Raw genomic sequence first — 133,326 nt, forward strand, 5'->3', positions numbered from 1 at the left:
AAAGCTTCAAAAACCAGAAGGATGGGACTTCTCCTCTGGGATGCCTGCCCATCAGAGCATGCAAGGAGTTTGCTGGGCTTGTCCTGCAATACTGGCTTTCATCCTCCAAAATGATCTGGTTGCAGCAATTCTTTTGTACTCACATACTTACATCACTTCCAGACACTGGAACAATATTCTATTTTCATAGCTTTTTTGATTTTTTTCCACCTGCCTTACATCTCTTTTCCAGAGAGATATTGCTCTAGATTTGTCTGTGTTGTTCAATGTGTGTAGGGCTGGCTCTGCCTCACGGTCAGAGGCAGCTGTGAGATGCCCTCTTGAGTGGTGCTTCTCAGGAACACAATCACAGTATCACAGCATTTTCTGGGCTGGAAGGGACTCCCAAAGATCGTGGAGCCCAGCACCTGGGCCTGCTCAGGACAGCCTTAAGAATCCCAGCCTGTGCCCAAGAGCAGTGTCCAAAGACTTTTGGAGCTCTCTCAGCCTTGGTGCTGGGAGCCCTTCCCTGGGGAGGCAGTTCCAGTGCCCAAGCCCCCTCTGGCTGAAGAACCTTTTCCTTCCATCCAACCCAAGCCTGCAGTAGTGCATCTTCCATGCCATTCTCTTGGCTCTTCTCACTGACCCCAAGACTCAAGGCACTCTAGTGCCTGCCCTTCAGCTTTCCTTCTTCAGGAAGCTGCAGACTGCTAGAGGGACCTGCCTCAGACATTCCAAGAGAAAAACACAGCAATGACACCTAATGGAGAGGAGCTGGGACAGAGGAGCTTGGGGTTTTCAGTGGTGAGGATGAGAAGCAAGGCTACCGACACATCTTGGCAGAATGAGTTTCATCTGGAGCGTTGTTTTGATCTCTTTCAGGTGGAAAGGAGAGGCACAATGAAAAGGAAAGCAAGAGTCCTCACTAAGCCGTGAGTTTTGGCCTAGGGTTAAAGGACAGCAAACTTGAGGAATGGCGAGCAGGACAACTGCTCTTTCAGAGTCAGGGTGGGATTGGTCCAAGGCTGTGGCTGCACACCAGGTGTCTCTTGACCACTTGCCTTTCTTACGTCCATCTCCTTCTTCCTCTAGACACATCAATGTTGGCAGTGACTTTCAGGCCGAGCTCCCCGAGCTGCAGACCGGGCCGCCAAGTGAGGATGAAGAGCCTGCAACCCTGGTCTGGAAGCCCTTGGAGGAAGACGACCCTGACATGGAAAAACCGGACAGAGGTAGCTGTCTAGCTTTCCTTCCACTCCTGAGATAGTCAGGCATGTAAAATGCTGGTTTTTGGGTAAAAAGGCAGCTTTTGGCAGGCTCTGCTTCTCTCCTTGTCATGCCCATCTTCCCTTGTGGAAGTGGTAGGCGTAAGGACAATGCTCTGCTTCTGCAGCAGAGCAGGAAAAAGAGCAGCTGTGCTGCTCTCCAAATGGGTCAGAGGCATGTGCCACTGGAAGAGGGGAGAATGGCCCCCACTCCTTATGACAAAAGCTGCTTGGAAGGGAGAGGCAGCACTAGGTGGGCCCTTGCTTCAGCTGCCCCTTGCTTTGCTCTCCCTTTCGTGCTCTCCAAGCTGCAGGCTTTAGCTCTTGTGCTTTCCTTCTGCCTTGTATGGCAAGCCTTCCCCTTTGTTGGCTCAAGGCTGACTTTGGGTGGGTTTTTGTTGTGCTTGCAGTCAGAGAACTGTTGGACATGGCCAGCTCCCGTGGCCTTCCCGGGGCAGCAGCTCAGCTGGAGCTCGCCCTGCACTGCCTGCACCAGGCTGGCGGCAGCGTTCCGGTAGGAAGCGGCTGTTTGGGCGCGGGCAAGAGTGGGCAGGGAATTGATAAGGCCCGGGCAGCGGGACAGCCTTTCCTGGCTGCTCCTTGAAGAAGGGAGTTCACAAGCAGCAGAGCACTCGCTGCCTGCTGTGTCTCGTCCAGCTGCGGAAGGGCTGAGCCCAAATGGCTCCAGCAGGGACAAGATCTCTCCTGGAGGCAGCGGCGCAGGGTCCTGCAGCCTGCTGCCTTGAAAACCTCCTGGAGATCTGTGTTCTCAAAGACATTTTGAGGGGCAATTCCCAGAAGCCGCAGTCAGCTGAGGCAATTTGGGGTGCAGGAGGAGCAAAATCATGGAGTTGGAGAGGAAAATGCTACCCTTGGGGAGCAGGAGCCAAGGGCTGGGTAGCAAAAACGAGGCACTGGGAGCAAAGCACAGTCTTTGACCCATATGAGAGCCAGTGGCCTGAATCCTCAGCTGAAGAGGCAAAGCGGCTGAAGGGCAGCATGGGTGGGGTTTGGCTCCTTTTTTGTGTTGTGGGGCAGCTCAAGCCTTTTTCCCTTGCATCTTGCAGGAGGCTCTGGAGATGTTGCTCTCGGGGGGGCCTCCAACAGCTCAAGGCCATCCCTTGGCTGATTATCATTACGCAGGTAACCAAAGCCCAGCTTCTTCCTTCACTGACACATGCTGCCGTGCCCTTAATGGCCGTGTCAAGCATTTCTGCTTCAATTAGTTGTGCTTTAAACTAGCACAAGATCTCGCCTTCTCTGGGGATGGGGAAAGCACCAGCATCTACTCCTTCAGCTTGACTCGTTTTCCATGCTTTTTTCCCTGGGGAATGCCTGCTCTCGTCTTCATTACCTTCTGAGGGAGCAGACATGCACACACGTGAATGATGGCTGGTGCCAGCTTGCTTTCAGCAGCCAGTGGGATCTGCTTCAAGTGGCTAGAGGGATCAATTCAGCTGCTGCTTTTTCTTGCCAGGCTCTGATAGATGGACAGCTGAGGAGAAGGAGGCCTTCCAAAAGGCTTTCCACACCTACGGCAAGGATTTCCATCTCGTCCAGAAGCAGGTAAAGCCACATGACATTCCTCACCTTGGCAGATCATCAGAAGGGACATGTTAATTATTGCTGGTACCAAATACTGCACCTATGTCCCTCTCTTCTCAAGTACCAAAACTGTTAAAGTAGTCACAGAACAGGACATGGAAGGCCTGCGTGAAAATGATGATCCTGCCTCTGCAGCCCTTCTCTCCAGGCTCTTTTGGAAGACAAAGCTCTGTTCTGTCAGACTTGTCTCCCAGGTGTGCTGTTGCTTCCACAACACCTTGTGGACACTGCTGGGATAACTGCAGTGAACAGGGCAAAGAAGAACTCTGCTAGGGGGACTTGGTGTTGATCTGTGCATTATATGTGTTACCACGTAGCATAAGACTCGGTTTATTACATTGCATAATGCCTCTCTGACTCCTGCATATTGATTTCATTTTACACCCTCCTCAATTTTCTCCATGACTTTAATTCCTACTTTACTCTGTATTCTCATTGTTCTCCAATGCACCCTACAGGATGGCCATTTCAGATTCCTTCTTTTGCTTTTCACAACAGATCCCAAGTAAGACCGTGGCACAGTGTGTGGAGTACTACTACTGCTGGAAAAAAGAGCAGAAACTTGCCAGCAGCACTCTTGCTCAGGTGAGTGGGAAGAAAATCCAGACATGCCAGCAGGGTCAAGAAACTGGCAGAAGGGCACAAACCCTGCTGCAAGCCATGCCAGACACCGCTTTGCCTGGCTCCCTTGGTCCCACACAGCAGGAGAGGCGCAGCAGGTGCTGCCCGGGGCTTTCTTGTGCTGCTGCCCTGAAATACAGAATTGTGGAGCATAACCTTGACCAAACGAAGCAGCACCGCCACCAAAATGGGCTTCGACTCTCTACAAATCGGTTTCTCAAGGGCTGGCACCCTCAGATTCCAATCAGACCCTTCATTCCCCACTGCTTGCTAACATCAGCCATATGGGCTGCCTTCATGGAGATGCTGCCAAATTTTAGAGATCTTTTGTAGCACCCCAGCGTATCCTCAAGAAGGAGCTGCTGGTGCTATGGCACCTTTAATACTTTCCTTACCAGCAAACAGCAATTTGCTTCACAGAGAGAGACAGAGAGAGGGAGAGAGAGAGATTATTTTGGGTAGCAGAAAATGGGTAATCATGTGTCTTCACTAGTGTGATTGAATGTAAAATCCATGCCCTAGACATGTGGGGTGGAAAACCAGAGATAAATAGATGTTAGGCAGAGAGGTAGAAATCAGACATGTAGAACTATGGATAGGCACGTATTTATCCCACCCCCTTAGAGCTGTAGGAAAGGGGAGTATTTTCCTCCAAGTGCTGGGTTGGCAGCCTGCCGCAGCCCACTGCCATATCCAGCCCTTTTCTCAGCTCTTCGGGGTTTGGAAGAATTTGCTTAGGCCAATAGATTTTTGGGGTGGATGCTGTGAATTCCAGCTTTCTGAGAGGAAGGAAGCACTGATAAGGATTCTTTGATTTCCAGACTGCGGGCAAACGGAAGAGGAGGAAAAGCCCTCCCAGGAAGGAGACTGGGGAGACCGGGAAGAGAAGCCGCAAGCGGGCTGGCAGCGCGGAGTGTCCCTGCTGCCAACCGCGCCAGCCGCCCCAGCCGGCGGGAGGCCCCTTTCCGTGCGGGCAGTGCCAACGGTGCGCAAGCTCCTCCTCCTTCTGCTCCCAGCTGCCCCTTTGGCCTAAAGCACGCTGACCCTTTCCAAAGGCACCACAGGGCAAGCTGAGGCCACTTGCAGGATCGCCCCTGGCAGCCGTGCTCAAGCTTACAGCCCACTTGAAACCCAAACAGCTTCGTTCAAACCCAGCATTCCCAGTGAAACCTTGCCATGCCCCAACAAGACACAGTTCATACAAGCAGGAACACATGCATCAAAGCTTGCTTTGCTGCTGCTGATCGAATTAAACCTAGGATGAAGCAAAAGGAGGAAGACATTTCAAAGAATTGTAACCAGCAAGATCAGAGTCATGGTGCTGATCAATTTATAAATGTATCACAGCCTGAAAAGACAGAAATTAATTCAAAAATGGAGATCTCGGCGCTTGGCTTAATGGTGTGTATGAAGTTAACAATGGATGGTTTGTTTCCTGTCTTCCAGGGAGTTTGAAACCATCAAGGAGAGGAACACGCACAGGAGAAGACATCGCCCACGCAAGGATGCACAGCCTCTCCCCAAGAAGAAAAGGCCAAATTAGCCCTGCATTTGCCCCAGGCTAGCAAGAGTGAGGGGTCAACAGGATTAGACAGAAATAAGATTGTTTTTCAAGTTTTTAGGATTCCTTATTCTTCTATTAGTTTACATGATAGGAATCTCTCTTTTTATTAGCTACGATATATTAGTATTATTCAAGATGTATTAGTAGTGTTAGATTTAGCAATAAATGTAAGAGGTTTTGTGTTTGCTATGCTTCAACTTTTCATATTTTTTCTTTGTTGAGACATGATCTGTGTTTATCATTAAACCAAGTTTGTTCCATTTTGCCTTTTTGTCTGTATGAAATCCCTGAGGCAGTGTTTGTTCCATTTCCTTGGTGTTGCACGCATGGCATTTGCCCTGAGAGAGCAATGGGGACACATGAGTCCCCCCCAGGCCCAGCCCCTGGCTCAGCTGGCAGCACTTCCAGAGGCGTGTCCCCGTTACTGCCAATGAAATCATGGTGGAGCTTCCTCCTTTGACTCCTGAACATCTCAGCTGGGAGTGGCTGGGGAGGCTTTGCTGAATTCAGTGCACAGGATCTAAAGGAGTGCTCTTGTCTCACTGTACTTGCTGGGATAAAAGTAGTGGGTTGAGGCCTTTTTGTTGCCCAGCAACATAACTTTGTTTCATTTTGGGGGACAGATGGACTTGAGCACCTTGGAGGACTTTTCTAACCTCTCTGATTCTAGAAAAGAAATATCCACATGCACCACAAAGACACCAGGAGTTCAGATTCAGTTTCTCTTTAAAGGACCAGGCTCTGAGCCTCCAGTAATGTCCTTAGCTAAAGCAGAGCAGCTGTGAACCTGATCCTCTCACTTCTCACAGCTTTGGTATTTGCGCCAAAGAAGAATCCAAGTCACTCTTTTACCGAGCCCAGCAAATGGCTCTGCCTAGCAAGGCTTTGGCAGCAGGGGCTGTGGAGGATGGCGAGGGGGCGAGGCAGGGGGGAATGGCCAGGCTGCTTCTGGGAAGCCGACCAAAGCTTGCCCTTGCCTGCTGGAGCCAGTGCAGGTGGGATCTGGAGCCTACAAAGTATCTGCCTTGCAGTGGGCCTTGTTCCAGATGTTTTCCCAGCAGGTGGCTGGCGTGGGTGTAACATGCAGGCTGGGAAGGAAGCAAGATTTGCTTTTGCTTAAACCTTAGGCAGGAAAGCAGTACAAGTGGCTGGGTTTTGCCATATCTGGCACCTAAGTATTCAAACAAAGGTGAAGGCCATTAGTGTGGAAAAGAAATTCTCTTGGTGTTCCTTCCTTAGAGGAATGCCAGAGTAGTAGAGATGAACATTCCCCCTTCTTCAAGGGAGCTGGAAGAGAGACCTAGAAATTCTGCATGACCTGTTGACTACAGCAATGCTGGTGCACTGCCCCAGTGTGTGTGTCCCCATCAGCTGCCCTGAGAAACATCCCGTTTCTCCAAGTTTCAGGGAAGGAGTGTTGAGGTGAGAGACCAGCTCAGCTGGCCAAAGGAGGGAAAACATCAAGTGACATTATTGGGCACCAGACAATTGAGAAAGGGGGCAGGATGAATGCCGCCACTTGGAGAGAAAGCTTTGCACTTGGTTCTGCACGGAACAATTTGCAAGCTCTAGCTCCTCTCAGAGCCAGAGGAGAGGCAGCGGCAGGAGTCCTCCTGGTTCTGCAGTGCAGGAAATGTGGAATGGACCCTTGGACAGAGCCAGCTCCTGTGCCTGTTCAGCTGCAGGCACCTTACAGAGAAGCACAGAGGAGAGCCAGAGCTGTCCCGGCTCTGCTTTTCCATGTCCAGAGGACTGAGGGGAAAAGCCCCAATGGGGAGCTCCTCAGAGCAAACTTGCAGCAGAAGAAGTAGAAGGGGCAAAGGTGGCCTGTCCCTGTTTCTGTCCCATGGTTCCCCTGGGGTTCTGCATGGAATGTTGGGCTGTGCCCATAGCAACTGCCCTTGTCTGCTGCTCCTGCGGCCGTTGGTGGAACACTGGTGGAGCAGCGCTGGAGCAGCAGCTGCAGCATCTGCTCCTGGGCTGTCCCTCAGCAGCCACCTTCTGCACTCAGCACCACAGCTGGCTTCTGCAGCGACATCCTCATCTCCTCGTCTGCCGCCAGGCATCCCCACAGCACTTTGGCACTGAGCAAGGTAAGAAAATTCCCGTGGGCCCCCAAAGCACTCACAGAACGGCAGGAGGCTCCAGCTGGCTCTGCCACCAACCACCACAGACACGGCGTATGGTCACTTTCCCCAGACGAGGTTGCACATGAAAGCAGGCTGCAACTTCTCCAGGAATAATGCTGCCTCCAGGGGAAATACAGACCTTTCCATAGAGGACGTAGGGAGCTGTCACGGTGCACTTGCAGATTCTCGTTTACTGATTGCCTGATTAGAAGTTCTTGGCACCCATTTAAGTCCTAAAACTACGTTGTGGTGACCCCAAAACCAACTGGTCATTCCGAAGGAATTCAGGGGTTCAGTGTCCACAAATCCTGTTACGCCCTCACTCTGGTCACACCTGCTGCAAAGCTTCAAAAACCAGAAGGATGGGACTTCTCCTCTGGGATGCCTGCCCATCAGAGCATGCAAGGAGTTTGCTGGGCTTGTCCTGCAATACTGGCTTTCATCCTCCAAAATGATCTGGTTGCAGCAATTCTTTTGTACTCACATACTTACATCACTTCCAGACACTGGAACAATATTCTATTTTCATAGCTTTTTTGATTTTTTTCCACCTGCCTTACATCTCTTTTCCAGAGAGATATTGCTCTAGATTTGTCTGTGTTGTTCAATGTGTGTAGGGCTGGCTCTGCCTCACGGTCAGAGGCAGCTGTGAGATGCCCTCTTGAGTGGTGCTTCTCAGGAACACAATCACAGTATCACAGCATTTTCTGGGCTGGAAGGGACTCCCAAAGATCGTGGAGCCCAGCACCTGGGCCTGCTCAGGACAGCCTTAAGAATCCCAGCCTGTGCCCAAGAGCAGTGTCCAAAGACTTTTGGAGCTCTCTCAGCCTTGGTGCTGGGAGCCCTTCCCTGGGGAGGCAGTTCCAGTGCCCAAGCCCCCTCTGGCTGAAGAACCTTTTCCTTCCATCCAACCCAAGCCTGCAGTAGTGCATCTTCCATGCCATTCTCTTGGCTCTTCTCACTGACCCCAAGACTCAAGGCACTCTAGTGCCTGCCCTTCAGCTTTCCTTCTTCAGGAAGCTGCAGACTGCTAGAGGGACCTGCCTCAGACATTCCAAGAGAAAAACACAGCAATGACACCTAATGGAGAGGAGCTGGGACAGAGGAGCTTGGGGTTTTCAGTGGTGAGGATGAGAAGCAAGGCTACCGACACATCTTGGCAGAATGAGTTTCATCTGGAGCGTTGTTTTGATCTCTTTCAGGTGGAAAGGAGAGGCACAATGAAAAGGAAAGCAAGAGTCCTCACTAAGCCGTGAGTTTTGGCCTAGGGTTAAAGGACAGCAAACTTGAGGAATGGCGAGCAGGACAACTGCTCTTTCAGAGTCAGGGTGGGATTGGTCCAAGGCTGTGGCTGCACACCAGGTGTCTCTTGACCACTTGCCTTTCTTACGTCCATCTCCTTCTTCCTCTAGACACATCAATGTTGGCAGTGACTTTCAGGCCGAGCTCCCCGAGCTGCAGACCGGGCCGCCAAGTGAGGATGAAGAGCCTGCAACCCTGGTCTGGAAGCCCTTGGAGGAAGACGACCCTGACATGGAAAAACCGGACAGAGGTAGCTGTCTAGCTTTCCTTCCACTCCTGAGATAGTCAGGCATGTAAAATGCTGGTTTTTGGGTAAAAAGGCAGCTTTTGGCAGGCTCTGCTTCTCTCCTTGTCATGCCCATCTTCCCTTGTGGAAGTGGTAGGCGTAAGGACAATGCTCTGCTTCTGCAGCAGAGCAGGAAAAAGAGCAGCTGTGCTGCTCTCCAAATGGGTCAGAGGCATGTGCCACTGGAAGAGGGGAGATTGGCCCCCACTCCTTATGACAAAAGCTGCTTGGAAGGGAGAGGCAGCACTAGGTGGGCCCTTGCTTCAGCTGCCCCTTGCTTTGCTCTCCCTTTCGTGCTCTCCAAGCTGCAGGCTTTAGCTCTTGTGCTTTCCTTCTGCCTTGTATGGCAAGCCTTCCCCTTTGTTGGCTCAAGGCTGACTTTGGGTGGGTTTTTGTTGTGCTTGCAGTCAGAGAACTGTTGGACATGGCCAGCTCCCGTGGCCTTCCCGGGGCAGCAGCTCAGCTGGAGCTCGCCCTGCACTGCCTGCACCAGGCTGGCGGCAGCGTTCCGGTAGGAAGCGGCTGTTTGGGCGCGGGCAAGAGTGGGCAGGGAATTGATAAGGCCCGGGCAGCGGGACAGCCTTTCCTGGCTGCTCCTTGAAGAAGGGAGTTCACAAGCAGCAGAGCACTCGCTGCCTGCTTTGTCTCGTCCAGCTGCGGAAGGGCTGAGCCCAAATGGCTCCAGCAGGGACAAGATCTCTCCTGGAGGCAGCGGCGCAGGGTCCTGCAGCCTGCTGCCTTGAAAACCTCCTGGAGATCTGTGTTCTCAAAGACATTTTGAGGGGCAATTCCCAGAAGCCGCAGTCAGCTGAGGCAATTTGGGGTGCAGGAGGAGCAAAATCATGGAGTTGGAGAGGAAAATGCTACCCTTGGGGAGCAGGAGCCAAGGGCTGGGTAGCAAAAACGAGGGACTGGGAGCAAAGCACAGTCTTTGACCCATATGAGAGCCAGTGGCCTGAATCCTCAGCTGAAGAGGCAAAGCGGCTGAAGGGCAGCATGGGTGGGGTTTGGCTCCTTTTTTGTGTTGTGGGGCAGCTCAAGCCTTTTTCCCTTGCATCTTGCAGGAGGCTCTGGAGATGTTGCTCTCGGGGGGGCCTCCAACAGCTCAAGGCCATCCCTTGGCTGATTATCATTACGCAGGTAACCAAAGCCCAGCTTCTTCCTTCACTGACACATGCTGCCGTGCCCTTAATGGCCGTGTCAAGCATTTCTGCTTCAATTAGTTGTGCTTTAAACTAGCACAAGATCTCGCTTTCTCTGGGGATGGGGAAAGCACCAGCATCTACTCCTTCAGCTTGACTCGTTTTCCATGCTTTTTTCCCTGGGGAATGCCTGCTCTCGTCTTCATCACCTTCTGAGGGAGCAGACATGCACACACGTGAATGATGGCTGGTGCCAGCTTGCTTTCAGCAGCCAGTGGGATCTGCTTCAAGTGGCTAGAGGGATCAATTCAGCTGCTGCTTTTTCTTGCCAGGCTCTGATAGATGGACAGCTGAGGAGAAGGAGGCCTTCCAAAAGGCTTTCCACACCTACGGCAAGGATTTCCATCTCGTCCAGAAGCAGGTAAAGCCACATGACATTCCTCACCTTGGCAGATCATCAGAAGGGACATGTTAATTATTGCTGGTACCAAATACTGCACCTATGTCCCTCTCTTCTCAAGTACCAAAACTGTTAAAGTAGTCACAGAACAGGACATGGAAGGCCTGCGTGAAAATGATGATCCTGCCTCTGCAGCCCTTCTCTCCAGGCTCTTTTGGAAGACAAAGCTCTGTTCTGTCAGACTTGTCTCCCAGGTGTGCTGTTGCTTCCACAACACCTTGTGCTGGGATAACTGCAGTGAACAGGGCAAAGAAGAACTCTGCTAGGGGGACTTGGTGTTGATCTGTGCATTATATGTGTTACCACGTAGCATAAGACTCGGTTTATTACATTGCATAATGCCTCTCTGACTCCTGCATATTGATTTCATTTTACACCCTCCTCAATTTTCTCCATGACTTTAATTCCTACTTTACTCTGTATTCTCATTGTTCTCCAATGCACCCTACAGGATGGCCATTTCAGATTCCTTCTTTTGCTTTTCACAACAGATCCCAAGTAAGACCGTGGCACAGTGTGTGGAGTACTACTACTGCTGGAAAAAAGAGCAGAAACTTGCCAGCAGCACTCTTGCTCAGGTGAGTGGGAAGAAAATCCAGACATGCCAGCAGGGTCAAGAAACTGGCAGAAGGGCACAAACCCTGCTGCAAGCCATGCCAGACACCGCTTTGCCTGGCTCCCTTGGTCCCACGCAGCAGGAGAGGCGCAGCAGGTGCTGCCCGGGGCTTTCTTGTGCTGCTGCCCTGAAATACAGAATTGTGGAGCATAACCTTGACCAAATGAAGCAGCACCGCCACCAAAATGGGCTTCGACTCTCTACAAATCGGTTTCTCAAGGGCTGGCACCCTCAGATTCCAATCAGACCCTTCATTCCCCACTGCTTGCTAACATCAGCCATATGGGCTGCCTTCATGGAGATGCTGCCAAATTTTAGAGATCTTTTGTAGCACCCCAGCGTATCCTCAAGAAGGAGCTGCTGGTGCTATGGCACCTTTAATACTTTCCTTACCAGCAAACAGCAATTTGCTTCACAGAGAGAGACAGAGAGAGGGAGAGAGAGAGATTATTTTGGGTAGCAGAAAATGGGTAATCATGTGTCTTCACTAGTGTGATTGAATGTAAAATCCATGCCCTAGACATGTGGGGTGGAAAACCAGAGATAAATAGATGTTAGGCAGAGAGGTAGAAATCAGACATGTAGAACTATGGATAGGCACGTATTTATCCCACCCCCTTAGAGCTGTAGGAAAGGGGAGTATTTTCCTCCAAGTGCTGGGTTGGCAGCCTGCCGCAGCCCACTGCCATATCCAGCCCTTTTCTCAGCTCTTCGGGGTTTGGAAGAATTTGCTTAGGCCAATAGATTTTTGGGGTGGATGCTGTGAATTCCAGCTTTCTGAGAGGAAGGAAGCACTGATAAGGATTCTTTGATTTCCAGACTGCGGGCAAACGGAAGAGGAGGAAAAGCCCTCCCAGGAAGGAGACTGGGGAGACCGGGAAGAGAAGCCGCAAGCGGGCTGGCAGCGCGGAGTGTCCCTGCTGCCAACCGCGCCAGCCGCCCCAGCCGGCGGGAGGCCCCTTTCCGTGCGGGCAGTGCCAACGGTGCGCAAGCTCCTCCTCCTTCTGCTCCCAGCTGCCCCTTTGGCCTAAAGCACGCTGACCCTTTCCAAAGGCACCACAGGGCAAGCTGAGGCCACTTGCAGGATCGCCCCTGGCAGCCGTGCTCAAGCTTACAGCCCACTTGAAACCCAAACAGCTTCGTTCAAACCCAGCATTCCCAGTGAAACCTTGCCATGCCCCAACAAGACACAGTTCATACAAGCAGGAACACATGCATCAAAGCTTGCTTTGCTGCTGCTGATCGAATTAAACCTAGGATGAAGCAAAAGGAGGAAGACATTTCAAAGAATTGTAACCAGCAAGATCAGAGTCATGGTGCTGATCAATTTATAAATGTATCACAGCCTGAAAAGACAGAAATTAATTCAAAAATGGAGATCTCGGCGCTTGGCTTAATGGTGTGTATGAAGTTAACAATGGATGGTTTGTTTCCTGTCTTCCAGGGAGTTTGAAACCATCAAGGAGAGGAACACGCACAGGAGAAGACATCGCCCACGCAAGGATGCACAGCCTCTCCCCAAGAAGAAAAGGCCAAATTAGCCCTGCATTTGCCCCAGGCTAGCAAGAGTGAGGGGTCAACAGGATTAGACAGAAATAAGATTGTTTTTCAAGTTTTTAGGATTCCTTATTCTTCTATTAGTTTACATGATAGGAATCTCTCTTTTTATTAGCTACGATATATTAGTATTATTCAAGATGTATTAGTAGTGTTAGATTTAGCAATAAATGTAAGAGGTTTTGTGTTTGCTATGCTTCAACTTTTCATATTTTTTCTTTGTTGAGACATGATCTGTGTTTATCATTAAACCAAGTTTGTTCCATTTTGCCTTTTTGTCTGTATGAAATCCCTGAGGCAGTGTTTGTTCCATTTCCTTGGTGTTGCACGCATGGCATTTGCCCTGAGAGAGCAATGGGGACACATGAGTCCCCCCCAGGCCCAGCCCCTGGCTCAGCTGGCAGCACTTCCAGAGGCGTGTCCCCGTTACTGCCAATGAAATCATGGTGGAGCTTCCTCCTTTGACTCCTGAACATCTCAGCTGGGAGTGGCTGGGGAGGCTTTGCTGAATTCAGTGCACAGGATCTAAAGGAGTGCTCTTGTCTCACTGTACTTGCTGGGATAAAAGTAGTGGGTTGAGGCCTTTTTGTTGCCCAGCAACATAACTTTGTTTCATTTTGGGGGACAGATGGACTTGAGCACCTTGGAGGACTTTTCTAACCTCTCTGATTCTAGAAAAGAAATATCCACATGCACCACAAAGACACCAGGAGTTCAGATTCAGTTTCTCTTTAAAGGACCAGGCTCTGAGCCTCCAGTAATGTCCTTAGCTAAAGCAGAGCAGCTGTGAACCTGATCCTCTCACTTCTCACAGCTTTGGTATTTGCGCCAAAGAAGAATCCAAGTCACTCTTTTACCGAGCCCAGCAAATGGCTCTGCCTAGCAAGGCTTTGGCAGCAGGGGCTGTGGAGGATGGCGAGGGGGCGAGGCAGGGGGGAATGGCCAGGCTGCTTCTGGGAAGCCGACCAAAGCTTGCCCTTGCCTGCTGGAGCCAGTGCAGGTGGGATCTGGAGCCTACAAAGTATCTGCCTTGCAGTGGGCCTTGTTCCAGATGTTTTCCCAGCAGGTGGCTGGCGTGGGTGTAACATGCAGGCTGGGAAGGAAGCAAGATTTGCTTTTGCTTAAACCTTAGGCAGGAAAGCAGTACAAGTGGCTGGGTTTTGCCATATCTGGCACCTAAGTATTCAAACAAAGGTGAAGGCCATTAGTGTGGAAAAGAAATTCTCTTGGTGTTCCTTCCTTAGAGGAATGCCAGAGTAGTAGAGATGAACATTCCCCCTTCTTCAAGGGAGCTGGAAGAGAGACCTAGAAATTCTGCATGACCTGTTGACTACAGCAATGCTGGTGCACTGCCCCAGTGTGTGTGTCCCCATCAGCTGCCCTGAGAAACATCCCGTTTCTCCAAGTTTCAGGGAAGGAGTGTTGAGGTGAGAGACCAGCTCAGCTGGCCAAAGGAGGGAAAACATCAAGTGACATTATTGGGCACCAGACAATTGAGAAAGGGGGCAGGATGAATGCCGCCACTTGGAGAGAAAGCTTTGCACTTGGTTCTGCACGGAACAATTTGCAAGCTCTAGCTCCTCTCAGAGCCAGAGGAGAGGCAGCGGCAGGAGTCCTCCTGGTTCTGCAGTGCAGGAAATGTGGAATGGACCCTTGGACAGAGCCAGCTCCTGTGCCTGTTCAGCTGCAGGCACATTACAGAGAAGCACAGAGGAGAGCCAGAGCTGTCCCGGCTCTGCTTTTCCATGTCCAGAGGACTGAGGGGAAAAGCCCCAATGGGGAGCTCCTCAGAGCAAACTTGCAGCAGAAGAAGTAGAAGGGGCAAAGGTGGCCTGTCCCTGTTTCTGTCCCATGGTTCCCCTGGGGTTCTGCATGGAATGTTGGGCTGTGCCCATAGCAACTGCCCTTGTCTGCTGCTCCTGCGGCCGTTGGTGGAACACTGGTGGAGCAGCGCTGGAGCAGCAGCTGCAGCATCTGCTCCTGGGCTGTCCCTCAGCAGCCACCTTCTGCACTCAGCACCACAGCTGGCTTCTGCAGCGACATCCTCATCTCCTCGTCTGCCGCCAGGCATCCCCACAGCACTTTGGCACTGAGCAAGGTAAGAAAATTCCCGTGGGCCCCCAAAGCACTCACAGAACGGCAGGAGGCTCCAGCTGGCTCTGCCACCAACCACCACAGACACGGCGTATGGTCACTTTCCCCAGACGAGGTTGCACATGAAAGCAGGCTGCAACTTCTCCAGGAATAATGCTGCCTCCAGGGGAAATACAGACCTTTCCATAGAGGACGTAGGGAGCTGTCACGGTGCACTTGCAGATTCTCGTTTACTGATTGCCTGATTAGAAGTTCTTGGCACCCATTTAAGTCCTAAAACTACGTTGTGGTGACCCCAAAACCAACTGGTCATTCCGAAGGAATTCAGGGGTTCAGTGTCCACAAATCCTGTTACGCCCTCACTCTGGTCACACCTGCTGCAAAGCTTCAAAAACCAGAAGGATGGGACTTCTCCTCCGGGATGCCTGCCCATCAGAGCATGCAAGGAGTTTGCTGGGCTTGTCCTGCAATACTGGCTTTCATCCTCCAAAATGATCTGGTTGCAGCAATTCTTTTGTACTCACATACTTACATCACTTCCAGACACTGGAACAATATTCTATTTTCATAGCTTTTTTGATTTTTTTCCACCTGCCTTACATCTCTTTTCCAGAGAGATATTGCTCTAGATTTGTCTGTGTTGTTCAATGTGTGTAGGGCTGGCTCTGCCTCACGGTCAGAGGCAGCTGTGAGATGCCCTCTTGAGTGGTGCTTCTCAGGAACACAATCACAGTATCACAGCATTTTCTGGGCTGGAAGGGACTCCCAAAGATCGTGGAGCCCAGCACCTGGGCCTGCTCAGGACAGCCTTAAGAATCCCAGCCTGTGCCCAAGAGCAGTGTCCAAAGACTTTTGGAGCTCTCTCAGCCTTGGTGCTGGGAGCCCTTCCCTGGGGAGGCAGTTCCAGTGCCCAAGCCCCCTCTGGCTGAAGAACCTTTTCCTTCCATCCAACCCAAGCCTGCAGTAGTGCATCTTCCATGCCATTCTCTTGGCTCTTCTCACTGACCCCAAGACTCAAGGCACTCTAGTGCCTGCCCTTCAGCTTTCCTTCTTCAGGAAGCTGCAGACTGCTAGAGGGACCTGCCTCAGACATTCCAAGAGAAAAACACAGCAATGACACCTAATGGAGAGGAGCTGGGACAGAGGAGCTTGGGGTTTTCAGTGGTGAGGATGAGAAGCAAGGCTACCGACACATCTTGGCAGAATGAGTTTCATCTGGAGCGTTGTTTTGATCTCTTTCAGGTGGAAAGGAGAGGCACAATGAAAAGGAAAGCAAGAGTCCTCACTAAGCCGTGAGTTTTGGCCTAGGGTTAAAGGACAGCAAACTTGAGGAATGGCGAGCAGGACAACTGCTCTTTCAGAGTCAGGGTGGGATTGGTCCAAGGCTGTGGCTGCACACCAGGTGTCTCTTGACCACTTGCCTTTCTTACGTCCATCTCCTTCTTCCTCTAGACACATCAATGTTGGCAGTGATTTTCAGGCCGAGCTCCCCGAGCTGCAGACCGGGCCGCCAAGTGAGGATGAAGAGCCTGCAACCCTGGTCTGGAAGCCCTTGGAGGAAGACGACCCTGACCTGGAAAAACCGGACAGAGGTAGCTGTCTAGCTTTCCTTCCACTCCTGAGATAGTCAGGCATGTAAAATGCTGGTTTTTGGGTAAAAAGGCAGCTTTTGGCAGGCTCTGCTTCTCTCCTTGTCATGCCCATCTTCCCTTGTGGAAGTGGTAGGCGTAAGGACAATGCTCTGCTTCTGCAGCAGAGCAGGAAAAAGAGCAGCTGTGCTGCTCTCCAAATGGGTCAGAGGCATGTGCCACTGGAAGAGGGGAGATTGGCCCCCACTCCTTATGACAAAAGCTGCTTGGAAGGGAGAGGCAGCACTAGGTGGGCCCTTGCTTCAGCTGCCCCTTGCTTTGCTCTCCCTTTCGTGCTCTCCAAGCTGCAGGCTTTAGCTCTTGTGCTTTCCTTCTGCCTTGTATGGCAAGCCTTCCCCTTTGTTGGCTCAAGGCTGACTTTGGGTGGGTTTTTGTTGTGCTTGCAGTCAGAGAACTGTTGGACATGGCCAGCTCCCGTGGCCTTCCCGGGGCAGCAGCTCAGCTGGAGCTCGCCCTGCACTGCCTGCACCAGGCTGGCGGCAGCGTTCCGGTAGGAAGCGGCTGTTTGGGCGCGGGCAAGAGTGGGCAGGGAATTGATAAGGCCCGGGCAGCGGGACAGCCTTTCCTGGCTGCTCCTTGAAGAAGGGAGTTCACAAGCAGCAGAGCACTCGCTGCCTGCTTTGTCTCGTCCAGCTGCGGAAGGGCTGAGCCCAAATGGCTCCAGCAGGGACAAGATCTCTCCTGGAGGCAGCGGCGCAGGGTCCTGCAGCCTGCTGCCTTGAAAACCTCCTGGAGATCTGTGTTCTCAAAGACATTTTGAGGGGCAATTCCCAGAAGCCGCAGTCAGCTGAGGCAATTTGGGGTGCAGGAGGAGCAAAATCATGGAGTTGGAGAGGAAAATGCTACCCTTGGGGAGCAGGAGCCAAGGGCTGGGTAGCAAAAACGAGGGACTGGGAGCAAAGCACAGTCTTTGACCCATATGAGAGCCAGTGGCCTGAATCCTCAGCTGAAGAGGCAAAGCGGCTGAAGGGCAGCATGGGTGGGGTTTGGCTCCTTTTTTGTGTTGTGGGGCAGCTCAAGCCTTTTTCCCTTGCATCTTGCAGGAGGCTCTGGAGATGTTGCTCTCGGGGGGGCCTCCAACAGCTCAAGGCCATCCCTTGGCTGATTATCATTACGCAGGTAACCAAAGCCCAGCTTCTTACTTCACTGACACATGCTGCCGTGCCCTTAATGGCCGTGTCAAGCATTTCTGCTTCAATTAGTTGTGCTTTAAACTAGCACAAGATCTCGCCTTCTCTGGGGATGGGGAAAGCACCAGCATCTACTCCTTCAGCTTGACTCGTTTTCCATGCTTTTTTCCCTGGGGAATGCCTGCTCTCGTCTTCATCACCTTCTGAGGGAGCAGACATGCACACACGTGAATGATGGCTGGTGCCAGCTTGCTTTCAGCAGCCAGTGGGATCTGCTTCAAGTGGCTAGAGGGATCAATTCAGCTGCTGCTTTTTCTTGCCAGGCTCTGATAGATGGACAGCTGAGGAGAAGGAGGCCTTCCAAAAGGCTTTCCACACCTACGGCAAGGATTTCCATCTCGTCCAGAAGCAGGTAAAGCCACATGACATTCCTCACCTTGGCAGATCATCAGAAGGGACATGTTAATTATTGCTGGTACCAAATACTGCACCTATGTCCCTCTCTTCTCAAGTACCAAAACTGTTAAAGTAGTCACAGAACAGGACATGGAAGGCCTGCGTGAAAATGATGATCCTGCCTCTGCAGCCCTTCTCTCCAGGCTCTTTTGGAAGACAAAGCTCTGTTCTGTCAGACTTGTCTCCCAGGTGTGCTGTTGCTTCCACAACACCTTGTGCTGGGATAACTGCAGTGAACAGGGCAAAGAAGAACTCTGCTAGGGGGACTTGGTGTTGATCTGTGCATTACATGTGTTACCACGTAGCATAAGACTCGGTTTATTACATTGCATAATGCCTCTCTGACTCCTGCATATTGATTTCATTTTACACCCTCCTCAATTTTCTCCATGACTTTAATTCCTACTTTACTCTGTATTCTCATTGTTCTCCAATGCACCCTACAGGATGGCCATTTCAGATTCCTTCTTTTGCTTTTCACAACAGATCCCAAGTAAGACCGTGGCACAGTGTGTGGAGTACTACTACTGCTGGAAAAAAGAGCAGAAACTTGCCAGCAGCACTCTTGCTCAGGTGAGTGGGAAGAAAATCCAGACATGCCAGCAGGGTCAAGAAACTGGCAGAAGGGCACAAACCCTGCTGCAAGCCATGCCAGACACCGCTTTGCCTGGCTCCCTTGGTCCCACGCAGCAGGAGAGGCGCAGCAGGTGCTGCCCGGGGCTTTCTTGTGCTGCTGCCCTGAAATACAGAATTGTGGAGCATAACCTTGACCAAACGAAGCAGCACCGCCACCAAAATGGGCTTCGACTCTCTACAAATCGGTTTCTCAAGGGCTGGCACCCTCAGATTCCAATCAGACCCTTCATTCCCCACTGCTTGCTAACATCAGCCATATGGGCCGCCTTCATGGAGATGCTGCCAAATTTTAGAGATCTTTTGTAGCACCCCAGCGTATCCTCAAGAAGGAGCTGCTGGTGCTATGGCACCTTTAATACTTTCCTTACCAGCAAACAGCAATTTGCTTCACAGAGAGAGACAGAGAGAGGGAGAGAGAGAGATTATTTTGGGTAGCAGAAAATGGGTAATCATGTGTCTTCACTAGTGTGATTGAATGTAAAATCCATGCCCTAGACATGTGGGGAGGAAAACCAGAGATAAATAGATGTTAGGCAGAGAGGTAGAAATCAGACATGTAGAACTATGGATAGCCACGTATTTATCCCACCCCCTTAGAGCTGTAGGAAAGGGGAGTATTTTCCTCCAAGTGCTGGGTTGGCAGCCTGCCGCAGCCCACTGCCATATCCAGCCCTTTTCTCAGCTCTTCGGGGTTTGGAAGAATTTGCTTAGGCCAATAGATTTTTGGGGTGGATGCTGTGAATTCCAGCTTTCTGAGAGGAAGGAAGCACTGATAAGGATTCTTTGATTTCCAGACTGCGGGCAAACGGAAGAGGAGGAAAAGCCCTCCCAGGAAGGAGACAGGGGAGACCGGGAAGAGAAGCCGCAAGCGGGCTGGCAGCGCGGAGTGTCCCTGCTGCCAACCGCGCCAGCCGCCCCAGCCGGCGGGAGGCCCCTTTCCGTGCGGGCAGTGCCAACGGTGCGCAAGCTCCTCCTCCTCCTTCTGCTCCCAGCTGCCCCTTTGGCCTAAAGCACGCTGACCCTTTCCAAAGGCACCACAGGGCAAGCTGAGGCCACTTGCAGGATCGCCCCTGGCAGCCGTGCTCAAGCTTACAGCCCACTTGAAACCCAAACAGCTTCGTTCAAACCCAGCATTCCCAGTGAAACCTTGCCATGCCCCAACAAGACACAGTTCGTACAAGCAGGAACACATGCATCAAAGCTTGCTTTGATGCTGCTGATCGAATTAAACCTAGGATGAAGCAAAAGGAGGAAGACATTTCAAAGAATTGTAACCAGCAAGATCAGAGTCATGGTGCTGATCAATTTATAAATGTATCACAGCCTGAAAAGACAGAAATTAATTCAAAAATGGAGATCTCGGCGCTTGGCTTAATGGTGTGTATGAAGTTAACAATGGATGGTTTGTTTCCTGTCTTCCAGGGAGTTTGAAACCATCAAGGAGAGGAATACGCACAGGAGAAGACATCGCCCACGCAAGGATGCACAGCCTCTCCCCAAGAAGAAATGGCCAAATTAGCCCTGCATTTGCCCCAGGCTAGCAAGAGTGAGGGGTCAACAGGATTAGACAGAAATAAGATTGTTTTTCAAGTTTTTAGGATTCCTTATTCTTCTATTAGTTTACATGATAGGAATCTCTCTTTTTATTAGCTACGATATATTAGTATTATTCAAGATGTATTAGTAGTGTTAGATTTAGCAATAAATGTAAGAGGTTTTGTGTTTGCTATGCTTCAACTTTTCATATTTTTTCTTTGTTGAGACATGATCTGTGTTTATCATTAAACCAAGTTTGTTCCATTTTGCCTTTTTGTCTGTATGAAATCCCTGAGGCAGTGTTTGTTCCATTTCCTTGGTGTTGCACGCATGGCATTTGCCGTGAGAGAGCAATGGGGACACATGAGTCCCCCCCAGGCCCAGCCCCTGGCTCAGCTGGCAGCACTTCCAGAGGCGTGTCCCTGTTACTGCCAATGAAATCATGGTGGAGCTTCCTCCTTTGACTCCTGAACATCTCAGCTGGGAGTGGCTGGGGAGGCTTTGCTGAATTCAGTGCACAGGATCTAAAGGAGTGCTCTTGTCTCACTGTACTTGCTGGGATAAAAGTAGTGGGTTGAGGCCTTTTTGTTGCCCAGCAACATAACTTTGTTTCATTTTGGGGGACAGATGGACTTGAGCACCTTGGAGGACTTTTCTAACCTCTCTGATTCTAGAAAAGAAATATCCACATGCACCACAAAGACACCAGGAGTTCAGATTCAGTTTCTCTTTAAAGGACCAGGCTCTGAGCCTCCAGTAATGTCCTTAGCTAAAGCAGAGCAGCTGTGAACCTGATCCTCTCACTTCTCACAGCTTTGGTATTTGCGCCAAAGAAGAATCCAAGTCACTCTTTTACCGAGCCCAGCAAATGGCTCTGCCTAGCAAGGCTTTGGCAGCAGGGGCTGTGGAGGATGGCGAGGGGGCGAGGCAGGGGGGAATGGCCAGGCTGCTTCTGGGAAGCCGACCAAAGCTTGCCCTTGCCTGCTGGAGCCAGTGCAGGTGGGATCTGGAGCCTACAAAGTATCTGCCTTGCAGTGGGCCTTGTTCCAGATGTTTTCCCAGCAGGTGGCTGGCGTGGGTGTAACATGCAGGCTGGGAAGGAAGCAAGATTTGCTTTTGCTTAAACCTTAGGCAGGAAAGCAGTACAAGTGGCTGGGTTTTGCCATATCTGGCACCTAAGTATTCAAAAAAAGGTGAAGGCCATTAGTGTGGAAAAGAAATTCTCTTGGTGTTCCTTCCTTAGAGGAATGCCAGAGTAGTAGAGATGAACATTCCCCCTTCTTCAAGGGAGCTGGAAGAGAGACCTAGAAATTCTGCATGACCTGTTGACTACAGCAATGCTGGTGCACTGCCCCAGTGTGTGTGTCCCCATCAGCTGCCCTGAGAAACATCCCGTTTCTCCAAGTTTCAGGGAAGGAGTGTTGAGGTGAGAGACCAGCTCAGCTGGCCAAAGGAGGGAAAACATCAAGTGACATTATTGGGCACCAGACAATTGAGAAAGGGGGCAGGATGAATGCCGCCACTTGGAGAGAAAGCTTTGCACTTGGTTCTGCACGGAACAATTTGCAAGCTCTAGCTCCTCTCAGAGCCAGAGGAGAGGCAGCGGCAGGAGTCCTCCTGGTTCTGCAGTGCAGGAAATGTGGAATGGACCCTTGGACAGAGCCAGCTCCTGTGCCTGTTCAGCTGCAGGCACCTTACAGAGAAGCACAGAGGAGAGCCAGAGCTGTCCCGGCTCTGCTTTTCCATGTCCAGAGGACTGAGGGGAAAAGCCCCAGTGGGGAGCTCCTCAGAGCAAACTTGCAGCAGAAGAAGTAGAAGGGGCAAAGGTGGCCTGTCCCTGTTTCTGTCCCATGGTTCCCCTGGGGTTCTGCATGGAATGTTGGGCTGTGCCCATAGCAACTGCCCTTGTCTGCTGCTCCTGCGGCCGTTGGTGGAACACTGGTGGAGCAGCGCTGGAGCAGCAGCTGCAGCATCTGCTCCTGGGCTGTCCCTCAGCAGCCACCTTCTGCACTCAGCACCACAGCTGGCTTCTGCAGCGACATCCTCATCTCCTCGTCTGCCGCCAGGCATCCCCACAGCACTTTGGCACTGAGCAAGGTAAGAAAATTCCCGTGGGCCCCCAAAGCACTCACAGAACGGCAGGAGGCTCCAGCTGGCTCTGCCACCAACCACCACAGACACGGCGTATGGTCACTTTCCCCAGACGAGGTTGCACATGAAAGCAGGCTGCAACTTCTCCAGGAATAATGCTGCCTCCAGGGGAAATACAGACCTTTCCATAGAGGACGTAGGGAGCTGTCACGGTGCACTTGTAGATTCTCGTTTACTGATTGCCTGATTAGAAGTTCTTGGCACCCATTTAAGTCCTAAAACTACGTTGTGGTGACCCCAAAACCAACTGGTCATTCCGAAGGAATTCAGGGGTTCAGTGTCCACAAATCCTGTTACGCCCTCACTCTGGTCACACCTGCTGCAAAGCTTCAAAAACCAGAAGGATGGGACTTCTCCTCTGGGATGCCTGCCCATCAGAGCATGCAAGGAGTTTGCTGGGCTTGTCCTGCAATACTGGCTTTCATCCTCCAAAATGATCTGGTTGCAGCAATTCTTTTGTACTCACATACTTACATCACTTCCAGACACTGGAACAATATTCTATTTTCATAGCTTTTTTGATTTTTTTCCACCTGCCTTACATCTCTTTTCCAGAGAGATATTGCTCTAGATTTGTCTGTGTTGTTCAATGTGTGTAGGGCTGGCTCTGCCTCACGGTCAGAGGCAGCTGTGAGATGCCCTCTTGAGTGGTGCTTCTCAGGAACACAATCACAGTATCACAGCATTTTCTGGGCTGGAAGGGACTCCCAAAGATCGTGGAGCCCAGCACCTGGGCCTGCTCAGGACAGCCTTAAGAATCCCAGCCTGTGCCCAAGAGCAGTGTCCAAAGACTTTTGGAGCTCTCTCAGCCTTGGTGCTGGGAGCCCTTCCCTGGGGAGGCAGTTCCAGTGCCCAAGCCCCCTCTGGCTGAAGAACCTTTTCCTTCCATCCAACCCAAGCCTGCAGTAGTGCATCTTCCATGCCATTCTCTTGGCTCTTCTCACTGACCCCAAGACTCAAGGCACTCTAGTGCCTGCCCTTCAGCTTTCCTTCTTCAGGAAGCTGCAGACTGCTAGAGGGACCTGCCTCAGACATTCCAAGAGAAAAACACAGCAATGACACCTAATGGAGAGGAGCTGGGACAGAGGAGCTTGGGGTTTTCAGTGGTGAGGATGAGAAGCAAGGCTACCGACACATCTTGGCAGAATGAGTTTCATCTGGAGCGTTGTTTTGATCTCTTTCAGGTGGAAAGGAGAGGCACAATGAAGAGGAAAGCAAGAGTCCTCACTAAGCCGTGAGTTTTTGGCCTAGGGTTAAAGGACAGCAAACTTGAGGAATGGCGAACAGGACAACTGCTCTTTCAGAGTCAGGGTGGGATTGGTCCAAGGCTGTGGCTGCACACCAGGTGTCTCTTGACCACTTGCCTTTCTTACGTCCATCTCCTTCTTCCTCTAGACACATCAATGTTGGCAGTGACTTTCAGGCCGAGCTCCCCGAGCTGAAGACCGGGCCGCCAAGTGAGGATGAAGAGCCTGCAACCCTGGTCTGGAAGCCCTTGGAGGAAGACGACCCTGACATGGAAAAACCGGACAGAGGTAGCTGTCTAGCTTTCCTTCCACTCCTGAGATAGTCAGGCATGTAAAATGCTGGTTTTTGGGTAAAAAGGCAGCTTTTGGCAGGCTCTGCTTCTCTCCTTGTCATGCCCATCTTCCCTTGTGGAAGTGGTAGGCGTAAGGACAATGCTCTGCTTCTGCAGCAGAGCAGGAAAAAGAGCAGCTGTGCTGCTCTCCAAATGGGTCAGAGGCATGTGCCACTGGAAGAGGGGAGATTGGCCCCCACTCCTTATGACAAAAGCTGCTTGGAAGGGAGAGGCAGCACTAGGTGGGCCCTTGCTTCAGCTGCCCCTTGCTTTGCTCTCCCTTTCGTGCTCTCCAAGCTGCAGGCTTTAGCTCTTGTGCTTTCCTTCTGCCTTGTATGGCAAGCCTTCCCCTTTGTTGGCTCAAGGCTGACTTTGGGTGGGTTTTTGTTGTGCTTGCAGTCAGAGAACTGTTGGACATGGCCAGCTCCCGTGGCCTTCCCGGGGCAGCAGCTCAGCTGGAGCTCGCCCTGCACTGCCTGCACCAGGCTGGCGGCAGCGTTCCGGTAGGAAGCGGCTGTTTGGGCGCGGGCAAGAGTGGGCAGGGAATTGATAAGGCCCGGGCAGCGGGACAGCCTTTCCTGGCTGCTCCTTGAAGAAGGGAGTTCACAAGCAGCAGAGCACTCGCTGCCTGCTTTGTCTCGTCCAGCTGCGGAAGGGCTGAGCCCAAATGGCTCCAGCAGGGACAAGATCTCTCCTGGAGGCAGCGGCGCAGGGTCCTGCAGCCTGCTGCCTTGAAAACCTCCTGGAGATCTGTGTTCTCAAAGACATTTTGAGGGGCAATTCCCAGAAGCCGCAGTCAGCTGAGGCAATTTGGGGTGCAGGAGGAGCAAAATCATGGAGTTGGAGAGGAAAATGCTACCCTTGGGGAGCAGGAGCCAAGGGCTGGGTAGCAAAAACGAGGGACTGGGAGCAAAGCACAGTCTTTGACCCATATGAGAGCCAGTGGCCTGAATCCTCAGCTGAAGAGGCAAAGCGGCTGAAGGGCAGCATGGGTGGGGTTTGGCTCCTTTTTTGTGTTGTGGGGCAGCTCAAGCCTTTTTCCCTTGCATCTTGCAGGAGGCTCTGGAGATGTTGCTCTCGGGGGGGCCTCCCACAGCTCAAGGCCATCCCTTGGCTGATTATCATTACGCAGGTAACCTAAGCCCAGCTTCTTACTTCACTGACACATGCTGCCGTGCCCTTAATGGCCGTGTCAAGCATTTCTGCTTCAATTAGTTGTGCTTTAAACTAGCACAAGATCTCGCCTTCTCTGGGGATGGGGAAAGCACCAGCATCTACTCCTTCAGCTTGACTCGTTTTCCATGCTTTTTTCCCTGGGGAATGCCTGCTCTCGTCTTCATCACCTTCTGAGGGAGCAGACATGCACACACGTGAATGATGGCTGGTGCCAGCTTGCTTTCAGCAGCCAGTGGGATCTGCTTCAAGTGGCTAGAGGGATCAATTCAGCTGCTGCTTTTTCTTGCCAGGCTCTGATAGATGGACAGCTGAGGAGAAGGAGGCCTTCCAAAAGGCTTTCCACACCTACGGCAAGGATTTCCATCTCGTCCAGAAGCAGGTAAAGCCACATGACATTCCTCACCTTGGCAGATCATCAGAAGGGACATGTTAATTATTGCTGGTACCAAATACTGCACCTATGTCCCTCTCTTCTCAAGTACCAAAACTGTTAAAGTAGTCACAGAACAGGACATGGAAGGCCTGCGTGAAAATGATGATCCTGCCTCTGCAGCCCTTCTCTCCAGGCTCTTTTGGAAGACAAAGCTCTGTTCTGTCAGACTTGTCTCCCAGGTGTGCTGTTGCTTCCACAACACCTTGTGCTGGGATAACTGCAGTGAACAGGGCAAAGAAGAACTCTGCTAGGGGGACTTGGTGTTGATCTGTGCATTACATGTGTTACCACGTAGCATAAGACTCGGTTTATTACATTGCATAATGCCTCTCTGACTCCTGCATATTGATTTCATTTTACACCCTCCTCAATTTTCTCCATGACTTTAATTCCTACTTTACTCTGTATTCTCATTGTTCTCCAATGCACCCTACAGGATGGCCATTTCAGATTCCTTCTTTTGCTTTTCACAACAGATCCCAAGTAAGACCGTGGCACAGTGTGTGGAGTACTACTACTGCTGGAAAAAAGAGCAGAAACTTGCCAGCAGCACTCTTGCTCAGGTGAGTGGGAAGAAAATCCAGACATGCCAGCAGGGTCAAGAAACTGGCAGAAGGGCACAAACCCTGCTGCAAGCCATGCCAGACACCGCTTTGCCTGGCTCCCTTGGTCCCACGCAGCAGGAGAGGCGCAGCAGGTGCTGCCCGGGGCTTTCTTGTGCTGCTGCCCTGAAATACAGAATTGTGGAGCATAACCTTGACCAAACGAAGCAGCACCGCCACCAAAATGGGCTTCGACTCTCTACAAATCGGTTTCTCAAGGGCTGGCACCCTCAGATTCCAATCAGACCCTTCATTCCCCACTGCTTGCTAACATCAGCCATATGGGCTGCCTTCATGGAGATGCTGCCAAATTTTAGAGATCTTTTGTAGCACCCCAGCGTATCCTCAAGAAGGAGCTGCTGGTGCTATGGCATCTTTAATACTTTCCTTACCAGCAAACAGCAATTTGCTTCACAGAGTGAGACAGAGAGAGGGAGAGAGAGAGATTATTTTGGGTAGCAGAAAATGGGTAATCATGTGTCTTCACTAGTGTGATTGAATGTAAAATCCATGCCCTAGACATGTGGGGAGGAAAACCAGAGATAAATAGATGTTAGGCAGAGAGGTAGAAATCAGACATGTAGAACTATGGATAGCCACGTATTTATCCCACCCCCTTAGAGCTGTAGGAAAGGGGAGTATTTTCCTCCAAGTGCTGGGTTGGCAGCCTGCCGCAGCCCACTGCCATATCCAGCCCTTTTCTCAGCTCTTCGGGGTTTGGAAGAATTTGCTTAGGCCAATAGATTTTTGGGGTGGATGCTGTGAATTCCAGCTTTCTGAGAGGAAGGAAGCACTGATAAGGATTCTTTGATTTCCAGACTGCGGGCAAACGGAAGAGGAGGAAAAGCCCTCCTAGGAAGGAGACAGGGGAGACCGGGAAGAGAAGCCGCAAGCGGGCTGGCAGCGCGGAGTGTCCCTGCTGCCAACCGCGCCAGCCGCCCCAGCCGGCGGGAGGCCCCTTTCCGTGCGGGCAGTGCCAACGGTGCGCAAGCTCCTCCTCCTCCTTCTGCTCCCAGCTGCCCCTTTGGCCTAAAGCACGCTGACCCTTTCCAAAGGCACCACAGGGCAAGCTGAGGCCACTTGCAGGATCGCCCCTGGCAGCCGTGCTCAAGCTTACAGCCCACTTGAAACCCAAACAGCTTCGTTCAAACCCAGCATTCCCAGTGAAACCTTGCCATGCCCCAACAAGACACAGTTCGTACAAGCAGGAACACATGCATCAAAGCTTGCTTTGATGCTGCTGATCGAATTAAACCTAGGATGAAGCAAAAGGAGGAAGACATTTCAAAGAATTGTAACCAGCAAGATCAGAGTCATGGTGCTGATCAATTTATAAATGTATCACAGCCTGAAAAGACAGAAATTAATTCAAAAATGGAGATCTCGGCGCTTGGCTTAATGGTGTGTATGAAGTTAACAATGGATGGTTTGTTTCCTGTCTTCCAGGGAGTTTGAAACCATCAAGGAGAGGAACACGCACAGGAGAAGACATCGCCCACGCAAGGATGCACAGCCTCTCCCCAAGAAGAAAAGGCCAAATTAGCCCTGCATTTGCCCCAGGCTAGCAAGAGTGAGGGGTCAACAGGATTAGACAGAAATAAGATTGTTTTTCAAGTTTTTAGGATTCCTTATTCTTCTATTAGTTTACATGATAGGAATCTCTCTTTTTATTAGCTACGATATATTAGTATTATTCAAGATGTATTAGTAGTGTTAGATTTAGCAATAAATGTAAGAGGTTTTGTGTTTGCTATGCTTCAACTTTTCATATTTTTTCTTTGTTGAGACATGATCTGTGTTTATCATTAAACCAAGTTTGTTCCATTTTGCCTTTTTGTCTGTATGAAATCCCTGAGGCAGTGTTTGTTCCATTTCCTTGGTGTTGCACGCATGGCATTTGCCCTGAGAGAGCAATGGGGACACATGAGTCCCCCCCAGGCCCAGCCCCTGGCTCAGCTGGCAGCACTTCCAGAGGCGTGTCCCCGTTACTGCCAATGAAATCATGGTGGAGCTTCCTCCTTTGACTCCTGAACATCTCAGCTGGGAGTGGCTGGGGAGGCTTTGCTGAATTCAGTGCACAGGATCTAAAGGAGTGCTCTTGTCTCACTGTACTTGCTGGGATAAAAGTAGTGGGTTGAGGCCTTTTTGTTGCCCAGCAACATAACTTTGTTTCATTTTGGGGGACAGATGGACTTGAGCACCTTGGAGGACTTTTCTAACCTCTCTGATTCTAGAAAAGAAATATCCACATGCACCACAAAGACACCAGGAGTTCAGATTCAGTTTCTCTTTAAAGGACCAGGCTCTGAGCCTCCAGTAATGTCCTTAGCTAAAGCAGAGCAGCTGTGAACCTGATCCTCTCACTTCTCACAGCTTTGGTATTTGCGCCAAAGAAGAATCCAAGTCACTCTTTTACCGAGCCCAGCAAATGGCTCTGCCTAGCAAGGCTTTGGCAGCAGGGGCTGTGGAGGATGGCGAGGGGGCGAGGCAGGGGGGAATGGCCAGGCTGCTTCTGGGAAGCCGACCAAAGCTTGCCCTTGCCTGCTGGAGCCAGTGCAGGTGGGATCTGGAGCCTACAAAGTATCTGCCTTGCAGTGGGCCTTGTTCCAGATGTTTTCCCAGCAGGTGGCTGGCGTGGGTGTAACATGCAGGCTGGGAAGGAAGCAAGATTGCTTTTGCTTAAACCTTAGGCAGGAAAGCAGTACAAGTGGCTGGGTTTTGCCATATCTGGCACCTAAGTATTCCAACAAAGGTGAAGGCCATTAGTGTGGAAAAGAAATTCTCTTGGTGTTCCTTCCTTAGAGGAATGCCAGAGTAGTAGAGATGAACATTCCCCCTTCTTCAAGGGAGCTGGAAGAGAGACCTAGAAATTCTGCATGACCTGTTGACTACAGCAATGCTGGTGCACTGCCCCAGTGTGTGTGTCCCCATCAGCTGCCCTGAGAAACATCCCGTTTCTCCAAGTTTCAGGGAAGGAGTGTTGAGGTGAGAGACCAGCTCAGCTGGCCAAAGGAGGGAAAACATCAAGTGACATTATTGGGCACCAGACAATTGAGAAAGGGGGCAGGATGAATGCCGCCACTTGGAGAGAAAGCTTTGCACTTGGTTCTGCACGGAACAATTTGCAAGCTCTAGCTCCTCTCAGAGCCAGAGGAGAGGCAGCGGCAGGAGTCCTCCTGGTTCTGCAGTGCAGGAAATGTGGAATGGACCCTTGGACAGAGCCAGCTCCTGTGCCTGTTCAGCTGCAGGCACCTTACAGAGAAGCACAGAGGAGAGCCAGAGCTGTCCCGGCTCTGCTTTTCCATGTCCAGAGGACTGAGGGGAAAAGCCCCAGTGGGGAGCTCCTCAGAGCAAACTTGCAGCAGAAGAAGTAGAAGGGGCAAAGGTGGCCTGTCCCTGTTTCTGTCCCATGGTTCCCCTGGGGTTCTGCATGGAATGTTGGGCTGTGCCCATAGCAACTGCCCTTGTCTGCTGCTCCTGCGGCCGTTGGTGGAACACTGGTGGAGCAGCTGGAGCAGCAGCTGCAGCATCTGCTCCTGGGCTGTCCCTCAGCAGCCACCTTCTGCACTCAGCACCACAGCTGGCTTCTGCAGCGACATCCTCATCTCCTCGTCTGCCGCCAGGCATCCCCACAGCACTTTGGCACTGAGCAAGGTAAGAAAATTCCCGTGGGCCCCCAAAGCACTCACAGAACGGCAGGAGGCTCCAGCTGGCTCTGCCACCAACCACCACAGACACGGCGTATGGTCACTTTCCCCAGACGAGGTTGCACATGAAAGCAGGCTGCAACTTCTCCAGGAATAATGCTGCCTCCAGGGGAAATACAGACCTTTCCATAGAGGACGTAGGGAGCTGTCACGGTGCACTTGCAGATTCTCGTTTACTGATTGCCTGATTAGAAGTTCTTGGCGCCCATTTAAGTCCTAAAACTACGTTGTGGTGACCCCAAAACCAACTGGTCATTCCGAAGGAATTCAGGGGTTCAGTGTCCACAAATCCTGTTACGCCCTCACTCTGGTCACACCTGCTGCAAAGCTTCAAAAACCAGAAGGATGGGACTTCTCCTCTGGGATGCCTGCCCATCAGAGCATGCAAGGAGTTTGCTGGGCTTGTCCTGCAATACTGGCTTTCATCCTCCAAAATGATCTGGTTGCAGCAATTCTTTTGTACTCACATACTTACATCACTTCCAGACACTGGAACAATATTCTATTTTCATAGCTTTTTTGATTTTTTTCCACCTGCCTTACATCTCTTTTCCAGAGAGATATTGCTCTAGATTTGTCTGTGTTGTTCAATGTGTGTAGGGCTGGCTCTGCCTCACGGTCAGAGGCAGCTGTGAGATGCCCTCTTGAGTGGTGCTTCTCAGGAACACAATCACAGTGTCACAGCATTTTCTGGGCTGGAAGGGACTCCCAAAGATCATGGAGCCCAGCACCTGGGCCTGCTCAGGACAGCTTCAGGAATCCCAGCCTGTGCCCAAGAGCAGTGTCCAAAGACTTTTGGAACTCTCTCAGCCTTGGTGCTGGGAGCCCTTCCCTGGGGAGGCAGTTCCAGTGCCCAAGCCCCCTCTGGCTCCTTCCATCCAACCCAAGCCTGCAGTAGTGCATCTTCCATGCCATTCTCTTGGCTCTTCTCACTGACCCCAAGACTCACGGCACTCTAGTGCCTGCCCTTCAGCTTTCCTTCTTCAGGAAGGTGCACACTGCTAGAGGGACCTGCCTCAGAAATTCCAAGTGAAAAACACAGCAATGACACCTAATGGAGAAGAGCTGGGACAGAGGAGCTTGGGGTTTTCAGTGGTGAGGATGAGAAGCAAGGCTACCGACACATCTTGGCAGAATGAGTTTCATCTGGAGCGTTGTTTTGATCTCTTTCAGGTGGAAAGGAGAGGCGCAATGAAAAGGAAAGCAAGAGCCCACACTGAGCCGTGAGTTTTGGCCTAGGGTTAAAGGACAGCAAACTTGAGGAACGGCGAGCAGGACAACTGCTCTTTCAGAGTCAGGGTGGGATTGGTCCAAGGCCGTGGTTGCATGCGAGCTGTCTCTTGACCACTTGCCTTTCTTTCATCCTACTCCTTCTTCCTCTAGACACATCAATGTTGGCAGTGACTTTCAGGCCGAGCTCCCCGAGCTGCAGACCGGGCCGCCAAGTGAGGATGAAGAGCCTGCAACCCTGGTCTGGAAGCCCTTGGAGGAAGACAACTGTGACATGGAAAAACCGGACAGAGGTAGCTGTCAAGCTTTCTTTCCACTCCTGAGATAGTCGGGTGTGTGAAATGCTGGTTTTTGGATAAAAAGGCAGCTTTTGGCAGGCTCTGCTTCTTTCCTTGTCATGCCCATCTTCCCTTCTGGAAGTGGTAGGGGCAAGGAGAATGCTCTGCTTCTGCAGGCGAGCAGGAAAAAGAGCAACTGTGCTGCTCTCCAAATGGGTCAGGGGCATCTGCCAGTGGAGGAAGGGAGATTGGCCCCCACTCCTTATGACAAAAACTGCTTGGAAGGGAGAGGCAGCACTAGGTGGGCCCTTGCTTCAGCTGCCCCTTGCTTTGCTCTCCTTTTTGTGCTCTCCAAACTGCAGGCTTTAGCTCTTGTGCTTTCCTTCTGCCTTGTATGGCAAGCATTCCCCTTTGTTGGCTCAAGGCTGACTTTGGGTGGGTTTTTGTTGTGCTTGCAGTCAGAGAACTGTTGGACATGGCCAGCTCCCGTGGCCTTCCCGGGGCAGCAGCTCAGCTGGAGCTCGCCCTGCACTGCCTGCACCAGGCTCGCGGCAGCGTTCCGGTAGGAAGCGGCTGTTTGGGCGCGGGCAAGAGTGGGCAGGGAATTGATAAGGCCCGGGCAGCGGGACAGCCTTTCCTGGCTGCTCCTTGAAGAAGGGAGTTCACAAGCAGCAGAGCACTCGCTGCCTGCTGTGTCTCGTCCAGCTGCGGCAGGGCTGAGCCCAAATGGCTCCAGCAAGGACAAGATCTCTCCTGGAGGCAGCGGCGCAGGGTCCTGCAGCCTGCTGCCTTGAAAACCTCCTGGAGATCTGTGTTCTCTAAGACATTTTGAGGGACAATTCCCAGAAGCCTCAGTCAGCTGAGGCAATTCTGGGTGCGGGAGGAGCAAAATCATGGAGTTGGAGAGGAAAATGATACCCTTGGGGGGAGCAGGAGCCAAGGGCTGGGCAGCAGAAATGAGGGACTGGGAGCAAAGCACAATCTTTGACCCATATGAGAGCCAGTGGCCCGAATCCTCAGCTGAAGAGGCAAAGCGGCTGAAGGGCGGCATGGGTGGGGTTTGGCTCCTTTTTTGTGTTGTGGGGCAGCTCAAGCCTTTTTCCTTTGCATCTTGCAGGAGGCTCTGGAGATGTTGCTCTCGGGGGGGCCTCCAACAGCTCAAGGCCATCCCTTGGCTGATTATCATTACGCAGGTAACCTAAGCCCAGCTTCTTCCTTCACTGACACGTGCTGCCGTGCCCTTAATGGCCGTGTCAAGCATTTCTGCTTCAATTAGTTGTGCTTTAAACCAGCATAAGATCTCGCCTTCTCTGGGGGCAGGGACAGCACCAGCATCTACTCCTTCAGCTTGACTCATTTTCCATGCTTTTTTCCCTGGGGAATGCCTGCTCTCGTCTTCATCACCTTCTGAGGGAGCAGACATGCACACACGTGAATGACGGCTGGCGCCAGCTTGCTTTCTGCAGCCAGTGGGATCTGCTTCAAGTGGCTAGAGGGATCAATTCAGCTGCTGCTTTTTCTTGCCAGGCTCTGATAGATGGACAGCTGAGGAGAAGGAGGCCTTCCAAAAGGCTTTCCACACCTATGGCAAGGATTTCCATCTCATCCAGAAGCAGGTAAAGCCACAGGACATTCCTCACCTTGGCAGATCATCAGAAGGACAAGTTGATTATTGCTGGTACCAAATACTGCACCTATGTCCCTCTTTTCTCAAAACTGTTAAAGTAGTCACAAAATAGGACATGGAAGGCCTGTGTGAAAATGATGATCCTGCCTCTGCAACCCTTCTCTCCAGGCTGTTTTGGAAGACAAAGCTCTGTTCTGTCAGACTTGTCTCCCAGGTGTGCTGCTGCTTCCACAACACCTTGTGCTGGGATAACTGCAGTGAACGGGGCAAAGAAGAACTCTGCTAGAGGGACTTGGTGTTGATCTGTGCATTACACGTGGTGCCATGTAGCACAATACTCGGTTTATTACATTGCATAATGCCTCTCTGACTCCTCCATATTGATTTCATTTTACACCCTCCTCAATTTTCTCCATGACTTTAATTCCTACTTTACTCTGTATTATCATTGTTCTCCAATGCACCCTATAGGATGGCTGTTTCAGATTCCTTCTTTTTCTCTTCACAACAGATCCCGAGTAAGACCGTGGCACAGTGTGTGGAGTATTACTACTGCTGGAAAAAAGAGCAGAAACTTACCAGCAGCACTCTTGCTCAGGTGAGTGGGAAGAAAATCCAGACATGCCAGCAGGGTCAAGAAACTGGCAGAAGGGCACAAACCCTGCTGGCAAGCCACGCCAGACGCCGCTTTGCCAGGCTCCCTTGGTCCCACGCACTGGGAGAGGCGCAGCAGGTGCTGCCCTGACTTTTGTTGTGCTGCTACCCTAAAATACGGAATTCTGGAGCACAACTTTGACCCAACAAAGCAGCACCACCACCAAAATGGGCTTTGACTCTCTACAAATCAGTTTCTCAAGGGCTGGCACCCTCAGGTTCCAATCAGACCCTTCATTCCCCACTGCTTGCTAACATCAGCCATCTGAGCTGCCTTCATGGAGATGCTGCAGATTTTCAGGGATCTTTTGTAGCACCCCAGCATATCCTCAAGAAGGAGCTGCCGGTGCCATGGCACCTTTAATACTTTCCTTACTGGCAGAGAGCAATTTGTTTCACAGAGAGTAACTTAGAGAGGGAGAGAGAGAGATTATTTTGGGTAGCAGAAAATGGGTAATCATGTGTCTTCACTAGTGTGACTGAATGTAAAAGCCATGCCCTAGACATGTGGGGAGGAAAACCAGAGATAAATAGATGTTAGGCAGAGAGGTAGAAATCAGACATGTAGAACTATGGATAGCCACGTATTTATCCCACCCCCTTAGAGCTGTGGTAAAGGGGAGTATTTTCCTCCAACCTCCATGGTTGGCAGCCTGCCGCAGCCCACTGCCTGCTGGAGCCAGTGCAGGTGGGATCTGGAGCCTACAAAGTATCTGCCTTGCAGTGGGCCTCGTTCCAGATGTTTTCCCAGCAGGTGGCTGGTGTGGGTGTAACATGCAGGCTGGGAAGGAAGCAAGATTTGCTTTTGCTTAAACCTTAGGCAGGAAAGCAGTACAAATGGCTGGGTTTTGCCATATCTGGCACCTAAGTATTGAAACCAAGCTGAAGGCCATTAGTGTGGAAAAGAAATTCTCTTGGTGTTCCTTCCTTAGAGGAATGCCAGAGTAGTGGAATGCCTTCTTCAAGGCAGCAGAAAGAGAGACCTAGAAATTCTGCATGACCTGTTGACTACAGCAATGCTGGTGGGCTGCCCCAGTGTGTGTGTCCCCATCAGCTGCCCTGAGAAACATCCCGTTTCTCCAAGTTTCAGGGAAGGAGTGTTGAGGTGAGAGACCAGCTCAGCAGGCCAAAGGAGGGGAAACATCAAGTGACATTATTGGGCACCAGACAATTGAGAAAGGGGGCAGGATGAATGCCGCCACTTGGAGAGAAAGCTTTGCACTTGGTTCTGCACGGAACTATTTGCCGGCTCTAGCTCCTCTCAGAGCCAGAGGAGTGGCAGCGGCAGGAGTCCTTGTGGTTCTGCAGTGCAGGAAATGTGGAATGGGCCCTTGGACAGAGCCAGCCTCCCGTGCTGTCGGAACCCAGGACATCTCTCTGGATGCCCTGGATGTCTCAAAGCTCTTACAGGAGCTCAGAGACCCTGGCAGGAAGGCAAAGACCCGTGGAAATTCAGTCTTAATTCATGGAGCAAATTGCCAACCTTATATGAAGAATTACAGGTCACAAAATTTAAGTAGCAATCACAGGGTGAAGGGAAAAATTTTGGAGCACTGTACAGGGGGGTTTTGATTCTTGTACAGGGGGTTTGGAATTCTGTATGTGGGGGTCAGGGGTTCCAAGATGGAAGGATTTGGGCATGCCCTGTCCTTCTTCTTTCTTCTCCCTGGCATCCATGTTCCGGATGATATTTGCTACATCTAATCAGACCATGCTTGTGCAACAGAAAAACAGGGGAAGTGTGGAGGATTTTGTGGACAGTTAGCTAGCTGACAAAGGTCACACTGCTATAATAGCGTTAGTTAAGGAATAAGGAGACAGGTATAGGAGCCAGCAGTCAGTGTCTAAATCAGGCAAGGGCACTGTGCCCTTGGTGCAACATCAGGATGGGGGAGAGTATCGTTAGTTAGAAATATGAAGAAAAGATGAGAACAGCTGCAACATAGTAGCCACAAGAATGCTAAGGTAGGCGTAGTTAGCTGATAAGTAACTAACCAATATTGAGCTTGTCTTTTGCAATATGTATTAGCCTCATTAACACCAATATAAACGTGTGTGCCTATCAATAAAGTTTTGAGATTTGCTGATCACTCATATTGAGTGCCGCATTTCTTCTTCCGATCTCAACAATTTAGGCTGAAAAAGACTTCTGAGATCAGGATATTTTGCAGCTTCTAATGGAACAGCTCATGGGATCAGATTGTGAAGCTGATGCATTTCTCAAAAATAATTTTAATTAAGCTGTTTGAATTTTGAATCAAAAAATCTATTTGGAGAACTGAAGGAAATGCAGTTTTGGCTTCCTGAGTTTGGTGGGGGAATGTGTGGGCAGCAGTGTCTCTTGTGTCAATCAGTGCTCATTTAGCGTGTGAGTACAGGTGGGTCAGAACTTGCTTCCTCTGGCACCCAACACACAGAAAGCTCACAACACCCTTCTCCCCCAACAGCTCACTGATTTGAAGTTTACAGCTCCTCTCTTTTTAAATTTAATTTTAAAATTAAATATCTTGAAATGTATTGGCCAATGTAATATAATTTCAGCAGTAGCCATGCATGAGTGCAAGAAAGAACTCCCAAAAGAACTCAGGGAAACTTTAAAGTTAGCCCCAAAACTGAAAAATAAAAATTTCAAGCAATGCTTGCTACAAATTCTCTTGTTTTGCTACTAGTAATTTAGAGACTCATTTGCTGTTTTCTAAAATATATGAGAAACTACACAAGTAAGGGCTTTGCAAAATGGAAGTTCTGCCAAAGCATCATCAGTTGTGTATTTATATCCCTGTGTGTCTGCAAAACTGGGGAGTCAGGATTATCATGCCTGTTTCAAGCAGGACATAAAACTTACCCTGAGTTCTTAGTCAATATCTGGACCTCTGTATGTGTTGACAGTGGATATAAGAAGTGCTGATGATCATGCAGAGGAATAAAGTTGTTCTAAATTGGGGTTAGAAATGACTCCTTCCCACCCCCTTTCAGTGTTTGGCATCAAAAAAGAATCTGGTAGAAGATCTCTTTGCTCATTCTGCCCCAACAAACCACAAGAAGAGAAGCTGTTTTTAACTAGATGACATATTTAGTAGTTGCCTTGCCAACAATTGTTTTTCCTTTCAAACTGGAAATAGTTTTTTGTTCTGAAATAATGATCTTTATTATCTGCATCATTCTTTTTTCCTCTGAAGCTGGTCCCTTCTTCGTGGAAGTTTATTTTTGTAAGGCTTTTCCAGATTTAGGAACTGCATTTGATGACTGATAGGATTTTTTTTTTCCTTTGCTTTCTGCCAGGTAGCAGCAGCTGTATACTTGGTAATTAACTTACTATGCTTTTGCTTAACCACTGTGCTTTGACTGTATTCTGGCTGAGGAGGGAAAATGCTGCATTTTTCTCCTGTTTGTTTTTTGTGTTCAGTCTACAAAAGCCAGTTTTACCAAGCCCTTGAAACAGCCAGAATATTTAAATAGAGCATCAAAGTAAAAGGAGGGTTGTAGAACTGCTGTCAATAATTCTTTCCCCCCCCCCCCCCCCCGCTCTGTGTTCACTTTCTCTGAACATGGTCATTCTGGACAGTATTGTAAGAGCACAGAGGCAACAAAAAGCCAATGGTTACTATCGTTTCAGTGAATGGAGCCAGTTTTACTTGGCTGAAGGTATTTTCTAATTCCTGTCCTCTTGCCTAACATTCATGAAAGGCCTTTCTGAACGCATTAAAGTCCTGACTGTTTATTAAGTTCTGTTTTATCGGGCCAGGGTTTTAGGAGCCCTTAAAAGGGAACTTAATACACCCAAGGATAGCTTAGCTATTACCTTTGGAGGCAAATAATGAGCAGGATGGCTTCTGCTGCAGTGTTAGAAACAAAAAGGTTTAATAAAAGGAAAAACAATAAACAGAAAACCCGATCCAGGTACAGTGGTTTGCCCCTGGTAAAAACACCTTCACAAAAGCCTCGTGGTTTCTTTGTCCTCTCCTTTTCTACCTTATGGCCCAGGCAGGACCTTTTGGCTTCCATCCAATTAGGTGACCCCAAGGTTTTAGTGAAGTCTCTGGGGTCCTATAAGGTGTCTTTTCACCTGATCGTTGGCAGAAACTTCTGGGCTTCCTTCCTTTTTTGGGGGACAAAGGCTAGTTTGTCCCTCTCTCATTGGGGGCATCCCCCTACACTCCTTCAACTGTTTTCATATAACATTTGATTTCTTTTACCTACAAAAGCACAAGGACCATCTCTGATGTTTTTAAGTACATCCTTATGCCCAGGGTTTTATTGCCACTGTGGTTGACTTACATCTGTGGAGAAGCACAACCACTTTCCTTATGCTTTGTCCAGAGAAGCTGTGGCTACCCCTTGATCCCTGGCAGTGTCCAAGGCCAGTTTGGATGGGGCTTGGAGCAACCTGGGACAGTGGAAGGTGTCCCTGCCATGACAGGGGTGGCACGGGATGGGCTTTAAGGTCCCCCTAACCCAGTCCCTGGTTCTGTAATTCAGTGACAAACAACACTTGTAACCATGGGCAGAGTTGGATACATTTGAACTTCAGCAAACAAAGCAGCAGCCACAGCTTCCTCGTGCTTGGCTATGGCAAATTAATTGGAATTGAGGAGGAAGTGATTAGATGACGTTTGCAGGAAGCTGCAATATGTCTGTGGAAATCTAGTGGATGGTGGTGAGGATGAACCTGTGTTATGATTAAATAGACACTTGAAAATGTGCAAGATTGCTGCTATTTCATTAAATGAGCATCTGTCGCAACTTTGTTATTTTAAAGCTCATTACAGTGTTTAAATTTGATTTTTTTTTTTTTTTTTTTGTCCATATGTGGCTTCTTATGTTGTGAGATTGTAATGTCTTTTGTGTGAAACTTGCTGTGTCCTGCCCCAATACTTTGTCAGGTCTGTGACAGCCGATTTGGTAGCTGTGAACAGCTGTGAACCCGACTGAAATTCCTGTCACTTGAGGGGCTCAGGAGGAAGAATACTCAGCAACAGCCTCCCCTCCACCAGGATGAAGCACCTGCACAAACGTCAGCCAAGGAGAAATTGCAAGAGATGGCCTTTGCAGTATCTGACACATTTGCTTTTGCTTAGTGTTTAATATTGAAGACTGAAATGGGTAGAAGAGGTTCTGCAGAGCATAGGGGCTGACAGCAGCATCCCCAGGTGGGTCTGTGCATTTTGGCAGAGTCAAGCTCCAGCAGCAGGGGGCTCCCAGAGCAGACAGCAAAGGAAAGGTGGCTTTGCTGCACATTCTCCAGCTGGAAGCAGAGGGAAGAAGGGAAGGGAGTCCCTGAATTCTGGAAGGCTTGTGGCTGGAAGGGACCCTGCCCGTGGTTCCATCCAGGGTTAAGATGCCATGAGGGAGAGGTGTCTGTCCCCCAGTGAAGGCACAATGAGACCATAGGAGAACAAAACCAGATTTTATTTGACATGGATTTTATTGAACAAGAAATGGGAGTTAGGGAGCTAGAAATCAGAAAGAGGTCTTGGAGAGCGAGAGCTGAGAAGATGATCAGTTGGAAGTAGATACTTTTTGAAGTCCTCTCCTGCCTTCTGAGATTCTAGAAGATGTGCGGATGTATATTTTTATTTCATATTCTTATTACTATTCCTTCTTCTTTCCCTTCTTTCTTCTTCCCCTTCTTCTTAAATGCTACTCTTCTTTCTTCTTCTTCATCTTCTTTATAATATTCTTCTTATTCTCATTCTAATTAATCTTATTCACTTCTTAGGCTTACTATAATTCTTATGTTTTAATATTCTTATATTAATTACTATTTTTTCATCTTCATCTTCTTATTCCTATTCTCATTCTTCTTATTAAACTTATTATTTTTATCCTGCTCCTTTGTCTTCCTCTTATCTACTACTACTACTTCTTCTTCATCTTCTTATCCTTTTTTTTTTTTTTTTTTTACTACTACTATTTATTAAACTCTTAAACTATTTCTTAAATGGGAATAATGGTGTCAGTCCAAGTCCTGCAGTCACATCCATGGAGCAACATCTCTTGTTTGTGGCATTCTTCAGGGATACAATCCCAAAAGACCAGCATGGAGTCCTTTCGGGGTGAGAGGAAATGGCCATTGATTTCCAGGGGAGGTTCCAATTCAATATCTGAAGCAATTTTTCTCTGACAGAGGGGCATTGGAAGAAGCTGCCCAGGGAGGTGGAGGAGCCACTGTCTCTGAGGCGTTGAAGAGTTGTGCAGATGTGGCCCTTGGGGACGTGGTTTTGCGGCGATGGTGGTGCTGCCAGGGTGCCAGTGGCCCTGGATGACCATCAGGGTCTCTTCCCACCTTGATGACTCTGTGGGATTCACTGCTGAGCGCCCTGGCTCCAGTCGTGTCCCACGCGTGCTGTGTGGGGCTGGCCACTGTGGTGACTGTGGGTGTTGGGGAGATGCCCCCGGGCCGCTCCAGGGCTGCCGGGGCAGCTGAGGCTGCGGGGCCATGTCCAGGGCTCCCTGGGCCCCGGGCCAGCCGCCATCTGCAGCCCCGGGCTGGGCAGGCGCGGGCGCTACTCCTGCGGCTGCGGCGCCAGGCAGCGGCAGCGGAACAGCGCCCGCAGCGCCCGCAGCGCCTGCCTGAGGCGGCCGGGCCGCTTGCTGAGGGCAGCCGGCTGCTGCCTGGGGGCCTGCGCTCCCGGCTGGGGAGCTGAGGCCTCGCGAGGGCTGAGCGGGGCAGGCTCCGGGCTCTGCGGCCCTGCCTCGGAGCCCTGCTGGCCCTCGGAGGCTTCGCTGTACAGGGAGGGAAGCGAGGCGCACGGTGACTCCGGTGCCTGGCTCTCAACCCAGGCCTCCAGAGGGAGGGGCACTGGCAGCTCGTCTGCCTCAGAAGCTGACAGCCTTTGGGCGCTGCCTTCTGCTTCGTACGGCTCGAGGACGCTGACTTCGTCCCAGTCGTCCTTGTAGTCCTCCCTCAGGAAGGGAGTGGGCCTGAAGCTAAAGTTGCTCATGCTTTCATGGCTGTCCTGGGTGAGGTCTGCGCTGCTGCTGTTGTCTTCCTCCATGGAAACGTCTTGGAGGGCTTTGAGCTCTGGCTCGCTACAGTCTTCCCATTCGGAAGAGCTGCTGACCTCTCCTTGGGACAGCTCTGGCTCTGCCTCACCTAGATATTCTTGGGAAAGCTCAGTCTGGGGGTAGTGTTCCCAGTCTTCATCATCCCCAGCTGAGGTCCAGTCCTCACTCTCTCTCTGAGCCAGCTGGTACAGCTCTTGCTGTGCCCTGTCTCCCCAGGCCGCCCTCACAGCCCCCTCCCACTGGTGCAACTCTTGGGGACTCCCAGCTCTGCATGGCGACGCTGCCTTCGCTGCCATTACTTGTACCAACTGGTACAATTCACAGCCTGTCGCTCCTTCCCAAAGGCGATACTCTCGAGCCCCAGTGTCTCCCCACTTGTCATCTGTGTCAGGTTTGTTCTCGTCTTCCATGATGACAAAGGGCCTCTCCTCCTCCTCAGTGCCTGACTGTGGCCAGGCTGAGGCACCCACTGCCCCCACCAGGTGCCCGCTGAGGGCCTGGTCTTGCCCCCAGCTGGGCAGGGGGCTGGGTGACGGGAAGCAGTTGAGGTTTGTCTTGTTCGCTTCCATTTCTGCAGTCCTGTAGCACGCACAGATCCCGGGAGCCGCTTCCTTCTGCAAGAATGGCTCTCACGGGACTGGGCACCCCGGGGCTCTGCACCCCTTATATACCCCCAGCTATGGTGGGGCCCTCTGATGTCACAATGGTCTGTGGGCACCGTCATGTCCCGCATCATCAAGGGCCCTCTGATGTCACAATGGTCTGTGAGCACTGTCATGTCCTACATCATCAAGGGCCCTCTGATGTCACAAAGGTCTGTGGGCACCGTCATGTCCCACATCATCAAGGGCCCTCTGATGTCACAAAGGTCTGTGGGCACCGTCATGTCCAGCATCATCAAGGGCCCTGTGTCACAAAGGGCCACACCCTGCACCCCATCTACAGCAGAGCCCACTGGAAACTGAATGGAGGAGCCCCCGGACTTGGGCACTTGTAGTCCTTGGTGTGCCCTGGCCCCTCCCACAGTCCCACAGTGTGCCTACTGTGCCATGGTCCCACTTGACAGCCTGACGTGCCCCCTGCAGAGCCCTGGCTTTGGAGAGTGGGCTGCTCTGGGCACCAGCCATTGGCCAGATGGAGACAGCCAGGGACTTGTGGGCAGTGGCTCCATGTGCAGCTGCAGGCTGGGGATGGGGGGTGTCCCTCAGGGCTCTGCCTTGGCCCTGGGGCTCTTTTGTGGCTTCCCCAATGGCACAGGCAGTGGATCAATCTCCCCCTCAGCACATTTGCAGGGGATGGGGGAGCTGAGACGGGCAGGGGCACCATGGCAGGATATGGCCATGCACAGGAACCTGGACAAGCTTGAGAAGTGGGAGACAACCTCATCTGACAGCTTCATGAGGTCCCACAAGGCCAAGCGCCAGGTGCTGCACCTGGCCCGGAGCAATTCCTGAGTCCCGGATTCATCCGGGGCAGAAGAGACCTTCAGATGTGTCCGTTTGGTGCCGCCTCCCTGGCTGCTCCCAGCACCTCCAGAAGCAGCACTTGGCTGGGTTTGGGCCTTTCCCATGCCTACTTCCCGCAGGGCTGGCCAGAGGGGAGCACCCCCAGCCTGTGCCTCTGCCCCCCAGCCCCTGTGGGCTGCTGTGGGTGGGAATGCTCCAGAGGGGAATGTCCTTGCAGCAGAAGTGCCAGAGAGAGCCCAGAGCCAAAGAGTCTCTCTCCTGTAGGCACTGCTTCTTCATTGCATTGAAATATTTCCAGTGCTGGAGTGGGCTAATGGGTGTTCCTCGTCCCACCCAAAAAGAAGCTGATGGTTGGCTATTATTTGAGAATTTCTCTCAAGTTGAGCCTGGCAGGGGGTTATTTACAGGGAGAAGCTGCTACAATAAATATACCCTGATGCCTCCCCCAGGGTCTGTGTGTTTCAACACTCTTGGCCTTTGCAAATGTAATAATCACAGAACTGAGGTCATTTGATATTACAGAAAGGTTAAAAAACTATGCATGGGAAGGTCATGACAAAAATTTCTAACTAACAAAAACTGGTTTGTCCTGCAGCCTTGAACTCATGTCCTTATACCCTTCCCAAAAGAAAACCTATTCACTGAAGAGGCATCATCATCCCAAAAACATGTTGAAATTAGGCTCGTGATTCCCTCAGGGAGCTAGGAGATAATGTTTTGCTGCAGCCAAAAGGTTATTAGAAAAAAGAATGAAAGCTGTTGGTGCTAGGTGGTGTTAGTTCTGGTTTGCATTTGTTCCAGTTGATTTCTTGGGTGTTGTTGTGAGCTGGAAAAGGGGCAGGGTTGAACACCAGAATAAAAGAGAGGTAGGAGAAGAGGAGAGGGGACAGAAAAGTAGGCTGTCAGGAGAGAATGTAAGTTGCCTAGCACCCAGCCAAAGGGGAAGGGGACAGGGATCACCCGAGGCTGTGAAAAGCAATGAAAAAGAGCATTGTGTTGGTGTGTGTGTATGTTCAGCTCTCAGGAGACAGAGATACACAGCAGGCTCAATTGAATCCTTACTAAGGAGAAGGTTTTTGTTTGCTTTAATGACTTTGCCTCCACTTAATGGTAACTAAGAGTTTGTTTATTTCTAACACCTCTCTCCCAGCAGCTCAGAGCAGCACTGCACAGTGCTTACTGTGTTCCAGAGAGCACAAAGCAGGCTGGCCTGGTGGCCCTGAATATTTCTGCAGAACACTCTGCATTTCACACCTTTGCTGTGGCTCAGGGCAGAACTGCAGGCCTGCAGGCGCTTCCTGGCAGAGCTGTGGGAGGCACTGGCTCCTGCAGATGGGAGCTGCCAAGCTGTCAGTGCCTCAGGCTGGCCTGGCTTGCCCTGGCAGAAGTGTCGTGCCTGAAGGACGCTGCCCTGTGCTCCAGCCTGCCCAGCAGCCCGGCTCCCTGCGCCGCTGCCCAGGGTGCTGCACACACTGCTGCCCTTTGCCAGGAGTCACAGGGCAGCCGGCAGAAGAGTAGGAATCCTCAGCCAGGCCACTGGCCCTGGGCTGCCCCTGGCCTTTCTCTGCTCCTGGGCAGACTCCAGACGGCCAATGCCTCCAGTCTGGGCTGTGCCCAGCACGGCTACGCTTCCCCTCGGGAGCAGCCAGCTGCCACATGGGCTCTGAGAGCGGAGGATTCACCCGCTGCCAGGAAGAGGCACCCAGGGCCCGGCTGCTGCCTCCTGCAGCTCCAAGGGCCTCCTTCCAGCCTGCCTCTGCCCAGGCTCAGGCTGCTCCGGGCTCTGCCAGGCCTCTGCTGGGGCTGCACCCCGGCCAAGGCCGGGCCCGCTCTCACCTCACAGGCGCTGCCAGCTCTGCACCAGAGGAGACCTTTCAGAGCCCCGGCTCTGATCCTTCTGCTTTCTCACTTGAGCAAGGCTCTCCTTCCACCAAAGAGATTGCACTTGGGGATACAAATCCAAGTGGCAGGAACTCGAATGCTCCTGAGTCACAGCAGAGAGCCTGTATCCACATATAGTATTTGGGCTGTCCCATTCCTCCTTTGTTTTTCATGTAAATGCCATTGCCCTTTCTACCTCAAATAGAGGTACCACAGCTGACCAAAACCAGACAAGTGGGTCATATTCCAAAAGCAGCATGGTCTGGAGAGAATAAATGAAGATGAGCATTCCCCAATTTCACAACATGCCAGACACCGTAGGGGTGACTTCCACATTTAAGAAACAACAGACAATTTACAAGGAAATCATGAGCTTATTCACAGAGTGAGAAGGACGGAAATTACAAGGAGAGTTGTGGTTTGAAATATTTTATTAATTTCAAATCCTACTTGGCAGACCTATTACACAATCATACCCTAACCCTAGCCCCCTAAGACTAGTTGTAACTCTAACACTAAACCTAAACCTAAACCTAGTCATAACACTAACTCTAACCGTAACCGTAGTCCTAAACCTAGTCCTAAGCCTAACCCAAAGCCTAAGTCTAATCCTAAAGCTAAGCCTAAACTTAAGCCTAAACTTACGCCTAAACCTAAGCCTAAACTTACGCCTAAACCTAAGCCTAAACTTACGCCTAAACCTAAACCTAAATTTACGCCTAAATCTAAGCCTAAGCCTAAGCCTAAACCTAAGCCTAAGCCTAAACCTAAGCCTAAACTAAGCCTAAATCTAAGCCTAAGCCTAAACCTAAGCCTAAACTAAGCCTAAACCTAAGCCTAAGCCTAAGCCTAAGCCTAAGCCTAAGCCTAAGCCTAACCCTTATCCTAACCTACAATCCTGCTCTAAGCTTGTTGATAACTAAGTGGTGCTGATGTCTTGTCTTGTCTCTGTCCTCTTCTTCACTGCAACAAGCAGTGGCACCAGGCTGGATGCAGGCTCAGCAGATCTTACAAATGGATGCTGCACCAAGGAAAACAGAAAATCAAGAGAAGTCAATGAACCATGACTTTCCAAACTCAGTGCTTCGCAGGATTCACGGGGCTCCTAGAAAGATCCAGAAAGATGGACCATCTGCACCTCAATCATCATGTGTAGGACCTTGCCATCACAGGCAAACCTGGCCCAGAATCCCACTCATCCATTTAACCAGGTGTCTTCATCTCGCTGGGATTTTTGCCCTGCCAGTGCTCTAGAAATGCTGCTTTCTGTCCTTGGAGTTTCTTCTTTTCAGGAAACTCCAAAGCCTCACATTGGTCCTTGTCTTTGAACAACAGGCACTGTGCTGATTCCCACAGGGAGACAGAGCAGTGCCTACCTTTCCATGCCCTGCCCCTCCTGTGCTGGATGGCACCTTCCTTCCCAGCAGGGACAGCCCAGTGGCACTGGCTGCTGCACTTCCCTCTCTGCCACACGAGCTGGCAGTAACCCTGGGCCAGTTCCTGTCTGCTTGAGCGTGCCAGGCAGCAGATGGGGCTGGGACAAGTCCCTCTCAGCTCTCCCTGTTTGCTGGCCAGAAGCCTCCAAGGGTGGGCTGGGGGCACAAACCAGGGCCCCTCAGAGGCTCACAGTGAGCCCCCCACAGCCCCTCCTGCCCACAGCCAAATCTCTGACCACTCAGCCAGCCTGGCTTCCTTGGGTTCCTGCACCACCTTTGCATGTCTCTGTACCCTGCATTGCTCTACTTCAATTCTTTTGCCATTGGATAAAATGGGGCACACCACCAAATTACAAAACAGGGCAACAGAAGCAGTCCGAGGACAGAGCACCTCTCTTCTGAGGACAAGCTGAGACACCTGGAGTTATTCAGCCTAGAGGAGAACAGGCCCCAGGGAGACTTCATTGCTATGTTCCAGTATTTCAAAGGGGATTCTCAGGAAGTAGGGGACACCTTTTTTAACAGTTGCAATAGGACATGAGATAATATTTATAATATATAATGGGGATTGAGTCAGATTAGGTCTAAGGAAAATCTTGTTTAATCGGAGCATGATGCAACCCTGACACATGTTGCCCTTAGAGATGGCAGGTGCCCCATCCCTGGGCAGGGATGGGGCAAACATTCCATGGTAGGTGGGAAGGGGCTCTGAGCAATCTGATCTCTTTAAAGATGTCCCTGCGCATTGCAGGACACTTGCACCTGATGACCTTTACAGGGCCCTGCCAGCCCAGCCCAGTCTAGGACTCCTCGCCATTTTCATTTGAAGAGCACCAAGAGTGGAGGTGAGGAGGAAGGGGGCTCATCTGATGCCTTGGACTTCCGTGGAGGAGGAGCCCATCCCTCGCACCCTGTTTCACCTGCAGCCCCTTTGCATTTTACCTGCAGGAGCTCCTTGGCAGACCAGCGCCGTGCCTCGTCTGTCTGCATGCAGATGCTCAGGAAGTCACGCAGGCAAGGTGAAAATAGGTTGGGCTGATACAGCCTTGGTGTCCCTCGTATATCTATCACGAGTCGAGGCTGGGGAAAAAGGAAACACGAGGCTCCACCTGCTTCTTTCCCATCTGTAATTGCTGTGCCTGAGCCCATTGTTTAAGCTCCATTCTGCAGTGGCAGTTTCTGCCCAGGCAGAGACCCAGAGATGACTTTCCTTTACCAACCAAAAGCCCAGACCCTGATGCAACCACAGCTTTTCCAACATCCCTCAGATCTTGCCTTGGCAGCTGATTTCATTGACTGACCTACTCAGTGGGAACTACATCACCAAAAAGCATGTTTTGTTTCTCTTACGATTCACACCTGCCTGGCAGGCAATTTGGAAGGGGGAGTTTGCTCTATCTATACTATTTCCAAGAATTATTACATGAAAAGAATCTCTGCTGTGTTTGTTGGTCCCTTGAGCACAGCTGCCATAAAACAAAAATCATCAAGTTTTTTTTTTTCCTCCTCTTGAAAAAATGCAGATGCAGAATTGATCTAAAATAGACAGAAATAATGAAAAGAGGCCTTGGACTCTCCATGAATATGCCTGTGTCGCAGGTTAAGAATGAAGTGAGATTTTTAGGAGGTTGTGGTCAAACCAATCACTGCTTGGATTTGAATATTGGCATCTGGTTTGGCCACTGAAGGTATGGATGCCTCTGAGAACCCAGGGGGTTAAAATCAGAAAACTGCCAGCAGAACTCTCTTGGTTCTGGCCCGTGAAGGAGGTCAGAGCTGGGGCTGGCTGGGGAGGGGAAGCCCTGCGGCCGGGTGAGGGAGGCTGGAGCCTTGGGCAGAGGAGGGGGGTGAAGGCCTTGTAAGATGGAAGGGTGGAGGAGCCCTGAGAAGCATCGGGCCCCCTCCAACACCCCCCGGCAGAGAGATAGAGAGAGAGAGCCAGTGCCTGTGATGCCTTGAGGTTTGATATTGTGCTGGCAGCACGGCCGGCCAGAAGTGGGGGATGCGGCACTGGGAACCAGCGTCCGTGGGAGTTCTGGGCAAACAGAGGCAAAGATTTTAAACCCTTTCTAGAATAATGGAAGCCTTACAAATACTGATTCTCCTGAATTTGAATGAGGAGAGAGAGATGAAGCAAGAGAAGTTGGACGTGAAGTTGGTGCAGGTGAAGAAAGTCAGAAGAAGTGAGAAGAATCCTAGGTTAAGAGATGATGGACTGGCCTTGGGCTGGACTTTTTTCTTGTATGGCCATGGACAAACCCATGTTTTTCCTGTGACCCAGAGACTGCATTTAGGGGGAGGTAATGTCTTGAAGCCAAAGAGAGTAGTGCAGTGAAGCAGTGGTGTGAACAGAGACGGCTGAGGAGGGCATGAAATGCCCTCTGTCTCTAGTGAAGAGGAAAATCTCTGTTCACGAGGCCCCTCAGCCCCAGGGGGTGAAATCTGGGTGGGACTGGTGTCCCAAAGCTGAGAGACTGCTGCTTTTTTGGAACTGGATGAGACATCCTTAAACGGGGAACCCTAAAAGCAGTCCTGGTCCATGTGCAGTGGTGAGAGCACTGAACATGGAGGGAAAAAGTCACGAGGGCAGATGTTCTCTGAGCGGTGCCACGACTGACATGAAAACATAAGAGGTTTCAGTTGTGTTTCTGGGGGAAGCCTATGGGGCAAGGGGGGACTCCTCTCTCCCTGACAGACTTGAGAGTTGATTATTGAAGGGGTGGTGATGGACTGAAAGTTGATTATCTGAAAAATGGTGACTGGGTGGAAATCTAAGGTGTTATTTCATGCTGTGGAGGAAATGGGGGGAAGAGGAGGAATGTATTTAGAGGGTTTTCGTTCTTAGTTCTGTGTCTGTTCCTTTTTAGATATTGTAGTTAATGAAGATTGTTTCCTTTCCTCCTAAGTTAGAGCCTGCTTTACTCTGTTCCTGATCACATCTCACAGAAGCCACTAGAGAAAGTATATTTTCATGGGGGCACTGGCATTGTGCCAGCCTCCAACCATGACACAATAGTAAGAGCTCTGTGCTAGGGGCACTGAAATAAATGGTGACCAAAGAGACTTTCTTCTTCAACCCAGAGGAAAATTTCCTTCACTTTTCCCACGCCACCAGAGGTCAAAAAGAGGGTTTTATCCTGTCCCTCTGCAGCTGAGCTCAGCCACTGGACACAGTGGGGATCTGGAGTCCTCACTGCCATTAGAACTGTGCAGCCCAGGGATGGCCCTGCTCCTGTGCTGCAGAAACACAGCACCGGCGCCGACTGCCCACGGTGGATCCCAGCCCAGGCACCTGGCTGCAAGCTCACCAACTTGTTAAAGCACCAAGAAACAGCCAAGGGTTGGCATACAATTCCAACTGCAGTCAGAGCAAAACACATCCTAAACTTCTCCAGGCCACCCACACACATGACTAAACAATGGACAGATGATTTGAAAGCCTGAAAGTTTTGAAGACCCACAGGATTTGTAAAAGATACTACGGAATGGAAGAAAATTGATGTGCTTTAGTTAATAAAGGGCAAAGCAAGCAGAACTGCTTGGGCATTGCTTTGGTGGTTTCTTTTTCTTTCTTTTTTTTTTTCTTTTTCACTTTTTCTTTTCCTTTTTCTTTTTCTTTTTCTTTTTCTTTTTCTTTTTCTTTTTCTTTTTCTTTTTCTTTTTCTTTTTCTTTTTCTTTTTCTTTTTCTTTTTCTTTTTCTTTTTCTTTTTCTTTTTCTTTTTCTTTTTCTTTCTTTTTTTCTTTTTCACTTTTTCTTTTTCTTTTTCTTTTTTCTTTTTATTTTTTCCTTTTCTTTTCCTTTTCTATCCCTTTATTTCTTTTTATTTTCTCTTCCTTTTCCTCTTCCTTTCCCTTTTTCTCTGTCTTTTCCCTTTTTTCTTATCCATTTTCCCTTCCTTTTCAATTTCCTTTTTTCTTTTTCTTTTTTCTTTTTCTATAAAATTGAAACTAGGACAATTCAACCTCAATTTTGAAGGATATTTATCATACATCCAACCATTCCACTGAAAAATTTTTGTCCTTCAGAGAGAGAGCTCCAACATTGTTCAAAAAACAAATGAGAAATGTCAGGCATGCCTGGAGGACTAAATGGCAGGTTCCTGAACTGGTTAGGTGTCTGAACTGCTTAGGTTTCTGAACTGCCACTTCCCTTCTGATGGAAAGGGAAATCCAAATCTACAGCAGATGCTGATGTGCTGCAGGGACATTTTTAGGAGGGGATCTTGGTGGAAGTGATGCCAGCAGATGGCAATGGGATTTTGTCCAATGGCACACAGAACACGGGACAGGTGAGAAAGACATAGGGATCAGTCAGTATTTGCTCCTTACCATGCCAGAAGTTTCTTTCCAGTACGGAACTTGTCGTTCCACCATTTCAATGCCCACGATTCCAAAAGACCATATGTCCACTTTGGGGCCATATGGTTGACCTGTCACCACTTCAGGCGCCATCCACCCCAAAGTGCCGGCCATGGAGTTCCATCTATTCTGCTTAGGGGTGAGCTGAGCAAAGAGGCCAAAGTCAGCTGTGGAGAAAACAACAAACATCAAAGCCAGCTCCAATTAGGAAAGCAAGGAAAAGAATTCCCCACTCTCAGTCTAAGTATGCACTGTGTCATCTGCTGGAAATCCGTCCCTACTCTATTTTCTCAGGGCTTTAGCCAAGTGAAATAAGGAATTGTCCACTTCAAAAAAAAAAAAAAAACCATCATTTTTTTACACTACCTCCAGCAGTGGCCTTTCTTTTCCTGAAGCTTGAGACTTATAGCTCCCTCCCTCTGGAAGGGACACACACAGAGCAACACCACTCTTGACTGCTTGTGGTTCCTTGTCATGCCTCTGTGCACATTGCAGCTGTGTCACCAGCTCACAGCTGGTGTCCCTGCACTGCCACCAGCACCATTTCTGGGGAGCTGGCAGCCACTCAAAATCAGTCCCACACCCACATCCCTGGAATGCTGCACCTGACCAAGAATACACTGACCCAGTTTGACAGAGCCATCGGTTCTGAGAAGGATGTTGCTGCTCGTCAGATCTTGGTGGATCACGTGGTTGGAGTGAAGAAAATCCAGTCCTTGCAGGCACTGAGAGAGGAAACAGAAACAGGAGGGCAAAACTAAGTGATGTGATTTCATCACACAATAAAGGAAACAGCTCTAAAAGATTCCCTTTCCCCATGGGAATGGGGAGTGATGGCAGAACACAGTGCCACTGAGAGGAAGAGCTTGCTGCTGCAACACTTGCAGAGCAGGACCTTTCTAAGGAAAGGCGTGTCAGCTTTTGAAAGAGCAACAGCACCTGCTGTTGTAGACTGTCCCCTGCAAACCAGCCAGGATGACTGCTGCTGCAGGGGATGTGCTCTCTCCAGACAAGGGTTTGCCAAGAAATAAAAAACCCCTGCAGCGTGAAGTGGATCATTTTGGGTGGGAGGCTGCATGACAAAGGTTTTATTGCTCTCCTCAGTGCAGACTTGGAAGTATTACATCAGTCACCTTCCTGCAGCAAACTCTAATTTGTGTGACTACTATCCTTTTCAGTTGAGGACTGTGAGAAATTAGTGTCTTTCTCCTTGCCATTAGTTTCAAATCCTGCCCCCAGCACCTTTGCTTTTACAGGCAAGAAATGCAGTGCAGACAGGCTCAAGGTAAAGGTTTAGAGAGGCAAGGTGGGGAACAGCAAACACAGATATGAGACAGAGCCAGCATACAACAGCAGGAGATAAGAGTACAGGAACACAGTACAGTGAGTGCAGGGGCACTGGCAGGCATTTCACTTGAGATGCTTTTGCTTGCCCCTAGCATAGCAGCAACACACAAACAAAGCATTATGCATGAAATCACCCCAGTTCCCAGCCCCTGTTTTCCAGACAATCCTGCCCAAACCCTCGGCAGCACAGATGGAATTGCTGACCTCCCGACTGACGGCTGCAATCTCTCTTTCAGACATGTGAATCTCATTGATGACATCGCTCAGGGCACCTCCATCCATGTACTCCATAACCAGCCAGAGTTCATCACCCAGAAGGTAGCTGAAAGAAGGAAACAAGGGCATGGAGATAAACATGCATGGCTTCGTTGCTCTTTGGAAACAACAACGGTTGTTTCCAGGTGCCTTTGTGATGACAACAGAATCAAAGGAATAGACATTCCCTATCAGCTCTGCATTGTTTGCAGTCTGTGCAGTCTCAAGGAGAAAGGCACAGCTGTGAAAAAGGAGATGGCTTAGATGGCCAGCAAGCAAAAAGTGCAGTTTAATAAAAGCCCAGGTGAAAAACCTGTCACACATGCTATTTCTGGAAATAAGCACCTAGTCTTCCTGGCATGCATAGCATAGGAAAAGGGACAACAATCCAAGGGAAATCCTCTATAGATGGTTTATCAGAACTTAAAAGGTGCTGAGAAAAATTTGAAAAAATTGAGCCTCAAAAGAATGTGGAGTCAGTGAACGTACAGGGTATTGAATTGGTAAAATAGGGCTGACCCATGTTTTGAAAAATTTTCAAACTGTGTTTGCCAGGGTAGATTAATGCACTCTCTTCCCATCCACTGGAGATAAGTAGAGCAATAATAATTAACCAATAATTAACAGCTCTATTTTCTGCTGGTGACCACAGTGGGTTTTTAACTGTAAACAAATGTAGTCTGTAAACAAACGTTGCAGGGATAAAACAACAACCACTCACCTCTTTAAATAATTCACAATGTTTGGGTGCTTATTAATTTTCATGACCATGAGTTCCTTAAAGGTTACTTTCCTTCTGATCAGTTCTTGAAGATTTATTTTCTTTATGGCCACCTAAAATGATGTTGAAAATCAGTAACAGTAACAGCTGGTGTCGTGAGAACAACTTCTCACGTGGAGTGAGTGATTTTGGAAGGACACAGCCAAACCGTGCCAAACCGCCTTGTGATTAGACATGTTAGTGGGAACAGACATCCCAACAGCCCATGTCTCTGCTGCCTTGGGGGCCAGTTACAGGACATGTGGGGCCACTGATGTTTTACCTTGACCATTTGGTAACAATTATGTCTCAACCATCACCCACAAAGCTCTGACCACACCCTCTGCTGCTTTGTATGGGATTCAGAAGAAGTAATCCAGGCCTTGATACTCTGTGGATACATCCTGGGCTATGGGCAGGGCTTAGGGCTTTTAGGGCCTTGCAGATCTCTCCCTATGTGCATTCCCAAGTGCAGCACTGCAGGTGGCTAAGGAACTACCAGGAACTTTCAGATGGATTGGCTGGCAGCCAGAAATGAGAATTCAGGACTCTGAAGCTGTAGCCTCAAAGGACAGTGAGGTGCTCTAAGGCACCACCTTTGTTTTAGCCATGGAGAGCGAGTGAGCGCGTCCTTCTCTGAAAGGAACCGCTGCCCTCCGCGCCTTCCTTCTGGCAGCTGAGAAGGACAAAGCCCCAAATGTATTTTGCAGGCTGGCACCAGTCTGTGCTTCTTGTGCCTTTTCAGCACAGCTCTACCCAAAGCTCCAGCCCCAGCTCACAGCAGAGGGAAAGCCCTCGAGTGCAGCAGAGTCTGCGGCAGCTGTTGGCATTTACCTCTCCTCCTGTGGCAGTGTCGAGTGCTTTACAAACATCTCCAAAAGTCCTAGAAACAAAATAGCAGCAAAGAAAGAGAAGCCATTTAGATCTTGCAGTGAAAGCCAACCCACACAGGAGATCTCAGCTGTAAATGCCTAAGACCTGCAGGACGCTGGAAACATGGAGATGTCTTTGTCAATGCCTTCTGACCACATTTACAAATTCTGATCAGCACTAACAATCTAAGCCCAGTGTCTGAACACGTTGGTAGCTTGTCTGAATTCACACATGATAGCTATTCCACCAGCAAAAATCCTGGTGCATAATTTTGTAAAATTAACATTGCTTGGACTCACCCACTGCCAATATATTCCAGTTCCGTGTATTTCATCATGGGATTTTCCATCTTCACCATTCTCCCTGAAGGAAACAAAATGCAAAATGCTCACTTGAAAGCAGAGATCCCGCTTTCTAGGGGATACAAAAGGCAGTCCCACTGCCTGGGGCCCTCCCTTTGTGGACAGATGACTAACAAGAACAGGAACAGGAACAACAACAAGAAAGCAGATGTTCTGCAGCACAAGTGGCTGGCACAGAGACTGATTTTCTAGCATCCTTTGAAGAGAGAGACCTCTTGACAGCGGACACACAGGGAAGCACAGGGAGATAGATTCAGAGGAGACAGAGACCAGAAGAAAACAGATACCAAGGCAAGAAAGTTTGTCATCTACAAACATTAAGGAGACCTTGAACTAATAGTGTCTTTGTTTGCTTCACAAAAAGCACTGTGAGGTTCAACAAAAGGTTTCCTACTTGCTAAAATTAAATGCACCTTGACATCTAGAATCAATTCCTCTGAACAGATGCCAATTTCAAAACAGCAGGAGTATTGCCAAGTGTTCTCATCTTTTCCACCTTGCAGCAGTTTACCAGAAGAATGCCTCTGTGTTTGTAAACCAGAGCAGCTCATGCTATAACCAATCCCGATGGGACTTTCAGCATCAGCACCCTCACCCTTTATGAGCAGGCTGAGCTCAAAAACGCCCTGGCCTGTGCCCCCGTGAAGAACCACACTGCTTCTCTTCACCCTGACAGCGCGGATCAGTCGCTCCCATTGCACTTGCCCTCTGGGCACTGCACACATCCCCATCTTCCCAACTCGGCACGGCGGGCACGGGCAGAGAGGACAGCAGTGCTCCTGAGGCACCAGCATGACACAGACAGCTGCCAGAGGAGATGCTGACCCTCTCCTGAGGCCAGGCCGTGCGATGCAGAAGCCGGCCCAGACGAGGGGCTGCTGCCCCAGGCAGCTCCGTGCTGCAGTGCTGGGCAGCAGCAGGACTCTCCCAGCTAAGGAAGGCTCCAGCCTCTGCAGTCCCACCAGCCCTCAGGGACAGGGCAGCTACCACAACAAGGCTGGCAAAGCCCAAGGAGGGAACACTGACAAGAAGTGGGAAGAAGCCACAGGCAGCCTGAGCCCCGTACAAGCTGTTGCCCCCATTCAGGACACAACAGGATGGGCTTTGAGATCAGACACAGCGAGGTGCAGATCAATGCCCTTCTTGTCCCAACAGTTGATAGTAGACCCAGAATCCACTGGGCTCTGCTCTCAGCCCCACCAGGTCTTATCTGAGAGCACAGCACTGGCAGCTGTTGTGGGCAAGGAGCAGATTAAATGCCTTGTGCTGCAGAATCACAAAGGGCTTGATGTGTTTTCCGAGAGACTGATCTGAGCAGGGCTTGGGCCAATGGGTAGCACTCAGCAGTCACAGCCTTCTGCTGATGCAGGAACAATCCCTGCTTCTGCCTTCAGCCCAGAGGGAAGCCCAGTCTAAGCTGCCCTCAGAGGCAGCAGGAACAGCCAGGCGCTCTCTCGCTGCCTCAGAGCACTGCCAGCACTTCCTGTGGGCAGTCCTAAATGTCCTTGTGACACCAAACTGAGGAGGACCCTTTGGAACAGCTATGCTGACACGTGCACACAATACACTGTTGCTCAGACAAGAAAGACAGCAGACGTACTCCATTGCTGCAGGGAGTCATCTTCGATCCGCTGTTGCTGAGCGGCAGCTGGGTCAGTGCAGGAGGTGAACCAAGTGCCCCAGCTCCACTTCTCCGGCTGGAGAGCAAAGGCTCCTTGGGACGGTGCTGCTGCTGCTGCTGCAGCAGCTTCACTGACAAAGCCGGTGTAGATCTGGGACAAAAAATGAATTTATGTCAGAAAGGTGGCTGGCAGAGATTGCCCTGAGATCCCATTTCAAATGCAAGCCCTTAGGAAAGCTGCTGTCAGGCACATGCAGAGCTCTTCAACTGGATTGGTTTGGCTGTCCACTTGTGAAACCAAATGGCAAAAATCAAAGGCTGGTTTAACTCGAGTTCATGGCCAGTTTCATGTTCTGAAGGATGACTGCAGCAATGACCACTCCACTTCCTCCCAAGGACTCCTTTCCCCCTCTTAGGCTGCAGACACATTGCAGCTCCTCGTTCTAACGTTCTACCTCCTGCTGTGGAATTATCTTTTCCTCCACCATCCTCGGGATGTGCTCATCCTGCAGCATCTCTGGTTGGTTTGGTTCCTGGACCTCACTCCAGCCTCGGGGCTCTTGGTCTGCTGTCATTTGCTGGAACATTTTGTAGTCTGCCAGGTAGGATGTCAACACATGCACCTCAAGGCAAACAGAACAAAGCAGTCAGAGACTACAGCTTGTCCCTATCAGCCAGGAGTCATCCACTGTGAGGAAAGGGAAAGAACAGGACAGGAGCAGATTCACAAGGGATACAGATAGCCTGTGGCTTGTATTCCAAATCTATCTGAGTGACCATGTACACCTGCAAAAAACCCAAGAAACAAGGGGACCTGGAAGAAGTCACCAGGACTTTTTTTGGATGACTTCTGAGCAAGATGTAAAAAGGACTAATCCCACTGTCCAAGTCAACATCTGAGATTCAGCAGACCAGGAAGTGTCCTTCAGAGCAGCTGTGATAGAGGCCTCAGCAAGGTGGCATTTAAGAGGCATCACCCCACCCCTCCCCTGCTGGGCAGAGGAAAGGCAAGAATGGCAGGAAGCACCAGTTTGGTGACTGCAGGGGCTATTGCTATTTCACTCACTTTCTCTTCTAGAGGCATTCTTTCCTGAAGGACGGGTTTAAATTTCTTTATGATGATTTCAATTATTTCTTCTTCCCCCTTCTCCCTTGCCTTGTTCCTAGCCTCAGTTTCCTGCAGCTCTGCCGGCATCTGTTTGTAAATGTTCTGTAGAGAACAAGAGAGAGGATGTCTCATGAGTGGAGTGGCTGCCACTATTTCTGGTTTTGTTGATCATTTCTGTGCTGATGGAGATTCATCTCCTCTTGAATTCTTCTCATCTCATCTTTGTTCCTCCTCTTCACTGCCATGATGGCACTCTGAGCTTCAGGCAGCTCTGCTTGGGGCTCTGACTTGATGTTCTGTACACACAAATGCACAGCACGTGACTGGGAGCTGCCATCAGGCTCAGCTTTTTCCTCTTGCAGCCTCAAAAGCACATCTATTCAGCCACTTCTTTCTGCTTCCCTACCCACCTCTGCTTCCACTGCAACCCTCCTGTCCCAGTGCTGATCTCTGCAGATTCCAAGGCTCTGTGCTTTCAGTGCCTGAGGGAGTCCTGGCCTCCTCAGGCCCAAGAGCTCTGTTTTATGCCCCTCTTCCTGCCCTTCCCTCTGTCACCTGGCCAGTCAGGCTTACCTGGCCATTCTGCTGTGGCTCTTCCACCTGCTGCCTGAGCTGCTCTTCCTGCTCTCGGGCTGGGAACAGCTCTCCCTGAGCCTGGCATGGCATCTCTGGTAAAGGAGTCTCATCCTGCTCTTTCTCTACAAAGACCTGCACAGAAAGCAAGAGAAGATGGGTTTTGACTTCCCGTGTGATATTTGTGAGCCAAGACTCAAAGGCTGATGGGCTCACACATTCCCAAAGCTCTATGCTGCTGCTCTCCTGGGTCATTCTCTGCCCGAGGGGAGGCACAGATTCCAAAGTGAGCCTGGCACTACAATCAGGGGCCATCTGGCACTGAAGCTCCAACAGCCTGTCAGGCAGCTGACAGGGAAGGTGTGGCATTCCTCAAGGCTCTGGTGAGGGCCTCCCTCTGCTCCTGCCATGTCCTCTTTGTCTTTCAGTAGTGACTGACACCCAGCCTTGTCCCACAGCTCCATCCTGGCTCTGCAGGTGGATTCCTGGCTGTGCTCAGCCCTTGTGAGAGACACTTCTGCAGTTCACGTTCTCCTCAGGCCTGCACCAGCATTCCTGCCTGTCTGACATCTACACTCTTGTTAGAAATCCTGGTCATTCAGGAGATAAGGATGCCTGCAAAGATCCTCTGATGGATGTCACAGAGCCTCTATGGCCACCTCAGTTATATGGAAGAGGACCAAGGTGTTTCTTCTCCCTCTTTTGTCAGCTGAGAATTCTGACCAGCAGTAACAGAGACTCTCATAAGGCCTCAATAACGAATGCACTTACACACCCCTGGGGATGTCAGTGAAGGAAACCGTGTGTCATGTAATGCATGTATGAGCAGAGTCACCAAACACCACTGAACCACGGAATTGTTCCACCTCTCTAGGACAGGCAGAAATTTGAAGAATTAAGTGGGGACTTCAGGGCAGAAAAGACCAGAGGAGGAAAACAGCTCTGAGGGGAAAAAAACCACCGTATCTGGAGGAGGAAACATCTCTGCCTGCTCAGAATCGGTCAACAGAATATGTCACTAATCCTCTCCTGAAAGTGATGCTTTAGGTGAGCTTTGCACCTCCGACATCCTTTGTGCCAGAGCTGGGAAAATTCAATTATGTAAATGTTATATAGATAGACAGATAGACAGATAGAAACATAGACAGATAGATCTCACTGATATAATCTCTCTTTACTGTCCTCTCTGTTGCTGCACACATCAACACTTGGTTATCCAGTGCCCTGCTCAGCAGCAATCCTGAGATTGCTGTCCTGTTGCTTCAATAAACCACACTCTTGGGGAATCTGGAGTGTGTAAGTCCTTATGGAAAGTGATCTGATCCAGAGCATTGCACTGGGAACTGCACTCTTTGTGCATCTGTGCTGGAGAAAGTTCTTCTCTTGGACTTGACCACACTGACAATCCTAAAGTGGCTGTAATAAGACATAAAGCCCAGCCCCTCCCAGCTGCTCTGAACTCTCAGGACCAGCAAAATACAAAGGCATTGATATCCTGCTAAATTCCCAAACACAACACACATTGATTCACTGGGCTGCAGAAAGGCACAAGCACTGATAACCTCAAACTGGTCTGTAATGCCATACTGTCTACCCTGGAAGAACAACAGCTTCTTCTGCACCAAGGTGCCTGCACTGAAGGATGACTTCACAAGAAAAAACATTATATTCTCCAAAAGTGACACCTAGGAAATCACAATTCTAGCAGATCCAGTCCAAGTACCATAAAAGCGCAAGAAATAATGAGGAAATGTGCCTTAGAAGGGAGAAAAAGAAAATGTGACAAGACTTGCACTCCAAGCAAAACAAAAAATAGAAATTAAAAAAAACCCACAAAAAGTCACACCTGAAAGTGACTAAAATATTTGGAAGCATTGAGGAAAAGTTGAAGGTCCCTCCAGAGCCTCCAGTTCTCCAGGCTAAAGCTCCCTCAGCAACTCCTTCCTGGGCTCCTGCTCCAGACCCTTGGCCAGCTCCCATCTTCTTCTGTGCACACGCTCCAGCCCCTCAAGGACTTGCTGCTTCACAGGGCCCACAACTGCACACAGCACTCACTGCAGCTGCGGCCGCAGCGCTGCCCAGCACAGGCCGGCGCTCACTGCCCTGCTCCTGCTGCCCTCTGCTGCTCACACAGCCCACCATGCCCTTGGCCTTCTTGGCCACCTGGCCACAGGCTGGCTCTTGCTCAGCTGCTCTGGACCGGCAGCAGCCCTGGCTCCTTTGGACCCACGCAGCTCCCTAGACACAGAATTGCCCATTTGACCTCAAATACAGTACCCTCCATTTCTAGATGTCCTTCCTCTTTGGAGCGACACAAGACAACACTCAAGGACTTGCAGCTTCGCCACCACTCCAGGCTCCAAGGCACTTTCCAAAGCTGCAGACTTCATTCCAAAGTGCATCAACAGAAACTTGCCCCTTCTGCTTTTTTGCCTCACAGGAAGGCTTTGCAACTAAGCACTTTGTTTCTTTGGCCACACGGGATAAGAATGGCCCCCCACAGCTTCATGGACAACACAATCTTCTCCTTGCAGCTTATCAAAAGCCAAAAGACAGCTGGCCCAAAAGACTTTGTAGAACTGAAGAATTACTCAAGAAAACTGCAGACCAGTTTCACAAACCAAAGACACCTTCCCAAAAAGGGAAAACAAGGAAACAAGCCCTGGGACCTCCAGCACTGCCACATGCACCCTTGACCTTAGCACTGCCAGAGCCCAGAGACAGAGCTTGACTGAGCCAAGCAGCCACACGCTCAACTGGAGGAGGCTCCAGCCCTTTGGTGCCAACAGATGACAGGTCAAAGGCCAAGTTCTAGCTGTCACTATCTACAGGAAATGGCTAGGTCCTGGCAGGATTCCAGCACTCCGCCTCCTCAGCCAGCAACACCAAGCGCTGGCTGGCCCAAATCTTGCAGCTCTGCCTTGCACTAAAGACAGCACCACGCACAACTGGAACTTACAGGCTCGGAATATTCAGGCTCTGGTGTGACCGGCGATGGAGGCTCACGGTCATATCCCTCAATTTGCTCCTCTTTGGCTTCTTCTCCAGGAGCAGAGGGTGCCAGAGGAGAGATGGCTGTTGGTTCAGTCACCTGTGGCAAGAGAGAAGCATGAGGGACAGGCCGTCACCGATCATTTAGAACCTCATTTCTTTTCAGATGTACCACCACATCTGCTATGGAGAAATGATGAGATTTCGTAGAGATGGAATTCTACGTCACACTGACGAAATTATAACGGGCCAATTCAACCGAGCTCTCTATGGATAGGAAGTTGATATTCCTCTCTGGCTGCTATCAGCAAGCCACATCATCTCTGCAAAGCAGAGCTTTCCATTCTTGAAAGCTCTGAAATGGAAAAGTAGGAAAGCGACAGCAATGCCTTTTGCTACTGCTGCTGAAGAGGTGGAAAACTAAAACTGGATCACACTCTCACCAGAGCCAGAAAAGGGCAGGGAATGTTGTGCAGAAGGAGCTTTGCTTGCTGGAGAAGGAGAAAATGAACAGGGCTTCCCCTCCTAGCAAACCAACAAGGCAACAAACCGAGAAAGCACAAGATGGAAGTGTCACCCACTTTGGACACTCCAGCGTCCAAAGCACTTGGATGCACTGAGGGCGTGCTTGACAGGGAAACAGCCCTTGTGCTGAGCACTGTCATGTAGGGATGGATAGATGGAAGTCTGCCTGAAGGTCCCTCACCAGCCTCCCGCTGTCCAGACTAAAGCTCCCTCAGCACCTCCTCCCTGGGCTGGTGCTCCACACCCTTGCCTGGCTCCTGTGTCTTTCTGTGCACACGCTCCAGCCCCTCAAGGACTTGCTGCTTCACAGGGCCCACAACTGCACACAGCACTCACTGCAGCTGCGGCCGCAGCGCTGCCCAGCACAGGCCAACGCTCACTGCCCTGCTCCTGCTGCCCCTCTGCTGCTGACACAGCCCACCATGCCCTTGGCCTTCTTGGCCACCTGGCCACAGGCTGGCTCTTGCTCAGCTGCTCTGGACCGGCAGCAGCCCTGGCTCCATTGGACCCACGCAGCTCCCAGAATTGCCCACTTGACTTCCGATACAGCACCCTCCATTTCTAGATGTCCTTCCTGTTCTGAGCGACACAAAACAGCACTCAAGGACTTGCACCTTCACCCCCACCCCAGGCTCCAAGGCACTTTCCAAAGCTGCAGACTTCATTGCTAAAGGGAGCCACAGAAACTCGCCCCTTCTGCCTTTTGCCTCACCAGAAGGCTTCGCAACTACACGCTTCCTTTCCTTGGCCACACGGGACAAGAATGGCCCCCCCATGGCTTCACAGGCAGCACAATCATCTCCTTGCAGCTTATCAAAAGCCAAAAGGCAGCTGGGCCAAAAGAGTCTGTACGAGTGAAGAACTCCTCAAGAAAACTGCAGAATACTTCCACAAGCCAAACACACTTTCCACGAGGGAAAAACAAACAAACAAATCCCTGGGACCAGCGGCTCGACCACGTGTGCCCTTGGCCAATGCACTGCAGAAGCCCAGAGACAGAGCTGCACTCAGCCAGGCAGCCAAAAGCCCACCCAGAGCCCCCAGCTCTTTGGTGCTTCGACATGACAGGCCAAAGGCCAATTTCCAGCTGGCACTGCCTGCAGGAAATGGCTACGTCCTGCAGGACTCCAGCACTCCGCCTCCTCAGCCAGCAACAGCAAGTGCTGGCTGCTCAGAAACTTGCACTTCTGCCTTGCACTAAAGACAGCAGCACCCACAACTGGCACTTACTCTCTTGGGATGATCAGGCTGGGCTGTGACCACGGCTGGGCGCATGTGGTTATCCTGCTCATTTTGCTCCTTTTTGGCTTCTTCTCCAGGAGCAGAGGGAGCCAGGGGAGAGATGGCTGTTGCTTTTGTCACCTGTGTCAAGAGAGAAGCATGAGGGACAGCCAGTTACCTACCATTTCTAACCTCATTCCTCCTGGCATTTACAACCATGTCTTGTAAGGAGAACTCGTCAACTGTGTTAGCAATGGCATTCTCAGTTGCTCCAATCCCATTAAAACGGGCCAATTCAACAGAACACTATATAGCTACAAATTTGATTTGCCTCCTTGGCTGCTATCAGCAAGCAACATTGTCTCTGCAAAACGGAGCGTTTATTTCTCGCAAGATGTCAGCAGTGGCTGTTCCTCCTTCACTCACTTGCTTTTGCAGAGCCCAAGGGAGCCGGTTAAGTTTCTCTCTGATGATTTTCATTTCGTCCTCCAGCCTCTTCTCCCTTGCCTTGTCCCCAGCCCCAGATTCCTGCAGCTCTGCCTGCACATCTTCCTTGATGGTCTGTAAACAAGAATAAACACGCTGTTTCATGAGTGTAGTGACTGCCACTCTTACACGTACCTGTTTTTGTTGATGGCCCCTGTGCTGATGGTGATTCATCTCCTCTGGAATTCTTCTCATCTCATCTTTGTTCCTCCTCTTCACTGCCATGATGGCACTCTGAGCTTCAGGCAGCTCTGCTTGGGGCTCTGACTTGATGTTCTGTACACACAAATGCACAGCAAGTGACTGGGAGCTGCCATCAGGATCAGCTTTTTCCTCTTGCAGCCTCAAAACCACATCTATTCAGCCACTTCTTTCTGCTTCCCTACCCACCTCTGCTTCCACTGCAACCCTCCTGTCCCAGTGCTGATCTCTGCAGATTCCAAGGCTCTGTGCTTTCAGTGCCTGAGGGAGTCCTGGCCTCCTCAGGCCCAAGAGCTCTGTTTTATGCCCCTCTTCCTGCCCTTCCCTCTGTCACCTGGCCAGTCAGGCTTACCTGGCCATTCTGCTGTGGCTCTTCCACCTGCTGCCTGAGCTGCTCTTCCTGCTCTCGGGCTGGGAACAGCTCTCCCTGAGCCTGGCATGGCATCTCTGGTAAAGGAGTCTCATCCTGCTCTTTCTCTACAAAGACCTGCACAGAAAGCAAGAGAAGATGGGTTTTGACTTCCCGTGTGATATTTGTGAGCCAAGACTCAAAGGCTGATGGGCTCACACATTCCCAAAGCTCTATGCTGCTGCTCTCCTGGGTCATTCTCTGCCCGAGGGGAGGCACAGATTCCAAAGTGAGCCTGGCACTACAATCAGGGGCCATCTGGCACTGAAGCTCCAACAGCCTGTCAGGCAGCTGACAGGGAAGGTGTGGCATTCCTCAAGGCTCTGGTGAGGGCCTCCCTCTGCTCCTGCCATGTCCTCTTTGTCTTTCAGTAGTGACTGACACCCAGCCCTGTCCCACAGCTCCATCCTGGCTCTACAGGTGGATTCCTGGCTGAGCTCAGCCCTTGTGAGAGACACTTCTGCAGTTCACGTTCTCCTCAGGCCTGCACCAGCATTCCTGCCTTTCTGACATCTACACTCTTGTTAGAAATCCTGGTCATTCAGGAGATAAGGATGCCTGCAAAGATCCTCTGATGGAAGTCACAGAGCCTCTATGGCCACCTCAGTATATGGAAGATGACCAAGGTGTTTCTTCTCCCTCTTTTGTCAGCTGAGAATTCTGACCAGCAGTAACAGAGACTCTCATAAGGCCCCAATAATGAATGCACTTACACACCCCTGGGGATGCCAGTGAAGGAAACTGTGTGTCATGTAATGCATGTATGAGCAGAGTCACCAAACACCACTGAACCATGGAATTGTTCCACCTCTCTAGGACAGGCAGAAATTTGAAGAATTAAGTGGGGACTTCAGGGCAGAAGAGGCCGGAGGAGGAAAACAGCTCTGAGGGGGAAAAAACACCATGTCTGGAGGGGGAAACATCTCTGCCTGCTCAGAATCGGTCAACAGAACATGTCACTAATCCTCTCCTGAAAGTGATGCTTTAGGTGAGCTTTGCACCTCCGACATCCTTTGTGCCAGAGCTGGGAAAATTCAATTATGTAAATGTTACATAGATAGACAGATAGAAACATAGACAGATAGATCTCACTGATATAATCTCTCTTTACTGTCCTCTCTGTTGCTGCACACATCAACACTTGGTAGCCAGTGCCCCCAGTCAGCAACAATCCTGATATTGCTGTTCTATTGCTTCAAGAAACCACATTCCTGGGGAACCTGGAGTGTGTGGGTCCTTATGGAAATTGGTCTGACCCAGAGATTGCACTGGGAACTGCACTCTTTGTGCATCTGTGCTGGAGAAAGTTCTTCTCTTGGACTCAACCACAATGACACTGCTAAATTGGCTGTAATCAGAAATAAAGCACAGCCCCTCCCTGCTCCTCTGATCTCTGAGGACCAGTTGGAATGAAAGGCCATTGATATCCTGCTCAATTCCCAAACAAAACATACTCTGATTCCCTGGTCTGCAATAAGGAACAGACATTGATAACCTGAAATTGATCTCTAATGCCATACTGGCCGGCCTGGAACAACAACAGATCCATCGGCACCATGATCTTTGTACGGAATGATGTCATCTCATGAAAAACTACTTAATTCCCCAGAAGTGACACATTGGAAATTAAAATTCTAACCAACCCATACAAGTACTGTAAAAGGGCAGAAAATAATGAGGAAAAGTAGCATGGTAGGGAAAAAAAGAAAATGAACAAGCCTCATCCTCCAAGAAAAGAAAAATTAACAATTTTTAAAAAGGGAAAAAAAAGTAAATTCCAAAAGTGGCTAAAATATTTTGATTGAGTGAGGAAAATCTGAAGGTCCCTCACCAGCCTCTGTTTGTCCAGGCTAAAGCTCCCTCAGCACCTCCTCCCTGGGCTGCTGCTCCAGACCCTTGGCCAGCTCCTGTCTCCTTCTGTGCACACGCTCCAGCCCCTCAAGGACTTGCTGCTTCACAGGGCCCACAACTGCACGCAGCACTCACTGCAGCTGCGGCCGCAGCGCTGCCCAGCACAGGCCGGCGCTCACTGCCCTGCTCCTGCTGCCCCTCTGCTGCTGACACAGCCCACTATGCCCTTGGCCTTCTTGGCCACCTGGCCACAGGCTGGCTCTTGCTCAGCTGCTCTGGACCGGCAGCAGCCCTGCCTCCTTTTGGCCCATGCAGCTCCCTAGACACAAAGCTGCCCATCTGACTGCAAATACTGCATCCAACATTTCTAGATGTCCTTCCTGTTCTGAGCGACACAAAACAGCACTCACGGACTTGCACCTTCACCCCCACCCCAGGCTCCAAGGCACTTGCCAAATCTGCAGACTTCATTGCTAAAGGGAGCCACAGAAACTCGCCCCTTCTGCCTTTTGCCTCACCAGAAGGCTTCGCAACTACACGCTTCCTTTCCTTGGCCACACGGGACAAGAATGGCCCCCCCATGGCTTCACAGGCAGCACAATCATCTCCTTGCAGCTTATCAAAAGGTAAAAGACAGCTGGACCAAAAGAGTCTGTACGAGTGAAGAACTCCTCAAGAAAACTGCAGAACACTTCCACAAGCCAAACACAACTTTCCATGAGGGAAAAACATACAAACAAATCCCTATGACCAGCAGCACGACCACGTGTGCCCTTGGCCAATGCACTGCAGAAGCCCAGACATAGAGCTGCACTCAGCCAGGCAGCCAAAAGCCCACCCAGAGCCCCCAGCTCTTCGGTGCCTCGACATGACAGGCCAAAGGCCAATTTCCAGCTGGCACTGCCTGCAGGAAATGGCTACGTCCTGCAGGACTCCAGCACTCCGCCTCCTCAGCCAGCAACAGCAGTGCTGGCTGCTCAGAAACTTGCACCTCTGCCTTGCACTAAGGACAGCAGCACCCACAACTGGCACTTACTCTCTTGGGATGATCAGGCTGGGCTGTGACCACGGCTGGAGCCTCGTGGTCATCTTGCTCCCTTTGCTCCTTTTTGGCTTCTTCTCCAGGAGCAGAGGGAGCCAGGGGAGAGATGGCTGTTGCTTTTGTCACCTGTGTCAAGAGAGAAGCATGAGGGACAGCCAGTTACCTACCATTTCTAACCTCATTTCTCCTGGCATTTACAACCACATCTTGTAAGGAGAACTCATCAACTGTGTTAGCAATGGCATTCTCAGTCACTCCAATCCCATTAAAACAGGCCAATTCAACACTATATGGCTATGAATTGGATATTCCTTCTTGTCTGCTATCAGCAAGCAACATTGTATCTGTAAAACAGAGCTTATATTTCTTGCAAGCTCAGAAATGGACAAGTAGCAAAGAGCCAGTAACGCCATTGCTATTGCTGCTGCAGACAGGGAAAACCAGAACTGGTCAGAATCCCATCCAGGACTGGAAAAGGGCAGGAAATGTTGTGCAGAAGCCCCCTTGCTGGCTGGAGAAAGAGAAAAAGAACAGAGCTTCTCCTCCTGGCGTACCAAAAACACCTACAAGCCCCAGGATGCAAGTGAGCCACTCCAGTGTCTAAAGCACTTGGATGCACTGAGGGCAGGTTTGGCAGGGCAACAGCCCTTGTGCTGAGCACTGTCATATGGGCATCTATGGAAATTCTTCAGTTCTCCTTCTTCAGATTTCTGAGATTGAAATTAGGAAATATCCACTTTTTTTTTTTTCTTTTTTTTTATTTTAACTCATTAAATTATTTTTTATTTTCTTTGGGCTTTTCTCTCTGGATTTTCTTTTGGCCGTCCTTGCTGGCCCTCTATACTCTTCTGCTACTAGCCAAGGTGACAGCTTGCTCCCGACTTTTTAAATAGGAGGAACATGAAATCTCCCTTTCTCACTTACCTCAGGATCAGCTCCGCTGAATACCTGTTTTATGTGACCTGTAGTGGGCAGGGAAAATGAATCAGATGCTGTGAGAAAAGTTCCAGAGCTGGTGAATCCCACACAAGAAGTCAATTCAAACAGAGATTATTTTCCCTTTCACAACATCCCTCCAGGAGACACATTTCATTCACACAGCCACCAAGACATCAGGACAATGTTCTTGCTTGTTCCTACACTTTGACCTCTTTAGTCAGCAAAGGAATACAAACACGATCAAGAAAATACAAATTCTTCATTAACACTCAATATTCCTGTTCTAGTAAACACTTAAAATAGCTTCTAAAATCCTCTCCTTCAGGTGGTTTAAAAAAAAAAAATCAGTTGCATGCACTAATTCTCATCAACTTGCTGTAAACAGTTGCCCAGAAAAGCTTCCCCAAAATTCCTCTGAGCTTTGGCAGTTCTATTGTGAAACAGCACAGCAGCAGCTGCAGGGTTCAGGAGGAGACACTCACTGGTTTGGAGTTTGCACTTCATTGCAAAGGGAATCACTCTTTTAGCACTAGGTAAAGGGTCAAGTTGGACAATCAAATTCTTTCATGACCAAATTTAGAAAGAAAGAAGCTTTCCCTGAATTCTGGGAACAACTGCAACTGGGAACAACAGAGTTTTTAGAAGGCCTTCCGAGAAGTTCTCCCAGTCTACATTTTCAAAGCTGTCTTGCTTGTCCCAGCAAACTGAGGAAATGACAGACCCTGTTGCCACAGACTCTCCCGTGGAGGGAAGGGAACCCCTGCAGGTTCCCTGGCAATGCTGCCCCTGTGGCTACAGACACCCCCTTTTTAGCTGAACCTCTTGACAGGAGCTTTATTAAACCAGTGGCATCCTAATGCTCTTTCTGTTTCTCAATCAGCTCAGTCACTAAGAAGGAGCAGGAAGACATACAAAAGCCAGGTTATGTTACACCCTAATCTAAGTAGAGGGGAAATCTCTACTTACGTGCCAGGTGAGTCAGAAAATAGCCGGAATAAGTCACGCCATAAACAGTAACCACTGCAGCAGCAAGCTGCTGAATCATTGTAGCACTTCTGTGCAAGTTTGCACGCTGTGCTCCAACACTAGAACAAACAAGGCTCCTGTCAGTGTGCAGCTGCCCACTGACAAATGCCTCAAGGCGCAGGGTGCTCCTGCTCTGAGCAAGCCCTAGGACTGCTCTGACACTGAGGCCTTCCGTGCACCAAGGCAACCTTCTCATGTCACCACTGTGACGTGGCAACCATGCCCTGACATCACAAAGCAAACGCTCCATGCTGGTCTGTGACTTTATGCAAAGCAATAACCAACCTTCCCCACAGCAAACACAAAATAGCCTGGGAAGTTCTCCTCTGCCACAAAGCAGCACAAATTGCCCTCTTGGGCCAAACCCTGTTGTTCACGGGATCCAAGAGTAACTCCAAGATTCCCCTAAGCAACTACAGCCTGTAGCCCAAGTGAGCACTCAGATGGCACCCAAGCAAAGGAAACCACATCAAGAAAATGGCCCACAGCATTGCACATGTGAGAAACAACTCTCACTTTGAACATTTTAAAGGTTTATTAAACCTTAACAGAGGACTGAACAAGGAAAAATGTTCAGCACTGGCAGTCTCTGTGACTTGCAGCCACATCCTCATCTACAAAAGAGATACTCTGCCTTTGATAGCCTTAGCCCCTCCAAAAGTTTGGTCAGTCAACTCTTTCTCTGCTATCCATTGCTGGAGATTACTTTCTTACATCTTGATTGGAGGTCAGGTGTTTTAGACCCCACCTCCTGGTCACAAGCCAGCCCTCCCCAAATGCCCTGACTACCAAGGTTATTACAAGGGGGAGGGGAAAGAGGACAATGGGGGGATATATTACGATAACATCACTTTACATTTTTACATCCACATAATATCTATCTCTTAATTGTGAGAGCCAACCATTACATTACTCATCTGTAACACACAGAATCAGGAGAGAAGCCACTGTTGGCAGAACAGCTGAAATAATTGCTAACAAATCTCCCCATATATTTGCACGTTTATTGGACATGCCCAGGGCTCCTGTGCATGCACATCTCTGCCTTTAGTCCCCTTTGGAAGCAGTCACACTGGCAGCATCTGCCCAGCAGCAGCAGCTGCTCCAAGCTGGGAACGTGACTGGAGGTGCTGATTTCCAGAGGCTTCTGTGTGCCAGGGGAAGGCAAGGCAGGAGCGGGTTGAACGGCGCTGGCGCTGCTGCTGCTCTGTGCCAGGGAGCCCTGGCTGGGCAGGGCACGGTGCCCTCTGCGCTGCGGGCTCTTCCTCCTGCCACAGCTGGGCACACCTGGGAACAAGGCAGGACAACTTGTGGGGAACCAAGGGCTCTGTGGGGCTCCTCTGCTCTGCACACACCCAGGACACCTGCAGCAAAGAGCTCTGGAGCCTAAAAAGAGAATCCAGATGGAAACAGCTGGAAAAGGTTTCATTTGGACCTTTTTTACCTGCTAACAGAAGTTGCCCAAATGAAAGGTTACCAAGCAGGGTCTGATCCCTGCTGCCAGCTCAGGGTTAGAAAGAAAGCAATACTGTATTTCAGTGCTGGGTGTGTAGGGAATCACTTCCTTAACACATGCACTCCCAGCAATCTCACCTACTAATTTGTATCCATGGAACTAAGACATATTCAATACTTTGCTGAAACTCACAGGCTAAACATTACTCCAAATTATTTGACATATTTAAACCTCTTCTCAGAATTTATTGACATCAGAGTAGGAGTGTCCTGTAGGTCCCTGGTGGTTGCTGCCACAGGTTCAGGAGGAGACCCATGCAGAAAAGAACCTAAGACACAATTAGGCTTGCAAAGCAAACTTATTCCATTAGTTGCAGTAGCAAATAATACATACCAACCCTGGATTCCCAAACATCCGCTGAGCAGGAGAAGGAGCTGGAGCGTGGTGCTCGGTAGGAGGCGCAGGTAGGCAGTGCATTTCCAGGACATCCCCTGGATCAAAGCGGTGTGCATCTCATCCTTCTCACCCCTCCACCACAGAACCAGGCCTTCTATCTCCTGCTCAGGAGTGGGATTTTCCCAGTTACAGCATCAGCTCACACAAGGCTGGCGTGTGAGATGAGGCCACCATGGCTCACCATACTCCATGACTCCCTGCCAACAAGGGCTCCATGATGCATCGTTCCCCTTTCAAAGCTGAACTGCCCACCCACTGACCAATACATTCTTTCTCTTTCAAGGGACAAGTTCTCCCCTTTAAACAATACACTTTTCTTTATTGTCTTGTCAACCTGCTCAAACATGGATCAAATATGGCAGGGCCTCGGATCTTGGGTTTCCTGCTGTCAGGATGACCCGAGTGTCCCTTTTTCCCAGCCTGATGGTTGAAGGAAGAGTCGGAATTCTTTGGCTCTGATTCACAAGATTGTTCATTATCTAATGTCTAAAATATTTCTTCTCAGATTCACAGAGGTCTGATCTGCAGGTCTGTCAAGGGCATGCTGCCCTGCCCTGAGGCAGTGCTATCTCTTGATACTAAAATCTACATGTACTTTATTCACAGTTATTTTCCAATACCTATCACCTATGTTAGACTGTCTACTTCTACTCTAAACCAATCCAAAAGTGCCAGCATCACCCAGAACATGGATGTTAGGAAGGAGAAAGAAGAAGGACAGGGAACGCCCAAATTCCTCCATCTTGGGACTCCAAACCCCTCTTCTAAAAATCCCAAAATTCTACTTTTCACCCTGTGACAACTACTATTATGCTACTTCAACTCCTGTGACTTGGGATTCTTCATACAAGGTTGTTAATTTGCTCCATGGCTTAAGATCAAAATCCCAAGTGTCTTTGGCTTCCTGACAGGATCTCCGAGTCCCCTGCCAAGGCTTGAGCCATCCAGGGCACCCAGAGGGATGTCCTGGGTTCTGACACTCCAACACGACTCCTGCTCCTGACACAGTCATTTAGGAAATATTTCAATCTTCAAATTTGCCTCTGCTAGTCAAGAGACTCCTAAAACACTATCTTCCCTTTCAATGCGTTCCAGCTGCCTTCTTAGCAGTACCTCTCTCTTTATTCTCAAGGCTAAGATAGCCACTTGCACACATGAATCACTGCAATGGGGGAATACAGGGTTCAGCACTGCCTGTTAAAACTAAAGAAATTCACAAGACTAAGCCCTATTTGTTAAAATTAATGCCTCTCCTTCCTTTTCTGGGAATCAAACACAAGCGTTTCATCAATACACCCTATAAATGCTCTTGCTGAGTGAAGAGCCACATTGCCACATTGCTGTGTCAATAAAGCAGCTGGGACTCAGTTTCTTCATGCAGGGAAAGCCAATTCTTTATTAATATAACACATTTTTATGCGGTTTTCACAGCCCTCATGTTCAATTCCAACTGGCTGGTAGTTTCCTTGCCACACCATTCATTGCTTAGAAGGTGTTTTTGTGTGTACATGCTAAGACTTTCTCTGTTACTCAGGTGTTTACATTTTTCCTTTGTGGACTCTCATGGGTCAGATTTCTTGTTTATTACAGATGCAAACTGTTTTCTAACTACAACACCTTGCTGTGCTAACTGCACTCATGATTTTTCACATGGGAAGTTAGCTAGCTGCACATAGAAGACATAACAGGCCAGCTGGTAATTGAGCAGAGCAAGGCCTGATTTTATAAGGCCTTTCTTTTCTAATACCCCTACCTGTGTGCAACACATGGTAACTTTCTTTCAGAAATTAATCAAGAAAACACAGATTGCCTGCTGAAATTATTCTGCTCTTTTCCAAATCAGTTCACTACTCAAGTACAACCTCAGGCACATCCCCAATTCCCTCTCTCCCAGCAGCTCAGAGCAGCATTGCACAGTGCTTGCTGTGCTCCAGAGAGCACAAAGCAGGCTGGCCTGGTGGCCCTGAATATTTCTGCAGAACACTCTGCATTTCACACCTTTGCTGTGGCTCAGGGCAGAACTGCAGGCCTGCAGGCGCTTCCTGGCAGAGCTGTGGGAGGCACTGGCTCCTGCAGATGGGAGCTGCCAAGCTGTCAGTGCCTCAGGCTGGCCTGGCTTGCCCTGGCACAAGTGCCGTGCCTGAAGGACGCTGCCCTGTGCTCCAGCCTGCCCAGCAGCCCGGCTCCCTGCGCCGCTGCCCAGAGTGCTGCACACACTGCTGCCCTTTGCCAGGAGTCACAGGGCAGCCGGCAGAAGAGCAGGAATCCTCAGCCAGGCCACCGGCCCTGGGCTGCCCCTGGCCTTTCTCTGCTCCTCGGCAGACTCCAGACGGCCAATGCCTCCAGTCTGGGCTGTGCCCAGCACGGCTACGCTTCCCCTCGGGAGCAGCCAGCTGCCACCTGGGCTCTGAGAGCGGAGGATTCGCCCGCTGCCAGGAAGAGGCACCCAGGGCCCGGCTGCTGCCTCCTGCAGCTCCAAGGGCCTCCTTCCAGCCTGCCTCTGCCCAGGCTCAGGCTGCTCCGGGCTCTGCCAGGCCTCTGCTGGGGCTGCACCCCGGCCAAGGCCGGGCCCGCTCTCACCTCACAGGCGCTGCCAGCTCTGCACCAGAGGAGACCTTTCAGAGCCCCCTCTCTGATCCTTCTGCTTTCTCACTTGAGCAAGGCTCTCCTTCTGCCAAAGAGATTGCACTTGGGGATACAAATCCAAGTGGCAGGAACAAGATGTTCTCGAGTCACAGCTGCAGGCCTGAATCTGCACAGGATGTCTTGGCTGCCCCACTCCTTTGGTTTTCCTGCAAATGCCATTGCCCTTTCTGCCTCCACTAGAAATACCACAGCTGGGCAAAACCAGGCCAGTGGGTCATATTGCAAAGGCAGTGTGGTCTGCAGAGGATGAATGAAGAAGATCCTCCCCACTTACAAACCATACAAAAGAAGCCTGAAGTGTGACTCAGCACCAATAAAAAACAAGGAAATGCTGTGTTTTCTGAAGGGGTCAGAAGGAGGGGAGTCTTCCAAATGAGTTGATGTTCCAGAAACTTTATTTAAATCCAATCCTAATCTATAATGCTATTCTACAAAACTCTTCAACAATCCTACTCTACAATCCTACTCTACATTTCTAATCTAAATTTCTTATGAAGTTAACATCTTGAAATTATTGTTAAATTCTCATCTCCTAATACTTATTTTTCTTCTTCAATGAAATGATGAGTGGTGCCAGGATGGAGGCTGGTTTGGAGGATGTTACAAATGGATGCTGTACACAGGAAAAAGAAAAAGAAACAACAAAGAAGAGTGGTGAACCATGAATTTCCAAGCTCAGTGCTTCACTGGCTCCATGAGGATTCCTCTAGTTCCTACAAAGACCCACAAAGTAGAACAATGGGACCATCTGCACCTCCATCTTTATGTGCAGGGCCTTGCCATCACAGGCAAACCTGGCCCAGAATCCCATTCATCTGTTTATTGTGATGTCTTCATGTTGCTGGGATTTTTGCACTGACAGTGCTCTAAAAATGGTTTTTCTGCCCTGAGGTTTCTTCCTTTCAGGAAACTCCAATGAATCACATAGGTCCCTGTCTTTGAACAACAGGCACTGGGCTGATTCCCACAGGGAGACAGAGCAGTGTCTACCTTTCCATGCCCTGCCCCTCCTGTGCTGGATGGCACCTTCCTTCCCAGCAGGGACAGCCCAGTGGCACTGGCTGCTGCACTTCCCTCTCTGCCACACAACCTGGCAGTAACCCTGGGGCAGTTCCTGTCTGCTTGAGCGTGCCAGGCAGCAGATGGGGCTGGGACAAGTCCCTCTCAGCTCTCCCTGTTTGCCGGCCAGAAACTTCCAAGGGTGGGGTGGGGGCACAAACCAGGGCCCCTCAGAGGCTCACAGTGAGCCCCCCACAGTCCCTCCTGCCCACAGCCAAATCTCTGACCACTCAGCCAGCCCTGGCTTCCTTGGGTTCCTGCACCACCTTTGCATGTCTCTGTACCCTGCATTGTTCTACTTCAATTCTTTTGCCATTGGATAAAATGGGGCACACCACCAAATTACAAAACAGGGCAGCAGAAACAGTCAGAGGACAGAGCATCTCTCCTCTCAGGAAATGTGGAGATTGGTGGAGTTATTCAGCTGTGTGAAAAACAGACCCCAGAGAGCCACTTATTGCCACCTTTCAAGACTTCAGATTGGCTTTGAAGAAATTGGGGGACACCTTTTTGAACGGGACAAGTTACAATAGGATGTGGGCAAATAATTTTAAACATAAGGGGGATTGTCAGAGTAGGTCGAAGGAAGAAATTGTTTACTCATGGCATGGTGCCACCCTGGCACAGGTTGCCCCAAGAGCTTGTAGTTGCCCCATCCCTGGAACCATTCCAGGTCAGGTGGCAAAGGACTCTGAGCAATGTGATCTCTTTAAAGATGTCCCTGCACATTGCAGGACACTTGCACCTGATGACCTTTACAGGGCCCTGCCAGCCCAACCCAGTCTAGGACTCCTCAACATTTTCATTTGAAGAGCACCAAGAGTGGAGGTGAGCAGGAAGGGGCTCATCTGATGCCTTGGACTTTAGTAGAGGAGGAGCCCATCCCTCGCACCCTGCTTCACCTGCAGCCCCTTTGCATTTTACCTGCAGGAGCTCCTTGGCAGACCAGCGCTGCTCCTCGTCTGCCTGCATACAGATGCTCAGGAAGTCACGCAGCCAAGCTGAGAGGAGCTTGGGATGCAGCAGCTGTGGGGTCCCTATTGAGGCTATCATGAGTTGAGGCTGGGGAAAAGGAAACAGGGAGGCTCCACCTGCTGCTTTCACATCTCTAACTGCTCTCCCAGGTCCCACTGTTTAACCCCTGTTCTTCGGTGGCAGTTTCTGCCCTGGCAGAGACCCAGAGATGACTTTCCTTCATCTACAAAAAACCCAAACCCCGATGCAGCCACAGCTTTTCCAACATCCCTCTGATCTTGCCATGGCTGCTGATTTCATTGACCTACTCAGTGGGAACGACATCAACAAAAGCACGTTTGCTTCTCTGAGGATTCACACCTGCTTGACCGGCTTTTTGGAAGAGGGACTTTGCTATACTAATTCCAAGGATTAGTACATGAACGGCATCACTGCAGTGCTTGTTGGTCCCTTAAGCACAGCTGCCATAGAACAAAACCCATCAAGCTTTTTCTCCTGTTCTTGAAACAATGGTAATTGGAAGGAAAGAAAGGAAATCCATCAGTTATTCCCCAGGTAAGGCAACTAACATCTACAATCTCATATTCCACACAGACACATTAAGATGCCTGCAGAAATGTGTTGGGATGAAAATGCCTGCTTGGGCACACAGGAAACACCTGCAGCTCTGTGTCTCAGCAGTCTGAAAATTTCAGCTTCCCTTATGCAGCAAAAGAAAAGCTTTTCATGGTCAGAAGAAGGAGAGGTGCCATCCCTATGGTCACTCTCTGCTCCTTTGTTTACTCAAGTCAATGCATTAATGGTAGGCCCATCCCAGAAAGTGCCAGGATACACTGGGAGGTTTTGGCAGGCTCTCCACATCACCAGGTGCTGGCTTGGTGACATGGAGAATGTGGCTTGAACTGTGAGAGAAACATGGTCACTAAGTGTTTCAGCAGCACCGCACAAGAAGCAGAAGAGACTCTGTGGCCTCTACACCCTCCTGCCCAGGTTTCAGGCAACCTTTCCAGCAAGAAGAAACTGCACAGGGGATGCAGTCCCTCTCTGAAAACCACAGTTTTAGAAACTCTGTTTGGTTTGGGTTTTCTTCCTTCATTTCTGGAAGGATAAGAGTAGTTCTAAGATTCTTGTTTCATGTTATTGGGGCCATCTACACAGACAAAAGAACTGGAACCACTTATTACCCAAAGGCAAGTGTTGCCTGAAAATGGAGTTTGTTTGCATGTGGTAAGGCTTGAATTCCCCCACTGATGCAACCAAAACTACAGCAGATGCTGATGTGTTGCAGGGACATTTTTAAAAGGGCACCGTGGTGGAAGTAATGCCAGCAGATGGCAATGGGATTTTGTCCAATGGCACGCAGGGCATGGGACAGGTGAGAAAGACAGTGGGATCAGTGAGGATTTGCTCCTTACCGAGGCAGGACTCTGGTTCCAGTAAAAAGGTTCTTGTTCCACCATTTCAATTCCCACAATTCCAAAAGACCATATGTCCACTTTGGGGCCATATGGTTCACTTGTCACCACTTCAGGCGCCATTCACCAAGCAGTCCCTGCTAACAAGCTCCGTCTATTCTACTAAGGGTGAGCTGAGTAGGGAGGCCAAAATCGGCTGAGGAGAAAGCAAAACAACTGTTGTTATTTTATTCTGTGCAATTAGGAAACTAAGCAATAGAATTCCCCAGTGGAAGTTTGAGAATGTGCTGTTGAATCTCTTGGACAACTGTCCCTACTCTGTTTTCTCAGGTCTTTAGCCAAGGATATATGGCATTGGCGACTTAAAAAATCCTCACATTTTTTTACACTGCCTCCAGCAGTGGCTTTTGTTCATTGGAAGCTTTAGACCTGTAGCTCCCTCCCTCTGGAAGGGACACACACAGAGCAACACCACTCTTGACTGCTTGTTCCTTGTCATGCCTCTGTACACATTGCAGCCGTGTCACCAGCTCACAGGGAGTGTCCCTGCACTGCCACCAGCACCATTTCTGAGGAGCTGGCAGTCACTCCAAGCAGCCCCACACGCACATCCCTGGAATGCTGCACCTGACCAAGAATATACTGACCCAGCTTGACAGAGCCGTCGGTTCTGAGAAGGATGTTGCTGCTCTTCACATCTCAGTGGATCACATGGTTGGAGTGAAGAAAATCCAGTCCTTGCAGGCACTGAGAGAGGAAACAGAAACAACATGGCAAAAACTAAATGATGTGATTTTATTACAAAAGAAAGGACAGAAAGAATCAAAAAGATTCCCTTTCCCCAGGGGAATGGTGGATAATGGCAGAACACAGCTTCCTTTGAGAGGAAGAGCTTGCTGCTGCAACACTTGCAGAGCAGGACCTTTCTAAGGAAAGGCATGCCAGCCTTTGAAAGAGCAACAGCACCTGCTGTTGTAGACTGTCCCCTGCAAACCAGCCAGGATGACTGCTGCTGCAGGGGATGTGCTCAGAAGCAAACAGCGTTTTGGCTCCATTCCTATCCTTTTTAGCTGAGGACTGAGAGAAACGAGTCTCTCTCTCTTCCTTTGCTGTTCCTTTCAAATCCTGCCACCAGCACCTTTGCTTTTACAGACAAGGAATGCAGTGAAGACAGGTAAAAGTTTAGAAAGCAAGATGGAGAAGAGCAAATACAAGAGGCAGAGCAAGAACACAACAGCAGGAGATAAGAGTACAAGAACTGAGTTCAGTGAGTGCAGGGGCACTGGCAGGCATTTCACTTGAGATGCTTCTACTTGCCCACAGCATAGCAGCAACACACAAACAAAGCTTGGCACATGAAACCTCTCCTGTTCTGAGCTCCTGTTTCCCAGACAATCCTGCCCAAGCCCTCGGCAGCACAGATGGGATTGCTGACCTCCCGACTGATGGCTGCCATCTCCTCTTCAGACAGGTAGCTCTTGCTGATGACATCGCTCAGGGTGCCTCCATCCATGTACTCCATAACCAGCCAGAGTTCATCACCCAGAAGGTAGCTGAAAGAAGGAAACAAGGGTGTGGAGATAAACATGCATGGCTACGTTGATATTTTCTTTCCAGATTTCTTGTTTCCAAGTGCCTTTGTGACCAGGACAGAATCAAAGGAATAGACATTCCCTCTAGGCTGGGCATTGTTTGCAGTCTATGCAGTCTCAAGGAGAAAGGCACAGCTGTGAAAAAGGAGATGGCTTAGATGGCCTGCAAGCAAAAAAGTGCAGTTTAGTAACAGCCCAGATAAAAAACCTGTCAGGCATGGTGCTTCTGGAAATAAGCACCTAGTCTTCCTGGCATGCATAGCAATGGCAAAGAGGGGCAAGGATCTAAGAGAAATCCACTTTAGGATGAATCAGCATTGAAGAAACGTTAAAAAATCAATCCTGAAAAACTGTGGAGGCAGTGAACTTCAAGGGTATTGACTTAGTAAGATACAGCCGATCCAGCTGATCCAGGTTTTGAATAATTTTTGAATAATTTTCAAACTATGTGTGCCTAGGAAGACTCATGCAAACATGATGCCATCTCTTCTCATCCACTGGAGATGAGTAGAGAAATATTCATAAATAATAATTAACAGCTCTACTTTCTGACACTGACCAAAGTGAGTTTTTAACCTCTCATGTTTGCCGTATATAAATGCACATTCGTGGAATAAGACCATGACCTGTCACATGTCTAAAGAATTCACAACACCATCCTCACCCTTTCTATGATTTCATCATTTCAGGGCACATGGGATAGAAGAGGAAAAGAAATGAAATGTGACCATGGCAGTGAGTTAATGGGGGGAGTTCTGGGGCACTGATGTGCAAGGAACTCCAGATGAAATCAGCACCTTGGCCAAGAGTCCTCCTCAAGCATGAAATGCATCTCCTGGACTATCTGTGGCCTTAGTTTCCCCAGGAAAAGGACAACATCTTGGTACTCTGAAATTCCAGCTGCTGCCTGTATATATTTAGACTGGTACAAGTCCAATTCCAAATAAAATTGAATATAACTGCACAGTTTAAGAGGCACTTCCTCAAGCAAGGAAAAACATCCCTCCCAATAAAAAGAAAAAGAATTCCTGATGAACAAACATCCATCTTTTTCCATGTGGACTGTAAAGCACCAAAGCATGTCAGTGGACATCCTCCATGTGCACAGGTTTGAAGAGAGAGCTCTGCACCCTGAGGCAGACCCACGTGGTGGTTGCACGCAGCATCCTTGCCTCACACCAGCCAAGCCTCAAACCAGGAGAAATTAGTTCCAAGTGAAGAAAGAACTGCTTGGGCTGATGACTCTCAGGGATGACAACAGCCAGAGGCAAGAGGGGATGATGGCACAGCATGGCCCACGTGGTGATGGGTCCTGGGCTCTCCAGAGTCATGACAGGGTTCCTCTGGCCCTCGTACCCCACTCTACAGGGACAGCAACTCCAGCTCCTTCCTGAGATCACTCCCACCAGGGGCCAAAGCCACCCCCAGCTGTGCCGGTGTCCCCAGAGCAGGACCAGCCCCAGGAGGAGGCAGGTCCCTCTGTCCAGGGCACCAGCCCCAGACCCTCTGCTCCCACCCACGGCAGGCGCTGCTCACCTGGGCGGCCCCGGCGGTCCCTAAAGAGAAAGGCCCCAGACCCTGAGGAGTCTCCCCACCCCTGCCAGAGGCCCCCCTCCCAGTAGCACCAGGAAGGCTCCTTCAGACCCTTATTTTAGTCCTTTAGACCCTTATTCCCCCCACAGAGTCTCTGGGCTCTGCTTCCTCAGCCTTCCCCTTGTGCCCCACCACGGGTGGCACCCATGTCCTGTGGGGCACAGCCTTAGGCCCAGGGCCATGGGGGCAGCAGCTTTTCCCACAGGGAATCCAAGGCTCCAGTCTCTCTGCATCTCTCTGCATCACATCTTGTTGTTGTGGTGTGTTTTCATTTTCTTTATTTGGTATATTTTATTGCTTGATTTGTGGTTTTTTAATCCGTGTTTTTCTCCCTGCCTTTGGAGTAGCCAAGGTTCCCCAGTTTGTATCTTATGTTGCTAAATTTAGACTCGCTCCCTCATTGTTATTCAGCTTGGTTAACTGTCTTCTTGTTTGTTGCCTGGCCACTCCCTGCCAAATCCTCAATCCCTCTTGTCCCTACTCTTTTTCCCCCAACACCTTCCCTGCTCCTTCCCTCCTCAGATGTCAGTCCTTCCCTAAGCCTGCCTTTTTCTCCAGAACCTTCCTTGTCAGTTCTCTATCCTTTGAAACCCCATTGGTTTACTTAAGCCTTTCCCCTCCCTTAAGATCCTCCATTGGTTTACAGATTGTATTTCCCCACCTTGTGTTCCACCCTCAGTCCTCTCGATTGGTTAACAATTGTATTCTCCCCCAAGACCGTCCCTGTTTATGTTATTGCCTGCCCTTGGGTCAGGGTCTTGGGACCTTGGACTTGGGGAGTTTACCATCAAATAAAGCTACCCCAATTCCAAGACCCGTGCTGCTTTGTTTATCTGCGCCGAACCTCTGCTGGCAGCTGGAATTCTGCAGCGTCTGCCAGGGGGATCTGTCACACCCCTGTTCTCTCTGTCGCTGGGCCGGGGACACATAGCCTCTACACCGCAACATCTTGTCCCTCAAGAGAGTCAACAGCCCCTCCCAGTTTGAGATCAGCAGCAGCCTTGAATTGGGACATTTAACTGCAGCATCCCAATCTTTGAAAAAACCCAACCTTCTCCTCCAGCCGAGCTTCCAGCTGTCCCTCACTCAGTCAGTTCCCATGAGGTGTCCCACAACAGCACAGGGAGGCCCACAAGACCCTGCTGGCAGCCTGGCTGCCCTGATTCAGACACATTTTCCTTTCTTCCCACAGTTCTGCAGCTTGAACAATGGGAAGGGGCCCTTGTTTGGTCAGCAGTGAAGTGTGCGACTGTACCTTGCTGGCACAATGGCCTTCCCAGGCTTCAGGATTCAGGTGCGGAGGACAACTCAGCACAGGCAGGAGGAGAAAAGTTGAGCTGCACCCCTGGGGCACCATTTGTGTATTTGCAGATTTCCTTTGTTCAGGGGCCTACATGCTGTCCTTGTCACCTCAGGAGTGCTGCCAGCATGGAGGCCTGGCCTTGTCATTGTGCAAATGAAAGAACTGCTGCCAAAACAAAAGGCAGAGAAAATTCCTTCCTGGGTTTGGAGCCCCCTGGACAGGACCCATTCTACTGAGCAAGCAAGGCTGAACAGCCTCACAGCCCTAAACACAGCTGCAAAGTGTCCTTGTGCCCATCACCCTCGATCCAGCAGGGCTGCAGAGAGGACAAACTCTGACCTTTAAACCAAAAGGGACAAAACCTTGTACAGGGCCTGGCCTGGAAGGCCTGGATGTGATGGCCTCTCCCAGGGAGAGAGACCAGAGGCCCTGTGAGTGGAGAATAGGACTGTTCCCAGGAAGCCATGGCAAGGTGTCAGGAGCAGGCATTAGAGACAGGGCCAGGGAGATGTGATGCAGGTGGCTGAGGGAGAGCATCATGGAGATGTAGAAATTGAAACTAGGAAACAGGATTTCCTTTGTTCTCTGACAACATGGGCTTGCATGGATGCAAGGCCTGCTTGTCATCACAGTGTTAGAAATGAACTTTGAGATACAAATAAATGGACACACAAAGTAGTGGAGGCAAAAGAAATCTGTTTATTAGTAACAATTCGCCTGAGTGTTGCCATTAGTAACAATTTGCCCTCTTTCCCCCAAGAGCCAAACGCACACACCCTCCAAAAAAAGCACTATATTTTATCCCCTTTCCTGGCCAGGGGCGATCCCTGTCCCCTTTCCCATTGGCTGGGTACTTGAGAATTTCTATTCTTTCCTCACCACCTACTTTGCTCTCTCCACTCCTCTGATCCTACTTCCTTTTTGGTCAGGTCTTTAACCTGGCTGCTTTCCCAGCTCACAGCAACACCCAACAAATTAACTGGAGCAAATCCAAACCAGAAATAACAACACACAGAACCAACAATTTTCATTTTTTTTACTTAATAAACTTCTGAGTTCAGCAAAATATTACTTCATCTCTGACAACAGGGTAGAGGACTCTGATGTCACCAGCCTGTGGATGGTGACATCAGTCAGTGCTGGATTGTGACCTCACCTTCTCTCCCTGCTTATCTTGGGGTTCCAAGGAGTTTCAATGCCTTTTGTGCTGTCACGGGTTGGAGGCTGGTGTCAGAGAGCAGTGGGCTGTGACATCACAGGGGGATGCATTGTGACATTGTGCCCCTCAATTCCAAGGAATACTTTTGAAAACTACCTCCCAAAGTGAATCTTTCTCCAAGCAGAGGGACTGGCAAAACCCCTCATGTGATAAGACAGATTTGTACTCTCACAAATTTGTTTTTCTCCTAAGACCTCTGAAAACCTCTATTTTTTTGGATTTTCTTTCTTCTTTAGAATCTGTGAGCAGAAGACAGGAATATTTTTGCCTGTTGGAAAAATGCCATAGCAATGTGCTGTTGATTAGGCATGCTCTTGTCCTAACCATAAAGAAAAGACACTGAACAAACTGAAACATGAGGGATTTTGTGGGAGATAGGAGAGACAAAATCTGTTTCATTCTTTAAGTTGTCTGGAATAATTCTGCAAGTTTGCAAAGTGCACAGAGATGCAGTCACTAGAATGAGGCCATTACTCTCATCTGGCATCCCTAAGCCTTTGCCTCAATTTTCAGACAGTTTGTAAGTGAAGGATACATGCAAGATTTGTCTAATTAGTAAAGGTAAAGATTCACTTATGGTTTGATGTGTGGGGATCTCTGCCATCCCAGAAGGCATGCTGAGACCAATTTCTTTGGTTTCATTCCCTCACAGGAGAAAAAAAAAAAAAAAAAAAAAAAAAAAAAAAAAAAAAAAGAAAAAAGAAAAAAGAAAGAAAAAAAAATGATGAGGCTCTTTCTGTGCCACGGTGTGGCAGCTCTGCCCTCTCAGCCTTTGCCTTGAGCCCTTTGGTTCTCTTCCCTGAGCCCTGATCCCCATCCTCAGCCAAGGGCCCCTGGAGCCCTTTCCAGGGCTGCAGGAAAAGCTCCCTCAGCCATGACCACGGAAGACCTTCTGGAAGAGTTTATCGTCTCTTGCTGTCTCTTAGTCAGAACTGGTATGGATCAACTTGGAGTTCTAGAGGAACAAATTTTCAGGGACTATTCCTCTTCAAATTTGTTTTGTTCTAACCCAGAAGGAAGACAAAGAGGAGGTTCTCTGCTGGTGCTAAGTTATGCTTGCAATTAGTGTAATAGTAGTCATTAAGTTGGGGGAAGCAACAAGTGCAGTTCAGCGAGCATTTAACAAAATACAAGTTAGGACCCAGCCCAAAAGATCCCAGAGTTGATGCAGTTTCACAGGTTGGTTTTGCCCAGGAAGTTTGTCTTGTTTGCTGTTTCTAGGAACACCTCTGCTTCCCTGCTGAAGATCAGCAGAACCAGTCTGGGAGCAGGACAGCTGCCAGCAGTTTTAAATTGAGATGTGATGATCATTTTTCACTTAGGCTCTGTCACCTTTGGCTTAGATAGAAGAGGCTTTCCTTCCTTTTCATAATGGGTATGTAGTGGGCCAAATTTCTCTTTCCTTTTTATAGAAACCCTCCTAGAGTTGAGATGGAGCTGGGGGAGAGCCAATGAAATTCTGAATTGCCACTACAGTTGCTTCTATTGACAATTTACTAATGGTGGTGACTTGTCTGCATTCTCATCACAAGTGACATGTTGAGAGACCAAATATGAGTCAAAGAACTATATTTTATTTTTTTAATGGAAAAAAAGAAGTGGTATACGAAAACTCCTATAGATGTCTAATTTTTCTCAACATAAACTTCTACGTATTTGAAATCATGTTAACCTTCCCAGCTTTGCCTTTGGAGGTTTTAGAAGTATTACGATCTGGCTGCATTTTTCAGATTTCATAATAAGGAACTAAAGAATCCTAAGAGAAAACAAAAAATGTCCCATGAGGAATGGTTCCCTTCACCTTCCCCAACTCCTTTTTGCCTGCAATGCTGTCACCGCAGCAGCAGTGCCATCGCGGCAGTGAGTCTGAGAGGTGGCAGCTCTCTGGCCCACACGGTGCTGCTGGCAGAGTCGGCTGATGCCTACTCAAGGCTCAGGAGGGCCCCTGAGCTGCCGAGCTGCACGGCCAGAGCCATCTCCATGCTGCAGTGCAGGCCAGAGGCGCCGCTCAGCCGGAAGCTGCAGGACTTGCCGGAGGGCAGCGCCGTGAGCTGGCAGTGGCGCGACTGTAATGTAATATTCAAATGTAATATGTACCCATGTGCAATTGCTCAAACACATTCAAGTCATCTGATAAAATAAAAATAATTTTTTTTTAAGAAGGCATAGCTTCTTTTATAGCTATTTTTTGTGAGCTTTTAAGAATGCTTTCAGTTTTCAAAATTCTGTTATATTCTAACAGCACAACTGTGTCTCCTTTTTATAAGGGTAGTTGGAAGACCCCAGTAAATTTGTCTTAAGAATATCAAGTCTTTAAAACCATTGGAAAACAGAGAGGTAAAACGCTCTAACAGCCTTACTAAAATGATGTGTAACTAAATATAGTTTTGTCTCTCTGTGTACTCCGGACGTTAGAAATCTGTGAATTAAAATTTGCAAATACTCAATCTTTACTAAATCTTGCAGCTTATCACAATTTAATTTTTTCTTGCCAATGTATTCTATTTACAGGTTGTTCTCTGAGAAATTACCTCCGAGGGAGCCCTGCTCGCCCATGAAACCTCTTGGAAACCTTACTCCCCACCAGCAAATAAATGGTGCCATGGTCAAAACACCCTGTGACTTGGGGAAGCCTGCTCTGCTAGCACCTAGCATTACCATAATTTGTGACCGAAAAAATTAAGCACAACAGATTTTTCCATCAGTTTAAATCTGGCTGCAGAAAAAATATTGATTTTTGAGGCAGAAAAAAGAAAATAGAAGCCTCAATATTGGTCCCTGGGGTTAATGCTGCAAAAACTTAAAACAAATGCTAAGAGAATTGAAAGTGCTCACCCAGTAAGCAAACCAGTGCTACCTCCTAAGCCCTGAGTGAGCTGCTACCAAATGCTAATAACACCAAGCATGTAACACTCTGAAACCAGCAGCAATACACTTTTCACTGCTCACCATGGACACAGCTGCCACAACTTTGAAAGGATGTACTGCTTCAAATTTCTTCACACCCAACATCCATCCACGTAAACATCCAGAGCTGAGGGAGCAAGTAAAGGACTTAGAAGTTGAGAAGAACCATCAATGAACTTTTCAGACAATGGGGGTTGACAAGATAGGTTTCGTCATTTGTTAGAGGAATTTTTTGGGTTGCAATCATTGTTTTTACTCATGTTTCCCTGTTTAGTTAAGTGTCTGCAGAGGTCCACTGGGGAAGTCTTCATAGTAAGAAAAAACAGGGGAGTTGTGGAATGCTCTGACTCCTCCCCCTCAAGGAAGATCATATCACAGAGTTTTCCCCACCTAGGCTGATAGAGAAGACTTAACCCCTGACGCTCTGCAGCACTTCTGCCAATCCACATCAGATTGCCTCCCCCACTGGCCAGCTGACACCGCCCTCCCCAATTATTCATCCCTCATCCCCCCTACAGGTTGCTGCCCTTGGCCCTGCCCTGTGCCCGCCCCTGTGCCCTCAGGTCATCGGTCACTGACCCCACACTGAAGTCCTGCAGAGCACATGGTTTGGTCTTTCGTCTCTGGTCCCTCTGGCGTGCTGGATGCAATAAAACCCTTGCTGGACTATGCCATGCAAAGACCCTTCCTGTCTTTCCTGCACTGAGCTGTCTGTGGCGTGTGCGTGTGCATGGACTGGAAATGGCTGTTCTCGTGGCCTTCTGCTGAGTGGCTTCTGAAGGAGACGCCTCCAAGAAGATTGCAGCATTTCTACCACCCTGCAGTGCTGCAACACTAAACAAATACACAAAAATCAACTTACGTTAAAAAAATGAAATTTTTTATGAATTGTTACACTGGAGATGTCAACATTCAAATATCAATTTAAGGTTGCAAAACAAATTTATTGTTACTATCATGCAATGTAAATATATACAAATATCAAATACAGTTAAAAAAACCTAATGTACTGAAACCCTCTACAAACACTAATTAGAAACAAATATCAAAGCTTAACAATTAAATTTATTACAAATTACTAGAACTGAACAGCCCATATACAAACACAGCAATATCAATATTCCTCTCTAAATAACCCTAGGCCTAGAACTAAATGAACACAATTTCAGAACTGTACAAATCCATATACATTTGTTGTTAGTATATATTTACACTGCATATTGTTGTGGTGTATTTGCTTCTATTGAAATATACATTTCAATAGAAGCAAATACACCACAACAATATGCAGTGTAAATATATACTAAGTGTTACATATGACATATACTAAGACATATGTAAACATATTCTTAAGAATCCTATCTATAAATAAAAATATCAGTGTACCAATTGAAAAATTCATCTAACTGTAAAAGTGGAACTATAGAGCTGTACAACTGTACACATACGTGAATATAACAAAGCAGGGATGTAAACTGAACATAGGTACACATATATGTAACTGCATACATATCTATGTTTTTATATATGTTTACACACACACACACACATATATACATACATAACATACATCCATAAAAACAACTAAATACACATTCATAATATCTATACAAATATCAGTCAATGTATGTAAATATTCCTACACTTGTAACTATCCAAGTCTAACTCTACCCATCCATAAACAGAACCAGATCAGGAGGGATTGCAGCCCCCCATGTTCCCAGGCTCTCCCTCGGTCTCCTCCTCCCGTGCAGAGCAGCTCTCCTGGACAGGGACAGCAGATGGGACATGTGGGAAGCAAAGGGAACACTGAGTCAGTGTGGGGATGTTTCCCTTGGCAGCAGCTGCACTTCCACCAGGGAAGAGGAAATGTCAGAGCCTCCCCAGGAGGGTCAGAAGGAAAAGCAGCCGAGGGGCCAGGCCGTGCTGAGCTGTTCACTTCTTTCAGGCATCCCAGGTGCTCTGGGGGAACTCCCTCATGTCACGTTATTGAACCACCTCTGCACTTACCAAGACTGTGGCCCCCAGACCAAGCAGTATTTCTGTCTCCAGCTGCTTGCACCAATGACAGGGAACGTCCTCTGACAGCGCTGGGGCACAAAGTTACCTTCCACAGCTCATCTGACAGGGCCTTGTTCTTCCTCTGCTTCCTGTCTTTCTCCTTATCTTCCACTTGGAATTTTGGCAGCTTTTTTTTTTCTTTCCCCTTGATCAGTGCTAAAATGAATATTTCTCTTCCAAGCTTGAGTTTGTTCAGTGATCCTGTGGAGTGTTTTCTCAGAACCCCTTGTTATGGAATTAAATGTTAATTTCAGCAATTTTGGTGATTTTCTGTGTGATTTATGCAAGTCTCCAGTCCATTAGGGCACCACTTAGGAAGGTAGAAAGAGAAGAAAGGAGCTTCTACATGTCAGTCCCCTAGTGGAATATTCATAGGTAGAGAGAGTGATTAGCTGCATTTTACATGTACTCCTAACCTGAAAGTGCAACAGGTAACTTGGGGAGAAATCAAAGCCAGATCTCTCCTTCTACCAGCATGTATTCAAATGTAAAGTAAATAGAGCAGGGTGAGAATGTTAGTGTTCAGTTCCTAATGTGCCTTATTAGGGTGTTCTTAAAGCAATGCAGATAACATCTGGGTTGGCATTCCTAATTTCCAGACACTCCTTGTTAGTTTCAGTGACTCTGAAAACACCAGAGATGTGCCCATCATACCTTATCAGTCGATTTCGGGAGGTTTTAGGTTCAGATTCTCTGAGGCTTTAGCTTTTTAGATCTCTAGACAATGCTTCCAGGAATCTAAATGGCTTTCAGAAATTAAACTTTGCTCCTTTTTCCCTCAGTCTTTGCACTCGTGCACCAGAAAATTTCAGTGAATGGATTCCACTCTAATACAACTCCAAGCTGAATCTCTCAGCTCTGTTTACACTGGTGGTTTACTCTTCTGCACAGTGCAATTTTAAAACCTTCATTCCTTTTTATCTCTGCCTTTCTTTTTCTGTTTTAGCTTGCAAATGCATGCAGATGTATCAGAAACTATACATTTCATTTCTGATACATCACTTCCAGTCTAGGAATTTCATTTTATCCTGTTCTGACGTTATGCTAGCCTTGTATCTTTTATTCTAAGTGCACTCATGTTTTCTTGAATGTGGAAGTTTTATAATGCAATGCTCTCATACACCTCCTTTCACAAAACCCTTCACTAACATCAGCAGAAGTAACTCAGTGGTTCCTTTCTGCTTTGTAGAAGATTTTGAGAAACTCAAGTCCTGCTCAGCTCCAAAAATACATTTATGATAGGTAATTCTCCTAAAAACTGAAGTTAATGGTAAAGCAACGGCATCTGCTTGTTCACTTGACAGAAATTGGGAGAAAACACACTGCAGATACTGAGGAATGCAGTGCAAGGAAGATGGGCATCCCTCAGTTATCCTAGCAGATTGATATCACTGGCAAAATTTCCTCTTTTCCAAAGGGTTTTCATTTGCTTTGGCTGTACTTTGTATGGCTGCAGGTCACATTTCCCTTGATTTCAGGAAGTATCTTGGCAGTAACTCTTGGTAATATACCTTGCTAATTCCCCCTTTGGAGGAATTACTCAGTTCTGCAGTCCTCATTATATGCCCTGTTTTAAAAGACTTTGATGCTATTTTCTCTCTCTTGGTGTCTTCACACTTGTTCAACAAGGTTCTCTTTCTAAGAATATTAATCACAATAACCCAAAGGATTAAAAAATGCTTGGGTATTTATTCGCTAAGTGCTTACAAAAGAAGAATTAAAAAAAAAATTGTATAAATGCTGGATGTAAAATGGAAATAAAAATAAACCTGAGAGTTCTCCCAAAAATATTGTTATATTTGCCCAATTATAAAAGAAAAAAAAGGCAAAATTAAATGTAACAGCAATTTTAATTAAGTAGCTTATTTTATATAAAATTGAATACACTTGATATATTGACAACACACTTTGGTAAAATAAGGAATAATTTGGTTCTGATAATAGTGTATAAGCAAAAATAACCGCACGGGGTACGGAGGGCAGGGCTTGACCCCCGTCACCTCACATACAAGCTTTTCAAGCCAGAATTCCCCTTTTATGCTGTATGCCATTACAATCTCCTCCCATTTTCGATTCGTCACACTTGTATCACCACCCTCATCATCACCTTTACCACGCATGCTCCACCATCCATTTAGGGCGTTGCGCCACTCTTTGGGGGTCTTCTTTGAGGAAGGCCTCTCCTCTTCCTCAGTGTTCTTTAGTTCACCTTTTGGGTTACACACGTGCACCAAGCTGGTATAGTATAGCCAATCTTATGTTCTAATATTAAAGCATCAAATCTCATGTAATTAACATTTTCCTGGTGTCCAACCAAATTTTCCTCTTCAAACTAAATTTAGTAATAGTTATCTCTTGCATCTTCCTGTTCTGAACATCTGCAGGAGAAGGGGCGTGGGGGGAGCCCTCATCTCCCTTATTTTCTTGGCATTGCACCTACAACTCTTTTATTATTTCCAAACATTAATTACAGTGTCAATATTGATTACTGTTTCAATTTTATCAGCATGAATCATACCTATTTATTACATTTCCTTTCTAAGTATACGAATCACAATATCCCGAAAGACGGAAAAACTATTGTTCCCTAATATTCACAAGAGAAGAATAAAAAGAAGTCTCTATGAATACTATTTGTAGTATAGAAACAAAAATAAACTTGAGAGTTCTCCCAAAAACCTTAAGAAAAAATCCCAATGCATTTTATAAATCCTGATAATTCATCTACAGAATACAAAAAGAGACATGTTCTAGAAGACAAAATTTGTACCACAGTGCTGCATAGAATTCTATGCTTTCACGCTTTTTGCACTTCAGGGGCAGTATCATTCTCTGCACTGCAGTGCTCTCAGCATGTTCTGCTCACCGTGGCAGCTTTCTGCTCTCCCCTGGTACAGATCATCCTCCCAGCCAAGGCTGAGTGCAGCTACCACAGCTCGCAGCACCTTCCCACACAGCAAGAGCCGAGCGAGAGAGATGGCTTCCCCCAGCTGCTGCGTGCTCTAACACTGCCACCTCGCAGCTGCTGAAAGCCTCAATTCCTGGGTTGCGGCGCGTTAGTTTATTGAGTCGCATGCTCTGTTACCTTGTGGTATGTTCAGGTGTTCCCCGAGTTATTACAGTTAGTTTCTCCCCTGTCTTATGCCCTCCTACCCAACTGGCCCTAGAGGAATCCCCTCCCTCCTTTCCAGATTTTTCCCTGTCTGTCAAAACAACCCGGCCCCTTTGCCCTGTCCATCAGCCCAAACCCTACCCTTTGTTCCAGAATGTTCCCTGTCCCTCACCCTAAGATCCAATCCCTATCCCAACCCTCTCTCCTCCCCTTGTTCTGATTTGTTGCAGCCCTCAAAACCACACCCTGAGACTCGCTTACTGGTTACAATATGGTGCCTACCCCCTGTTTTGAAAGATTTTAAAAACACGTGCACAGGGGATGCTGGGGGCTTTTTTTGCTTGTGTTCCCCCTTGGCAATTCTGTGCTGTGTTACCTGTCCTTATCTCGCCTAATAAATTTGCTGGACTTTGCACCGCAGAAGAGCCTCCTCTGCCTCCTTCACTCGGTGCTTGTGGCTCCTCAAGGGTCTCTACTGCTGGGCTGGCTTAGAGGTTCTGGCTCAGGCAAAACCCCAGTCTGGCCACTTCCCAGCTCTCGCCATTGCCCCTGGAGCATCACAGAGCTAGCCAGGGCTCTGGAAGACAGTGGCAGTGACCCAAGGCCTGGCATGTCCCAGCCCCCAGAGCCACACCTGCCAGGCCACGAGCCCCAGCCTTGGTCCCCACTGCCGGCCTCAGTGGCTCCTGGCCATCCTCACCCTGAGTGCAAAGCCAGCCCCAGGAGCCCCCCAGGGCGCTCTGGATCCAGGCTGAGACACCCTCAAGCCATCACTGAAAGGGACATGGATGGGGACTGCAGCTGGATCTTCCAGTGCTCACCACCCCTGACTGTGCTCCAGGTGAACCCAAACCTCAGCAGCTGCACCTTGAGCACATTGACCCTTCTTGCCCATCCTGGAACGTGGTGTTCCCACATCATACACGAGCCCTTTGCAGGGAGTGACCAGCTCCCAGCTCATCTGCTACCCTGGCCTTACTTTCTGTTTCCCAGCAATGAACTTGGTGGATCCACTTATGAGAATGCCAGCACATCATTTGTTTCTCAAGAGCTCTTAGCCAAAAAAACTGCACTCATCACTAGTTTTTGCACAGAGAAGGAAGTGCTGACAAGCATAAGGCACAGAGAGAGCCCTGACATAAGAATTCCTGAGTCATTGGATTCCAAAAGTTGCTGATGTCAGCTGCTTGGTTCATATCTTATAGCCAGTTGTGGATGGGAGCTGCTGCTAAGGTGGGAAAATTTGGAGAAATGAAGGTGCAGGAGACAACCAAAACCAAGAGGGAAGACACTTAGAAATACAGAGCACAAGAGAAGACCTTGGAGATGGCTCAATAGAAAATGCCAGTAGCAGCGCTCGGAGCTCGAAGCTGCTCACTGCCACCGCAGGGGCTCCTCAGTAAAAGAGTTGAGAGGCAGGGAAAGCCTGAGAGTCAGGAATTTATCATTCTGGCTATGAAATAAACTGGGAAGGAAGCACACGCCAGTGCCAGCAACCTATCATGAACTAGGTAATGGAAAACAGACACCAGCAGGAAAAGATGACATTTTCAAGACACTTTGAAAGGCAATTTTCAGTTACAATAGTGATCCACAGCACTGAGAAATTAGACCAGTCAGATGCCTGGTGATGAGCACCACATGATGGAGTGAAGCTGTTTGACAACAACCGTCAGCAGGAGCACAAACAAAAACCACCAGCTGCATCAACAACAGTCCCATTCAGCATATTAATGAGGGAGCTGGGACAGTCCTTCAAAGCATCCTGCAAGACTCAGCTCAAGTCACAAGTGATTTCATTTCAGGCTAAACACTTCTGTAATAACTCATTAGCTGGTACTTTTTGGTTGCACTCCTTTAGAAAACAAATCAGTTTCTTACCAAGAAAAGCAATCTCATGTAACCATACACTGCACTTTGGTCTGAACTTGGACAAACACGCTCCTAAAGGAAAACCATTTCTATCTAGGATAAAAGGGGTTTTTGGCCTTAACCTCCAAGTCCTATTTAGAAATCTACTTTTATAATTTTAATCAAATTCATTCACCCCCACATAGTGCAGCATCAATCTAATCACTTGCTCTGCAAGTTTAGTACTCAGAGACACTACAGAAGTTTTAACAGCTGTTGGAAAAATGTTCCAGCCTCTGACTATTTTAATAGAGTTACTGCAGCCAAGGTTTGCTGTAAGTTGATGTCACTGAATTAGATGTTAACATGCAGCTTTATATATGATTCATGAGTCACAGGCCTAACTAGAAATAAGACAGACCGAATTAGAAACATGACAAGAAAAGCTTTTGAGTCCAGAGCCTGGATTCTCCCTGACATGAAAGATTTGACCTGTGAATACATTTTCACTTCCTGAGAGAAAAGAGACAAATTTCACATTGAAACACAAAAATGTCATGCTGGAGATGCAGAACTTCCTTCCTGAGAGTTTGGGGAAAAACAGAAGTAGCCAATTTGATAGAAAAGAAAGCCTTCCAAAATGTGATTTACCCTTTGATGGAGCATCTATCTGCTTACAAAACATCCATTCCATGTACCTTTCCAGTCACAGACGTTCCACAGAGGCTTTGTGGCCCTCTGCCAGGTGATCATGTCTGGGGCTCCAATAAGGTGGCACAGGAACATGTCCCATCCAGGTATTTAGGCCTGCTGAGTGGAATTTGGATAGAAATCACTGCTGTTCCTGGGGTTTTTGCACATTTGGGTGAATTTTTCTCTCAGGATCTCCTCTGGTCTGGTCTGGTTGGGAAGATCCAGAGGTGTGTCTCTGTTAAAAGTCTCTTTTCCCCAACCCAGCAGCCGAAGAAGGAAACGAGAAGTCTTCAGTTCACGTTCTCAAGGTAGTTTACTATTTCTTTATCTCAAACATTTTCTGTCTGGCCTGCCAAGGACTGTTCTGCAGGTTGGTCTGAGGCACACCCCGCCTCTTGGGCTGGTGCTATCTTTTATACTAAAAACTACGTATACTATGTTTACAATAATGTTCCAATACCTATCACCTATGTTAGACAGTGACTTTCTGTGAATGCCAACATCATCCTGTACATGGAGGGAGAAGAAAGAAGAAGGACAGGGCACGCCCAAATCCCTCCATCTTGGAACCCCTGACCCCCATGTACAGAATTCCAAACCTCCCTGTACAAGGTTCAAAACCCCCCTGTACGTGCTCTAAAATTTTTCCCTTCACCCTGTGATTGCTACTACTATGCTATTTAAACTTTTGTAACTTGTAATTCTTCATATAAGGTTGGCAATTTGCTCCATGGTTTGAGATAGAATCCTTAGGTGTCTTTGGCTTCCTGGCTTCCTGCCAGAGTCTCTGAGCCCCTGTGTCATGGTTTGACCCTGGCACAATGCCAGGGCCCCCATGAAAGGTATATTTCCAAAATGGTTGCTGTGAGATGTGACCCGGGAACAGAACAAAGCAGGCTCCCATTCGGGGATGGAGGGAAAAACACAACACTTTATTTATTACAAATCTAGAAAGGAACACATACCAAGCTAAAAATGAAAACCTTCCAGATACTTTCCTCCTCCCCCTCCCTTTTCTCCACAGATTCACCATCCCTCAAATTATCAACCCTCAAATCCATCAGGGAGAGAAGAGTCCCCCCTTGCCTCATAGGCCTCCCCCAGAAGCACAATTAAAACCTCCTGTGCTTCCGCGTCACCCATGGCCCCACCCAGAGAACATCGGCCCTCGTGATTTCTCCCCCCCATGTCCAGTGCTCTCACCACTGGACACGGGCCAGGACTGCTTTTAGGGCTCCCCGTTTAAAGATGCTCCACCCACTTCCAGAAGCAGCAGTCTCTCAACTTCGGGACACCAGTCACCCCCAGATTTCACCCCCTGGGGCCGAGGGGCCTCATGAACAGAGATCTTTCTCTCCGTGGAGACAGAGGGCATCTCACACCCTCTTCAGCCGTCTCTGTTCACACCGCTGCTTCACTCTTGACTCCCGGGTGTTGCCTCCCCCTAAATACAGTCTCTGGGTCACAGGGAAAAAACACGGGTCTGTCCATGGCTATACAAGAAAGAGTCCAGCCCAAGGCCACTCCATCATCTCTTCCACTCAGGATTCTTCTCTCCTCTTCCAGCTTTCCTCACGCTTGCCCATCTCTCATCTCTCTCTCACCTCATCCTGATTCAGGAGGATTCAGTATCTGCAAGGTTTCTATTAGTCTACAAAGGGGTTAAAATCTTCATTTCTGCCTGTCCAGGACTCCCACAGCTGCCAGGCACTTCTCTCTACGCATCCCCCGCTTCTGGCCGGCTGAACTGCCAGCACAATCTCTGTCTCTCTCTCCGGGGGGGGGCTGCCCAGACATCCCAACTCTTATCAACCCCTGCATGTTCTCCTCCACCTCTGCACCTTTTGGGGCTCCCGGCCTCCTCCCTGTCATGGCCTCCCCCTCCCCCACCCAGACGCAGCTAGGCAGGGGAGAGGCCAGACTCTACTCACCAACGCCGGATTCCCAAAGAGGAAGTTCTCTGGGAATCTCCTGCTTTTAACCCCTGTGTGTTCTCAGAGGCGTATCCAGATCCTCAGTGGCCACATCACATGCCAATTTTGAATTTGGCCACTGATTGGCCCGACTTAGACCTTTCCAGAAACACATTTCCGGGCCAAACCACGACACTAATGTACCAAATGCCCCTTCTTCAGTGCCTGCTCTGGTGCTCTGCCATCTCACATAGAAGAGTGTGATTCACATACTGCAGCCCAGAGTTAGGTTGTTGCAACATTGAAATGGGTGTGGTTGGCAGGATGGCTGGGCATAAATCACTGCAGAACTAAAGCAAATGTGTGCACGGTCCCAGGCTGGACTTGAATAGGCACAGGAATTGTGGAAAGATGAGGACAAGATAGCAGAGAACAATGGAAAAGCCAGCTGAAAAGGAGGACATGCTAAAGGAGTTATTTGTGCACATTTGGGGCTATATTTTTCTTGGGTGCAAAGCAAAATGAAAAGCTCCTAAATGCCCAAAAGATGAGAACTGTGTGTGGTAAATAGATATGATTCATGCTGACAAAATTGAAAGAGTAATCAATACTGATACAGTAATTAATATTTGGAAATAATAAATCAGTTAAAAGTGTAATGCCAAGCAAGAAAGGGAGATGAGGGTTCCCCCCCCCTCCCTACAGGTCTCCTGCAGATGTTCAGAACAGGAGGAAGCAAGAGATAACTATGACTAAATTTAGGTGGAAGAGAGGAGAATTTGGTTGGACACCAGGCAAATGTTGATTATATGAGATCCACTGCTTTAATGTTAGAACACAGTATTGGCTTATACTGTAGCAGCTTGGTGCGCATGTGTAATCCAAAAGGTGAACTACAGGACATGGAGGAAGAGGAGAGGCCTTCCTCAAAGAAGATCCCCAAAGAGTGGTGCAACTTACTTAAAGAAGTGTGGAGCATGAGTGGTAAAGGTGATGATGAGGGCGGTGATACAAGTGTGATGAATTGAAAATGGGAGGAGATGGTAATGGCCAAATACAGCATAAAAAGGGGAATGTTGTCTTGACAAGCTAGTCCGTGAGGTGACGGGGGTCCAAAAGCCCTGCACTTCGTACCCCACGCATACCCCGCATGGTTAGTTTTGCTTATACGCTATTATCAGGATGAAATTATTCGTTATTTGCAGCAAACGATACTGTCAATATTTTGAGTGTATTCAATTGTATTTATATTAAGCTACATAATTCAAATTGCTGTTTTATTTCATTTTGTTTGGTTGTTTTTTTGTTTTTTTTTAATTGGAAAATTGGGCAAATATGACCTGTGGAATGTCCTCCACAGCAGAGTGACAGACCTCTGGACCTTTTTAAACAATTTTATCAAGGTGGAACTGTTGCAGCTTCAGCTGGTGCCTCTGGGGGACCTTGAACAAAGAACCCCTGAGCTTTTCTACCCTCCCAGGTGAAGTGTGATAGTCTGGGGTCTTCCTGCTGTGTCCGAGTGCTGGGCCACTGGCTGGCACCACAGGTCCCCAGACCTTCTGCTGAGGCATCCCTCTCCTACAGTCAAGTTTAGTCTGTCACATTTGGCTTTTCTCTCTGATCCACCACCAGGACCAAAGATCACATGGCCCTGAGGATGTAAAAATGCCTGTTCCTTCTGGAACATTGCTGTTGTGTGACAGCCGTGCAGGCAGAGCGGGCAGCTGTAGGGATACTGACTCGTTTCCCTGGTGCCAGCCGTGCTGCATACATCGAGCTGCTGGGTGTTGGTGCTCGCTGGGACGCAGCCCGGCCTGGCACCACGGGAGTTAGGAAGGGTCTTGAAGGAATCCCCACGCGTTAAAGCAGACGATTTAGCCTGGGATTTTAAGTTGTTTCTCAGTTAACCTTGTAAAAGGCCAAAACAAGTCTCCTATGAATTCTGTCCCTGTCAAGTTCAGTTCCGCCGCGAAAGCCCCTCAGCATTCTCAGGGCACTGGCAGGAGCCGGGTGATGGCCTGGAGCCCCGCTGGCCAGGGAGAGCACGGCCCAGAGCGAGCCCCTGCTGCCCGGGATGGCCACAGGCCCGGGGGAGCCGGGCGGGCAATGCCAGGGCCCTGTCCAGGGTTCCTGGGGCTCCTCTGGCATCTCTTCCATCCCTTCAGGCGCTGAGCGGTGCCCGTCCCACGGGGCTGTCTGTGCCCGGCCCCAAAAGAGGCAGGGCCGTGGCTGTGGCCCCTGGGCTGGCGGTGCCGCCTGCCCGGCGCTCAGCACCGCCCGTGCCGTGCCGGTGCAGCGTGACCCAGCGGGGCAGCTCCGCCTCGGCGCCTCGCCACTGCCATCCCGGCACGGCGGCTGGCCCTGGGCCGCGGCAGCCCCGAGCCGCACGGGCCCGGGAGGGACTGCCGGAGGTCCCCGTCCCCTGCGTGCCTCAGCAGACACTCCAGCCCCACTTCGTGCAGCAGGAGAGACACAAAGCAGCTGCACGCTTACGAGAGTCCACAGCCCTTTCTACATGTGAAATGAGACCCCAGAACCCCGACATGTGCCTCAGGAGAGATCCCAGCACCCTACACACCTTGGGAGAGATCCCAAACCCTCTGCATGCCTCACACAGGATTCCAAATCCCTTGCATGACTTGAAGGGGACCCCAGTGCCCTCCATGCCTCAGAGGAAACCTAAAATATCCCTGGATGTGTCACGAGGGACCCCAGACCCTCGTGCACCTTACGGGGGACTCCAAAGCCCCCACGAGCCCTACAGGGAAGTCCAGGCCAGCTACGCCGAGTGTTTTGACCTGGAAAACAAGCCTGGTTGGACCTGGGTTGTTGTGTCTCTGGGGCTGCTCACCAGCCCTGTCGGACCCTGAGGCTACACAGCCCTTCCCTTCCCTTCCCTTCCCTTCCCTTCCCTTCCCTTCCCTTCCCTTCCCTTCCCTTCCCTTCCCTTCCCTTCCCTTCCCTTCCCTTCCCTTCCCTTCCCTTCCCTTCCCTTCCCTTCCCTTCCCTTCCCTTCCCTTCCCTTCCCTTCCCTTCCCTTCCCTTCCCTTCCCTTCCCTTCCCTTCCCTTCCCTTCCCTTCCCTTCCCTTCCGCCCTCAATGAGAGCAGCAGACGCTGTGCAGCACCCTGCATTGGTGATGGCCCATCAATTAGGTCCTATCAAGTGTGTGTTAATTAGGGAGGAGCTTTGTTTTGCCTGCTGACATTGCTGGTCATGTTGTGTCCCTGGAGATGCTCTTGATGGCTTCCCTCTCTTCCTGGGCATGGCACTGGAGGAGGTCTGGGCCCAGATGATCCCACGGAAGCAAATGTCCCTCAGCCCAGGGACGCTCAGCATGGGCTGCCCCATCCCCTCGGGGCCCCACCGCTGGTCACAGTGAAGCCATATGCAGAATAAATAGACTCCACTGTCGCCCTGGTTTTTAATGTTCTGTCCTGGATTCGGGTAGAAAACCTCCAATGGGGCCCCCCAGAAAGCAACCCCACATGGCCCCTTCCCCCCAGCGGTTCGGGAAGGATTCCTTGGAGAGAAGTGGAAAGAACCTGTTTATTTGACAGGCAAAACACCCCCAGCACACAAAATGAACAATAGCAGATGACAATGCTTTCACCGATCTGAAAAGGATGACAAATTCAGAAAGTCTTTCCTGGCAGTGGTGGCTCTGCTGTTGCTCCCTCTGGCGCTGGGGATAGCTGCTGCAGCCACAGGATGCAAACTCTCGGTGTTTCCCAGGTCCCAGTCTGGAGCAGGTGTGAGTGGTTCCAAAAAGGGAAAGGAAAAACAGTCCAGGGAAAAATCTGGACTGCTTAGCTAAACTAACAAGCACAAGCCAAAAAGCAAAAGTAAAGCAGGAGCACAGCAGAAGCAAGAGCAAAGCAAGCAACAGCAAGCAAAGCAAAAAGCAAAAGCTGCACTATGAACTGTGCCGTCTGTCTGTCCTGCCAGCCCTGGGGGAGCAGGCTGATAACAAATCAAAACAAAACAAACCTTGCTCTTCAGAGCCAGTCGTGAAGGCACAGTACGTAATATCCAGCATTAACAGAACACATGACTGGGGATGCAAGCATCATAACCTCACCCTAGGACAAGTTCTTCTAAGCCTTCTGATGTTTAAATTCTTGTAGCAAACTTTCTCACGCACTTTATGCAAATAACATATTGTTATGCATTCTTTTCTGCAGGAGGAGAAATTTGATGGACTGTTGGTTTGTCCAGTGTCATTGGAGAAGTGGCACTTTCACCCTCCAATCCACTGTCACTTTTGGAAATCTGTAAATGTTGGAGTCAGAAATTCAACTGCCCTCTTTTTTACCTTGGAGAGATGCATGTCTGCGTTGTTTTATTTCATGTCCTATAGCGACACTCCACAACCTGATGTAGTTATGAAGTGGGTATGTGTGTCAGGGCCTGGCACAGGCGAGATGGCTCTTGTGAAAACTTGTGCCCTGAGCCTTGGTCCGAGCCACATCTTTGTTCACAAACATGTTCCATATGCAATGCATTACACAATCTCTTCATGCACATTCAACCCCTGGCCCCGCCTGTCCTCCCCTCACATGGCGATGAGATCCACGCCCTTCTGGGCACGCGTTGTTTCCTGTGGTGGTCACACTGGGGTCTTTGGTGGTCTCTGAGGCCGAAGGCTGTGGTCTTCCTCATGACTGAACTTTTGAACTTCTCTCCTTTGTGCATGCACTGTGGTCCCCTGGTGCTTATCTGAGTACGTCTGTTGGTTTGGATCAGCTTGGAGACAGAGGAGCTCCTTAGTCTAGGCTTCCTGCATTCCCTGGTCTTCTCCTGGTGTTATGAGTAAAAAAGTTATCTGTAGCTATGATATTTTATTAAAAATCCTTTCCTAGGATTTTTCCCCTCCTGAGGAGCTGAGGGCCTCAGGAAAGAAATGTAAACAATAACTATCTGCTGCTGTGGAATGCAAGAGGTGCATCTTCCATTGGTCCATGTGGATTGTTTTCACTTGATGACCAATCACAGCCAACTGTGTTGAGCCTGTGAGCAGTCACAAGATTTTTGTTATGCATTCCATTCTATTCTTCTTCTTTGTAGCCTTCTGGTCATTTTTTCCTCTCTGTTCTTTTAGTATAGTTTTAATGTACTATTTTAATAGAATATATAATAAATCAGCCCTCTGAAATGGAGTCAAGCCTCGTGTCTCCACACCTGGTGTGTTCGTCCCAACAAATTATCCATTTTTTTTTAAGGCTGCAAAGTTAAACAGGTTGGGCCAGTTGCTGAGAGTTGAAATGTTGACTATTTGTTGTTGATAGCTTCATATTGCAATCACCTCTTGTTAATAGTTTTTCTTCAATTACCTGTTAATGGTTAGAAATCAAGCGCAATTGTCCCCCTGCTGCTTCCCCAGAGCCTGCAGGTAGCAGGGTGGGGGGGGGGTGACATCAGAGCTAGTATGCAGATGAGAATGCATTTCACCAAATTTTGCAATTTTCCAGGAAAAAAAAAAACTAAAAACAAGAAGCCAACATAGAATTATGAAACCTAAGTAATGTCTAAAGGTGAGGAACTTAATCCTTAGTATCTGCTAAGATCCTTTTTACTTTTCACCCTAACCTCAAAGGATGTCAGCTAGAAAGAGGACCTGGAATGTTAGAACAAAAAAGTGGAATTCCCACTACTCCCTCGAGGATGGAAGCCTCAGCTCTGCCTGCATACCAGCGGGCACAGCTGCATCATCCTCCTCCTCCGTGCCACTCCTGGGAGCAGCGGGGGTGTGGGCGACCTGTCCTTTCTCCCCAACCTGAGCTGAATGTTTTTAATAAAGGCATTAAAAAGGAGAAAGATCTCCTGCCCTGTTTATGACACTGGTATTGTCCTTGATAGCAAGAAGCTTCAGAAATTTGCATTTTCCTATGCCCTTTGTACCATGGCAGAGGTTTCTTAAGTAAAAGGTTAAAATTCAACACATAATTCTACAATTTAAAATTTAAATGCTTAGTCCATATATTGCTAACTTAATTGAACCCCCCAAAACCTCCATTTCAACAGCAGCCCCTGCCTGGCTTCTGCCTGCCCACACCGTGGGCATCCACGGCTCCTCCTGGGCATGGAGCTCAGTCAGTGCTGGTGCTGGGTGGGCTTTGCTGCTGCTGCCACCTGGACACTGGGGTGACCGCTTGTCCTGGGTTGCAGTGTAAAGATGTATTCTAATGCCATCCTGAAGAGCTGCTGAAACCAGGAGGGGCATTGTTTCTTCCTTATCTCCTGTTAATGGGCCCATCAATGTCTTGCCACATGACTCAGAGATAACTCCCTCCCAGAGCCATTTCTGTTTCATGGCTAATCAAGGACCCACAGCATGAGGCAGAATGATATCAGCCCACTGTGAGATGCTCTGCCCATGGGGGAGGAGCTAAGCATCCCCAGCTGGATATAATCTGGGTTTTGGGACACAACAAGCAGTCTCTCCACTGGATTCCCAGAGGAACCGCCGCCCTTACCCACTGCTTTTCCAGAGGATGAGAGCTACCAGATTTTTTCGACAGGATCACCACTTCCACAAGTCCATTTCATCTGGACTGCTACCACCACCCTAACTAGCAGGGTGTCAGGCTGTATTCTGACCCTGTCAGTGGTTTTTCTTTTGTATTATTGCATGTATTTTAGTTTTTTTTCCCGTTTCCTAATAAATTGTATTTCTGACTTGGAGCCTCTCACTGGTTTTGCTTTCAAACTAGGACACAAATCCATCTCTTTATTTCAACACAGGAATGGGCCATTGCCTACCCTGCAAGCGGGAGTTGGAGGGGGGGGGAGGGTGGGGTGGGGTGGGGTGGGGTGTCACCTTCAGTATTGCCTAGAGGGCAAGGCCAGGGGGCTCAGGGGCAGGGGAAGGGATGTGTTGGTCTGAGGAGGTGCTGGAAGGTGCTGGGCTGGTCCTGGGGTCCCTAGAGGAACTCGGGTTGGCTGGGATGGGACAGACGTTGAGAAAAAAAGGAATGAAGGCAGCTTGGGGAGGCCCATGGGGAGAGCAGGTGACAGTGGGATCTACGGGGCAATAACAGGCTTCCTTGTCGACGGTTGTTCTGGGGTCCTCTTCACAGAACACTTGAGAGGGCTGTCCAGGCCGTTCCTGCTGCTGGAGGGGCTGCTCACGCTGTCTGGGTGTGAGGTGCAGCCACCGTCTTCCAACTCCTGTCCCGAGGTGCTCCTGTGCAGAGAGGAGGTGGCTGAGGCCCCAGCTGCCAGTGGCACACAGGGACCCTCGTGCACAGCAGGGCCCAGAGCTGGCAAGGCTCCCCAGCACGGCTGGAGCTGCTGGCACAGCTGGGCCCCGCTGGACAGCTGTCCCTCAAGGCCCCGGCCAGCAGGGTACGGCTCTGGGCAGGGTCCCTGGCCAGGAGCGGGCCCCAGAGTGCCTCTGCCTTTCAAGGGCAATCTCGGCCCTGCTCTTTCTCCTCCCCACCTCCCTCTGCCTCTGCCCCGTGCCCCTGGGGCTGCTCTTGGCCAGGCAGCCTCAGTGGGAGCCAGCACTGGCTGCAGCCCCAGCGGGGCCCCCAGGACAAGGCCCAGCAATTGAGAGGCCAATGGAAGCACTGGGCAGCAGCAGAACCCTCAGCAGAGTTATTTGGACAATCATGGATTGGCCATAACCCCACTGCAGTCTCAATGGGAATGTTCCCTGACAACGTTAGACTTTCAAAAGAAGCTGTTTGAGGGGGAGAGCAACAAAACACTCACTGTTCTCTGTTCCAAGAATACCAGATTCCAAAGCAGCAGAACATGAAGACAAGCTCCAAATAAAGGATGCCTGCCAGTAACCCTAGCCAGCAGCCTGTTCCCTGACAGAAACCCCATCTGAGGCCATCCTGGGCATCGGTAACAGGTCTTGTGGTGCTGGCTGCATCTGTGGGAGTGATGGGGAGCGTGAGCCCATGCTGTGCTGCACTGCTGAGCTGGCAGCACGGTGGATACGGGCAGGACGTTCTCTGTTTCCCCCAGAGCTGGGGCCTGCAGGCACCTTGCTGGCCCTGGGCACAGGCTGTGCCAGCCAACAAAGCCCAGCAGGCCAGGAGGAGAGCCCGGGGGCAGCGCAGCTGCTTGGGCAGTGGCTGCTGCCAGGGACACGGGCCAAAGCCAACCCTGAGCAGCCACTGCCAGCCCTGGCCCTCCCTGCCCCGTGACAGCTCCCCCAGCCCCAGGGGACAGGCTCAGGCCCTGTCAGGACCCAGTGCAGCCCCTGCCCAGTTGGGAGCCAGGGCTGGCTCTGGCCCTGGGCTGGCGGCAGGGCTCCCGCTCGGGGCTGCTCCTGTGCCTTGGGCCTCTGGGCACTCAGGGCCAGCTCCGCAGCAGCTGCAGCGCCAGGGACGTTGCTGCACCAGTCCCATTTCCCCGGGGCTCTGAACGAGCTCCAGAGGCCTGGAAGCCCAGGCGCCTCCAGCTTTGGCTGCTGCCGGGCCAGGCAAGGGCAGGCCCTGGGGGAAGAGCTGCTGCCACACAGCCCCGGCCAGGGCTGAGCCCGGCACAGCAATTACCTGCTGTGCCTGTGCCCGTGTCTGGCATCGCCTTCCTTCCTGCAGCAGGGGTTGCCAATGAGCCACTGCTTCTCCCTGAGTGTTCCTCCTCCTGAACAGCCTTTTGTTCCATCACTTGAAAAAGGAAAAAAGGGACAACTGGATCAAATGGAAATATTCCCCCCTGGGGAGGTGGCACCTTCAGGAGGCAATGCTTGTCTAAGTCACAGGTAAAGATCAGGATAACGCCCAGGTAATTGGGGCTGGGCCAGTGCACTCGCTTGTGCAAACAGCTGCACCGCCTCATCTTCTCAGAGACTGGGAAATGGCGGGGGATCTCAGGCCCACGGTACAGTTGGGGCACCCTGTCAGCTAATGCCAAATTCCATCCTGCAGAGGCTGGGGAGGAATTGCAGCCAGGCCAGGCTGGGAAACAGCCCTGCAGGGCATGACTGCAGCAGCGGGGCAGCGAGGCTGCCATGGATCCCTTCCCGCTGTGCCGGGCACGGCGTGGCCAGATGTGCAGCCAAAGCCCCCGGCTGCTGAGTCCCAGGGGAAGCATGAGGGAAAGGCACCCACCTTGTCCTCCAGGTGCTTCCTTCTGTGTTTGTCTCAGGAATTCATCTGAGTCATGAGACTTTTTGGCTGCAAAAACTTGGGTCTTTCCTTTTGGAGGACCTTAAGAGAAAGTAGTTCCATTTCCCAGGAATGGATCCCACAAAAGCGGTGCTCAGCCTGTGGGGTCAGCAGGGACACACTACTCACCCCTGCCATGGGAGCTGGGTTGGGGCCAAGCATCCAACCCTGGAGCTTGAGAAGTCCTCCCTGCAGACACACCTGTAACTCAACAGCCACAGAAGCTTCTGCCATCTCTGCTGATCTGCACGGGCACCATTGAGCCGCAGCAGCAGTGAGGGGATCGTGCAGGGCGCAGGCACACACGTGCGTGGTTCTGTGCTGGCACCTGCAGCGCTGCCTCCCTGGCCCAGCTTTGGGCTCTGAGCTGGCAGCTCTCCCAGGGGAAAGGCCTTGACCTACCCTCAGCATCTCCCAGAGCCTCAGTCCTGGATGTGGGACCTTCACCGGCAGGTTCAGCTGCAAAGAAAGGCAGGACAGAAGAGCTCCTGTGGCACTGCAGGAGATCCTCAGGCTGCCCACAAGGCTCAGCCCCGAGGCACAGCCCTGGGCCCGGCCCCTTCCCTCTCTGCTCTTCTCTGTGACTGCACAGAGCACACGGAAGGACACACTGGCACAGCACACGGGAGGAGGACTGAAAGATCAATGCTCCTTCCTCCCACTGACAGCGATCCTGTGGGATCCCTCAGGGATCCAGAAGGGAGCAGGGAAAGATTCTCAGAATCCTTCGGCCCTTACATAATGTTAAGGGAAATAGTTTATAAATGAGCTTTTGTTGCATTGATCCTGATTATTCACTCAGGAAAGGCAGAATGAAAACTTGCCTCCAGCATCCTCCAGGAACTTCAAACCATCCTTCATCAGGACTTCCTGAAAACCCATGTCACGATTCCCGTCAAAAAGGGAGCGGAGATCAGAACCATATCTGTGGCATTCTGGGATCCCCTAATGCTACAGGGAAAAGGGCACTGCAAGGGGGTCAGGTAAGGCTATGGGAGCCAGATGTGAATAGACATGGCCAAAGGTGCACAGGGGCCTGGGGAGCTCTCGGCTGGCTCCTGATCACTCTCCACACTCTTTCCCTGCCCTCAGCAACATCCCTGGGAGGGGTGGCTGGAGTAGCACAGGGCCCTGGGGCTCTCTCCCTCAAACTCACAGAAAATCCTCCCTAAAGCCCTGGGGCAAACTGCAGCAGGCAGTGCCACAGCTATCCCTCCCTCCTACACTCCCTCCTGCCCTCCTTCTGCTGGGACAGCTCCCATATCCCAAGGGCAAACAGCCAGGCCCTCTCAGGACGCACTGGAGCCTTGCTCTCCCCCTCTGTCCTTTCCCCACCGTGGGCACCCCGTGCAGTCGCTGCCAGGTTTCAGGACATGTCTCCCAAGGAGGGACTCCAGCAGGACTGCTCAGGGCCCGAGTGCCCTGAGCCTGCTCGGGATAATTCCCCTGGGCTGTGCCGCTCTAGTCCAGGCTGTGTCCACACTGCCAAGCAGCAGAGAGGGCAGCTCAAGCCTCAGCAGGGCTCAGGCCCAGAGGCACAGCAATTACCTCCTGGGCCTGTGCCTGGCATGGCCTCCCTTCCTGCAGCCGAGGCTGGCACGGAACCACTGCTTCCTCCGGGAAATGCTTCCTTCTGCACAGTCTCTCCTTTCATTTCTGGAAAATGGAAAAGAGACAGCTGGATCAGATGGAAACATTCCTGACTGGGAATGGGGAAGGTGAGACATCACTTGTGAAAGGAATGGATAAGGATCAGAAAACACCCAGGATTTTGGGACAACCCAAGGCTGTTTCCTTCCTCAAACAGCCCCAACATCTGATCTACCTGGACACCAGGAAATTGCAGGGGATCTGAGGGTGGGCATGGACTGTGATGCAATTGGGGCTGTCTGTCAGCTGATGCCAAATGCCTTCCTGCAGAGGCTGGGCAGGAGCTGCAGCCAGGCCAGGCTGGGAAACAGCCCTGCAGGGCGTGAAAGCAGCAGCGGGGCATCGAGGCTGCCATGGATCCCTTCCTGCTGTGCCGGGCACGGCGTGTCCAGATGTGCAGCCAAAGTCTTCCCCAGCTGCTGAGTCCCAGGGGCAGCATGAGGGAAATGCACCCACCTTGTCTTCTCTGCAGACATTCCTTCAGCATTTGCCACATGATTTCTAATGGGTCCTGGAATTTCTTGCCTGCCATGTCTTTGGTCTCTCCTGTCGTAGGACCTTAAGAGAAAGTAGTTCCATTTCCCAGGAATGGATCCCACAAAAGCAAGGCTCAGCCTGAGGGGTCAGCAGGGACACACTACTCACTCCTGTGATGGGAGGTGGGCTTTTGTGCAGCATCCAAGGTAGGAGTTGGTGAAGTCGTCCCTGCAGACACATCTGTAACACAACAGCCACAGAAGCTTCTGTCACCTGGTCCTGACCAGTCAGTCAAACATTACGCCGTGTTGGGATAGTGAGAACATACCTGCAGAATGCTCGGAGGGCTGCAGAACTTCAGAGCGCCAGGCTAATGGAGAATCCTTCCCAGCCTCCCAGTCTGGAAGCAAACCAAGATGAGAACTGTTTCCATTGTGTGCCAGGGCTGGCTCTGGCTCTGGGCTGGCAGCAGGGCTCCTGCTCGGGGCTGCTCCTGTGCCTTGGGCCTCTGGGCACTCAGGGCCAGCTCCGCAGCAGCTGCAGCGCCAGGGACGTTGCTGCACCCGTCCCGTTTCCCCGGGGCCCTGAACAAGCTCCAGAGGCCTGGAAGCCGAGGCACCTCCAGCTTTGGCTGCTGCCGGGCTGGGCAAGGGCAGGCCCTGGGGGAAGAGCTGCTGCCACACAGCCCCAGCCAGGGCTGAGCCCGGCACAGCAATTACCTGCTGTGCCTGTGCCCGTGTCTGGCATTGCCTTCTTTCCTGCAGCTGGGGCTCGCACCGAAGATGGAGTGCTTCCTTCAAGAAATGCCACCTTCCACTGAAGCACTATGTCCATCTCTTGACAAAAGAAGGGAGACAGCTGCATCAGATGGAGCTGTTCCCCACTTGGGCGGTGGCATCAGAGGTAATATTTGTGAAATTTATGGAGCAGGAAAATGGCCAGATTACAGTGGCATGATGTGAGCACTTCCACCTCCAAACAGGCACCCTTTTCCTAATCTGCAGGGCTGGATATAGTGGGGGATCTCAGGATGTGTTACAGTATGGGCTGCCTGTCAGCTGATGCCAAATGCCTTCCGGCAGAGGCTGGGCAGAAGCTGCAGCCAGGCCAGGCTGGGAAACAGCCCTGCAGGATGTGAAAGCAGCAGCGGGGCAGCGAGGCTGCCATGGATCCCTTCCCGCTGTGCCAGGCACAGCGTGTCCAGATGTGCAGCCAAAGCCCCCGGCTGCTGAGTTCCAGGGGAAGCATGAGAGAAATGCACCCACCTTCTCTTGTCTGCAGGGGTTCCTTCAGCTCTTGCCTCATCTGTTTGGAAGTTTGCAGGGACATCTTATCTGTTGTATCTTGGACTTTCCCTGTTGGAGTACCTTAGAGAAAAATATTTCCATTTCCCTGGAATGGATCCTACAAAAGCAAGGCTCAGCCTTTGAAGTCAGCAGGGACACACTACTCACCCCTGTGATGGGAGCTGGGCTTGCGTATAGCATCCAAGGTAGGAGCTGGAGAAGCTGGAGAAGTCCTCCCTGTAGATACATCTGTAACACAACAGCCACAGAAGCTTCTGTCACCTGGTTCCTGCCCGCTTGTCTACAATTCTTCCTTGGTGGCACACTGAGAACATACCTGCAGGAGGCTCCAAGGGCTTCAAAACTTTATTCATCCAAGCTGATGGAGAAGCCTTCCCAGCAACCTCATCTAGAACGGAGCACAGATGAGAACACTTTCCAGAGTGTGCTGGGATCCCCTTCTGCCACAGGGAACTGGGCACTGCAAGGGGGTCGGCTAAGGCCGTGGGAGCCAGATGTGAATAGACATGGCCAAAGGTGCACAGGGGCCTGGGGAGCTCTGGGCTGGCTCCTGGTCACTCTCCACACCCTTTCCCTGCCCTCAGCAACATCCCAGGGAGGGGTGGCTGGAGCAGCACAGGGCCCTGGGGCTCTCTCCCTCAGACACAGAGGAAATCCTCCCTAAAGCCCTGGGACAAACTGCAGCAGGCAGTGCCACAGCTATGCCTCCCTACCTCCCTCTGTCCCTCCTGCCCTCCTTCTGTGGGGACAGCCCCCAGATCCCAAGGGCAAACAGCCAGGCCCTCTCAGGACACACTGGAGCCTTGCTCTCCCTCTCTGTCCTTTCCCCACCGTGGGCACCCCATGCAGTCACTGCCAGGTGTCAGGACATGTCTCCCATGGAGGGACCCCAGCAGGACTGCTCAGGACCCGAGTGCCCTGAGCCTGCTCGGGATAATTCCCCTGGGCTGTGCCGCTCTAGTCCAGGCTGTGCCCGCACTGCCAAGCAGCAGAGAGGGCAGCTCAAGCCTCAGCAGGGCTCAGGCCCAGAGGCACAGCAATTACCTCCTGGGCCTGTGCCTGGCATGGCCTCCCTTCCTGCAGCAGAGGCTGGCCCAGAACCACTGCTTCCTCTGGGAAATGCTTCCATCTGCACAGGCTCTCCTTTCATTTCTGGAAAATGGAAAAGAGACGCTGGATCAGATGGAAACATTCCTCACTGGGAATGGGGAAGGGGACAATTTCAGGAGGCATCACTTGTGAAAGGAATGGATAAGGATCAGAAAACACCCAGGATTTTGGGACAACCCATGGCTGCTTCCTTCCCCAAAGAGCCCCAACATCTGATCTGCCTGGACACCAGGAAATTGCAGGGGATCTGAGGGTGGGCATGGACTGTGATGCAATTGGGGCTGTCTGTCAGCTGATGCCAAATGCCTTCCTGCAGAGGCTGGGCAGAAGCTGCAGCCAGGCCAGGCTGGGAAACAGCCCTGCAGGGCGTGAAAGCAGCAGCGGGGCATCGAGGCTGCCATGGATCCCTTCCTGCTGTGCCGGGCACGGCGTGTCCAGATGTGCAGCCAAAGTCCCCGGCTGCTGAGTCCCAGGGGAAGAATGAGGGAAATGCACCCACCTTGCCTTCTCTGCAGACATTCCTTCAGCATTTGCCACATGATTTCTAATGGGTCCTGGAATTTCTTGCCTGCCATGTCTTTGGTCTCTCCTGTCGTAGGACCTTAAGAGAAAGTAGTTCCATTTCCCAGGAATGGATCCCACAAAAGCAGGGCTCAGCCTTTGGGGTCGGCAGGGACACACTACTCACTCCTGTGATGGGAGGTGGGCTTTTGTGCAGCATCCAAGGTAGGAGTTGATGGAGTTGTCCCTTCAAACATGGCTGTAAAACAACAGCCACAGAAGCTTCTGTCACCTAGTTCTTACCAGTCAGTCAAACATTACGCCTTGGTGGGACAGTGAGAACATACCTGCAGAATGCTCAGAGGGCTTCACAACTTCAGAGGGCCACGCTAATGGAGGAACCGTCCCAGCATCCCAGTCTGGAAGCAAACCAAGATGAGAACTGTTTCCATTGTGTGCCAGGGCTGGCTCTGGCTCTGGGCTGGCAGCAGGGCTCCTGCTCGGGGCTGCTCCTGTGCCTTGGGCCTCCGGGCACTCAGGGCCAGCTCCGCAGCAGCTGCAGCGCCAGGGACGTTGCTGCACCCGTCCCGTTTCCCCGGGGCTCTGAACGAGCTCCAGAGGCCTGGAAGCCCAGGCGCCTCCAGCTTTGGCTGCTGCTGGGCCAGGCAAGGGCAGGCCCTGGGGGAAGAGCTGCTGCCACACAGCCCCGGCCAGGGCTGAGCCCGGCACAGCAATTACCTGCTGTGCCTGTGCCCATGTCTGGCATTGCCTTCTTTCCTGCAGCAGGGGCTGGCACCAAAGATGGAGTGCTTCCTTCAGGAAATGCCACCTTCCATTGAAGCTCTATGTCTATCTCTTGAAAAAGGAAGGGACACAGCTGCATCAGATGGAGCTGTTCCCCACTTGGGCGGTGGCATCAGAGGTAATATTTGTGAAATTTATGGAGCAGGAAAATGGCCAGGTGAGAGTGGCATGATGAGAGCACTTCCACCTCCAAACAGCCACCCTTTTCCTAATCTGCAGGGCTGGATATAGTGGGGGATCTCAGGGTGTGTTACAGTTTGGGCTGCCTGTCAGCTGATGCCAAATGCCTTCTGGCAGAGCCTGGGCAGAAGCTGCAGCCAGGCCAGGCTGGGAAACAGCCCTGCAGGGCGTGAAAGCAGCAGGGGGGCAGTGAGGCTGCCATGGATCCCTTCCTGCTGTGCCGGGCACAGCGTGTCCAGATGTGCAGCCAAAGCCCCCGGCTGCTGAGTTCCACGGGAAGCACGATGGAAATGCACCCACCTTGTCCTCCCTGCCGCATTTTCTTCAGCTCTTGCTTCATCTGTTTGGGTGGTTCCAGGGATATCTTGTCTCTTGTCTCTTGGATCTTCCCTGTCAGAGGAACTTAGAGAAAAATACTTCCATTTCCCAGGAATGGATCCCACAAAAGCGGGGCTCAGCGTGTGGGGTCAGCAGGGTCACACTACTCACCCCTGCCATGGGAGCTGGGTTGGGGCCAAGCATCCAGCCCTGGAGCTTGAGAACTCCTCCCCGCAGACACACCTGTAACTCAACAGCCACAGAAGCTTCTGCCATCTCTGCTGATCTGCACGGGCACCATTGAGCCGCAGCAGCGGTGAGGGGTTCGTGCAGGGCGCGGGCACACACGTGCGTGGTTCTGTGCTGGCACCTGCAGCGCTGCCTCCCTGGCCCAGCTTTGGGCTCTGAGCTGGCAGCTCTCCCAGGGGAAAGGCCTTGACCTACCCTCAGCATCTCCCAGAGCCTCAGTCCTGGATGTGGGACCTTCACCGGCAGGTTCAGCTGCAAAGAAAGGCAGGACAGAAGAGCTCCTGTGGCACTGCAGGAGATCCTCAGGCTGCCCACAAGGCTCAGCCCCGGGGCACAGCCCTGGGCCCAGCCCCTTCTCTCTCTGCTCTTCTCTGTGACTGCACAGAGCACACGGAAGGACACACTGGCATTGCACACGGGAGGAAGATTGAAAGCTAAATGCTCCTTCCTCCCACTGACAATGATCCTGTGGGAGCCCGCAGGCCTCCAGAAGGGAGCAGGGCAAGGTTTCCAGATTCTTTTAATCTTAAGATTATATTAAGGGAACTGGTTTATAAGTGAGCTTCTGTTGCACTGACCCTGATTATTCACTAAGGAAAGGCAGAATGAAAACTTGCCTCCAGCATCCTCCAGGAACTTCAAACCATCATTCATCAGGATTTCCTGAGAACCCATGTCACGATTCCAGTCTAGAAGGGAGCAGAGATCAGAACCATTTCCATGGTGTGCTGGGATCCCCTTCTGCCACAGGGAACTGGACAATGCAGGGGTGTTGGGTAAGGCTGTGGGAGCCAGATGTGAATGGACATGGCCAAAGTTGCACAGGGACCTGTGGAGCTCTGGGCTGGCTCCTGGTCACTCTCCAACCTCTTTGCAGGCCCTTTGCAACATCTCTGGAGGGGTGGCTGGAGTAACCCAGGGCCCGTGGGGTCTCTCTCCCTCCTGCAGAGGAAACCCTCCCTAAAGCCCTGGGCAAAACCATCCCCAGCACTTCCCAGGGAGCAGGGAGCGCTGTCCTGGGAAACGGCAGCCAGGCTGCCAGCTCACCTGCTCGCCGTGCTTGCAGCGGAGCAGCCTGGGCAGCCCTGGCAGGCAGGGCCACGGCCAGGAGCAGCAGGAGTAGGAGGCGCAGAGCAAGGGCCATGGTGCCTTGTCCTCCGCCAGTCCTGCAGCTCTTGCTGCCACCGCTGTCCCGACACCGCTGTCCCAACGTCAGCACCGCTGCTGCCACCGCCGCTGCTGCCGCAACAGTTGTGCTCAGGGACTGACTGCTGGCTCCTTGTGCTGCTGTGCAACCACGGAGCTCTGGCACCTCTGGCACCTCTGTGACCTCAGGGCCTGCTGAGAGCTCAGCCTGCTGTGACCCCAGAGCCCTGCTGTGACCTCATGGCTTCAGCTCTACCCCCAGAGTGTGCGCCCGTCCGCATGAATGGACTGCCCTGATTGTCAATGTTTTGCTTCATCAAAGGGCCATTGCTTAGCAAAACCTTTCTTTTGCCTGCTGACATTGCTGGTCAGGCTGCGTCCCTCAAGATGCTCTTATTGTTGCAGTTCAAATTTATTTTATTGATTTCATTTTAAGTGTTGTTTAAGGGCTCTGTTATCCCCCATGTTTTTCCTGACTTGGTTCACCTGTGGGTTTTACCCTCCCTCCAAACTGTCCCTCGTGCCCTTCCCCACCCCTTGTTCCAGCTCTTTCCCTGCCTGTCAAGGCAACCCAGCCCCTTGGTTCCCAAACCTTTGGGCCGATCCCTGACTGCAACTCCCCTTTGGAATTCCCCTACTCCTGGGAGCCCCATTGGCCCTTGTGACCCATCCTCTCCACCCTCCTACCCCAACTGGCCCCAGACACTTGATGTAATCCCCTCACTCCTCTCCTGAGGATTCCCTATTGGTTCATTGTTTGCATCCACCCCATGACTTGTATGTGTACAAAACCCCTTGGGCAGTACAGCTAGGGGCTTTTCATCCTGTTCTCTACACCTGGACTAAACTGTTCCTTGTGGAACCTGAAGACGGGACGCCTCCTCCTTTCTCCTGTGCTTCGTCCCTGTCGTGGCTTGTGTCTGGCACTGGAGAGCAAGTGGCACTAAAGGCTCTGCCTCTGGTAAATCCCCATAGCGAGGCAGTTCCCAACTCCTGCCGTAGTGCCGGAGTTCTAAGAGCTAGCCCAGGTTCCAGCACTCACTTCACTAATGTACCGAATGCCCCTTCTTCAGTGCCTGCTCTGGTGCTCTGCCATCTCACACAGCAGAGTGTGATTCACATACTGCAGCCCAGAGTTAGGTTGTTGCAACATTGAAATGGGTGTGGTTGGCAGGATGGCTGGGCATAAATCACTACAGAACTAAAGCAAATGCGTGCACGGTCCCAGGCTGGACTTGAATAGGCACAGGAATTGTGGAAAGATGAGGACAAGATAGCAGAGAACAATGGAAAAACCAGCTGAAAAGGAGGTCATGCTAAAGGAGTTATTTGTGCACATTTGGGGGTATATTTTCCTTGGGTGCAAAGCAAAATCAAAAGCTTCTAAATGCCCAAAAGATGAGAACTGTGTGTGGTAAAGAGATATGATTCATGCTGACAAAATTGAAAGAGTAATCAGTATTGATAATTAATATTTGGAAATAAAAAAACAGTTAAAGCTGTCATGCCAAGCAAGAAAGGGAGAGGAGGGGTCCACCCCCAACCTTCTCCTGCAGATGTTCAGAACAGGAGGAAGCAAGAGATAACTATGACTAAATTTCGTTGGAAGAGAGGAGAATTTGGTTGGACACCAGGAAAATGTTTATTGTAGCAGGCACAGGGCCTGCACGGCCTCCCTGGTGATCAGAAGCCTGAACTAGGAAATGCCAAAGTCAGCATGACTAAGGCTTTAGAAACCCCTCTCTTCCGCCTTTCCGGACCCTGTTATCTCCCTGTATATCCATAGGTCACTTTTCCCCTGACCCTTACTATTGGACAGTTTTCAAAACCCCTGTAAGGTATAAAAACCCCTAACTCTTCCCAGTTCGGGAGAGAAGAGCTGTCACTGGACCCTTCGCGGAGACCCGAATAAAAGAACCCTGCGGAACCCATACAGCGCTTCTCCCTCTCTCGCTGCGTCTGCTGCGGCGGCGGTACCGACGGCACCATGCAAGCTAAAGGAGCTGAAATCACTAAAAAGCTGACTGCAAATCACTATAGCCTGCCTGGGTTGCCTGAGCCCCCCGCTGAGCTATCCTGGCCCTCTGCTGAGCTATCCTGGCTGACCGGCATTCCCCGCTGGGCTTCTGCCCTGAGGGTAATAGCCCAGCCATAGATGGTGCACCGAACATAGCGGACGCCCGAACAGCAAGGGGCCCCTGGGCCGACATCTGAACCGCCGTGATATCCTGGCCGCGGAACTGAATGCCGGACCTGGCATTTCAGAGGAGCAGCATTTCTTCGTGAAATTGTCACTGCCTCCGCACCAGAAATCCTGGAAGGAGAAGCTCTTCGTTATAGAAGGACTCTTCTGGACAGGAGGTCAGCCGACCCGCACCCCGACACCTGAACACTTGTTCATGGAGGCTGATGAGCAGACGACCCCCAGCAGAACTTTGACCCACAACAGGCTGAAAAGTGTAAGTTTAACACAGCCTTTCTTGCGCACAAAATATTTTTCCTTGGGTCCTTTTTTTTGGGGGTTTTTTCTTCTTTTTTTCTCTTTTTTCTGCTGGCGGGAACTGAAAAATGGGATCAAAGCTTAGTACGTTTAAGCGATCCCAGAACGAGAGAGATTTATATTCACTAATCCTAGAAATCCTATCTTCTAACAACTTTTCTTTTTCTAAAGGTAACCTTTCAAAAACTAACCTGAAAAAATTTATAAAGTGGATTCTCTGCCACTTCCCAGACACTAATACACAGACTATTACCTTAGACTCCTTTTGGGATACAATTGGGACCACGATATATAAGTTTCAAACTAACCAAGACCTTTCTGTAACCCGGTTTTTACCTATATTTCACGCTATCACTAAAGCTGTAGAAAAAACTAACAAAAAGATAGTAACTTCAGGGCTAACTTCTGTCGAACGAAACGGGAAGTTCTTATCTGACTCAACAGAAGTGCCTATTTCAAATGCTAATCGAGGAGATAATAGCCCCTCCACCCTGGATTCCAGTACTCCTCTGGATCCAAGCGTCCTGCCATCTGCGCCGCAACCCCCCGACCCCAGGGCGCCCATGGCCCCTGCCCACCCCCTCTTCCCCCCTGCCTGCCCCTCGGGAGCCACACCCTGCGCGCCTCCTTGCTCTGTGTTATCTCCGAGAGCATCTGCGCCAGTTCCCGCCAGGACCGACCCAAACCCCACCCCTCCCCCTGCTCCCCCCGACCCTACTGGGGCCCCCCCCACCCCCTTTGCCGTCCCTCCTGTCCCCGCCGCGCCCGCCCCCACTCCCTCCCCCACCCTCGCCCCCCCCGCTACCATCGTGTCTTTCCCTGCCCCTGGCATCATCCAGGCTGCGGCAGGGGATCAGCCTGCCTGCGTATCCGCGCCCCCCCCACCATCGCGCTTTCGCCTGCCGCCGGAATCGTGCCTGCCCGCGTATCGGCCCCAGACCCAAGCCACCCTGTATCCGCCGCACCCTCTTCCAGTCCCGCCGCCTCCTCCATCCCGCACCTCCCCTGCCCCCATACCCACGCTCCGCAGCCCCCGGTCGGGACCCCCCAGACTTCCTTCAGTTCTGCCCCCCCTCCCCACGCCCCCCAGTCCTGTGCCTGCTGTATCACGCATTGCATGGCCACTCCAGCCCTGCTGCCTCCCTGTAGCCACGTTCTGCCATGTGCTGCCTTACACTCTCCACAGCCACATGCATCTCTGCCAAATGTTGCTCCAGCCAGCCATAAGAAACATAAGGCAAGGCCTGATAGCTCTCACTTCTCGTCATCTGATGACAGCAGTGACAGCGATTCTGATTTGGAAATAGAATATGTTGATCCTTGGGCAATAATAAAAATGGAAGCCACACAGGCAGGGGAGTGGCAATTAGCTCAGAGAATTACTGCCTTTCCAGTAGATTATAAGAAGGGAAAAAGAGGAGGTGCCACTACTAGAAAGACATGGGAACCTATTACAAATAAAGAACTTGTGCAGTTAAGAAATACAGCCACAGAACATGGTAGAAGTTCACATATTTTTAGAAATTTCCTAGAGGCTACGTTCTCAGCACATGTTTTGGTACCCCACGATATTAAAAATATTGCCCAGTGCCTCCTTTCTCCTGCCGAGTACATGCTTTGGGAAAGGCATTGGAAAAAGCAATTAAAAACATTATCAGATAACTACGCTGCAGATGCTGATAAGTCAAATTTTACACTCAAACAGCTGGCTGGTGAAGGGGATTTGCAAAAGCCCTCTGACCAAGCTGATACTTTACCTAAGGCAACATTACAAGACGTGGCTATAGCAGCAAAAACCTCCTTACTCCTTACCCCTGATGACCCTACCCCTACCCAATATTTTTCTACTATCAAACAAGGAATAGATGAAAGCTTTACCAAATTTGTGGATAGAATTAAGGATGCTCTGGAAAAACAGATAGAGAGCACAGAGGCAAGAAAAGAACTGTTGTGTAAACTTGCCACGAGTAATTCAAATGAAAAATGTAAAGCAATTCTGAGAGCCTTACACTTAGACACAGAACCTACCATAGAGCAAATGCTGGAAAGCTGCACACGCCACTTGTCCACTGAAGATACAGTGGCCCAAGCAGTAACTAAGGGTGTTGCAGAAGGAGTTTCTAGTGCATATGCAGTAATAGCTTCTAAAGACCAGGTCCGCTGCTACTGAAATAAATGGGCAGGAGATCTTTCTCCTTTTTAATGCCTTTATGAAGAAGAATCAGCTCAGGTGGGGAGAAATCGACGGGTTGCACCCTCGCCGCCGTTGCTCCCAGGCGTGGCACGAAGGAGGAGGATGATGCAGTTTTGTCCACTGGTCTGCAGACAGAACTGGGGACTCTGTCCTCACGGGAGAGTCGTGGAGTCCTTGGTTTGTTTGTTTAAAAACCCGGGGGGTCTCTTTAATCAGTTTCTTTTCAGGTTAGAGTGAGAAACAAAAAGGTCCAAGCAGGTACGGGACTATGCTCCCATCTTTAGACGTCACTTAAGTCACTTGCTGGCTTGTGATTTTAGGGGTTTTTCTTGTAAAAACTGTAAAACTGTAAAAACCCAAGGTGCACTGCATTTCTTATTTGCATACTGGCTCCGATGTCACTCCTATTTTCTTTACCTTGGAGGGGTCTGTCCTGGTGTCTTTTTTTGGCAAGTGGCCAGCATCAGGGAAACAATCAGTTAATCACCGGCCATTAACGGGTGATTAAGGGCTTTCCTTTGGCAGCACACCTAAAGAAGTCTGACCGGTTTGACTTGCTTTTTTTTAACTCTGAAACTAAAAAAAATACAATTTTCTATTCATAACAGCTCCCCCCTTTTTTTCTTTGATCAGGCTTAAGCTTAAGCTTGCATCAACTTATAATTTTTGGCTCATTAACATAGAATTTCCTATATTTTTTATATTGATTATACATTTCCTCAGCACTGAGGTGATCATATTTACTAAACTTAATTTCCCTTTTTGGTTTTTTCAGGTTAATTCCTTTAGAGATCCTTAGGTTATTCTGTACAGCAGATGTCACTATTTTTGTTAAACATGGAAATAAGAACAGACTAACAAGTGTGCCCACAGTGAAGGTTATAGTTTTCCAACTTTTTTTGAAAATCCATAGATTATCCCACCAACTGGAATCAAGTGTAAGAGTCCTTTGATTTCCTAAATATGCTAGTTTTTTTTTTTCATTTAAAGTGTTTCTAATGACTGCTACAATTAATTTGATTTGATAAACTACTGTTTTGGTTTGGTTGAGTTGGTCATTAATATGATTAAGAGCTAATGCGGTCTGATTAGATATTACTTCTAATTCTGATTGTAGCTTCAAAATTTTGTTTAACATATATTGTTTCTTCAGTTTTGTTTTTCTCAAATCCTCATATATAGGAACTCTTAAACTTGATCCAGATTCTTTGTGTAATATAAAGACAGTTTGTTTTAGAATTCTAATGATGCCACCACTAGACCAGCCTCTTGGCAATTCAGTGGATGTTGTGGTACCATTGACCCAAAACAGGTGTTTAAGGGTTTCCTGAAAGATATTAATTTTTGTCGTGCCCTCCCAATATTTAGAAATACTTTTTCTTTTTATCAGATTTACCAGGTTTGCTTCAGTAGCATCACATTCAAAGCACCACCAGGTTTCTCCTACAGGGTGCTCTCCCAGGAGTGGCTGCCTAAAGGTGGCGGTGTTCCGGGTCATCCAATATATTTTTTTATTCTCTTGATAAAAGATCAATTGGGAGAGGTTAACACAATTGTTGTGGACTCTCAGCAAGGAGCTTACTTCTTTCTCATAGAAAGGTTGGTAGTACTCATTGCACAGCTCTCCTGGGCTCTCCAGAGCACCACCAGCAATCAGAGCCAGCACTATTACCCTTCCCAAGAGTCCGGTATGGGTCATCTTGCACAGCCTGCCCACCCGGCCTTGCCTCTTGAGGATTTTACTGAGAAGAAGTCTCCAAGTTCTTTAGAGTCTCTTGCTCCTCTGGTTAAACCTCTCTTGATCTGTCCCTGCTAATTTGGTCCCTCCTAGGGGAGCACTCTGGAGAATATTAACCTGGGGTCTTTGGTACCAAGTTGGGACGACTTAACCAGAATTACTTATTAACAGTTTTTAACTTTTACAAATTTCTTAAAACACTTCAAGACACGTTATGATTCTAAACTTTTTTCTTATGCAGTTCATCAGTCTTTTTGAATGTCAATTTTAAGTCATTTGGTCCTTTTATAATAGTATACTCAGCTGAATTAACTCCCGATGCGGTTGAATCCTGTCTCGAGTTAGGGTGTGAGGGTGGTGTAGAATCTGGTCCAATACCAGAGGGAGACACTGAAGAATCTTGTCCAATGCCCGGGGGTGAGACTGGTCCTTTAATTCTCGTGATGTGAGTCCAACCTTTTTCAATGGTTCGCACAGCCGAATTAGTGATGAGGAGTACCTGAAAGGGGCCTTCAAATTTAGGCATTAATGTTCTATAATTCCAGGATTTTATTAAAACCCAATCTCCTGGGTTGATGTCATGTGCTTTTGTATCAAGAGGGGAGGTTTGGGGGAGGTATCCTCTCTTTCTAAGTCCTTCTAGGGTTCTTCCAATTACTTCTAAATATTTCCTTGTAGCTTCTTCTCCTTCCAGATAGTCTCCTGTGCTATAGGGTGTTAACAAGAATGGCAATCCGAACATTATTTCATAGGGTGAAATCCCTATATCAGACCGGGGTCTTGTTCTGATGCGCAAGAGCGCTAGGGGCAAACACTTTAGCCAATTCATTTTTGAGAGTTTTGTTCATTTGCTCCACCCTCCCAGAACTCTAGGGGTGCTACGGAGCGTAATCTCCATTTTATTCCTGAAGCTTCAATTATAATTTGCAATGTTTGGGCCACAAAATGTGGACCTCGGTCTGAGTCTATGGTATTCACTATTCTATTCTGGTTCACTTTTTGGCAAGTTAAACACTCTTTTATAATTGTTTTTTGCTAGGTCATATACGCTTATGCACAGGTTATTTCTTAGGAAATAATCACATAGTCCTTGGACTCCCCAGTGGGTTAGTTTCTGTAGTTCTGTTAGCACCATCCCAGCAAGTGCTTTGTTTAGCAACACCCGTCCGTCAGATATTAACCACTCCCCCATATCCCTTGATGTAACTTTAAATTTCACAAAATATGAGTTCTTTTTTTCTTTTTCCCTTCTCGGGTGTGGTTTCTGCTTAAAAAAACTTTTACCAGATCTTCTGGTCTTAAAGCTGCTTCCTTTGCTATCTTGATCAGCTAGCAAAGATTTCACAACTTTAGGCTAAACAGTCTGAGGGGGGTCCAGTTGCTCCACAGTAATAGCAGCAGCTTTCACTCAAAGGGACTCGAGGCCTCTCCATGCCTCCTGCCCCTGACAGTACTGCCGTATCCTTGCCTGCTCCTGGTGGTGGACCCCCCCACTCTTTTGTGGCCTCGTACTGTAGGAAAGAGTTGTTTGCTCCCACACTTTCTCTGGCTATAGCAAGCATGATCTTAGCTTTGGCCTTCGCTTTTTCTTCTTCCCCCCTTAAATACACTTTCAGTGCTTCCCTCAATAAATCGTTAATATCTTTTTCTTGCCAATCCTCTATCTTTTCCAGTTTTCTCCGTATATCAGGCCAAGATTTAGTAACAAATTGGACTTTTAGTAGCATTTCACCTTCGCTGGTGTCCAGGTCTGTTTTGGAGTACAATTGAAAGTTCCGCCTCAGGCGATTAAGCCAAGTGGCCGGAGTTTCATCTTTCTCCTGTATACCTTCAAATGCCAGTTTTGTATTAGTTCCTTTGGGAATTGATTCTCTTATCCCTCGAATTATCAAGGACCTGTACTCCATCATGGCCTTCCTCCCTTCCTCCTGGTTAGGATTCCAATTGGGATCCACTAGTGGCAATTTTTCTTCTCCTGATGGCACTTGGGGCCCTGGACGGTTATCTTTTTCCCAAACTCTTATGCTTGCGGCCCTAATAATTCGGGACTCTTCTGGGGAAAATAATATATTTAGCATTTGAGGGGTATTAGCATTAGCTTGGACTTGCTGTAGGCTAACGGCTGTACCTGTGATAAGGGGTTACTAGATAAGGAGGAATTTGTGTCCCAGTTAGGAGGAGGTGGAGGGACTGCAGTAGGAGGGGGAGAAGAGCTTGGGTGCATATTAGGTGGAGCTGGAGAAGGGGTGGAGCGTGCAGCAGGTGTAGTAGGTATTAGTGGTGGTGCCGAAGCAGCTAAAGGAGTCAAAGGGGGTGGTGAGGGAATGGCCCCCATGGCAGCCGGGAGAAGAACTGGATCTGCTATTTGAGGTGCTCGAAGGAGAGGGTTATAAGGTGGAGGGGCATCAGGAGGCAAGTAGTCTAGGGGGTCCCACCTTTTACCAATTTCTTTAATTCCAGCATCTCCTCTTTCATTCCCTTCTTTCTTGCTCTGCACTTTACAAATTTGCACTCCTTCATTCTTTATAGCATTCAACCAACAAGCTACATACAATAATTCCTCAGGATCAGTATCTCGAGCCATCAGATAATTACTCAGCTGTTGACACATCCACTTGTCTTTCGTCCCACACCATGGCCATCCTCCTTGCACTTCTAATTCTGGCCACACTTCTGAACAGTAATGAATCATCTTAACTTTATCTAATCCTTCTGTGCCTTCTATAAAGTCCCATTTCTCTAATAGTTCACCTAGGGGACTGTGGGGAGGTATATTCTTCAATCTTTGGCCACTTTTTTTACTACCGCACCCTCCCATATTTTTCTGCCTCTAAACAAATCACAAAGATGTCTTTTTTTCTCTAAAGGAAATATATCTTATTTAAGAAGTCTCAACCTCCTGCCAAAACTCCAATTTCACTGACCCTTTTCGTCAGGACTTTGTTGAAACCTGCGCCTTCCCTTGCTAAGATTCAACAAACAACCAAAACATAAAAAAAAATCCTCGACGTCCTGACCTCTGAGGTTCGCCTGACCTCCTTCATCAGGACTTAGAGAGACCTTGGCCTCCTTTGCCAAGGCTCAAACAGTCAAACCACGAAACCCTGGCTTCTGAGGGGTGCCTGACCTCCTTTGTCAGGGCCAAACTGCCTGATATCCTAAATCCTAACTTCCTTTGTTAGGACCTGTATCAAAGCCTTTGGGGTGCGTGCCACTCACACAGCTATTTCCTCCGCACGCCCGGAGGGGGGTCCTCTTTACCCCTCTGGAGGCGCCTCAATCACCAGTTCCACTCGCTTCCCCCTGTTCCCAGCCGTCCCCCTCGTGGGGGTGCGGAACCGCAGCACTGAGGGGTCCTCACTCGCTTCGAGGGGCCGGGCTGCCGGCCCTCGTCTCACTCACACACTCGCTCGCCTCCCTCTCCCACCGCCGGATATTCTCACCTATCCGGCGCTGCTCCGTGTCACTGTCCCAAGCCGATCTTCTCTGGTCCTGATAGCCAGCTGTCCTGCAGGTCCAGGGTGGGCGGCCGTCCCAGTCCTGGTGTCCTCTTCAGGCGTGGCTATCCCAGACGAGTACCCCAAGCTGAAATAAATGGGCAGGAGATCTTTCTCCTTTTTAATGCCTTTATTAAGAAGAATCAGCTCAGGTGGGGAGAAATCGACGGGTTGCGCCCTCGCCGCCGTTGCTCCCAGGCGTGGCACAGAGAAGGAGGATGATGCAGCTTTGTCCACTGGTCTGCAGACAGAACTGGGGACTCTGTCCTCACGGGAGAGTCGTGGAGTCCTTAACTTGTTTGTTTAACACTCCGTGGTGTCTCTTTAATCAGTTTCTTTTCAGGTTAGAGTGAGAAACAAAAAGGTCCAAGCAGGTACGGGACTATGCTCCCATCCTTAGATGTCACTTAATTCACTTGTTGGCTCGTGATTTTTAGGCATTTTTCTTGTAAAAACTGTAAAACTGTAAAAACCCAGGGTGCATTGCATTTCTTATTTGCATGTTGTCTCTGGTGTCACTGCCCATTCTCTTTACCCTGGAGGGTTTCCCTTGGTATCTTTTTGGCTAACGGCCAGCATCAGAGGAACAATAGTTAATCACCGGCCATTAACAGGTAATTAAGAACTTTTTCTTTGGCAGCATACCCAAAGAAGTCTGACCGACCGGTTTGACTTTTTTTTTTTTACTCTGAAACTTAAAAAGAAAATACAACTTTCTATTCATAACACCCTTCTCCCCCAACAGCTCACTGATTTGAAGTTTACAGCTCCTCTCTCTTTAAATTTAATTTTAAAATTTAAATATCTTGAAATGTATTGGCCAATGTAATATAATTTCAGCAGTAGCCATGCATGAGTGCAAGAAAGAACTCCCAAAAGAACTCAGGGAAACTTTAAAGTTAGCCCCAAAACTGAAAAATAAAAATTTCAAGCAATGCTTACTACAAATTCTCTTGTTTTGCTACTAGTAATTTAGAGACTTATTTGCTGTTTTCTAAAATATATGAGAAACTACACAAGTAAGGGCTTTGCAAAATGGAAGTTCTGCCAAAGCATAAACAGTTGTGTATTTATATCCCTGTGTGTCTGCAAAACTGGGGAGTCAGGATTATCATGCCTGTTTCAAGCAGGACATAAAACTTACCCTGAGTTCTTAGGCAATATCTGGACCTCTGTATGTGTTGACAGTGGATATAAGAAGTGCTGATGATCATGCAGAGGAATAAAGTTGTTCTAAATTGGGGTTAGAAATGACTCCTTCCCACCCCCTTTCAGTGTTTGATATCAAAAAAGAATCTGGTAGAAGATCTCTTTGCTCATTCTGCCCCAACAAACCACAAGAAGAGAAGCTGTTTTTAACTAGATGACATATTTAGTAGTTGCCTTGCCAAAAATTGTTTTTCCTTTCAAACTGGAAATAGTTTTTTGTTCTGAAATAATGATCTTTATTATCTGCATCATTCTTTTTTTCTCTGAAGCTGGTCCCTTCTTCATGGAATTTTATTTTTGTAAGGCTTTTCCAGATTTAGGAACTGCATTTGATGACTGATGGGATTTTTTTTTCCTTTGCTTTCTGCCAGGTAGCAGCAGCTGTATACTTGGTAATTAGCTTACTATGCTTTTGCTTAACCACTGTGCTTTGACTGTATTCTGGCTGAGGAGGGAAAATGCTGCATTTTTCTCCTGTTTGTTTTTTGTGTTCAGTCTACAAAAGCCAGTTTTACCAAGCCCTTGAAACAGCCAGAATATTTAAATAGAGCATCAAAGTAAAAGGAGGGCTGTAGAACTGCTGTCAATAATTCTTTCCCCCCACCCCCACCCCACCCCCCGCTCTGTGTTCACTTTCTCTGAACATGGTCATTCTGGACAGTATTGTAAGAGCACAGAGGCAACAAAAAGCCAATGGTTACTATCGTTTCAGTGAATGGAGCCAGTTTTACTTGGCTGAAGGTATTTTCTAATTCCTGTCCTCTTGCCTAACATTCATGAAAGGCCTTTCTGAACGCATTAAAGTCCTGACTGTTTTCATATAACATTTGATTTCTTTTACCTATAAAAGCACAAGGACCATCTCTGATGTTTTTAAGTACATCCTTATGCCCAGGGTTTTATTGCCACTGTGGTTGACTTACATCTGTGGAGAAGCACAACCACTTTCCTTATGCTTTGTCCAGAGAAGCTGTGGCTACCCCTGGATCCCTGGCAGTGTCCAAGGCCAGTTTGGATGGGGCTTGGAGCAACCTGGGACAGTGGAAGGTGTCCCTTCCATGACAGGGGTGGCATGGGATGGGCTTTAAGGTCCCCCTAACCCAGTCCCTGGTTCTGTAATTCAGTGACAAACAACACCTGTAACCATGGGCAGAGTTGGATACACTTGAACTTCAGCAAACAAAGCAGCAGCCACAGCTTCCTCATGCTTTGCTATGGCAAATTAATTGGAATTGAGGAGGAAGTGATTAGATGACGTTTGCAGGAAGCTGCAATATGTCTGTGGAAATCTAGTGGATGGTGGTGAGGATGAACCTGTGTTATGATTAAATAGACACTTGAAAATGTGCAAGTTTGCTGCTATTTCATTAAATGAGCATCTGTTGCAACTTTGTTATTTTAAAGCTCATTACAGTGTTTAAATTTGATTTTTTTTTTTTTGTCCATATGTGGCTTCTTATGTTGTGAGATTGTAATGTCTTTTGTGTGAAACTTCCTGTGTCCTGCCCCAATACTTTGTCAGATCTGTGACAGCCGATTTGGTAGCTGTGAACAGCTGTGAACCCAACTGAAATTCCTGTCACTTGAGGGGCTCAGGAGGAAGAATACTCAGCAACAGCCTCCCCTCCACCAGGATGAAGCACCTGCACAAACGTCAGCCAAGGAGAAATAGCAAGAGATGGCCTTTGCAGTATCTGACACATTTGCTTTTGCTTAGTGTTTAATATTGAAGCCTGAAATGGGTAGAAGAGGTTCTGCAGAGCATAGGGGCTGACAGCAGCATCCCCAGGTGGGTCTCTGCATTTTGGCAGAGTCAAGCTCCAGCAGCAGGGGGGCTCCCCGAGCAGACAGCAAAGGAAAGGTGGCTTTGCTGCACATTCTCCAGCTGGAAGCAGAGGGAAGAAGGGAAGGGAGTCCCTGAATTCTGGAAGGCTTGTGGCTGGAAGGGACCCTGCCCGTGGTTCCATCCAGAGTTAAGATGCCATGAGGGAGAGATGTCTGTCCCCCAGTGAAGGCACAAATAAGACCATAGGAGAACAAAACCAGATTTTATTTGACATGGATTTTATTGAACAAGAAATGGGAGTTAGGAAGCTAGAAATAGGAAAGAGGTCTTGGAGAGTGAGAGCTGAGAAGATGATCAGTTGGAAGTAGATAATTTTTGAAGTCCTCTCCTGCCTTCTGAGATTCTAGAAGATGTGCGGATGTATATTTTTATTTAATATTCTTATTACTATTCCTTCTTCTTCTTTCCCTTCTTTCTTCTTCCCCTTCTTCTTAAATGCTACTACTCTTATTTCTTCTTCTTCATCTTCTTTATAATATTCTTCTTATTCTCATTCTAATTAATCTTATTCACTTCTTATGCTTACTATAATTCTTATGTTTTAATATTCTTATATTAATTACTATTTTTTCATCTTCATCTTCTTGTTCCTATTCTCATTCTTCTTATTAAACTTATTATTCTTATCCTGATCCTTTGTCTTCTTATATCTACTACTACTACTTCTTCTTCACCTTCTTATCCCTATTTCTTTTTTTTTTTTTTACTACTACTATTTATTAAACTCTTAAACTATTTCTTAAATGGGAATAATGGTGTCAGTCCAAGTCCTGCAGTCACATCCATGGAGAAACACCTCTTGTTTGTGGCATTCTTCAGGGATACAATCCCAAAAGACCAGCATGGAGTCCTTTTGGGGTGAGAGGAAATGGCCATTGATTTCCAGGGGAGGTTCCGATTCAATATCTGAAGCAATTTTTCTCTGACAGAGGGGCATTGGAAGAAGCTGCCCAGGGAGGAGGAGGAGTCACTGTCTCTGAGGCGTTGAAGAGTTGTGCAGATGTGGCCCTGGGGGACGTGGTTTTGCGGCGATGGTGGTGCTGCCAGGGTGCCAGTGGCCCTGGGTGACCGTCAGGGTCTCTTCCCACCTTGATGACTCTGTGGGATTCACTGCTGAGCGCCCTGGCTCCAGTCGTGTCCCACGCGTGCTGTGTGGGGCTGGCCACTGTGGTGACTGTGGGTGTTGGGGAGATGCCCCCGGGCCGCTCCAGGGCTGCCGGGGCAGCTGAGGCTGCGGGGCCATGTCCAGGGCTCCCTGGGCCCCGGGCCGGCCGCCATCTGCAGGCCCGGGCTGGGCAGGCGAGGGCGCTACTCCTGCGGCTGCGGCGCCAGGCAGCGGCAGCGGAACAGCGCCCGCAGCGCCCGCAGCGCCCGCCTGAGGCGGCCGGGCCGCTTGCTGAGGGCAGCCGGCTGCTGCCTGGGGGCCTGCGCTCCCGGCTGGGGAGCTGAGGCCTCGAGAGGGCTGAGCAGGGCAGGCTCCGGGCTCTGCGGCCCTGCCTCGGAGCCCTGCTGGCCCTCGGAGGCTTCGCTGTACAGGGAGGGAAGCAAGGCGCACAGAGACTCCGGTGCCTGGCTCTCAACCCAGGCCTCCAGAGGGAGGGGCACTGGCAGCTCGTCTGCCTCAGAAGCTGACAGCCTTTGGGCTCTGCCTTCTGCTTCGTACGGCTCGAGGACGCTGACTTCGTCCCAGTCGTCCTTGTAGTCCTCCCTCAGGAAGGGAGTGGGCCTGAAGCTAAAGTTGCTCATGCTTTCATGGCTGTCCTGGGTGAGGTCTGCGCCGCTGCTGTTGTCTTCCTCCGTGGAAACGTCTTGGAGGGCTTTGAGCTCTGGCTCGCTACAGTCTTCCCACTCGGAAGAGCTGCTGACCTCTCCTTGGGACAGCTCTGGCTCTGCCTCACCTTGATATTCTTGGGAAAGCTCAGTCTGGGGGTAGTATTCCCAGTCTTCATCATCCCCAGCTGAGGTCCAGTCCTCACTCTCTCTCTGAGCCAGCTGGTACAGCTCTTGCTGTGCCCTGTCTCCCCAGGCCACCCTCACAGCCCCCTCCCACTGGTGCAACTCTTGGGGACTCCCAGCTCTGCGTGACGATGCTGCCTTTGCTGCCATTACTTGTACCAACTGGTACAATTCACAGCCTGTTGCTCCTTCCCAAAGGCGATACTCTCGAGCCCTAGTGTCTCCCCACTTGTCATCTGTGTCAGGTTTGTTCTCGTCTTCCATGATGACAAAGGGCCTCTCCTCCTCCTCAGTGCCTGACTGTGGCCAGGCTGAGGCACCCACTGCCCCCACCAGGTGCCCGCTGAGGGCCTGGTCTTGCCCCCAGCTGGGCAGGGGGCTGGGTGACGGGAAGCAGTTGAGGTTTATCTTGTTCGCTTCCATCTCTGCAGTCCTGTAGCACGCACAGATCCCGGGAGCCGCTTCCTTCTGCAAGAGTGGCTCTCACGGGACTGGGCACCCCAGGGCTCTGCACCCCTTATATACCCCCAGCTATGGTGGGGCCCTCTGATGTCACAATGGTCTGTGGGCACCGTCATGTCCTGCATCATCAAGGGCCCTCTGATGTCACAATGGTCTGTGGGCACCGTCATGTCCTGCATCATCAAGGGCCCTCTGATGTCACAATGGTCTGTGGGCACTGTCATGTCCTACATCATCAAGGGCCCTCTGATGTCACAAAGGTCTGTGGGCACCGTCATGTCCAGCATCATCAAGGGCCCTGTGTCACAAAGGGCCACACCCTGCACCCCATCTACAGCAGAGCCCACTGGAAACTGAATGGAGGAGCCCCCGGACTTGGGCACTTGTAGTCCTTGGTGTGCCCTGGCCCCTCCCACAGTCCCACAGTGTGCCCACTGTGCCATGGTCCCACTTGACAGCCTGACGTGCCCCCTGCAGAGCCCTGGCTTTGGAGAGTGGGCTACTCTGGGCACCAGCCATTGGCCAGATGGACACAGCCAGGGACTTGTGGGCAGTGGCTCCATGTGCAGCTGCAGGCTGGGGATGGGGGGTGTCCCTCAGGGCTCTGCCTTGGCCCTGGGGCTCTTTTGTGGCTTCCCCAATGGCACAGGCAGTGGATCAATCTCCCCCTCAGCACGTTTGCAGGGGATGGGGGAGCTGAGACGGGCAGGGGCACCCTGGCAGGATATGGCCATGCACAGGAACCTGGACAAGCTTGAGAAGTGGGAGACAACCTCATCTGACAGCTTCATGAGGTCCCACAAGGCCAAGCGCCAGGTGCTGCACCTGGCCCGGAGCAATTCCTGAGTCCCAGATTCATTCGGGGCAGAAGAGACCTTCAGATGTGTCCCTTTGGTGCCGGCTCCCTGGCTGCTCCCAGCACCTCCAGAAGCAGCACTTGGCTGGGTTTGGGCCTTTCCCATGCCTACTTCCCGCAGGGCTGGCCAGAGGGGAGCACCCCCAGCCTGTGCCTCTGCCCCCCAGCCCCTGTGGGCTGCTGTGGGTGGGAATGCTCCAGAGGGGAATGTCCTTGCAGCAGAAAGTGCCAGAGAGAGCCCAGAGCCAAAGAGTCTCTCTCCTGTAGGCACTGCTTCTTCATTGCATTGAAATATTTCCAGTGCTGGAGTGGGCTAATGGGTGTTCCTCATCCCACCCACAAAGAAGCTGATGGTTGGCTATTATTTGAGAATTTCTCTCAAGTTGTAGCAGCTTCTCCCTGTAAATAACCTGGCAGGGGGTTATTTACAGGGAGAAGCTGCTACAATAAATACCCTGATGCCTCCCCCAGGGTCTGTGTGTTTCAACACTCTTGGCCTTTGCAGATGTAATAATCACAGAACTGAGGTCATTTGATATTACAGAAAGGTTAAAAAACTATGCATGGGAAGGTCATAACGAAAATTTCTAACTAACAAAAACTGGTTTGCCCTGCAGCCTTGAACTCATGTCCTTATACCCTTCCCAAAAGAAAACCTATTCACTGAAGATGCATCATCATCCCAAAAACATGTTGAAATTAGGCTCATGATTCCCTCATGGAGCTAGGAGGTCATATTTTGCTGCAGTCAAAAGGTTATTAGAAAAAAGAATGAAAGCTGTTGGTGCTAGGTGGTGTTAGTTCTGGTTTGCATTTGTTCCAGTTAATTTCTTGGGTGTTGCTGTGAGCTGGAAAAGGAGCAGGGTTGAACACCAGAATAAAAGAGAGGTAGGAGAAGAGGAGAGGGGACAGAAAAGTAGGCTGTCAGGAGAGAATGTAAGTTGCCTAGCACCCAGCCAAAGGGGAAGGGGACAGGGATCACCCAAGGCTGTGAAAAGCAATGAAAAACAGCATTGTGTTGGTGTGTGTATGTTCAGCTGTCAGGAGACAGAGATACACAGCGGGCTCAGTTGAATCCTTATTAAGAAGAAGGTTCTCGTTTGCTTTAATGACTTTGTCTCCACTTAATGGTAACTAAGAGTTTGTTTATTTCTAACACCTCTCTCCGAGCAGCTCAGAGCGACACTGCACAGTGCTTGCTGTGCTCCAGAGAGCACAAAGCAGGCTGGCCTGGTGGCCCTGAATATTTCTGCAGAACACTCTGCATTTTACACTTTTGCTGTGGCTCAGGGCAGAACTGCAGGCCTGCAGGCGCTTCCTGGCAGAGCTGTGGGAGGCACTGGCTCCTGCAGATGTGAGCTGCCAAGCTGTCAGTGCCTCAGGCTGGCCTGGCTTGCCCTGGCACAAGTGCCGTGCCTGAAGGACGCTGCCCTGTGCTCCAGCCTGCCCAGCAGCCCGGCTCCCTGCGCCGCTGCCCAGAGGGCTGCACACACTGCTGCCCTTTGCCAGGAGTCACAGGGCAGCCGGCAGAAGAGTAGGAATCCTCAGCCAGGCCACCGGCCCTGGGCTGCCCCTGGCCTTCCTCTGCTCCTGGGCAGACTCCAGACAGCCAATGCCTCCAGTCTGGGCTGTGCCCAGCACGGCTACGCTTCCCCTCGGGAGCAGCCAGCTGCCAGCTGGGCTCTGAGAGCGGAGGATTCGCCCGCTGCCAGGAAGAGGCACCCAGGGCCCGGCTGCTGCCTCCTGCAGCTCCAAGGGCCTCCTTCCAGCCAGTGGGTTACATTCCAAAAGCAGCATGGTCTGGAGAGCATAAATGAGGATGAGCATTCCCCAATTTGACACCATAGCAAAGACACTGTATGGGTGACTTCCACTTTTAAGAAACAAAAGAAAATTTACAAGGAAATCAAGAGCTTATTCAGAGAGTGAGAAGGAATGAAATTTCAGGGAGAGTTTTGGTTTCAGAAACTTTATTAATTTCTAATCCTACTCAGCAGGCCTATTAGACAATCATAACCGAAACCTAAGCCTACTCCTAAACCCTAACCTGAACCTTAATCCTAGTCCTAACCCTCATCCTAACTCTAGTCCTAACCCTAACCCTGACCCTGACCCTAACCCTAACCCCAACCCTAACCCTAACCCCAACTCTAACCCTAACCCTAACCCTTGTCCGAACCTACAATCCTGCCCTGTGCCGGTTGAGAAGTAAATGGTCCTGATGTGATTTTCAGTTTCTTTGGTCCTTCCTCTTCTTCACTGAAACAATCAGTGGCACCAGGCTGGATGCAGGCTCAGCAGATGTTACAAATGGATGCTGTACCAAGGAAAAAAGAAAATCAAGAGAAGTCAAATGAACCATGACTTTCCAAACTCGGTGCTTCACAGGATTCACAGGGCTCCTAGAAAGATCCAGAAAGATGGACCATCTGCACCTCCATCTTTATGTGCAGGACCTTGCCATCACAGGCAAACCTGGCCCAGACTCCCACTCATCCATTTAACCAGGTGTCTTCATCTTGCTGGGATTTTTGCCCTGCCAGTGCTCTAGAAATGGTGCTTTCAGTCCTTGGAGTTTCTTCTTTTCAGGAAACTCCAAAGCCTCACATTGGTCCCTCTCTTTGACCAACAGGCACTGGGCTGATTCCCACAGGGAGACAGAGCAGTGTCTACCTTTCCATGCCCTGCCCCTCCTGTGCTGGATGGCACCTTCCTTCCCAGCAGGGACAGCCCAGTGGCACTGGCTGCTGCACTTCCCTCTCTGCCACACGAGCTGGCAGTAACCCTGGGGCAGTTCCTGTCTGCTTGAGCGTGCCAGGCAGCAGATGGGGCTGGGACAAGTCCCTCTTAGCTCTCCCTGTTTGCGTGCCAGAAACCTCGAAGGGTGGGCTGGGGGCACAAACCAGGGCCCCTCAGAGGCTCACAGTGAGCCCCCCACAGCCCCTCCTGCCCACAGCCAAATGTCTGACCACTCAGCCAGGCCTGGCTTCCTTGGGTTCCTGCACCACCTTTGCATGTCTCTGTGCCCTGCATTGCTCTACTTCAATTCTTTTGCCATTGGATAAAATGGAGCACCCCACCAAATTACAAAACAGGGCAGCAGAAACAGTCAGAGGACAGAGCACGTCTCTTCTGAGGACAAGCTGAGACACCTGGAGTTATTCAGCCTAGAGGAGAACAGGCCCCAGGGAGACTTCATTGCTATGTTCCAGTATTTCAAAGGGGATTCTCAGGAAGTAGGTGGCACCTTTTTTAACAGTTGCAATAGGACATGAGATAATATTTATAATATATAATGGGGATTGAGTCAGATTAGGTCTAAGGAAGATCTTGTTTACTTGGAACATGATGCAACCCTGACACAGGTTGCCCTTAGAGATGGCAGGTGCCCCATCCCTGGGCAGGGATGGGGCAAACATTCCATGGTAGGTGGGAAGGGGCTCTGAGCAACCTGATCTCTTTAAAGATGTCCCTGCTCATTGCAGGACACTTGCACCAGATGACCTTTACAGGGCCCTGCCAGCCCAGCCCAGTCTAGGACTCCTTGCCATTTTCATTTGAAGAGCACCAAGAGTGGAGGTGAGGAGGAAGGGGGCTCATCTGATGCCTTGGACTTCTGTGGAGGAGGAGCCCATCCCTCGCACCCTGTTTCACCTGCGGCCCCTTTGCATTTTACCTGCAGGAGCTCCTTGGCAGACCAGCGCTGCTCCTTGTCTGTCTGCAGGCAGCAGCTCAGGAAGTCACGCAGGCAAGGTGAAAACAGGTTGGGCTGCAGCAGCTTTGGTATCCCTCGTCTGGCTATCATGAGTTGAGGCTGGGGAAAAGGAAACAGGGAGGCTCCACCTGCTGCTTTCACATCTGTAACTGCTCTCCCAGATCCCATTGTTTAACCCCTGTTCTTCAGTGGCAGTCACTGCCCTGGCAGAGACCCAGAGATGCCTTTCCTTCACCAACCAAACACCCAAACCCCGATGCAGCCACAGCTTTTCCAACATTCAGCAGATCTTGCCTTGGCAGCTGATTTCATTGACTGACCTACTCAGTGGGAACTACATCAACAAAAGCATGTTTTGTTTCTCTGAGGATTCACACACACCTGACAGGCAATTTGGAAGGGGAAGTTTGCTCTATCTATACTATTTCCAAGGATTATTACATGAAAATAATCTCTGCAGTGCTTGTTGGTCCCTTAAGCACAGCTGCCATAAAACAAAAATCATCAAGGTTTTTTTTTTCTCCTCTTTTAAAAAATGCAGATGCAGAATCCATCTAAAATAGACAGCAATAACAATGGAAAGAGGCCTTGGAGTCTCCATGAAAGTGCCTGCCACAATAGTAAGAGCTCTGTGCTGGTGGCACTGAAACAGATGGTGACCAAAGAGACTTTGTGACTTTCTTGTTCAACCCAGAGGAAAATTTCCTTCACTTTTCCCACGCCACCAGAGGTCACAAAGAGGGTTTTATCCTGTCCCCTCTGCAGCTGAGCTCAGCCACTGGACATGGTGGGGAGCTGGAGTCCTCACTGCCATTAGAACTGTGCAGCCCAGGGATGGCCCTGCTCCTGTGCTGCAGAAACACAGCACCGGCGCCGACTGCCCACGGTGGATCCCAGCCCAGGCACCTGGCTGCAAGCTCACCAACTTGTTAAAGCACCAAGAAACAGCCAAGGGTTGGCATACAATTCCAACTGCAGTCAGAGCACAACACATCCTAAACTTCTCCAGGCCACCCACAATGTACAGACGATTTGAAAGCCTGAAAGTTTTGAAGACCTGCAGGATTTGGAAAAGACACTACAGAATGGAGGAAAATTGATGTGCTTTGGTTAATAAAGAGAAAAGCAAGCAGAACTGCTTGGACATTGCCTTGGTGTTTTTTTCTCATTTCTTTCTTTTTTCTTTTTCTTTTTCTTTTTCTTTTTCTTTTTCTTTTTCTTTTTCTTTTTCTTTTTCTTTTTCTTTTTCTTTTTCTTTTTCTTTTTCTTTTTCTTTTCTTTTTCTTTTTCTTTTTCTCTTTCTTTGTTTTTCCTTGTTTTTCTCTTTCTCTTTCTCTTTCTCTTTCCTCTTTCTCTTTCTCTTTCTATTTTTCTTATTCTTTTTCATTTTCTTTTTCTTTCTTTTTCTTTTTTGCTTTCTCTTTCTCTTTCTCTTTCTCTTTCTCTTTCTCTTTCTCTTTCTCTTTCTCTTTCTCTTTCTCTTTTCTTTTTCTTTCTTCTTTTCTCTTCTTTCTTTTTTCTTTTTCATTTACTTTTTCTCTTTCTTTTTCTCTTTTTTTCTCTTTCTCTTTCTTTTTCTTTTTCTGTTTCTCTTTGCTTTTCATTTAATTTTTCATTTTCACTTTCTCTTTCTTTTTCTCTTTCTTTTTCTTTTTCTTTTTCCTTTTTCTTTTTCTTTTTCTTTTTCTTTTTCTTTTTCTTTTTCTTTTTCTTTTTCGTTTTCGTTTTCGTTTTCGTTTTCGTTTTCTTTTTCTCCTTCTCTTTCTCTTTCTGTTTCATTTTCTTTCTCTCTTTCATTTTCCCTCTTTCTTTTTCTCTTTCTCTTTCTCTTTCTCTCTTTCTCTTTCTCTTTCTCTTTCTCTTTCTCTTCTCTTTCTCTTTCCTCTTTCTCTTTCTCTTTCTTCTTTCTTTTTCTCTTCTCTTCTCTTTCTCTTTCTCTTTCTCTTTTTCTCTTTTTCTCTTTCTTTTTCTTTTGTTTTTCTTTTTCTCTTTAATTTTCTTTTTCCCTTTCTTTTTCTCTTTCTATTTATCTTTCTTTTTCTTTTTCAATTTCTTTTTCTCTTTCTCTTTCTTTTTCTCGTTCTCTTTCTCTTTCTTTTTTACTTTGTTTTTCTTTTTCTTTTGATTTTCTTTTTCTCTTTCTCTTTTTTCTTTTTAATTTTCTTTTTCTCTTTCTTTTTGTTTTTCATTTTCTTTTTCTCTTTCTCTTTCTTTTTCTCTTTCTCTTTCTTTTTCATTTTCTTTTTCTCTTTCTCTTTTGTTTTCTCTTTATTTTCTCTTTTTCTTTCTTTTTCTCTTTCTTTTACTCTTTCTTTTTCTTTTTCATTTTCTTTTTCTCTTTCTTTTGTTTTCTCTTTCTCTTTCTCTTTCTCTTTCTCTTTCTCTTTCTCTTTCTCTTCTTCTCTTTCTATTTCTCTTTGTTTTTCTTTTTCCTTTTAATTTTCTTTATCTTTCTCTTTTTTCTTTTTCTTTTTCTTTTTCTTTTTCTTTTTCTTTTTCTTTTTTCTTTTTCTTTTTCTTTTTCTTTTCTTTTTCTTTTTCTTTTTCCTTTTTCTTTTTCTTTTTCTTTTTCTCTTTCTTTTTCTTTTTCTTTTTCTTTTTCTTTTTCTTTTTCTTTTTCTTTTTCTTTTTCGCTTCTCTTTCTTTTTCATTTTCTTTTTCTCTTTCTTTTTCATTTTCTTTTTCTCTTTCATTTTCTCTCTCTTTCTTTTCTTTTTCTCTTTCTCGTTCTTTTTCTTTATCTTTTTCTCTTTCTCTTCTCTTTTTCTCTTTCTTTTTCTTGTTCTCTTTCTTTTTCTTTTTCTCTTTAATTTTCTTTTTCTCTTTCTTTTTCTCTTTCTATTTCTCTTTCTTTTTCTTTTTCAATTTCTTTTTCTCTTTCTCTTTCTTTTTCTCGTTCTCGTTCTCTTTCTCTTTCTTTTTTACTTTGTTTTTCTTTTCTTTTTGATTTTCTTTTTCTCTTTCTCTTTTTTCTTTTTCATTTTCTTTTTCTCTTTCTTTTTGTTTTTCATTTTCTTTTTCTCTTTCTCTT

General features: G+C 49.5%; 1 protein-coding gene and 3 long non-coding RNA genes across 5 annotated transcripts; all 4 read right to left on the reverse strand.

The window, feature by feature from the left end:
* Positions 1–44,232: 44,232 nt before the first annotated feature.
* Positions 44,233–67,384, reverse strand: LOC135293057 (uncharacterized). 2 transcript variants are annotated; one of them, XM_064407062.1, is made up of 19 exons: positions 67,146–67,384; positions 66,165–66,202; positions 65,235–65,366; positions 62,291–62,425; positions 61,678–62,013; positions 61,261–61,392; positions 59,474–59,605; positions 56,515–56,649; positions 55,900–56,043; positions 55,289–55,456; positions 54,813–54,984; positions 53,150–53,213; positions 52,812–52,860; positions 51,939–52,051; positions 51,167–51,284; positions 50,241–50,340; positions 49,586–49,782; positions 46,198–46,335; positions 44,233–44,840 (listed from the first exon to the last, which is right to left on the reverse strand). In XM_064407062.1, the coding sequence occupies exons 1-19, from the start codon at positions 67,222–67,224 to the stop codon at positions 44,739–44,741; spliced, it is 2,484 nt and encodes an 827-aa protein (XP_064263132.1). In that variant the 5' UTR covers positions 67,225–67,384; the 3' UTR covers positions 44,233–44,738. The 2 variants fall into 2 exon arrangements, with proteins under 2 accessions (XP_064263132.1, XP_064263133.1); XM_064407063.1 differs by lacking the exon at positions 59,474–59,605.
* Positions 67,385–68,489: 1,105 nt separating this feature from the next.
* LOC135293062 (uncharacterized) lies at positions 68,490–78,220 on the reverse strand. Its single transcript, XR_010355204.1, has 4 exons — positions 76,648–78,220; positions 75,860–75,959; positions 75,213–75,408; positions 68,490–68,591 (listed from the first exon to the last, which is right to left on the reverse strand). It is a non-coding gene; the product is annotated as an uncharacterized LOC135293062 (long non-coding RNA).
* Positions 78,221–83,024: 4,804 nt separating this feature from the next.
* LOC135293059 (uncharacterized) lies at positions 83,025–89,146 on the reverse strand. The gene is made up of 3 exons (XR_010355202.1): positions 88,973–89,146; positions 84,406–84,660; positions 83,025–83,953 (listed from the first exon to the last, which is right to left on the reverse strand). It is a non-coding gene; the product is annotated as an uncharacterized LOC135293059 (long non-coding RNA).
* Positions 89,147–100,286: 11,140 nt separating this feature from the next.
* Positions 100,287–103,044, reverse strand: LOC135293064 (uncharacterized). The gene is made up of 6 exons (XR_010355206.1): positions 102,983–103,044; positions 102,710–102,781; positions 102,524–102,622; positions 101,966–102,079; positions 101,172–101,337; positions 100,287–100,641 (listed from the first exon to the last, which is right to left on the reverse strand). It is a non-coding gene; the product is annotated as an uncharacterized LOC135293064 (long non-coding RNA).
* Positions 103,045–133,326: the final 30,282 nt, after the last annotated feature.

The sequence above is a fragment of the Passer domesticus genome, unplaced genomic scaffold (genome assembly GCF_036417665.1).
Source record: "Passer domesticus isolate bPasDom1 unplaced genomic scaffold, bPasDom1.hap1 HAP1_SCAFFOLD_66, whole genome shotgun sequence".
Taxonomy (NCBI): Eukaryota; Metazoa; Chordata; class Aves; order Passeriformes; family Passeridae; genus Passer; species Passer domesticus.

Bases quoted from the DNA above. Each gene is read 5' to 3' on its own strand.
- LOC135293057 (XM_064407062.1), bottom strand. From the start codon at position 67,224: ATGATTCAGCAGCTTGCTGCTGCAGTGGTTACTGTTTATGGCGTGACT. The intron at 62,014-62,290 runs GTAAGCCTGACT...TTGTGTGTACAG, and splicing joins AGCCACAGCAGAATGGCCAG to AACATCAAGTCAGAGCCCCA. The intron at 56,650-59,473 runs GTAAGTTCCAGT...CTTTCTGTGCAG, and splicing joins AGCCTGAATATTCCGAGCCT to GTCTTTGTAGAGAAAGAGCA.